The 120,647-nt window shown below is 32.6% G+C and overlaps 7 protein-coding genes and 2 pseudogenes across 7 annotated transcripts; 3 read left to right on the forward strand and 6 right to left on the reverse strand.

Moving 5' to 3' along the window:
• Window positions 1–14,288: 14,288 nt before the first annotated feature.
• LOC107953427 (probable receptor-like protein kinase At1g11050) lies at window positions 14,289–16,654 on the reverse strand. The gene has a single exon (XM_016888737.2). The coding sequence runs from the start codon at window positions 16,537–16,539 to the stop codon at window positions 14,587–14,589; it is 1,953 nt and encodes a 650-aa protein (XP_016744226.1). The 5' UTR covers window positions 16,540–16,654; the 3' UTR covers window positions 14,289–14,586.
• Window positions 16,655–19,417: 2,763 nt separating this feature from the next.
• On the reverse strand, window positions 19,418–22,567 carry LOC107953428 (pentatricopeptide repeat-containing protein At3g62890). Its single transcript, XM_016888738.2, has one exon. The coding sequence runs from the start codon at window positions 21,756–21,758 to the stop codon at window positions 19,737–19,739; it is 2,022 nt and encodes a 673-aa protein (XP_016744227.2). The 5' UTR covers window positions 21,759–22,567; the 3' UTR covers window positions 19,418–19,736.
• Window positions 22,568–30,609: 8,042 nt separating this feature from the next.
• LOC107955938 (ras-related protein Rab7) lies at window positions 30,610–33,364 on the reverse strand. The gene is made up of 7 exons (XM_041108248.1): window positions 33,139–33,364; window positions 32,970–32,996; window positions 32,756–32,855; window positions 31,728–31,874; window positions 31,548–31,628; window positions 31,301–31,446; window positions 30,610–30,871 (listed from the first exon to the last, which is right to left on the reverse strand). Exons 1-7 carry the CDS (start codon window positions 33,189–33,191, stop codon window positions 30,805–30,807), a joined length of 621 nt encoding a protein of 206 aa, XP_040964182.1. The 5' UTR covers window positions 33,192–33,364; the 3' UTR covers window positions 30,610–30,804.
• Window positions 33,365–42,776: 9,412 nt separating this feature from the next.
• Window positions 42,777–49,056, forward strand: LOC107953429 (coatomer subunit gamma). Its single transcript, XM_016888739.2, has 19 exons — window positions 42,777–42,983; window positions 43,469–43,566; window positions 43,659–43,709; window positions 43,880–43,993; window positions 44,097–44,297; window positions 44,372–44,473; window positions 44,890–44,997; window positions 45,079–45,312; window positions 45,604–45,854; window positions 45,951–46,122; window positions 46,236–46,391; window positions 46,472–46,522; window positions 46,723–46,851; window positions 46,933–47,130; window positions 47,221–47,352; window positions 47,441–47,614; window positions 47,880–48,119; window positions 48,253–48,447; window positions 48,645–49,056. Exons 1-18 carry the CDS (start codon window positions 42,938–42,940, stop codon window positions 48,445–48,447), a joined length of 2,652 nt encoding a protein of 883 aa, XP_016744228.2. The 5' UTR covers window positions 42,777–42,937; the 3' UTR covers window positions 48,645–49,056.
• Window positions 49,057–51,185: 2,129 nt separating this feature from the next.
• LOC107953430 (probable receptor-like serine/threonine-protein kinase At4g34500) lies at window positions 51,186–54,491 on the reverse strand. The gene is made up of 7 exons (XM_016888740.2): window positions 53,740–54,491; window positions 53,156–53,260; window positions 52,943–53,065; window positions 52,377–52,547; window positions 52,150–52,279; window positions 51,868–52,077; window positions 51,186–51,535 (listed from the first exon to the last, which is right to left on the reverse strand). The coding sequence occupies exons 1-7, from the start codon at window positions 54,273–54,275 to the stop codon at window positions 51,428–51,430; spliced, it is 1,383 nt and encodes a 460-aa protein (XP_016744229.2). The 5' UTR covers window positions 54,276–54,491; the 3' UTR covers window positions 51,186–51,427.
• A 27,538-nt stretch (window positions 54,492–82,029) lies between these two features.
• LOC107953432 (BTB/POZ domain-containing protein At1g63850-like) lies at window positions 82,030–84,881 on the forward strand (annotated as a pseudogene).
• Window positions 84,882–85,068: 187 nt separating this feature from the next.
• On the reverse strand, window positions 85,069–86,334 carry LOC107953434 (protein NONRESPONDING TO OXYLIPINS 2, mitochondrial). The gene is made up of 3 exons (XM_016888742.2): window positions 86,093–86,334; window positions 85,906–86,024; window positions 85,069–85,432 (listed from the first exon to the last, which is right to left on the reverse strand). The coding sequence occupies exons 1-3, from the start codon at window positions 86,215–86,217 to the stop codon at window positions 85,413–85,415; spliced, it is 264 nt and encodes an 87-aa protein (XP_016744231.1). The 5' UTR covers window positions 86,218–86,334; the 3' UTR covers window positions 85,069–85,412.
• Window positions 86,335–86,542: 208 nt separating this feature from the next.
• On the forward strand, window positions 86,543–89,099 carry LOC107955939 (NADH dehydrogenase [ubiquinone] iron-sulfur protein 8-A, mitochondrial-like; annotated as a pseudogene).
• Window positions 89,100–89,844: 745 nt separating this feature from the next.
• LOC107953431 (probable LRR receptor-like serine/threonine-protein kinase At2g16250) lies at window positions 89,845–94,930 on the reverse strand. Its single transcript, XM_016888741.2, has 5 exons — window positions 94,558–94,930; window positions 92,261–94,416; window positions 91,772–91,900; window positions 91,125–91,147; window positions 89,845–90,896 (listed from the first exon to the last, which is right to left on the reverse strand). Exons 2-5 carry the CDS (start codon window positions 94,210–94,212, stop codon window positions 90,256–90,258), a joined length of 2,745 nt encoding a protein of 914 aa, XP_016744230.2. The 5' UTR covers window positions 94,213–94,416; window positions 94,558–94,930; the 3' UTR covers window positions 89,845–90,255.
• Window positions 94,931–120,647: the final 25,717 nt, after the last annotated feature.

Raw genomic sequence — 120,647 nt, forward strand, 5'->3', positions numbered from 1 at the left:
AGATGACCCTGCCTGCCGCAGGAAATAGAACAGTGAAAAAGAAGATGAGCTGAAAAAAATCTCTGAATGTATAGTGGAGAGGATATCGGGAATCCCTGCAATTCCAAGGGCGAAAATAGGAGGCATTTACCGAAGTTACAGAAGAGGGAGAGGTGAAGCACACCATTTTCGAGTGGAGAGGGATATGACCTGTAGCTTGGTGGCTGTTCACCAATATGAAGATGAAGATGAAGCTGAATTTTCAACTCCTTCCTTTTTCTAAATGCTTACAAAGCAAGGGAGATTCTCTAACTTGATTTTTAGATTTTTTTAATAATATGCTGAATATTATTGAAAATATTTAAAAATAATTATCAATACACTGTAATTAATATAAAGAATTATTTAAATAGAAATAACTAACTACATAAATAATAAAAAACAAAGGCAATAACATTATGATGAATATAATTATTTTATCAATAAAATTATAATTAAACATAGATTTAATAATGTCCTCAATATTAAATAATTTGAAACTTAAGTCATAAACGATTTTTAGTCTAATATATTTTATGGTTATTTTCTATTCTCATAACTGCATTTGAATCCAAAGATATATTTTATCACTAATTTTATCTCATTGGTACATTATTCTATCCCCTTGTTTCAATAGTTAATTTCACTACCACCGTCATGTTTAGCCTGACTAGAGGCAATCTCATTGCTCATCCAAAAACAACTTTAGGCTTTGTTTGGTAAAGTGAAAAGAAAATTAGAAATATGAAAAATTGAAGAAGTAAAAAAAATAAAAAGATAATATATATATATATAATTTTTTTTCCATAGCTATGCTTGGTAGGAATGATGAAAAATTAAAAAGAAAAGTAACTTTATTTCCCTTCATTGCTTGGAAGAATTGAAAATTGAAATAAAAGAAAATAAAAAATTTTAAAAATGTAGAATTTTGAACTAACCTAGACTTACGTGTCATTTGCTTTCTTCTCATCATTCCAATTTGGAAAATTAATTTTTATGCATGAGAAAGGAAAATAATTGCCTCTCTATTTTCTTTCCTATCATTTTTCTTCCCTACCAAGCACTGTAACGCCCCTTACCCGTGTTAGACGCCAAGACAGGGTACGAGGCATTACCGGACTTTAACATAATCAATCATACAAAATCGAGACTTGAAATTTCGTCCAAATTAAATTTTTCTTTTTTTTTATATCAGATTTATCAACTCAACATGACATTATCAAACACGTACAACCCATACAATATTCGCCAACATCGACAGCTTTATACAAAATGGACTATCAAATAATATGGACTAAATCAATTATGACACATAACAAAATGACCAAGTCCTTTATACATGCCATAATTTCAAAATAATGTTTTCAAAATACCAAAAGAAAGTTGATAGTGTAGATGGATCTCTGACGATCGCCAAATCCCGAGCTAGCTTGCTGATTCTATAAAACAAGGGAAAAGAGAGGAGAGTAAGCATATAGCCTAGTAAGTAAGTATGTAATTAATAAACAAGTTTCTAGCATGTTTCCATAAATAATATAATCATAGTCACACATAAATTCACTATTTATTCAAGTTCCAGCAAGCTGTTTATTCGCATCATAGTCACTAAATTATTTTTATCTGTAGCTACGGAACTCCAAATTAAGATCCGCAATTTTTTCCTGAAACTAGACTCATATATATTCTTACCATAAAATTTTCATAATTTTTGGTTTATCTAATTAGTACATTATATTCTTTAAAGTTTCCCCTATTTCACTGCTCAACAGCTCTGACCCCTCTTCACTAAAAATTAATTATCTCTTTGTACAGAATTCAAATGATGTTCCCCTTTGTTTCTCTTGAAAATAGACTCATTAATAAATTTAAACATGTAAATTACAAACCATAATTATTTTTTTTATAATTTTTAGTGATTTTCCAAAGTCGGAACAGGGGATTCCGAAATCATTCTGACTTTGTTTCCTTTATGTGAAAATAGACTCATTCAGATTTAATTTCATATCTCATAAAACCTCTAATTCAATTTCCATAATTTTTGGTGATTTTTCAAAATCACACAACTGTTTCTGTCCTAAATTGTTTTGTCGTTAAATTTACTCTTTCTTAATTTCATTACTTCATTTCATTGTACCAAAGGGTCGATTAAAGATCACACATTGTTCATCACATATATTTTCACTTAATTAGTTTCCGATGAACACTTCGAAATAATCTCAGTTACACGGTGGATCAGCACATAGCACCACCCTTATAGTCAATAGTACTCGGTGAAATCAGCACATAGCAACCACCTTTATACTCAATGGTACCAGGTGAAATCAGCACATAGCCACCACCTTTATTTTCATTAATATCGGGTGGAATCAGCACATAGGATCCACCTATATTTCCAACGATATCCGGCCCATTCCGAAGGTTCAACCATGAATTCTCACTTTTTTTAACAATTTTCCAACTCTTCCATATTCAACCACAACTTATAATTCACCTCAAGTAATTATCCCATATTCAATTATATCTTATAAAAATATTAAAACATAAGAAAAAAACAAGGTATTAATCACATACAAACTTACCTCGGTGCAAAATATAGTAATTTTGCAATTCGGTCCACAATCTTTTCTTATTTCCGATCAAGGTCGATTCCACGTCTTTCTTGATCTATAATAGCACATTTAGCTTATTTAATACTCACATTCATCAAAACAGTCCTTGACTTGAACTTTGGAAAAATTATGATTTTGCCCCTAAACTTTTGCATATTTACACTTTTGCCTCAAAGCTCGGAAATTAAACTTCATCTCTTATTCTTATGTTTTATGATATGCTGAACATTTTTTTCTTCTATGGCAACATCAAATTCTCACTCTAACACTTACTTATGAACATTAGGTATTTTTACCGATTATGTTGTTTTACTCGTTTTTACTTAAAATCGCTTAGCAAAAGTTGTTTAACATAATTTATAGTTTCATATTTTACCATGAAACATCAAAATAAACACATTTCACCTATGGGTATTTTTCCAAATATAAACCTTAGGTTAAATTATTGCTAGAATAAGCTAAATCAAGTTACCGAGACTCCAAAAACGTAAAGAACATTAAAAACGGGGCTTGGAATCACTTACTATGGAGCTTAAAAGCTTGAAAGCCCTAACTATGGTTTCCCCCCTTGTGAAATTCGGTCAAATCTTTTAATTTTGTTTTTAATTCATTTTAACAACTAAATAACCAAAATGCCCTTAATGAAAAACTTTGGAAACATGCCTAACCATGTCCATTTTTGTCCACCAACTTAACCAATGGTCTAATTACCATATAAGGGCCTCCAATTTAAAATTTCATAAAAATTGGACACCTCTAACATGTAGAACTCAACTTTTTCACTTTTTACAATTTAGTCCCTTTTCCTAAATTGAGTGTCGAAACTTCAAAATTTTTGAACGAAATTTTCACAAAATCATTCCCTGAAATCGTAGACCACAAAATTATAATAAAAATAAATTTTATCACGTCAAATTTGTGGTCCCAAAACCACTATTTCAACTAGGCCCAAAATCGGGATGTTACAAGCACACTTAAAATTTATTTTCTTTCTACTTTTTCTCTCCCTCATTCTATCCATATTTTCCCACCTAATTAAGCACACCCTTAATCACTCAAACGTTAAGTCTCTAATGGCGATAGAAACTATAATTATGCATTTTAGTCACCTAACTTTTAGGTCACTTTCATTTTAGTCACCCAAAAAATATCAATTTTTAAAGTACTAATCTAAGTAAAAAAAATTAAGGATTAAAGTAAAAAAGCGGTAGAAACTAAAAGTATACATTAAAAAATTGTAATGTGTACTTGTTTAACCCATTGCTGAAAGTTCTAAATTTCTTTTTAAATATTGAAAATTTAACTTTCAAAATTTAAAATCAATTAAATAAATTGTTAAAAAATGTTATCCCTTTGTAATTTCAACCGATTACTATAATATTGAAATTAATTAATTTAATCTCCTTATAAAATTTAAAATTTCATTATATGTTTTCAAGTTATTCTTAACCAAATAAAGTAATTCGTTTTTAATAATTGTTTATGGGACTCAAATTTCTTTTGATTATATGATCTTGAATCTCTCTTGCTAAGCTAGAAGCAAATAAAAAAAATCCTTGAAATTAATTAATTTTACCTTTCATGCCAAACAAACCCATAATTTTTTACACCACTTCTTTATCCAAACGAAAATTAATCAATTAATTTAATTAATTGCAAGAACTTTTTGTAAGTACAAATCACGGTCTAAACAAAATTTAAGCAGCGAAAAAATCAAACAAAATACCTTCGGCCATTGTCCGAACCAAATGTCAAAATCCAGACGTTGTAACACTACTTGTCAAACGCGTCAAAGACTTGAAGAGGACGTTGTATTTAGCTATGCAAAAACACGAAAATTGAAAAATATAAAAAAGCCAAAGTCTTCTATACACTCGAAAACCTCACTAATGGAATTTTTTTCAGAAAAATTTTCGATGCTAAGGGCCTTAAGCTTGGGGTATTTATAGTGGTGGTTCTCCATAAAAAACCACTATCCCATTATCCACATACATCCACTAACACCCAAAAAAGTAGTGGGCAACAAAATGTGGGGGTTGAAGGCAGCAAAAGTGAGAATAACCCACGAACCAAAACGGTTCCAATATTTTCCCATTTGGTTTGTATTGCCCATTAATACTTAAAGTTGAAACATAATGCATGAATTATGGAGATATTTTCTCTTAGAATTTGAGTAGTATCTTCTATGTATCACAATATATCACGCCTCAACACTTTAGCCCAAATTTCTTAATGAATAAATCGAATGTTTATTTTAGGTCCAAACTTTAGTGACAATTCTCGAAACAATCAAATTAATGTGCGCACAAAATATAGGAAACTTCAAACTTAACAGAGGTTCTTTATAATCGTTCTTATAACGAAAATTTACAAGGTGGGAACAAGTCCCATAGTGACAACATGATCCTTAAATTTGTGTGGTGGCATGCCATTAGTCAAAGCATCAGCTAACATCTGCTCAATGTTAATGTGCTCAATGATTACGTTTTTTTTCATTAACACGTTTTCTTATAGCTAAATACTTAATGTCGATATGTTTGCTTTGACTTCCATTTTTGTTGTTTTTAGCCATAAAGACAATAGTTGAATTGTCACAATATATCATCAACGGCTTAGAAATTGAACCCACAAGTCTAAGCCTAGAAGTAAAACTCTTCAACCATACTCCATGTGAGGTAGCCTCAAAACATGAAACGAACTCAGCCTCTATAGTGGAAGTAGCAATTAAAGTCTGTTTCACGCTCTTCCAAGATATAGCTCTGCCAGCAAACATAAATATGTAACCTGATATTGATTTACGTGAATCGGAGTAACCAATCATCTCCAAATTGTCTGATCGTTTGTACATAAACATGTAGTCCTTTATCCCTTTAAGATATCTCAAAAATCTCTTTGCAGCTCTCTAGTGACCAATACATGTATTACTCTGATATCTTCCCAACATTCGAACTGCAAATGCAATGTTAGGTCTTGTGTAGACTTAAGCATACATCAAACTTCCAACAATAGAAGCATATGAAATGTTTTTCATTTGCTCCCTCTCAAATTTGTTCTTTGGGCACTGGTTTAAATTAAACTTATCACCCTTCACGATAGGAGCAACACTAGGTGAATAATTTTTCATCCAAAATCTTTCTAAAATTTTGTTAATATAGGTTTCTTGAGATAGACCTAAGATACTGCGATGTTTATCACGATGAATCTTAATGCCAATGACATAAGACACATCACCCATATCTTTCATATAAAAATTTTTAGAAAGAAATTGTTTCACTTCATGTAGCATGCCTTTGTCATTTATTGTAAGTAAAATGTCGTCCATATATAGAATAAGGAAACAAATTTTACTCCCACTGACCTTTTGGTATATGTATTGATCCATGACATTCTTGACAAAACCAAACGAAGAGACGACTTCATGGAACTTTAAATACCACTGTTGGGAGGCTTATTTCAATCCATATATGGACTTATTTAGCTTGCATACCAAGTGTTCACCATCACTAAAGGAGAATCCTTTAGGTTGTTTCATGTATACCACTTTCTCTAGGTCACCATTGAGAAAGGCAATTTTCACATCCATTTGTTGTAACTCAAGGTTAAAATGAGCTACTAATGCTAACACAATGCGTAAGGATTTTTCTTAGATATAGGACTGAAAGTCTCAGTATAATCGATCCCTTCTCACTGAATGAATCCTTTCGCAACTAGTCTAACTTTATATCTTTCTATGTTGCCCATTGAGTCTCTTTTTATTTTGTAGACCCATTTACATCCAATGGCTTTTACGCCTTCAGGAAACGACACAAGATCCCAAACGTTGTTACTTTTCATGGAATTCATCTATTCTTTCATAGCATTGTACCACAATTCTGACTCTTTGCAACTCATGGCTTCTGAAAATGACTCAGGATCATTCTCAGCTCTAATATTATAGTCAGACTCTTGCAGATACACAATATAGTCACTAGATATTGTTGATTTCCTTTCTCTAGTAGATCTCCTCAATGTTGAACAAAGAATTTTTTTTTTGGATTATATTGTTCAATTGGTTGTTCAATAATTTTCAGATTTTCTTTAACAACTTAATCTACTGGAGTGTTTTCAGCGACTTATGGAGTTTCATCGATTGGTTGTTCAACACCCGGTTGAGCTTGAGGGGTTTTTTGTATAATAACTAATCTCTCACCTAAGGTGGAAGATTCACCTACTGGAATTGTACCCCGACACAGATCACTCCCACTGATTGAGTCATTCTTAAGAAACTTTGCATTTCTCAATTCCACAATTCTAGTGCTATGAGTGGACAACAGAATCTGTATACTTTGAACCATTTGGCATATCCAGTGAAATACCCACTAATGGTCCTTGGGTTCAATTTCTTTTCTTGTGGGTTATAAACTCTTACTTCAAACGGGCATCCCTATACGCGTATATGCCGCAAACTAGGTTTCCAACCTTTAAACAACTCAAAAGGTGTCTTCTTAAAGCTACTAAGCATACTTCGTACCATCTCCATTAAAGTTCGGTTTCTTCTTTCCGCAACACCACTCTAATCAGGTGAGCCTGGCATGGTGTATTGTCCAACTATATCGTTATCTTAAAGAAACTTTGCAAATGGACCAGGTGTTTGTCCATCCTCAGTGTATCTATCATAATACTCACCACTTCCTTCGGTTCTCACAATCTTAATTTGCTTATCGCATTGTTTCTCTACTTCAACCTTGAAAACTTTACAGGCTTCTAATGCTTCGTTACTGTGATGAAACATATAGAGATACATGTCTCGTGAGTAATCGTCTATGAAAGTGATGAAATATTTCTGAGTCCCACATGTATCTGGGCAACATATATCAGAATGGATAATTTCCAACATCGTCGAACTCCTTTTGGCACCTTTCTTTGAGTTGTTAGTCTGCTTGCACTTAATGCAGTCTGTAACAACCCTATACCTGATCTAACCATACAGACCCGGTATAAGACTATTACATTTGGTACCAAAACGATTATGGCTAGATATTGTTTGAACAAAATATTTATACATAGCATTATAACTTACCAACCATATTTGCAAACATACATATAGTTTTACTAATTCATTTCATATATATATATACCAAAATACGTAAAATACCTAAAAATAGATAGAAATCCAAGAGTTTACATTTTAATTCCTAATACATGGAAGCATAACTGACTGTCTATGTACATGCCATTTTAATTCAAAATATGGTACCTACTTCTGAAGCTCTTGAAGATGTGATGAGATGAGAGATCTTCTATCCTGACTTTACCTCTTCGAGTCAAACTGTACCTACGCGTTAAAATTAAACGCGTTAAGCCGGTGAAGGCTTAGTAAGCACTACAAGAATAAACAAATAAATAAATCTAAACAAAATATGTCAAACTCATTCTGTTATTACGTATTTACGTACGTATAAGCTTCATAAAACTTACCTTAGCATTTTAATGATTCGCTTTTCCACAAATCATAATCTTAGCCCAAAGTAGATTTTATAGAACACATCGGATATACGGAACAAATACAGAGGTGCATTGGTATGCACTAATGAACAGAGAGCACTAAAGTGCTATACAGAGAGCACAGGTGTGCTAAACAGAGAGCACTGACGTGCTAAAATCAGAGAGCACCAACGTGCTAGTAGTCAGAGAGCACCAACGTGCTAATAATCAGAGAGCACCAACGTGCTAATAATCAGAGAGCGCGCTAAAGTTCCTTAATGGCATGCCACTAATATCCTGATAGTTCTAAATTCCATCTACTTGGGCATTAAAACTGAATCTCATTCAATTAAATGCTTTATAGAATTATTTCGAAAAATATTTCTCATTTCTCCATCATTACAATTTAGTGCACATTTCACAATTCACAATTATCACACCATTTTCACATATATACACTTTTGTCACAATATTTACTTAATGTTCAATCAATATACCAGTACATACTTTCCATCTATAATATAGGCATTTAAATAAAATAATTTAAAATAAAAATAACCTTGTAGTACTTACAACAAAAAGGTTGAGATGATATCTTCCTTCACTCCTTAGCCTTCTCTTTTCCTTTTTCTTCAATTTCATATAAAACACATAACATTTATATATTAGAAAAACAATCAAATAACTTTCCTATATGATTTAATAAGAATAAACATATATGATATAATAATTTCATAATTTCTTACCTTAGCTAATATTTCAATTTAATTCATAACTAAAATTATTTCTATTTCTATCACAATCTATACATTATTTTTACTTAAATTCTACTTACAACTTGACTTAACTCTCAAATTTTCACTAATAAACCTTAATTTCGAATTTCTTATAATTTTACATTAAACTTATAACTTATTTCTCAATTTAATATTTTTCCCAATCCTAGTTTGAATTTCCATCAACTCAACCTCTAATTCATCCACTAATTCAATATAAACTACATAAAAAATTCTACAAACTTTCAAAATTTCAACATATACTTGCTAGTATTTTGATCTAGAATCATAAAAACTCAAAGATTTCAAGAAAATGACTTAATTTGACTTACCAATTTGAAATTGAACCTTAAAATCCCTAATTTTCTTCTTTACTTTTTCTTTCTTTCTTTCTCCTCTGTTTCTCCCCTGTTCCGTTTCGAATTGTATTCTGTTTCTTTCTTTTCATTTCTTTTTCTTTTGTTTTATCTATATAATAATATAATATTATAATAATATAATATAATAACTTACTTATTAATTAAATAACATAATATAATATATATAACTTAAATTAAAAAAATATCTTAGATATTTCATTTGTTATGCTGCCTCAATTTTAGAAAAAGGCATAATTGCCTATTTGGTCCTTTTAACTTTCTTTAATTTATAATTAAACTTTCATACTTATTTCAATCTAATCCCTTTTTCCTAATTACTTCTAATTACATCAAATTCTCCTAGTCAAAACATAATTAGACACACAACTAACTTAGTAAATATTTATAATAAATATTTACAAATCTGATTTACCGGAACAAAGTCTCGGAAATGTATATTTTTTATTTAATCTATTTAAATAAATTTTACCATATAATCAATAAAGTTTTATTATCAAAATTTTCATGCAACCTTCCTATCATAATATAGACCATATCACAATATTAAAATAAATTTTCTTTCTAACTCGGATTTGTGGTTACGAAACCACTATTCCGATTTACTGAAAATGGGTCATTACACAGTCTATACAGGTATTGAAATCAGTAAAATCTAAACTAGTACCCTATCATTTACTAATCTCTTAGTCCTTTCAATGGAGATGTATCCGAATCTCCGGTGCCATAAAATAGAGGAACCTTCATTTATAACATAACATTTAGTACCATTTTGAACATGCATAACATTCTGGGTGACATTATTTTGCAAATTAAGAGAGTAAAGACCATCAGATAAAACACCATTTCAAACAAGTTCTGATTTATAAAATAAACTGAAACCAATGTTTGAAAAACTAAAACAATACCCAAATGGTGCAAGTCTTGAAATAGAAACCAAATTTCTAGAAAAACTAGGAATATAAAAAGTCTTTTCTAAAATTAAAACAAAGCCACTCCTAAGCACTAATTCTTATGTTCCAATTGCTTCCACATGTGACTCTATCTTATTTCCTGAATAGATGTGCCCCTCAGCTCCCACCGGTTCCCTCAGGTTTTTTAATCCCTGTAACAGATTTGAGATATGGATTGTAGAACCAAAATCAATCCACCATTTGTTATAACTAACATCAACCATATTGGACTCAAAACAAACAAGTGAGATTGGTTTACCTTTCTTTTCAAGCCAGCTTTTAAGCTTGACATGTTCATTCTTTAAATATCCCTTCTTTTTACAAAAGAAACATTTGGACTCTTTCTTTATGTCAGCTTGGGGTTACATTTTAGCCTTCCCATTTTGCTTGGCTTGGATCGTCTTCTTTCCTTGAGTAACCGTCAGTGCACTCTTTCTCATCTCCAATATGAGTCTAACCTCCTCTTGATCACGCATGGTTAAAAGCTCATCAATAGACCACTTATCTCTGTGTGTTATAGGAGATCTTAAATGACCCATACTGAGATGGAAGAGTGTTCAATATAAAGTGCACCAAGAAAGCTTCAGACATTTCAACCTCAAGTGCTCTTAATCAAACTGCTAAATCTCTCGTCTTGTTAATGTGATCACATACACCTTTCACGATAGTGAGATTCATTTATGTGAACTTTATGATTAGGGTGTTGGCTAATGACTTTTGAGAAGTTTTGAATTGTTTCTCAATAGCCATTAATAATTCTTGGACATTCTCATAATGCTCAATTGAGCCACAAGCATCAGCAGGAACCTTACTTTTTATGAACATGATACTTAAGTGATTAGATCGCTCTCATTTTTCATACAAAGCAAGATCAACCTGAGTGCTGGTTTCAATAATATGTGGCTCAGATTTCTTTATGGCATAGTCAATATCCAAGCACACCAATTGAAGAAGAATACTCTCCTTCCAGAACTTAAAGTTCTACTAGTTAATTCAAGGATATCTACTTTATTATCAGACATAATCACAAGTTGTAAAATTGCAAAATAAATGAACATACATCATTAACAGAAATTTGAGGCAAACATAAATCATAGTCTACCAATGCAAATTATGTAAATAATGAAAATAGTGACATGAAAATTGCCTGTGGGCTAAAATTTTAATTTAATTAGATTCATTTTATGATAGAATTATTTACTATCTTTTTGATAAAAATTATTAAATTCATTTTCATAATTATTGTGGGTAACTATGAAAAATCATTTAATAATTTTATCTTAATAAACTACGTAATGAGATTTAATACCTATGTTTTCCGTATGTGATTTTTAACTTTAATAATTTTACTTAACTAAAGATGTTGTGATTAGTCTTTAACTAAATAAAATTATGAAAATCACTTAGCTAGATATTAATCCTAAAATTTTATTTAAGATTATTGCTAAGTCATTATGCAACATATAATGTCTATAAACCTTATGAGATCCTTACTATAATAAATAATTTCATTTAATTAAAGTTGTTGTGGTTGTGGCTGATTCTCTAATTAAATAAATTTATTTGGATCCCTAAACATATATTTTGTAGCTTTATTGCTAAATACCTTATGCAATAAGCCTAAAAATTTTATGCACCTAAAAATGTATGTAACTAATTAATAATCAGATAATTCACATACAATTATTTACTTCAGGCACATAAAAAATATTCAAACAATAAATCTCTAAAATTTTTCACTAAATTATTTATAACAAAATTAATTTTAGAAATTTCACTTTAATAAAATCCAACGATTTTGCACAAAAGTTTGTAATAAAAATTCTCAAAAAATGTTTGAAAATAATTCAAGAACCATGGAATCGTTATTTTGAGAAATTAACAAACTTTTAAAACTGAGATTAACTTGGCTCAGATACCAAATGTAAGCACAAATCACGGTTTAAATAAAATTTAAGCAGCGGAAAAATCAAACAGAAATACCTTCAACGAAATACCTTCAGCCATTGTCTGAACTAAATGTCAAAATCTAGATGTTGTAACACCACCTGTTGAGCATGTCAAAGACCCGATGAGGACGTTGTATTTAACTATACGAAAACAAGAAAGTTGGAAAACACAAAAACGCCAAAATCTCCTAAGCACTTGAAAACCTCATTAATGGAATTGTTTTCAGAAAATATATTTTCGATGCTTAGGGACCTTAAGCTTGGGGTATTTATAATGGTGGTTCCCCATCAAAAACCACCATCCTACTATCCACATACACCCACTACCACACAACAAAGTAGTGAGCAGCAAAATGTGGGGGTTAAAGGTAGCAAAAGTGGGAATAACCCACGAACCAAAACGGTTCCAATATTTTTTTCTTTATTTTTAACTTTGCATGAAAGATTCAAGACCATATAACCAAAAGAAATTTAAGCTTCGTAGATCATTATTAAATATAAATTATTCGAGTTGATTTTATTAAAGGCAATCTGAAAACATAAAATAAAATTTTAAATTTTAGGAGATTAAATTAATTAATTTTAATATTATAGTAACAAATTAGCTGACACTATCAAAGGATAAAAAAATTTCAACAAGTTACTTAAATGGTTTTGATGTTTTGAAATTTAATATTGAAAAAAAAATTAGAATTTTTGACAATGGGATAAAGAAGTACAATTTGACAATTTTTTAATGTATTATTTAGTTTCTACCACTTTTTCACTTTAATCCTTAACAAAAAATTTTTGAAGGGTTGACAAAGACCTAATTAAGGTTAACATTTTAAAAAGGTTGGGATAGGAGGAAATAGGCAACCCAAAAAAGGTTAGAATAAAATATCCATATGCCGAGTTTTAAAGAGTTGGCTCATGCCTCCATCAAAGGTGACTTAAAAGTAATCGGGTTAAGTCGCATTTGACCCAACTTTTAAAGAGTTGGCTCATGAGCCAACCAAAGTCAACCTAAAAGAGGTTGGTTAATGTACGTTTATGCCAACACAAAAATGGTCGATTCAGGGTCAATTAAAACTAGAGGTGATTGTGGGCCGAGCGGCCCGGCCCGATAGTCCGCCCGAAATATGGGAGGGTTTGGGTAAAAATATAGGCCCGAAATATGGGTTTGGGCAAAAAAAGAGACTCGTTTAGAAAACGGGCCGGGCATCGGGCACCACTTTTTTGGCCCCGGGACTGGCCCGACCCGGCCCAGTCCGAATATATAATATATTTTTTTTTAATTTTAAAATACTTTTAAAATATTTTTTTATTTTTAAAATAAATTTTTAGTGTTTATTAAAAAAATAGACTGGGCCGGGCCGGGCGGGGCTCTGGCTTAGGAATTTTTCTCGGGCCGGGCCTGGACAAAATTTCATACCCATATTTCTGCCCGGGCCCTAGGACGCTGGCCAAATTTTTTATGGGCCGAACCCGAACCCTGCCCGGCCCATGATCACCTCTAATTAAAACTTCAGGGTACATCGTGCCTACACCAACTTTATAAAGGATGTACTAGAAGCATCCGTTTTTGTTTATATTCTTTAACCAGTTTGATGAGCATATTCGATGAGCATATTCACTTCTATTTTTATTTTTATTTTTATTTTTCCACTACAAAGATTTCAGCAAAGTGAAGATGGAAGTATCCATTTCTAATACCAGAAGAGTCTGAGCTATCATATGTTGAAGTTCAGTAATCACCCATATTATACACCCTTAAAATGTTTGCTAACCACACTTATAAGCAAAAACCAAAGGCATACAGGCGAAATAATAATTCACAAATCAACCATACGTTTTCTCTTTGCCAATCGAGATTCATTAGTATGAGTACTAAAATAGAAGGAGATGTCAAGTTTGGGGTCAAATAATTGATCTTAAATTAATACAGAATAATTTAAACTTTGCTCGGATTAAAATATTAATGTGTTTTTACCATTCAATGTGGTTCAAAATTCTAACCATAAATATTTATATATGCAAAACTTAAATGTGTAAGACGTTAGCTCTTAGACATAATAGTATAATTTAATTGAGACAAACATGAAAGAAATGTTGAGACCTTCATAAATTGATATTTACCCAAATTCACCACGGCACAAACTAGTACAACAAGGTGGAGCTAGTGTATAATAATCATACAAAACCTACATACATGAGGTATCGCATCACCCAAAAAAATGAATGTTTGAGCTCAAAATGAGCTCCACATATTTACATTCCAATGCATCAACATGAAGCAAGAATGTAACTGCCACTCTATTTTCCATGACCATGAATAAAAGTCATTGTTTTACTAAAGACATCATAAGAATGGAAAAATAGAGCTTGAGCTTGTAAGAACAACTTCAGTTAGCCTATAGAACCTAACTACAACAGTGTGACAAACCACAAACAATTACAGATTACCTAAGCATGTCTTCTGTGTGCATTTGTGTCTGACTTAATGCTGGTGAGATGCTGAAAGCATTGCCATCGTAAAATGAAGTGTGTCCGATTGGCATTGGTCGATCTGGGATCCGAGGAACTTCGGTATCACCTTCTAACATTTTCAGTGCATCCAAAATAGTAGGCCTTAAAGCTACCATTACATGAGCACACAAAATCCCAACCTGCACAAATCTCTCCATTATAGCCTTTGGGTTTGAATTCACGGAATCCCCGTTGTCGATCAACGAACGATCCAAAGCCTCATCCAGTTGTCCTGCCTTTATCAGTGACCAAGCCCAATCTGTTATCAAAAACGCACGCGGTGAACCCGATGATGACAAATCGAGAGCTTTTCTCCCACACATTATCTCTAGAACAACCACACCGAAACTATAAACATCGCTCTTTTCGGTCAGTTGGCCGTAAAGAGCATATTCAGGGGCCAAGTATCCATGAGTTCCTGCCACTCTAGTAGTAAGGTGAGACTGGCCTTCTCGGCTCTGCTTTGCCAACCCGAAATCAGCCACTCTCGCTCGCATTTCAGTGTCGAGCAGTATATTCGTAGCCTTAATGTCCCTATGATATATCGCAGGCTTCACTCCATAGTGCAAATAAGCTAACCCTTTTGCCACATCCACAATTATGTTCTTCCTCTGAGGCCAACTCAATGGTTTACTTGCCAGTTTCGAATGGAACAAATGATCATCGAGATTTCCATTCGGCATGTAATCATAGACAAGATACCTTCGACACCCTTTGTCATCGTAGCTCTCATCACCCTCCATCATACAGCAACCTCGAAGAGGCACCAGATTCCTATGCTTCAAGTTGCTAATAATCTCAACTTCATTGCAAAACTCTTCATCTCCTTGGAACTCGGATTCTATAATCCTCTTTACAGCCACCACTTTCCCATCTGGTAAAACCCCTTTGTAAACAAAACCAAACCCCCCTCTCCCAATAAAATTCTTGTTTGCAAAATTATCAGTCGCCTTCTCAAGATCCTCTAGTTTGAACCAAATTGAACCTGTATTAGGCCTCAAATTTGGCCTACACCTTTGTTCTTCAAAATTAGAACCGGAGATACCAACACGTTTCTTTGTAATTCTTTTTTCATACCAAAAGTATAACCCCAATAAACAAAAGGCAACAAGAAGTGCAACCCCAGCACCAGTCAAGCCAAAAACAAGGACTGAATGTCTTTTACTGGATGAACTAGATTGTTCATTCAAAGCCAACGAGAAAGCACATTTCAAAGCCCCATTACTTTCAGGTCCAAGCTCATTAGCGATCCCAGCAGCATATAGAACAGTAAAATAAAAACAATCTGTACTGTGAGTTGTATTACCATCAATGGAGACCAATTCAGTCTGAACTTGGTTACCTGCACGAAGACAAGTATCACAAGCAGTGAGATCACTGAGATCAGATCTGCAACCCTGGTCAAGTTCAGTGGATTCCCCAAGCTTTGCGACCCAATCTTGTGTTGTTTGTATGCCGGCACAAAGCTCAGGCGTAACCACAAACTGCTCAGGCTCAACACAAAGGGAAACAAGATTATTAGGAAGAGAAAGTGAGTTGAGTTTTGACTGGTAATCTTCAAGACACGACAGAGAAGCCGCCAAATTGGGTAGCCCGAAGAGAGAGGTTTGTTTAAGATGTTGGGCAAGTCCAATACCAAAGACCGATAAGACAGATATGCAGCAGTTTTCTTGTGCAGTTTCAGCTTTGGAGTTTGAGTTAGGGTGGAAGTTAAGACAAAGAGATGAGTTCCATGGGATTCTTGTCACATAGTTGAGGTCCATTGGACACTTTACAGATGAGTTGGTGGTGGAAGCAGGAGGCGAATCAGCTAAGATGAAGGGAAGGGCAGACATGAAAACAAAACAAGCAACCTCGAAACCAATCTTCATGTTCTGTCTGTGCATCTTTGTTTTTCGTTGAAGATTGGTAGATTTTCAGGCAAAAAAGGGAAGATAAGGGTGATGGCAAAGACAAACAGGACGGAAGTTGCAGAGAATGAGGGAATCAGCACTGGGTCAAACGAACTCATCGTGCATTTCAAATCTTATTTGGCTGCTTTGTTTCTTGTTTTTTTTTCCTTACCAAAGCGCGCGTCAAGTTGCAGCAGTAGTAGAAAAGGACTTATGATTGGAGCGTTGAATATATGCATGCATGCTGATTGCCAAGGGATTGTTTGTTGCTAAATGGGGGTCGTTGGGTTTCGTTATTTCGGGAAAATCTTATTATAAACAAAAGTCCCACTCCTAAATCATTGTCGGCATTTGCAATTAAAATATTATTTTATGGCTAAAATATTAATTACGGTTCAAGTCCTTATATTTTTCTCATATTTGAAATTTAGTCCTTTTACTTTTATTTCAAGAATCTAACCCCTTTACTTTTTGTATATAAAAATACAAGTTCAATTTTTAACATTGCTAAAGTTCTATTAAATTCAAGTTTTTTATAATGTCATATTTTGTTACATGACTATCAAATGAGTATTTTTTTTATAATTTCAAAAGGTCGCACAAGCAAGTTTAACAGAAGAAATTTATTGGTGTTAACAATTGAGTTTGTTTGAATTTTAAAATCTAATAAGTAACATGACCAAATTCTTGAAAATAACAATACAGAGATTAAATTTCAAATATATAAAAGGTACAATGATTTGAAACATATTTTAACCCGTTTTTATATTCACCATATACATTCTATAATAAAATTTTAACTAACCAACAAGCGTTGGGTACAATGGTAAGGTAAATTGCACTCTCAAGAACAGATTACAAGTTTAAATTTTAGGGACAACATTATTCAAATAGACAACCACAAAACTTCGAATATGGACTATCAAAAGGGATTTGGATGATTAAAAAAATGGTGTTAACAATTACACCGAAATTTGAAATTTGACAAGTAAAATGAATAAAATTTTGAGAATAATGATAGAGAGATTAAATGTCAAATGTATAAAAAAGTATAAGGACTTGAAACATATTTTAATCTATTTGTATTAATATTAAATAATAATGGATATGTACCAATTTTTGTCTAAGATTCAACTCTTTGACTGATGTGCATAATAGCAATTAAAAAATAAAAATATTTTGTATTTAATAAATTGTTTTATTTAAACGCTTAAATACACCAATTGGCTATTTACTTAAATATTTTTTTTAACACTTACTTCAATAAAAAAAATGCATTCATCATATATTACTCGGTGAGGTTAAGCAAATAAACTATTTTAATTTGAGAGGCCGGCATGTGGTAGTTTGGTTTTTTGTTTTTACTTTAAATACTTTTATATAGATTTAAGGAAAAATAAAGAGAATATTGACTCTTTAAAGTTTACTATTCATCGATAATATGAAAATGGATTTAGAATTTTTTTTTTTGGTAGTTTTATGTTTTCCAACACTCGCTCAGACCTAAAAATTTGTCTGAAATTTAAGAGAATTTGAGTAAAAATATTAGGCACGAAAGATGAATTTAGACAAAAAAAATAGGTCCGTTTAAAATATGGACGGCTCGAACTTGAACATTCAATAGCTAAGCCCAGCTCAGCCCAACCTGACCGGTTTTTTAAACTTATAATACTCTATATTACATTATTTTCATTTATTATGTAAATTGTAACACATTAAAAAAATAAACTTATAATACTCTAATTTAAACATTAAAATAATATTAAGATGACTATATAAAAAATTACAATATTTAAAATATAATATAAATGAGTCTAAAATGGACTTGGGTTAATTTTTTACAAATATAAACGGATTCGAACAAAATTTTATATTCATATTTAAAATTGGGTCGAGCTTAGACAAATATAAAATATATTAATATTATATTTAGGTTCGACCCAAACTCAACCCCACCTCGTATATAAATACCTTTAAATCATAAGCGTGACTTTTCAACAAGGTATATATTTCTAATAATTTATATAAGAACAACTATTTACTAACTTTGAATACTGTTTTCCAAAAGAAAAAATGGTAAGAGTAGATTAATGCTTCCTTAATAATTATATATATAGGAAGACTAAATTATCATTCCAATAAAACCGGCTCAATGTACATCAGCTTCAAGAATATACTATATAGTAATAACTAGATTATATCATATTATTACCCGGTGGGGGAAAATGGAAAAAAGAATAATATGAACAATGGAAACTAGGTCAAGTATTTAAGATTTGATACTAAATGGTAATTTTATATTTAGACTTCTATGTGGGTTATTGTAATTTAACACTATAATTTATATGAAACATAATAAAATATATGTGATTAGGCTTTTTGGCTTTTGTAAGCAAATAGATTGCATCGACTGTGTTAACTTTATTATGAATTTATGTTTATAATGATTATCCATAACTGTGATTAAATTATAGATGTTTGATGTTTGAGATGAAATAGTAATTGAGAAAAAAATTGAAGGAGCCCCCTGCCTATGCTCATGCTGGTCTCAACTGCATGGATGTTGCCGAAGACATGGGCAATGGTTCCAAGGTGAAAAGTTGCACTCAACTAACAGAATTTCACACATTGTAATCTTTATGTAATTTTTATAACAAAACTAAATGCTTTCTTCCGCAATGATGGGCTTTACCAGGGCAATGACTTCATTCATTGTTTAGTCTATTTAATTTTCAAAATCTAGGATTGGACATATGATATGTCTTGCTCGCTCGCTCGCTCGTAGGTTCTGCCTACAGCATCACCAAGCAGTAGGAATCTCTTAACTTCAGTAGGCGGTGTTGCATAAGATAACAATTTCTGAAGTGGAAAATGAAAATCTATTTTATTCTGTTATTATATACAACTTCGTTTTCTTGTAGCTTGACATCTTTAGTTGTGATAGCCATGCTGACAGCAAGTAAAGCTATTTTTCCAGAACAAAGCTTTCAGCTCAGCACATAAAAAAGTAAAAAGAACAATAGCATACATACTTGAAAACTTCCTATAGGAACTTGTCCAGAACTAAAGCATTTTACATAAAACCATCCATGCCAATGCAATCATGCCTTTGAACTTTTACGACCTCTAACGTCTACAAACTGATTACTTCCCAAGTGCGGGCCACACTGCCACTTGAATTTGTTACAAAATTACCAATAGTCCCCACAAGAACAAGCTCCGTCTCTAAAGTGATGGAATCGATTCACATCTCTCACAACTATTTCTCGTTCATAGATTTTCGATATGAACTTGATAACCGTGTGACAATCCCCACAGATCCGGAGGTTTTTAGTTATGCGTATAACTACTTCAGGGTTTGTGTTAAGTAGTCCGAATGCAATGGCCAACTTTTCACTGTGAATAATGAGGTTTTGTTCTTTCTCTTCTTCACTTATGTCATGCAACACAAAACTGGTGTTAGGTATATAACCAGCTGCCTTGATTTTCTCAGGCAATGCTTCCAACAGGTTATATATTTCCTTCGACTGAGGATGAGATAAATCTCCACTGAGGAACAAGTGCGCTTTACCTTTGATCTCAATCCAACTACATCCAGGGTTCTTTTTGATGCCTTCACATTTTAAACGAGCTCTCAATTTATCAACCTCCTTCCACATGCCTGCTTCAGCATACATATTCGAAAGCAGAATATAGTTACAACTGTTCTCCGGCTCTAAAACAAACAGCTCTTTCGCTGCTATCTCGGCAATCTCTAAATTTCTACTTTTCCTGCAAGCAGCTAACAATGCACCCCAAATGCTAGGTCCGGGTTGCATTGGAATTTTCTTAATGAACTCCTTAGCTTCTACCAATCGTCCAGCACGTGCCAAAAGATCTACAACACAAGCATAATGCTCGTGTCTTGGTTCGACGCAGTACTTAGTCTGCATAGAATTGAAGTATCTTAATCCAAACTCGACAATACCAGAATGACTGCAACCGGACAACAACCCTGTGAATGTGATTGCATCAGGGTATACCCCGGCTCTAACCATGTTCTCAAAAGTCGAGACAGATTCCAAACCCTGACCATGAGAAGCATAAGCGGTGATCATTGTATTCCAAGCACACAAATTCTTTTCATTTTCCAGTATTCTATCGAAACAACAACGAGCATTGACAAGGCTACCACATTTAGCATACATAGCAATAAGCGCAGTCTGCACCGAAGGATTTGATTCCAAACCAATCCTATTCACATATTCGTTAATCCGTCTCCCACGTTCAAAAGAAGCTGAATGTGCACAAGCAGGTAAAACACTCATAATTGTTACCCAATTAGGCTTAACCTCAGAATCTTCTTTCAACATCTCATCAAACAAACTCAATGCCTCCTCAGCTAACCCGTTTTGCGTGTAGCCAGAAATCATAGATGTCCAAGAAACTATATTCCTACACGGCATCCCCCGAAATAAGTCCTCAGCTACCCGTATCTCCCCTTCTTTCATATATCCTGCAATCAAAGCATTCCAAGAGGACACAGCTCTAACAGTCATTAGATCGAACACCTTATTTGCATCCCTTAATTCACCTACCTTCACATAAAAATCAATCAAAGACGTGCCGACGTAAGCATCCAACTCCAACCCAAATCTCAAGCTTTGTCCATGAACACATTCTCCCATCCAAACATCCAATACATTAGCACATGATTTAAGCACAAAAGGAAACGTAAAATTATCACCCTTAAGCCGTAAAGAATGCATTTCACGATAAATATCTATAGTTTTTAAAGGGTACCCGTTATTTGTATAAGCTCTAATAATTGAATTATACAATAAAGAAGTTGGGTCTTTTATTTTACGGAAAACTGTTACAGCTGATTCAAGGTCACCTGAACTTGCATACATGGCAACCATTTTGGCGCCAAGAAAAGCATTGGGTTGAAGCCCGTGAAGGGTCATGTGGGCATGGATTTGTTGCCCTAATTTTAAGAAGTTTTGGCCAGTTAAGAACTGGAAAAGGGGTGCATAGGATAAATGAGGAGGCGGATTTTGATCTGAAATAGGTTGCAAGAGAGTTGGCAAGGTTGAAGTGTAGGGAAAGGGCTTTGGTGTTGTGCATTTTGTTTGGGAAGGATCAATGTGGGGATGAATTGTAGAGAGAAAAGCTTGGGGTTGCGGCGGCTCGGGAAGTATAGTTGTTGATGAAGAGCGTAGAGCACGAAGCATTGGAAGGGAAGGGCGCAATTATCCGGTAAAGGTTTGTAGGATAAAGTGTTTATATATAAATCGAAAATTTGACAAGGTTAACAGTCCATATCATAAAAGAAACCAAAACATAAACCTGCAAAAGAAAGACAAGATAACAAAGAGACTACAACAAGAACCCCGGTCCAACAGTCCCATTAGTGTGCAGAGATTAAGCCTTCTATGATGAGGGTGTGTCCGCGTGACAAAGTACATAGTTTGAATCCTGCCTAAATTATTCTCATGGGTCTTTGGTGTTTCCTGCTTTAAAATGCTTCGAACCTGCTTGCTTCCTCCCCACAGCTTGCAACTTGACAGGCTCCTGGCATTCACTTCAACAAGGATTTCCCTGTTAACATGGAGCTCAACAAGAACTTTATCATTGGCATATATCTTAGAATTCCTTGACAGGAAATCATGTCCATATCAAGGCTTTATTTGCCATGCTATGCCACTCCAATTGTCATAGAAAGCCCAGTTAAATATTAGTTGGTACGCATTATGGGAAGAAGTTTGTTCCTGTTGATTTCCTTGCTGTCAATTCCCATGAACCACTACCTGCTGCCTCCCCCAACGAGCCCTTTTACAGTCTTGGTATAGTTCAATGGCTTGCAAAATGGCCAACACCATGTCTAGAATGCACACGAAGCATTGCAAGCAAGTGAATGGAATGAATCGAGAGAAAGCGGAGAAAAAAATTGGAACAGATAGTGTAACACTGAGAGTAACAATAGTTGATGGTTTGTAAGGTACAGAGAAACTGTAGGTGACCGAGAATAGAGTCGAGCAAAAGATTTATTTGAAAGCATTTTAGAGATAGCTTTGACACTTAGAATGTCAATATACCAAAAGTCCTAACATAAGTTGGTAATGGACATAGTGAATAGGAGTCTATTATGTTTTCGAAATAAAAGAGAAGTACTTAATATTATAAGAAAAGGTTTAAAAAAATTCTCTTTAACTATTTCTATATTTGATCCATTAAGTCAAGTTCTCTCAAACATCCTAATAGTGAATATAGTCTAAGAATTTTGTTATATTCTAAGATTAATTTCACTTTTTCTACTTTTTCTACTTTGGTGTAGCAGTTTCTTATGAAACATTTTTTGCGGAACATCTCTTAAAATACAAGTCACTCTTAAAGAAGGTTTTTTTTTTTAATAAGAGTTGTACTTGAATAAAAGTTATTTTGACGTGTTCAAATATCAACTATTCTCAACATAGTTATTTTTAGTAGAGATTGTTCCAAACAAGAGTTGTTCTATGATTATGCTTTTTCTTGAAAAAACTTGTTTTGAATAATGTCTTTTTTTTTAAACAACACAATTATTCTAAATAAAAGTTTTAAACCATATTTGTTTTGAACATAACTATTCTTGAAATGTTATCATTCTAAACAAAAGATGTTCCGAACATTAACTGTTCTTAAATGATAACTACGCTAAACAGAAATCTATCAAATTGACACCAAAAACTCTAATTACTCAACAATACTAACATTCACAATCTTTAACAATACCGAAAAATATGACATGAGTAAGTTAACTTAAACTGAACCAAGAATTCTCTTTCTTTATCATCACTCGAATCACTGTTCGCGACCCAGAATTCTATTTTCTCATCAATCCAATCACCGCTCACGTTTTTTCTTTTTCTTATCAATGAATAGATCTCTTTACTTGTATGACTTAGATGTCTCATATTTCTCGAAAAAATGATTCGATTGATGGGATTTGGTATGAACCTACAAAAAATATCTTGAAAACATAAAAATTACACTAAATTAACTATCTAATTAAAGCTTGAAAAGCTTGAAACCCTTCATCGTTCGTGAGTTTCTTCTTCTCCTAGCTTCGAAATTTTGATGATTTTTAAGAGAAAAATATTTTCTCTTTCCTCCCACCCATTTCTTAATTTACTAATGTTTTAATATATTATTAGTTTTTAAGTTATAAATTTTATAACCGGCCATACATATCTAAGGGAGTATATTTGCTATACAAGACCCTCACATTAAATTCTAATTGTAGATTCCTTAATAATTGAACTTTTGATATTTTTACGATTTAGTTTATATACTCTAATTAAGCACTAATTCAACGAAATTATCTAACTAAACTTCAATTCACTTTAATATAACTCTGTAAATATTTAATAAAAATATTTACGGGTCCGATTTATGGAAACGTGATTCTGAAACCACACTTTTCGATACCATTAACTTTCGGGTCATTACAAATTAAGTGAAACCAATTCGCAAGTTCGATTTTGTTTTAATGCATCAAACTCTGCTTGCATTGTCGCTTTCCAAAGAGGATTCTTTAAACCATGTTTATAAGTCGTAAGAGGGAAGGAGGAGGTAACATTCACAATGTAGTGAACAAGCTTTTCGGTTTTGAATATGTTGCTTTGGGATCTAGCGACTAAGCGAGATGGAAGGGGTATGTTTGATGGGTTTGGGTTTGCTTGGGTGTTTGGGACAAAGGAGGAGTGTAGGGAGTAGTAGATTGAGGCACAATGGGTGATTCAGTTGGAGGAGATGAATGAAGGTTGATTTGAGAGGACGTTACCATTAGGCTTTGGGTAGGTGGTGGTCAGTTTTTACGAGTATAAGTAGTTTTTTTATAAAAATAACCTAAAAAATAATTAATTACTTAAATGACTTATTTTTTTGATAAAATACGAAAATAGTCTAAAATTTAAAGTAAAAGTTAGTAGAGCTAAAGTGTTTGGTGCCACCAACATGCCACGCCAGTAATCTGTATTAAAAAATTACTTTTTTGGTGGAGTCATATAGAATGACGCTACCTGTATAAATATTAAGAATACTGTAATTTTTAAAAGTATGAGAGGGTTTAAACAATTTTACCTTTTTCTAGTGGAGCCAAATAAATTGGCATCACCAAATTCCAAGACAGTAACCTATTTGTCTATTGAAACAGGTAAAATTTTTATTTTTTGTCGTTCACATTAATTTTTCTCATTCTATCTTTTTTCATTTTTTTTGTTTTGATTTTTAAGTTCTCTTTATTTACTTTTTAAGTTTTTTTATTTGTCCTTTATTTATTCTATTTATTTGTTTATTATTGGTTTTATAAAATTTGAAATGTATATTTGAAATGTTTTATTTTTTAATTATAAATATATTTTTTTAAAATTATTTTTTTTAATTTTAAATATTATTTTTAAAATTTTAAATATGCTTTTTAATAATATAAAATATTTAAAATATATTATTTTTAAAGATATGACCTTTCAAATTTATTATTTGTTTTATAATATTTTAAATGTATATTTTAAATATTTTAAATATTTTTTATTTAATTTTAAATTATTTATTGGAAAAACAAAAAATGATTTATTTGTTGAAAACAGGATTTATTTATTAAAAAAAATTGTAACTTTTTTTAAAATATATATTAAAAAAGGTAAAAATTTATATTAGAAAATTAAAATATATATTATAATTAGTCATATAGTGTCAATGACATCAACGATGTGACCAGTCATTAGCTTAATTGTTAATTTAATAATAAAAAAAAGATAGACGTCTTATTTAAGAATGTGAGGTTTGGTCCCTTTCAAATATTTGTAGAATAAAGAAAAAAAAAAGAGAAGAAAAAGTAAGTTATTTATAGTTTTATTTTTTATTTTTATATTTTATATTTATTGTAATATAATAATTAATTATATTTAATTTATGTATTTTTTTTAAATTATGTAGATATCAAAATGTTTTTTGGAGCAAATACAGATCACACTTCATCGAGGATCAACAAAACGGAAAAATTAATTATAAATTAAATAAAAAAATCATTTTAATTTCTCGTTTTTTCTTGCTAAGCACTACTTTGCTCAACGTGCTTTGATGGCATGAAATTGATATCTCTTTTGTTGTTACTATCCCTTTTAAACTCTTTTTTCATGAAATTGATCTCTACGTGTTAGTTATAATTTTTTTTAATTTATAACACATTCATAAATTTATATATTAATTTTTTTAATATGACGACTTTTCTGCTTAATTTTACATTGTTATTGTGCTTGGTTCCATTTGTGGGGTACAAAAAGTTATATTTGTCTTTAACGAGTGAATATTTTTTTTTTATAAAAGTTCTCGTATGTAGGATAAATTTTAGAGTTTGACTATGCCTAGTTTATATTATATGTAAAACTTTATGTATTGTTATAGATATCGATTCAATAAAAATAAGTCTTTTAATTTTTATATTTACCCATACCATCTATGTTTTTTTAGGACATTATTGTTTTGTTTTTATGTACATTTTATGGTTATATGGTTGCCTTTGGTTTTAATGCTTAACGACATAATAGTCACATTTGATTTCCATGTGTTATTATTAATATTTTATGACAAATCTTCATTCTATTATTAAATTTTATTACTTACTTAATTTAACTTAAATAAAAAATACTTAGAATGGCTTTGTTGGTATAGTATAAGTGTAATGTTTTTGTTTTCTCAACCTTTCAATTTTACTCTTCGATATATAATTTTATGTTCAAAATATATAGATAATTGATTTATCATATATTTATAAAAAATTTACCATACAGGATGGGTATCGGGTTTTGAGGTCGCGGTTTCATTTTCCCAAGTATGATTCGGACGAGCGGGTCATGCCATACTTAACTCAGGCAGTTGCACTTCCCATGTCGATACACCCCTTAATACGGGGAACTCGTTACCCCAAATACGCAACGTACGTTCAAGTGTGTACACATCGTCGATATATTGTTCGACATTCAAACTGTAGGTAGCACACGTTGCAACCACACGCGCACACAGGTACCATAGTGTTTGGAACATCCCGCACACACACCGCCTTTTTTGGAAATCAACTCCGTAGGACTGTGGCGGGATCCCCGACCAATGACCGATGTACTCTGTCACTCGAAAAGTTTCCAAGTTTCAGGAATATAGTTTTGCATTCATCAACCTAGCCCTTTGAGCGTTCTCTTTCATGGCATCCCTGATTTTTTCGACGTGCACGTGTCCTACCTAGCCTCATTTACAAATTAGGAAATGGACTCGAAACATTTACAAATATGAATTTAAATACAATATTCTTACCCATGTTCACGATTCGTTTGCTCCAGTCTTTGTTCTTGTACTTATTGTGGAAGTTGACAACGATGTGATGAATACAGTAGATGGACCTTCACGGAACTTTAGATTGCCGAATCGGAGCAACAAGGCCCTCCGATCTGTCGGAGATAATGCAAATGTTGTCTTGCCTAACAACATGCCTCTGCAAGTTCCGAATGAAATGCCCACGATTCGGAGTTCTTCGAATCCACAATGGAGAAAGCGACCGGTAGTACATTTCTGTTATCGTCTTGTGCAACCGCAATCAAAAGTATTTGCGTGTATTTTTCATAAAGCCATGTTCCATCAACTTGCACTAGCGGTTTGCAGTGGGAGAAGACCCTAACACATGGATCGAAAGTCCAAAACAGTCGATGAAAAACTCTTCTCCCCAATTCCAATTGTCCATTTGGGCCTCTATAAGGCAACGTTTGCAAGTTCACGACAATTCTTGGGACGTACTCCACCATCGCTGAAATCCAACCCTGAAGTTCATTGTATGACTCATCCTAGTCACTGTACAATTATTGCATGACCATTTGTTTCACCCACCACACTTTTCTGTACGACACTCTGTACTGGAATCAAGCTTGCATGTCCGCAATCAATGTCGACACAGGAATGATTAAGCTATCTTTCACTAGTGGCATGATGCAGTTTCAAATACTTTTTGCATCCAATTTTCGATGGTCTTGAGACATACGTGCAGCAATGCATGTATGACGACCTTCTAATTTTCGTATTTGTCATTGTTGAGTCTTCTGTATAAATGCAGCCCGAACTCGCCAACCACACCCATCGCCGGCTCTCCAACATCCCCCAACATATAATGTCAGTGTAAACTTGGCAACCTTGTAATCAATTGACAACTTCATGCTATACTGTTTGATGACAAACACATAGTCTGCCTTGTTTTCAAACCGTTGCCCAACGAACAACTCCTCCAACTACGAATTTGACGCCAATCTATGAGCAGGTACTATATCAGTGTACTCAAGGAACTCATATGCATGCGCTGCATCTGGATCTATGTTCAACATGTCGCCCCCAGGGTTCATTTCGTAAAATAATGCCATGACTCGGGTTACTAAATGAAGGGCCATGAACATCTTTAACCTCCTCTGGGCCTTCATCATCGATATCGTCCTGAACCTCATCAACATCAGGGTCACTAAAATCTTCAATGTCCTAATCAGAATATTCACCATTATTGGTCATTTCTCCGACATCTGCCTTTGTGCTTATTATCACCTCCGGATGTATTTGTAGACGAGGACTAGGGGTAGGGTTGTTATACAAACTCCCACTATAATTTGGATTTTCGGGTATTTGCGATGTCCCTCCGCATTCTAACTGGTCTATCCATCCGACATTAAGATCAAAGTCAAATTCGCGATGTTGACTTATTGGACTAACATTCTCAATAGACTCTAAGTCTATTAACTCAACAAATAACTCAACTGGTTGAGGGTTCTCACTCCTAGTCGACCACCATAGTTCCATCATAGTGCCCAAGTCATCATCATCTAATAGTTGTATCTCACAAAATTTGAATGGATCTGTAGAGATTGGAGACTTGTAAAATAATTTGGACATCGCCCTTCCACAACGGATAACTATTTTCGCATTGATCTTCCTTTTTATTTCTGCTAGCTTTACATTTTTTTTGAGTCACAACCCTACTCTTTGCTGACCTTGAAATACACAACCAACATCACCTTCTACAATTTTACCATAAAAAAGAGCGTACACCAAAAATACCTCATTATTATCTTGAATAGAATTTTTAAACTCTCCTACTAAACACAACAATTTCACCATTTTATATATGCTAGAGAACCAAGAGGTGGAGTTATTATTAATTTTTAAAATTTTAAATATTATTTTAAAAAACGTTTGAATATCTTTAAAAATAATTTAAAAAAGTAATAATTTAAAAAATTATATTTAAAATTAAAAACTATTTAAAATATACATTTAAAATATTATAAAACAAATAATAAATTTGAAAGGTCATATCTTTAAAAATAATATATTTTAAATATTTTATAATATTAAAATAATTATATTTAAAATTTAAAAAATAATATTTAAATTAAAAATATATATTTAAAATTTAAAATATAATATTATAAACCATTTAAAATATAAATTTCAAATTTTATAAAACCAATAATAAATAAAATAAAATAAGACATAAAAAACTTAAAAAAAAGAAGAAAAATTACAAAGAACCAAAAAAAGTAACGTGAATGAAAAAAATTATCTATTTCAATATGTAAATAGGCAGACATGCTACTGTCTTAAAATCTGGTGGTGTCAATCTATTTGGCTCTACCAGAAAAATGTAAAATTGTTTAAACCTTTCATACTTTTAAAAATTACAGTATTTTTTTAATATTTATACAAGTGACACTACTCTACATGATTCCACTAAAAAAATTAATTTTTTAATACAAATTACTGATGTGGCATGTTGGTGGCACCAAATACTTTGGCTCCACCAATTTTTACTATAGATTTCAAATTATTTTCATATTCTATAAAAAAATAAATTATTTAAATAAATAATTATTTTTTTGGGTATTTTTATAATAATAAAAAAACCGTATAAGTAAGAAGGGAAGGGGGACGATTCTGATTGCGGGAGTTCCAATGGAGATGTGGCAAATGTAGGCGTGGTATGAGGAGTTGACAAATTATTCAATTGATTTTGGTAGTCTAGCAGTAGCGGCATTTTGTCAAGTTTGAGCTATGGAAGATTGGGAAAAATATAATTTGGACCGTTTACTCAATTAGAGAAAAAAGCTTTGATACCATATAATAATTTTGAATATGATGAATGAATGACTATGATTTTATTGATTGATTAGCTTCAGTATTTATACACAATAAAGCTAATGAATCTCAACTAATGAAGTCTAAAAAATCTCAACAAAAAATCTTGAAATTCAAAAATAAAGCCTAAAGACTAATTCAAAAAAAAAATTGATCCGTTAACTGAAAAACTGAATCAATAATAAATCACTTTAATATGAGCTGCCATGGCTTTTTCCACCAACCACCACGACATCCTTTTTTTTTTTTTGAATGAACTAGTGTTGTAGTTATTGGTACTCTTTACTATTTTTTTAAAAAATTCTAAATCTCTTATTCCAAAATTAGCTTTTTGGAATTGCTACAAAATTCGTAAAATTATATATATATGCTCCAAATTATTAAAATTAAAAGAAATAAAAGTAATTATTAAAAATATAAAAATTATTCAAATCCTTCGCAAGAAACATGACATGTTTAAAGGTTAAATTATTTATTTACTAATATGATTTCTTTCTACTCATAGTTCAGTTAAATATTTATTTTTTTAACTAAACTAAAGGGTAAAATTTTAAAGACTGCAATATACTCTGTATTCTTGTGCTATTCATATATTTGAAATTTAATCTTTACACTTTTATTTTTAAGAATTTAATCTCTCTACTTTTTGAGTTTAAAAATATAAATTTATTTATTAACACGGACCAGAATTTTATTACATATTTAATATCCATATAACAAAATTCCATATACTGTACATTTTTAAATTTATTTTATATAATAAAATATTTCCAAATTCCATATTTTGGGTAAGCTCTTGAGCCGGATCGAGTGACCCAGCCCATGGAAGCAAAGTTGCTCCCTGAATTGATATTTTGAAATAACCATACATTGGGTACTGCTGGCTAAAAAACAAGAATACTAAACAAATTAAGAAGTTACAAATACACGGGCACCAAAGGAGAATTAACAGACTATTTTGTTCCTCACACATACACTAATGTACAGTATATCCCCCACATGAATCCATAACAACGGTTGGGTTGGCCAAATCATTCATAATGCTTACCGACAGGGAAAAAAATTATCACACGATATGCTTCAACATTCACATCCAGTTGACCTTGGTTGGCTGCTGCTGGCCACGTCAATGGTGTCAGGCAAATATCTTTACGGATGGAATATTCACAAGAGGAACATGAAAGAAAATAAATAAGAAAGAGATTAAGGTATTAATTAAATAAATAGAGTGAAATGAAATAAAGATATTGAAAAATAATTCCAGAATCTAAGTTGTTAACAACTTTCCGTCAGCAGAAATGGGTCCTCAAAATGGATATGATTTGCGATGAAATATACATAGAAAGACAATTGAACATGGAATAAGTTAAAATTAAGTGCAGTACTTTTAGCTGCTGCTACTCAAATTTGTCCATCAAAATGGTGTTGCATGTCTATATGTAGCAACTTATAGCTGACGGTACGAAATTGTTTTTTTCAGAAGAGGACGGTACTAAATTAAAGCTTAACAGTTTTCACATAATTCAAAATTAAACAAAAATGAATATGAGCGCATGGATAAAGCTGATTAACTTACATTTCTTCCTCTTCACCGCTCTTCAGCGCGTTCTTTGCTATGCATTGGAAAGCTTCTTCCACATTAACTCCCTCCTTAGCAGAGGTCTCAAAATATGGGATGTTTCCTTTTGAGGCACACCATGCTCGAGCCTTTTTCTCGGACACCTAGAGAGTCCACGAGAAGCAGATAATTGTATCTATGGGGGGAGAGAGTACATATAATTATAATGCCACTAGAAGAAGAAAAAATTAACAAAAATATATACCACTCTACTGTTTCCACCATCCACGTCAACTTTGTTTCCCAAAACAACAAAAGGGAAATTCTCTGGATCTGAAGGGCTTGCCTGCAAGAGGTTTTCAAATCATAATTTCTCTACTCAATAAATTTCGGAGAGTTGGTTTAATTATTTACAGTAGCATTCACATGAGTTTAGAATGTATACCTGAACAAGGAACTCTTCTCTCCAGTTGTTAAGGTTGTCAAATGATTTCATTGAGTTGACATCATATACAAGAACACAGCAATCGGCACCACGGTAGAAAGCAACACCTAAGCTCTGGAATCTTTCCTGGCCAGCAGTATCCCAGATCTGGGAAAAGATAATAACACGATGAACTTTTAACATGGTGCCAGCTCAAAATGACATATAAAAGCTAATATAAACCTATCTTAGAATGTAATGCTGCAATTTACTAGATAGTACTCAATGGTGGTCCTGCTCCATAAGGTTGTCAAATGCTAAATCATAGGATCCTGATGAGACAAAATTCATCAAGTGATCCACCTAGGTCTTTGTACGTGTGGGACACCATCATAACCTAGTTAATTATCACATTCTAAATCATTGCAAACTAGCTGCCCCTCAACACTAACACTATAACCAGGAAAAAAGAAACTTTGACAAGATTGCCAATAAACGAAAATGGGGGGTGCACTGGCAGTTTTGAATTAATGAGAAAAGTGCAAAGTAAGATGCATTTGCTTGAGATCTTAAAATTGTGTTTGGAAACTTCGATTTCAAAGTAATATAAATTGTGGAATAACACATGTAAATGCAACAATAATGATTATTTTTCAAATTCATGGATTTATTGAATGACCATTTCGTGGTGAAATTGAAATTCATGTTTTTATACCTTTCAAATAAATAACCATGTTGAACCTTCACTAACATATAAATAAGATAAGCATTTGATTCTTGTAATTTATAAAGTAAATGAAACCCAAATCCAAAATTTTAAATCATGGTTCTGAACATGGAAATGTAATTAAGAACCCCTCGTTAAGCTCTATTTTATGGAAGTTCAAACCTAAGCTTGATTCACGAGCTAGATATCAAAACCAAACCTTTCTCTGTAAAAAAGACACCATAATCGGCATGAAAATAAGATCCCAAAAAACAAATGCACACATCTGAAGCAAGCTCATAAGATAACTGATAAATGCTAGTTTCCAAGCACAAAAACTAACCTGTAAGGTGAAAAGCCTATCCTCAAACTGCACTTCCTTTGTCAAAAAATCAGCCCCAATTGTTGCCTTATACTGATTGCTAAACTTCTTATTAACATATCTAAAAGCAAAATGTAAAGGTAAACAATACCCTAACTCAGATCATAATTACTATTATTAATTAATAATTAAATACTAGTTAATTTTAAATTAAGCAACGGCTGCTGCAGGATACTGATTCATCAAAGACGTCTTCCCTACCCTGCAAATCACAGATCAATCACAGTCATAAACATTAATTTGAAAACCAAAAAGAAAAACTAAAGAAAATTGCAGGCGAAACAAACAACAAGTTATGATTTGAATCGAAAGATCCGTTCTGGAAACCATAGAAACATACTAACCCGCTATCGCCGAGGATGATGACCTTCAAAAGGGTTCTACGACGAGATGGCATCGTAGGAATGGTAAGGAACCGACGGATCTATAGATGTCAAGGAAAAAGAAAGCTAAATTTTTCTATATCTAGAAAGAGAGAGAGTGAATAAGGAGCTCGTGGACTTGTTTGTCTGAAAGGGAAATTTCCCAAGGAAAATTGGCTGCACTTTCTAGCTTTCTGAAGTTCTGTAGGAAAATAAAAATTAAATGGTTAAATTATTAAAATAGTCACTTTTATTTCTCTTAGGTTACATTTTAATCATTTATGTTTGAAATGTTACATTTTAGTCATTTATGTTAATGTGTTGTAAAATTTAAGTCATTGAGCCATTAACTGTTGTTAACAGTGTATAACGATAAACTGATAGGGCATGTTAAATCATCATTTCAAACAAAAATTTTAGGTTAAATTATACAACTGGTCATCATATTTTTTCATTTTAAGCAATTTATTTTTTTCTTTTATGTTCTTTTAACTTTCCTTTTTTTCTCTTTATTTTCCATTATTTTATGCTTCTCTTTTTATTTTCCTCCCTTCTTCACCTCTTTTAACGTGAAGGAAAAAAATTAAATTGCTCAAAATGAAAAACTATAGGGACAAATTGTATAATTTAACCTAAATTTTTGTTTGAAATGATGATTTAACGTGCCACGTCAGCTTAACGTTACTAAAATGTTACAAAACGATAACCTAAGTGACTAAAACATAACATTTCAAACATAAGTAACTAAAATGTAACCTGAGAGAAACAAAAGTGACTATGTTGGTAGTTTACCAAAATTAAATTCTTAAATGTAATTTTGAATCAATTTATATTTGGCAAAATTCTATAGAAGCTCCTTCTATTATGTGTTTTTTGTAAATTTAGGGTCAGTTCTTCATTGCTTAAAAAAACATTTCTAGCTTCAAAGCACTTTTGGAAGAAAAGATATGCAGAATAAACTGCTTTTGGCTGAAATTTTTAGCTTTTCAGCTTTTCAAAAACACTTCTGAAAATGAAAAGCTAAAAATTTTAGCTTTTCCTCTCTCAAAAGCAATTTTGGTATTTAATTACTTTTTCACCTCTCCAATAACATAATACTTTCATTTTCTTTTCTTGGTGCTTAATAACAAATCTGTTAAAATCATTAATTAAAAATGAAAAAATATTTTTTAAAATACTAATTACAAATATTTAATGGTTATATTTAAATATTTAAAACATAGTTTATATATTCTAATTAAATTTTATAAATAATTAATATTTATTACTTAAAATATTTAAAATTTATATTTCATATATTAAAATATTAACAACAAGTTATAATAATTTTTTTATATTCTTACTAAAATATAATAATATTAACTAATTTAAATATTATTTAAATGCATATTTGTTACTTGATAATAACATGTCTAAAATAGACATTTTATTTCTCAAAAGTATTTTTTGACAACAATGCTAAACACTCAAATTTTAAACCAAACTTTTCAAAAGCACTTTTTTACAGCACTTTTCAAATGTATTGCCAAACTAGCCCTTAGTCCTTTTATGAGAATATGTGATAATAAGATATATATATACAATTTTTTATAATTGGATAAATTTTTGCACCTTTAAAAAATAATAATTAAGTATAATATTTATTTAATTGTAAAAAATTAAAAATAAATGCCACATCATACCATATTTTTCCTTAAAAAAGTTAAATTATTTAACAAAATTAAGGGGGAAAAGGATCTCATGACTGGGAATGTATAGCTCGTGGAAAAACTAAAAATGATAAACTTATAATAAAGAGACTAAAATAACCAAAAACATATAGTATTGGGACTTTTAATAAAATTTGACCTTTATATGTTGATAATTCAAAATACTTAAAATCAAATGTAAGTAGAATTTTAAGAGATAAAACAATATTTAATCTCTGAATTTAGTAAGTTTTTTTAATTTGGTATTTTAATTTTTTTAGGTCCACATTAATCTCAAAAAAACTTTTCATAATTTGGTAATTGAACAAACTTTATAAATAACTAGTTTCAAGACAAACCCTAAAAATTACCAAGCAAAATTTCAAGACACATCCTCAAAATTCTCTCTCCCAAATCAATTTTCAAAGCCAAAAGAGTCAGAACTTTTCAAAAACATCCTTCAAGAAGATTTTCAATCTCCTCTCCAAACAAAAGGTTTTTAAAGTCTTCAAAATAGGTGTGGGATCTAAACCTAGATCTTTGTGTATAATTGAATCAAATAGAAAGCAGAGAACTAGTATAGGCAAACTCTAGGAGAAACCCATTTTTCATGTGCGAACCCCTTGTAGGCGAAACCCTCTTTGCATGCAAACCCCATGTATATGAACCCCTATTAAGTGAACCCATATGTAAAACCATATAAAATTGAATACACGAGCCCTAAAACATACATGCAAACCCCTGTTTATGCGAGCCAACTTGTATAATTGTTACATGCGAACCTCCACTTACAAGCTATCACTTGTGAGCACCTCACTGATAATATACGCAAACTTATTCGATTCTATATGCGAACTATGATATGTAAACCTTAGAATTTTGCAAGCTTATATGTGAACCCTAAGATTAGGCAAGCTTATATGTATACAACCCCTAGAATCATGCGAGCCTATGTGTGAACCCTAGGAACATACGAGCCTACATGTGAACCCTAGGTACATGCAAGCCTATGTGCGAACCCTAGGTACATGCGAACTTATATGCGAATCCTAGGAACATGTGAACTTATGTGTGAACCCTAGGAACATGCGAATCTATGTGCGAACTCTAGGAACATGCGAGCCTAATGCGATCCCTAGTTGCATGTAAGCATATATGCCATGCGAACCCTAGGTACATGCAAGCCTATATGATCATGTGAACCTGTAAACATGTTAAATAACTAGACTGATAATTCATATAAACTCATGTACATATGACATTGTGTTTTATTTGTTTACTCGCACCAATTATATGTAATTGTGTGATAATGAGATAAATGTATGCTTAAATACATGCCTTATAATGCCTGTATGAAATATTGGAGGTAGAATAAAATGATGATAAAAAGCATAGAACATGCTAAGTTTATGTGCATAATTACATGAAATCGGGTATGGAGGATGAAGGAGTTTCATAGGAGACAGTGGCAAATTAAGTCCACACCAAAAGTCAGTACTACACGAAGTAGGCGACAATGTCATCTAAACTGGACAGGACGAGATGGTAGATTAAAAACACCATCAAAACTGAACCAAATTGGGATGATAGTTTAAAAGGCCATCAAAACCAAGCAACTAGGATGATAAATTATTATAGTAAAAGTCATCGTTACAGGTGACAAGTGAACGACCATCGTCCCCGAAAATAAAACCAGGATGGAAAGCTATTGTAGTGGGTTTTTAGAGTGTCGAGCAACGGTCGATGACGGATAGGATGGACGGGTAGAAACTTTAAAACATTTATTGCATCATATAAATTTGTTATTCACTGATTTATTATGTATTTCATGATGAATGCTTTAATTTCTATTGATTTTTTTATATATGTTATTGTTGTTAATTATATGTAATAATTTAGAATTTAGTCTCACACTGTTGTAAGCTAATTCCCCTTTCTTTCCCTCTTAGGTAGCAAAGAAAACTAGGACTCGGAAAGGCATCAGAGGAACCTCGGATTAGCAGCTCATTTGTCGTTATTATTATTTTAAAGTTTTTATTAAAAGTTTCCTTTAATCATTCTCGGGATGGTAGTTATTAATTATTTTTCGCTTTTATATTTAGGGTGAAGTTGTTTAGCTTATTCATTCTAAGGCATGACACTTAGATAATACTTTGATATTTGCATGTTTTGCTTTTCCATTTAGAAATCCATTACTTTAAGTGTTTTCTGTTGCTTTATAAAATTTTTAAAAGTTTGATAAGTCATTCTTTAAAAATCTTACCTCGTTTTCCAAAATCTTGATATTAATAATATTGTAATTGAATTCTTAAGTAAAACTGGTTTAAATCAAATAAATATTTTCCTAAAAACAACAGAGCGATTTTTCATACAAAATCAACGCAAGTAAAAAAGAGGCTTTACAAGATCACCTCGGTGACCGAATGTAATGCCTTCGACTTAGCCGAAACTTCTAGGTCAAGTCGGGGGTGTTACAATAGAGATTACCCGATTAGTGTTAAAAGTCCATCTCAAATGGTGGGACTAACTCTTCCTTGCAATTTTGGGTCAAATTTGTAGTGCTTTATAACTTGTGGAGTTCCTACACAGAAATAGAAAAAACACAAAAATTTATAATAATAAAATTTTTTTATAATTAAATAAAATAATTAAAACATACAAACTGAAAAATAATTAAATCATATGTACTTCCCCCACACTTTATAACAAACATTGTCCTGATATAAAATAATTAAAGTGTAAATAAGAAAACTTCAAGGTTGAATCCTTGTTGTCTTGGAACTATCGGGATTTGTGTTCTCTAAGTGAATAGAAAATACTTGCGAATAAAATATAAACTTAAATAAATAATTAAAAACTATAGTTTCTGAGTTTGTAAAGAACAAAAAATGGCGAGAATCGCATGGGTCTGGACCGCTAAGGCACTGAAACGTTGCATAGTAGTTGGCTTGTCGCAACAGAATCTCCTCCTCATCGCGATGTTGTGATAAATTTTATGCTTCCCCAAGTCGTTTCGTCACGGTATGTCGCGACACCTTATAGTAGTATCACAATTTCGATCACTTTGTTGTGGCTTGGAATCTCGGCTCGTCACTACTAGCGATGATGGCTCATCATTACTTCGGATTATGACTTAGCCCTTTCACACTTGGAGGTGCTGCAGCTCGTCATGACATGCACATAATGGTTGTTGGGATGTGGCACTTCCTCGGTTATGGCTAGAAGGTGTGTCGACTTATTGACACATTCACTCAAAATCGATTTAAGCTTCAAGTTAATGGTTAATGTTACATCTACTTCTAAATCTATTGTTACATCTATGTTAATTGGATCGGAGACATCTTCGGTTATATTCAATTTGTTCCCATCTCCGGATCCAAACTCTTGTTGACTTTCAAGATTTAATTCCGAATTGTTGTCGATGATACATTGGTCATTTGGATCAAAATTGGAGACATCATGTACGGCCTCTTCTAATGGAGTCTTTACTTTGTAAGTTTGTTGGCGTTCCTCGATCATGAACGACATCATATCCTCTAATTGTTCGGCTTTCTTGTCCAATCGTTCGAAACGTATGGAAAAAGGTTGCTCCATTTCTTCGCACGACAATATTTCATGCGAATTATTGGAGAAATTAGGAACATCATGCACAACCTCTTCCAATGGATTACTCGCTTGGGATTTTTGCCAGAAAAATTCCTTTAATTGATCTAACTATTGTTGAATTTGCTTTGATTTAGCTTGGAATTCTCACTCACGGTTTTCCTTCTCGGACGTATAGTCATACAAATCACAAGGATTTTCGGCTAAATACTTGGATGTCCCTAAAGGTCGCTCATATATCTCTTCCATCATTCGTTTCTTCGTTGAAGCAATTTTAGCATGAGTGATATTTGGTTCTCCATGATCTCTCATTGTTTATATACTCCCTCCTCGTATACTTCGTCGTCATCCCATTCGTTCGTCGAATCTCCATACCTCTCGGATGTATATTTGCTCGGCTTAGGTGGAAGTTCGTTCGAACACTTGAGTTGCTTGTCTTTGTAATCACAACTCCATTGGTTTGTAAAATCTCCATACAACAAACTCAATTTGGATTGTTCGTACACTGATCTATAAAAATCAATATTCATAATTAAATCTGATAATCAACAAGGTAAATGAAAAATATTAAAATAAAATATTTACTTAACTACAAAAATTCAAAATATTTTTTTATACTAAAATAAAATTAATTAAATAAAAGTTATAACACTATCTAGCTCGTTTGTCTTTCGATTAATATTATCTTACAGTAATCAATCTAACAAAAATTTCACCGTTGCAATTCCCGATAATGGTGCCAACAACTTGACCGCCTATAAATGTGTTATCGTTTATAGTTAAAAATCACACAAAAAATATATAAATTTAATTGGTGGTTTCCACAAGCGTATGGGTCAAATTGTAATATAATAAAGTTTACAATGAAACACTGAAAAATATTTCGATAATCGTATCCAAGGGATTGTAGATTGGAGAAATTGTTATTAAATTAATTAAAAATAATAATTACTAATCTAATCGAGTCACAAATTTGTAGTGTGAATCAAAATTAATATTTTAATTAAACTAATTAATTTAACTAACCTAAATTAACCTAATGGACTTTCCTATTCCTAATGTTGACAATGCGAGTTTTTAGCCTATGATCAATTAAATCCCTAATTATCTAATTAAATAATTAATTATCCTAAATTGAGTTATTTATGACACTTAGCTAAGACTATCCTCCCGGTTCATCTTCATTAAAGATTACCACCTAAGTCACTCTTCCGGTCTCTTTCTAGGCATATGGATACCTTTTCGGTCTCACCGCTTGACACAAGTTATACACGATATGATACCCTTCCAATCTCACCTATCTCGATATTCTATCAGGGTGCCACTCCCTAATATACTAACTACCTTTGAATAAATAATCACTTAACAAATAATTTAGTTTATTAATCGGATCATGCAAAATATAAATAAAACACAATAATCTATTCATTTATTCATACAATGATTAATTGGCCAAATTAACGAAAGATAAATAAAAGAATATAAAAGAAGAGATAGAAGAATGCTTATGAATAAATATATTGAAGCGCAATCTCAGAGTAATCTTCACTCACAATTGTCTTTACATCGGAATAGAAAAATTCTGACTAAATGAACATGAAAAGAAAATATAAAGAAAAATTGAATAGAAAAATTGTTTGTCGAAGTCTGCACACAATTCCAGTGACCCTAAGGTTGCTTATACAAGAAACAGTTTACTTGGTGACCACTCAAACCTAGATACAGTTAGATACCAATAAATAAAATATTCTGCTAAAAGTTAGGGTCCAAATATGAAAATATCCCAAATCGTCGCATCGTTGGGATGTGGGAATGCTCCTCGTCACAATGTCGCCACCATGAAGTTCCTCTCATGATCATCATGTCGTCGCGACGAGAGAAAGCTCTTCGCCACGACGTCAAGTGTGTTACAGGCCCTGGCAGCTTTGTTGGCTTGTCGGGCTCCTTATATTGTGGCCCAATCATCATTCCTCATATTCTTGGACCTAAACTAATATTCTACACACTTAAATAGCCCATTAGTCACTCACGAGGCTCGAGTCGGCCTTACAGGTCATCGAAATATCAGAAAATGCATAAAAATATTTATTTTATTAATATTTTATTTCTAACCTACTAATAGAGAAAATACAATAATTAATTATAAACATGCTAAAAAATAAGCTTATCAAGTGTAGAAATTACCTAAAATAACTACTACATTTGACATCATGTCATTAGGGCATCATGCTTCAGCAGGCACACTAGACGAGGGATGCAAGGGGAATCATGCCCCAGCTGATCAACGCTAGTTAGAAAGGGTCAAGGCATTGTGCCCCCGCCTAGCGACAACACGCAAGAGGCACGGGGATGATGCTACAATAGAAGCGATAACACCATGACACACGGAGGATTGCACCTTAACGTGGACGATGCATACGAGAGGGTGTTGGGAGCACACCGTGTTGGCAACTTGTTCCGAGCTTCACGTGCAACAACCTCAATTCTCCAGGTTTTGGAGCACTTTTGAGAATTTACTTTTTCAAGGATTCAAAAATTAGAAAAGTAGAAGGCTCAAAGAATGCTTTAGAAAAAAACCTGTAATTTTTAATTTAATTATTTATTTCCTTTTTCTAGGATGAAACCATGGAAATTTATAGTTAGTCAAAGTCAGTTTTATTTTTCAATTATGGATTAGATAATTAGTATATTACGTTTGATTGAATGTTGATAAAATCGATAAACATGTCATGCATATATGATGAAGCATGTCATATAAATTAGGAAATAATGTCACTTGATCTTATCTGCATATATAATCATTAATCCATGAAATTGGAATTTAAAACCTTGTATGTTTTTAAATGATTGAATGAGAGAAGGTCCATAAACAATACCTCTGACATCCATTAATGGACTCTACGTGATAACATGATAATACTTTGACTCGGTTTTACCTTGACTACACCTTACGGTAAGCAGTATTGTATGGTGGAAATATTGCCTGCATTATTTGACACGTTTTTAAGGACGAGAAGGATATAAATGACATTCAGGTGACAATGACATGGCTATAGAGAATATTCATGGTTATGTTTGATAAATTGATTGTACAACTTATTGCTCAACATGCTAGTGTTAGATTTGATTTTCAAAATATATAAAATATTTGTGCAATAGAATTCTAAAAATTTTAATAAATAGGAATTTCTCGTTATATCTATTACAATAAATCAAGTTAATCAAAACATTTATGTACAAATATGTCCAATGTTACCAGAGATAAGTTATGTCGTATGGATCCTCCTGGGATGTCTCTAAGCTTTTCGATCAATCTGATTTTAATCTCTACCTAATCCAAGCTTTCTACCAAATATTTTTTTGTTATTTTCAAACTCACAAATGCTTGGAGAGTGGTCTCTAAACCGAAAACACAAACACATGATACACTAACATTTTGAAATAATATATTTTAAAGTACTAATATTTTAAGGTCAATTTGGATATCGCAAAGTAATTGGATGTGTTTGGCTGATAAAGTGTAATTATATAGTAATTCCCTGTGTCATGTTTAGTAGTACAAACCATAATTACCCAGTTACATAATAAATATTAATTACTATAAAAATTATCAATGTGATACAAAATTTCTAAACGACTAACAAAAATTAAAATCAAATAATCATATGTAATATATTAGTCCAAAAAAATAGTCGATAATACGATTACTAATAAAAATAACAAGAAAAATAAACATCATATGCATTTTTATCTAATTGTTTTAACATTTCTTGAGTTATTACCTTTTTAACATTGAACATATTATCCTTATCATTATCATCTGAATATTTATCACTAATATTATTAATATCTCTTTTTTTTATATACTTTTTAAAGAATGGATCATCTAAATTCCACCAACAAATGAAATTATGAAATAAGCAACATAATAATACAATCCAACCATTTTTTATATTATACTAATGTTATATTGTTTATATGAGAAAATTTATTTTTTAGAACAACAAATGTCCTTTCAACCACAATATAAAACTTTAAATGTCTCAAATTAAAGAGTTTACGATTTGTGTCTAGTGCTTGTGTCTGATTCTATTCTCCCAAATAATACAAAAAGACTTTTTGTATTTATATAATTACAAGCAATTACGCTTTAATTTATGTTAAAAAAATTAATTTTCTTTTTCAATCGCACCCAAGTAATATTGTTTTTATTGTAAAAAAAGTTACTTCGTAATTAAATTACTTTCATTGACGTGGCATAGTTCTATTAGTAAAAGAAATCAACAGTAATTGTGTAAATATTACCAGATCCACCAGATCTCCACCCCTTTCCTAACCTTTCTTAAGTACTCTTGAAAAGTACCAATGCGTTAAAAAAACCACAGCACAGAAGTGAGCGAGAGGAGGGAAATATTCACCCCTTCAGATATATAAGAGGAGAAACTATATCACTCGCTGTAGATCTCAAAGATTCAAATTTTCAATTAACTATGGCGCAGCCTTTTCTGAAGAAAGACGACGACCACGACGATGAAGGTAAGTTCAAATTTCTTCTTCTTCGATTCCTATTCACTCCTTTATTTTTTTTCCCATTCATTCATTTATTTTCTCTCTCTGCTAATTTGGAAATGATTGTCCGCTTCGTGTTTAATTAATGCAAATACTAGATTTGGCAGTTTTTAGCTTCTAGATCTGTACGGTTTTGATTCTTTTCGATTGATTTAAAGATGCATTGCGTAATTTATCTAATTTCCAGGAGTTACGCTATAGTTTTAGCTGAATTTGGTTAACTTCTAGTTGATCTGATCTATACTCTTGCTCCACTAGATTTGAATTCCAGAAAGGGCATTGTAGCTTGTTAATTTCAATTGATGCGTTTACGTTTTGTTGATTTGATGTGGATCTCATGGTTTTTATCTATTATCTAGAGTTCTGTTTGTATAGTTCTTGAGTTCTCATGGCATTTTAGGTGATCTGATAAGTATTTTATTGTTAATTTTGTAATTTTGTTTTATGAACAGTGGACTACTCTCCGTTTTTGGGGATTGAGAAGGGTGCGGTTCTTCAAGAAGCTAGGGTTTTCAATGATCCTCAGCTTGATCCTCGAAGATGCTCTCAGGTTACTGCATTTTAATCCATCTTCTTATTCTATTTGGTGTGCTTGTTTTTGCATTTTATAGTGACTGAATCTTTCTAGATGTTTCTATGTAGGTTATCACAAAGCTTCTCTATTTGTTGAATCAAGGAGAAACATTTACTAAGGTCTGTCTTTTTAATTGTGCCAGAAAGATTAAAATTTTAGTTTACAAACATTTGACCCTGTTGTATGGATTTCTACTGTAGTAAGTTTGTATGTTGAAGGAACTGCTTCATTGTCATGAAATTTTCCATTGTGAATGAGTAATGACTATTTTCTCCTGTTATTTGAACAGGTAGAAGCTACAGAAGTTTTCTTTGCTGTGACAAAGCTCTTCCAATCGAGAGATTTAGGTTTGAGGAGAATGGTCTACGTGATAATAAAGGAGCTATCTCCATCAGCAGATGAGGTATATATCTTTTGAATTTCCATATTTCTTGAATAAAGTTTTGATTGTGCACGTATTCATGCAAATTTACATACTAATTAATTATTGTTCCCGTTGAGTATAGGTTATTATTGTCACAAGCTCTCTTATGAAGGACATGACTAGCAAGACTGATATGTATCGAGCAAATGCTATTCGTGTGCTTTGCCAGATAACAGATGGGACTCTTCTAACCCAGATTGAGCGATACTTGAAACAAGCAATTGTTGACAAAAATCCTGTTGTTGCAAGTGCAGCCTTAGTCAGTGGTATACGCTTGCTTCAGGTGCTACTCTTTTCTTAGGATTTTGTATTGTTTTCATATAGTTTTTTGTTAACATACCATAAATATTTTTCCAGACAAATCCTGAGATTGTGAAACGATGGAGTAATGAGGTTCAAGAAGCTGTTCAATCAAGGGCAGCCCTTGTGCAGTTTCATGCTCTGGCATTGCTCCACCAGGTATGTTACATGTCTTGGTTGGAAATTATTTGCTTGTGGAAACCAGTTTGGTAGATTCAGGCCCAACTGGTTGTCTGATAAGAGTCTTCCTTGAAAATAGTTTGTGGTCACAGTTTCTCATATCTTCTGATTGATTTTAGCAGTCTTGTTGATTTTGTTTTTACGGGATTTTAAGACATTGCATGCTTGGATCATTATCCAAGTTAGAACAGTATTTATAGGGTTCTGCTGCAAGTGGTACAAAAACTGTATGTAATAAAAGTATTCTGATGCAGTAGAACCAAGGTACTTTTGCATCCTTTCTTGTATGTTTATATGCATGGTTGGATTTGGGGGATGGTGATAATTAAATTGAACTTTCACTCTGTGAAATCGATTCACATCTGTGATGAATGTATGTGATTTCATACTTGCAGATACGACAAAACGATCGACTAGCTGTTAATAAGCTGGTTAGCAGTTTGACTAGGGGAAGTGTCCGCTCACCTTTAGCTCAATGCCTGTTGATACGTTATACTAGTCAGGTACTCACCTTCTTTAATATATCTGTCATTGTTCCAAGCTTTTTGTTCATAAACATTATGAAGTAATTGGTGAAACTGCAGGTTACTCGTGAGTCAGCTAGTAACACTCAAACAGGGGATCGTCCTTTCTATGACTTCCTTGAGGGTTGCCTGCGCCATAAGGCTGAGATGGTAATTTTTGAGGCTGCTAGAGCAATCACAGAGCTCAATGGTGTGACAAGCCGAGAACTGACACCAGCAATTACAGTTCTTCAGCTCTTTTTGAGCTCTACTAAGCCAGTGCTGAGATTTGCTGCAGTTCGTACTTTGAACAAGGTTGATTTATTTTCCTTTTCTCAGTATTATGTTATGCTATTATACAGACATCTATGTTGTTGGTTCTACGAAAATGCAAACTGAACACTCTAGTGAAGGGGCTGAGATGGTTTCTTCTGCAAATTTCAGAAGTTCAAACACACTTATGGAGCCTGTTGGAAATTTGTTGCTATGTTGTCTATAAAGCATATACACACGTTTCGATCATAAATGATTGTTGTTTCTTTCTAGGTCTAGTGCATGCATTTTGTGTGCATTTTGATTTCTGACTATGTGACTAAATTTCTTCAGGTTGCAATGACTCATCCCATTGCTGTCACTAACTGCAATATTGACATGGAGAGTTTAATTTCTGACCAAAATAGAAGCATTGCCACACTTGCAATCACTACCCTTCTCAAAACTGGAAATGAGTCTAGTGTGGATCGCCTAATGAAGCAGATAACTACCTTTATGTCGGATATTGCTGATGAGTTCAAAATTGTTGTCATTGAAGCCATAAGATCATTATGCTTAAAGTTCCCATTGAAGCACAGATCTTTGTAAGGGATACTTGGCTCTGTATTATTGGTCAGTAGGCTTTACTAGATATTTCTTTTCTAGTGCCTTGAGTTCTCTTTATCCTCATTTGTCTTCAGGATGAACTTCTTAAGCAATATTCTTAGGGAAGAAGGTGGGTTTGAGTATAAAAAGGCCATTGTAGATTCGATTGTGATTCTCATCAGAGATATACCTGAAGCAAAGGAGAGTGGATTGCTCCATTTGTGTGAGTTCATCGAAGATTGTGAATTCACATATCTTTCCACACAGGTATCATTTTCATCTATTACTTTTCATCATCTCTGTCATGCTCTTTATGCTTTTTGTTCCCATTTTCTCCCATCTATGACTTATATTAAAATTTTCTCAACACTGTATTATAGATACTTCATTTTCTGGGGATTGAAGGCCCAAAAACCTCAGATCCAAGTAAATATATACGATACATTTATAACCGCGTACATCTTGAGAATGCTACTGTCCGGGCTGGTGCAGTCAGCACCCTTGCAAAATTTGGTGCTATGGTTGATTCATTGAAGGTGTGAAATCTTAATTTTTCTCTTTTGCATTTCTGTAGTAAACTTAACCTGTGACTTATTGGCCATGCATTCTTTTGCAGCCTCGCATATTTGTTCTCTTAAGACGATGTCTCTTTGACACTGATGATGAGGTGAGTCTAATAATCCCCTTTTTTACTGTTTTCACTTGTAGTTTTTGTTTGTATTTGGACAGATTTAGTATATGCGGATGCATGCATTATTTTCCTTTCCTTTGTTATTGATGCATGCTTAATTCCGGCTTTAGGAAGTCAAATTTGATGCCTTCTCCTTCATATTCAAACAATCTGAGCATTTTAAACTTTTTCTATAGGTTCGTGACAGGGCTACACTTTATCTTAATACACTTGGCGCCGATGGTGCAGTTGAAGATATGAAGGAGTTTCTCTTTGGCTCCCTAGATATCCCTCTAGTGAACCTCGAGAGAAGTCTAAAAAATTATGTAAGTTTCTAAATTTCTGTTACACTTATGTCTTCTTTTCTGATCATCTCACGTGTTTTTAATTTGGTTGTTTGGGTGTAGGAGCCATCTGAAGAGTCTTTTGACATTAATTCTGTACCAAAGGAGGTCAAGATTCAGCCACTTGCTGAGAAGAAAGCTCCTGGTAAAAAGCCAACTGGTCTTGGCGGTCCTCCTCCCGCCCCCCCCTCAACTATTGATGCTTATGAGAAGCTTCTTTCATCAATTCCCGAGTTCGCAAACTTTGGCAAACTTTTCAAGGTACTTCATTTGACTTTGACTTGTGTTCCATGTGTATAGTGTTTTAGGCATTATTTTAAACTTACATTATTTCTAATTCTTATTGGCCAGTCCTCTGCACCTGTGGAGCTGACAGAAGCAGAAACAGAATATGCAGTTAATGTTGTCAAACATATTTTTGATGGCCATGTTGTGTTTCAGTACAACTGCACCAATACTATTCCAGAGCAATTATTGGAGAATGTAAATGATCAAATTACACAAAGCATCTATAAATTACTCAAAACCTATGATAGACTCTATGTTGAGATCTTAATCTGCTCGTTTCCAGGTCACTGTTATTGTGGATGCTTCAGAGGCTGAGGAATTTGCTGAAGTAGCTTCAAAGCCTTTAAGATCACTTCCATATGATTCACCTGGACAGACTTTTGTGGCATTTGAGAAGCCAGAGGGGGTCCCAGCTGTTGGAAAATTCTCAAATATGCTGAGGTTCATTGTAAAAGAGGTATGACTTCTTCCCTTTCTGGCTTTGGCAGAATTTATGGCCTTCAATAATGTTCCTTTATTTGGATTGTTTCATGGCCATGCATCAGCTTTGAATTTGTTCTGAATGACAACCCATTTTGTGAAGCCTACACATTTAAAGTGGTTCTGAATGATCACACATCTGTGAAGAAACCTTCTGTGCATATATCTATCTATATAGCCTTTTGGCATGAATTGAAGGAGTTTGTTTTCCATGTGTCATGCTCGCACTGATATTCTTCTAGGTTGATCCAAGTACTGGTGAGGCTGAGGATGATGGAGTAGAGGATGAGTACCAACTAGAGGAGCTTGAAGTTGTTGCCGCTGATTACATGTTGAAAGTGGGTGTCTCAAATTTCAGGAATGCATGGGAAAGCATGGGTCCAGACTGTGAGCGTGTAGATGAATACGACCTTGGCCCAAGGGAAAACCTGGCTGAAGCTGTTAATGCCGTCATAAATCTTCTTGGCATGCAACCCTGTGAGGTAACTGCACTGTGTTTTTCTGCTATATGCTGTTGTGAAGGATATGCAGTGTGTTTTACCTTGATTACCTTACATTGCACTGTCAAGTTTCCGCTCTAATTTTATGATTTTCTTGTTGGTGTGGGGAGTCTAGGGGACGGAGGTTGTACCAAGCAATTCAAGGTCACACACATGTCTACTATCAGGAGTATACATAGGGAATGTGAAGGTGCTAGTGCGATTGCAATTTGGAATTGATGGTCCAAAGGATGTAGCTATGAAACTTGCTGTTAGATCTGAGGACGAAGCTGTTAGTGATGCCATTCATGAGATTGTAGCTAGCGGCTAGGTAGGTTGTCGATTTTTTGTTTGTTTGTACTTTTTTTAATTAATTTTTTTTTGCATATAGTCCGGCTTTTATACTATTTGTGGCTTTATATGAGACACGGGAGGCTTATGGCTACACAACACGTTAAAAATGAAAAATATAAGCTAGTAGGAAGGATTGATTGCTTCTTAATCTTGGTTTTCACTTGCATTTACCAGGTCGCTATATGTCAATCTTGCATTAACACTTCTATGATGCGAGTGACGCTCATGGGAAGGATTTTACTGTTCTATTTTTTAGGTATAGATTTTCTTATATGGGATTAAGAATAGGATACATCATAATTCTATGTCATGAATTTTGAAGTGCGGCTTTTTTTCTTTTTGGTCTTGTTTTAAGGAACGTTCGGTAAATTTGAAATCACCCGGGAGTATTCATTGGAAAATGTGATTTCAAAAAAAGTCGGCGTTATTTTGTTTTTTTTTTTATTTTTTTAAAGAATAGTTTATAAAAGAACCGACTTTTTTTATAATGCTAGTTGTGACCTGTTAAAATTCTGGTTCTAATCGATTCCTTGGGATGATAAGTGAATACAGGAAATTATATGGGGGTGAAATTGATTATTGAAAACGATTTTGCAAGAGTTGTGGTTTCTAGGCGATAGCTGTTATACGTGTTAGATATTATCACAATCTAAAAGGGGTTGTTTATAAATTATTTATAACTTTCAGTTAATTCATAATAAATTACTTTAAAATTTATTAACTAACATAGTTTTTTTATTTTTATATATTGTGCTATTCAAATTTTTACTTTTATTTGTATTCTAAAATATATCTATGTATCAAGAGTTTGACTAGGTGTCACTTTTGAATTGGGTTTCACCTTATTAAATTATTTGATTATTATTTTAACAAAATAATAAATATTTTTAGGGTATTTGTATCTTATATAAAATTCAGAAAATAAATGCATATAATGAAATTCAAACTTAATAATTAAATTATTAAGTTGACTCTAATTTTATCATTTAAAGCACAACCATATTTGGCTTTTATGTTTCACTTTTTCTAAATTTACTACATAATCATTTTCACCAACTTTAAAATAAATTGTACGAAAAGAAATCCAAAAATCATTGTGAATAATTGGATTGGATGAAAGTTCAAAACCTTTTTATTTTGGGTTCGTTTTGCCCTTTTTTTTTTAAAAAAAATTCATTATTTTTCTTTTTTAGTTTGAAATCCATTCACTTTTACTAATTTTTAATCTTATAAAAATCTAACAAATAAGCAAGTTCCACAATGGCTTTCGTTAACTAAGGAGCTGAATTGATGAAGTTTTACAATGTCAAATATTTAAGGTCCAAGGCTCACAGGCAATAGCTTGTCGCCAAGCCAGCCCTATTCGACCAAGGCAAAGTCGGCTAAGGGGTTTCTTAGCCCCTCAGTAGCTGCTTAGTGTACTACTTGTACAAGGATTCTTGTGTTTTCATTATTTTTAAATCTCGAATTAATCTTAAACTCTTCAATATGTTTTCTTCATAAATATAGAGGTTGGCTGGCCATTCCAGACGCATAAACACCTTAAGAGAAACTCTTTTATATAAAGATTTATTTTGTGCAATTTTTTTGTACTTAAAATAATTTAAAATTTTCTAAGTTTTAAATTCTATATTTAAGTAGTGATTGTACTTGTTGCTAATCAAAGCAATTATAAATATGAGATCTATAATTTTGAGGTGGTGGCCAACTAGAAGAGAAGCAAAATTGAAAAACCTAGAGATCTATCGGTTACCTTGTGTTCATAGTTTTAGTTTGGGGTCCACTTCCCAAATATCTGACTTCGAGAATAGTGAAGAAATGTATTTGGTAAAAAGTTTGGATTAATCAAAATTCAAATTGAATTAGTCAGAAAGTCGGAAGACTATTCTAAAGGTCAAAATATAATTTTATCATATATTAATTTATGATTTCATTATTTTCAAAAAGGGCTAAATAATTTTTTTTTTCATTTTAGGGGTCAAAGAGCAATTTTATTACATATAAATTTATAATTTGATATTTAAAGGGACTGAAATGTAATTTGGGGGTAGTCCTCTGCATGCCCCTTTACATTCACCCTTGTCATTTACCTATAAGCGGCAAGCTTGGTTCATCAATTTAATTCAAGAAATTGGAGGATTCAAAAATAAATAGAACGATCTTTTTAACATTGAATGAACGATGAGGTTAATTATATGAGCCAATTTCGTAAGTCCAGAATTTCAAATTTATTATTGTATTTTAAATTTTAAAGGGGTGATGAGATCATACCTAAAGTGCATTTTATAAATTAAAATTTCAAAATCCTTATTTTGAAGTTATATATAATTTTAATAAATAAATCAGACGGCTGGCAGGCCTTCGGCAATAAGCATTCGCTTGTGTCTTTGATTCAACATGTTTTCGGTTCCTTCACATCATACTCAACAATGACTGTTTATCCAAAAATGATGTAACACGACCCAACCATCTCAACCTCATTTTCACATGGCTATATTTTAAATTTCTTCAAACCTGACTCATATCAGACTAACTATCTTAAATCTAACTCTTTTTTTTTTAATAAAATCAACATAAAATTCAATTTTATATAATATAATGTTCTAACTTCTGATACCAATTTTGAACACCCCCTTAACCTAAGATATCAGGCTTTTTTTTTTATGACAGACACAATATCATGCTTTTCATCCATGTAGGAATGGAGAGGATCGATGCACTTAAAACAGACTGGTATAATCTATAATATCAAATATTAAAAATGGCAACTACATATTTACAAGGCTCCTTGAATTCTAAAACGCTGCAGTGTGTCAACAACAATGTAAGAAAGATTATATATATGTATATGCGTATGCACATCCCAGGTGTGTAAGATCTTTTCATATAAAACTTATTCTACAACATAAGCTGACCTCAGGAACCATCAATCGTAATGCCTTTTAACAAACAATAACTTATCTCCATCTTGATTTCTCTATGTCAACATTGCCGAAACGCTTCGGATGACCAGCTTTCGGCACAGAGGGTGGAACAGTATCTCTCTCCCGTGCCTGTCGGTGCTCCTGCAGACAAAATAAAAGGAACAGGTAACTAACTAAAAACAGCTGAAAGCAGGGGAAAACAAACCGGGATCTCATGTCCAAAGGTAATAGACAATTAGATTACTACATCAGCCTGTTTAAAGGTTTTTACAAACATGTCAGCCATCAGCAACTGTTGGCCTCTGGCACACCTGATGTCCCTAAATGCTCGGTGTGCATAAAATTCAGCATGAAATCATTCACTCAGTGTAATAAAAAGGTATCATATATTAAGGACTCAGTATGTTTTCAGAATTTCAGTACTCAGGGATGAATTATACAAGGTTGTGAAGAAAGCATGCGACAGGACTTACAGTGCGGAAGGGAAAATCATCTGCCTCAAGCATATGAACAATCTGCCCCATTTTTGGGCGCTTATTGGCATCCATATCTATACAGCGGAGACAAACAAGCAATGCTCGTTTCAAAGCTCTAGGTGAGGGTTGAACTTCAATCAATGGGTCCACAATCTCTTCTCCATGACGACTCGCTACCATACCTTTGAACCAATCAACTAAGTTCATCTGAAATAGATCAGACAAAGATGGTGTTATTGTGGTGTTTTAGTGGTATTATTGCAGGAGAAACACTCTTACCTCTCCAGGTGGCCTAGAATAATCAATTGGGCTTCTCCCTGTAATTATCTCCATGAGTAGAACTCCAAAACTATAGACATCACTTCCCTCGTTAAGCATACCTGTGCTTGCATATTCCGGAGATACATAACTGCAAAGAAAACCCAATATACAACACAATAAGAACTAATGGAGTAGGGTATGAATATGTTCCCATCTGCAAAAATATAGACAAAAAGAGAACAAACCCGAATGTTCCCATAACACGAGTCGTCACATAGCTAGCTTCAGATCCTAAGAGCTTGGCTAGTCCAAAATCTGATACTTTTGGGTTCCACTTTTTGTCAAGAAGAATATTACTCGATTTTACATCCCGATGCACAACTTTAGGTTCCAGCCCTTCATGTAAATAGGCTAACCTGCAAAGTAAGTAATAACATAATAATTAGTGGAGGGTAAACCTGAAAAAGGATGCAAGTACGACAAAAGCTAGATGCCACTTTGAGATTAGAGACTAATGAAAGTTTATAATATGAAGATACAAAATCAGGGCATAGGAGGTTTTGATGAAACCTCTCCTGCTCTTAAGCCGATACATGTATTATTAACTTTTCAACTTCTAGCTTCTTTTTCTTCTCAATCAATTTGATACTAAGCATAAAAAGATTTCTAAGCAGACACAAAGGACGCGAGTAATGTGACATAAGATGATATCCAACTGCACATGTAAAAGTTTTTATTTTTCCAGGCAGATGCAATATAAATAATGTTTCATGAGCCTGGGCAAGGTAAAAAAAAGGAGGGAACTCCGAACCCTTTTGCCGTTCCTATCGCAATCTTCATTCTTATATCCCAGGTAAGCGGACTAACAGGACCTACATCGCCATGTAACCACTGCTCCAAGTTCCCATTGTCGACGTATTCATACACAAGCATCCTGAAGAAATAGTAATTTAGTATTTTTCAGTTCATTTTCACTTAAAGATACAAAGGTTTGTCTATGTCAATTTGTATATAAAAAATTTACCTTCGAGCACCTTCAGCGCAGTACCCAACTAATCCTACCAAGTTCTTATGCCTCACTTTGCCAATGGCTTCAACTTCTACGGTGAACTCCTTTTCTGCTTGGCCCCTGTTAACAATGCAACAGCGATTTCGCTTAAACAATAACTAAAATAAAATTAATAAACAAATCTTATATTACTTACCGTTTCCTAGTCAACATTAAAGAAATGAGAGGCAAAGTAAAAGCAAAGAAAGCGAAAAAACAGTTTGATTATTTTATTTTAAAGCAATAAAGAACAAAGTAGCCATTTCTTTTTTTACTTTCCCTAATACTGCGCCACGCAACAAAGAGATGTAGTTAATTTTACTTAACAATTTTAAAAAGTAGATTGAAAGAGGTAGATTAAAGTCAAAACAGCAATTTAAAAAATCAGAAGCATGATCTTTAAACAGTCTGTCTTGGATCTAGAAGGTATAAAAAAATTTAAAAAAACTAAATAAAAAAAAAGAATAAACAAGATAATGAGTTTTCCAGGAAACTGCTTTTGTCTTTTCCCCAGAAACAAACAGAGGGAAGAATAGCTTAAGGAAGCTCTTTTTACGTACTTGTTATTAAGCAGATTTTTTACAGCAACGACCGAACCATCTTGCAAAATGCCTTTGAAAACGATACCGTAACCACCTTCACCGATCACATTCTCTTCGGCGAATCCACGAGTCGCCATCTCCAGCTCCCTCATGCTATACCATCGACCCCACCCGATATTCTGAGCATCCCCTGACACGTCACTAGCTCCGGAGGCATCGTCGACGACACCTTCGTTACTCTTCTTGGGAACCAGGATTCCGATCTTGCCCTCGTCTCTAAAGCAATCGGCATGTTGATCCAACGCCTTGATCTCCACAATCTCTTTGGAGACCAACGGAATCAGACCTGAGCTATGCTTCACTTTCCGTTTCCGGGCATTTCTGTTTAAACGGCAACAGAGGAAGATCGTAAAAGAGAATAGAAGAAGAAAAAAGGCCAGGAAGATTGAGATTACTAAGTAGAGCTTAAGGTTGAACAGGGGCGTTTTGTATGAAAGAATGTGAGATATAGAGTTGTTATTGTTGCCATCATCGGTTTCGCCGGTGACTGGCATTGGTTCCGGCGAGGGATAGAATTTTCTCGGGAAAGTTGAAGGAAATGTTTGCAGAAATAGAGAGCAGATAGAAGGGAAAAGTTAGGGAACTAAGGGGTTTTTGTGCCTTGAAGAGAAATGAAAGGAAAAAAACAGAGAGAGAGAGAGAGAGAGAGAGAGAGAGAGAGGAGTTTTCAAGCTTCAACGGATAAAAAGAAAAACATAAGAAAAAGGGAAAGAGTGAAGTAGACATGAGAGATGTTGAGGTGTAACCAAATTGGGTTTGCGTATGCGGGTTTATTACGGTAATGCCACTGTAGACTTTCTATCTATTTACTTCTAATTGACTGGAAGTGGCATCGAACGCCTAAAGTTCCAGAATTTGGAATCAACATATTCTCAATTTATTTATCTCCATATTTATATTAATCTCTTCAATTCCTTTAAAAATTATTATTATATTTTTATTTTTATAAAGCAGTAAATATTAATACAAGTGTATTTTTATTTTTTCATATTTTCTTAGTAAAATAATGGGTCAAATTTTACTAATCTCTGTATTTTACAAAAAATTGCGGATTTAATCCGTGTTCTTTTAATTTAGTTATTATTTAAAGTATCATTACCTTTCAACAATGTATTTAGAATGTCTTTTGAAAAAATAAAAATAAAAATCTCTTAAAAAAATCAAACTTAATTAGAATGGCCAATTAGGGTTTTACGTAAATCACAAATAAGCCGACCAAAATTCTTTGGAGATTTGAACAATAACCATTTGTTTAAACACTTGACCAGATAGAAAGTGAATGTCTTAACGTAAACTTGCTACCTAATAGATTACCTATGCAGCATCATTTAGATATGTCTACTTATTACATATTTATTTAGCATAAAAATAGTTAGATATACTTATAATAAATGAAATTATAATTATAATAAACACTCCATATAACTACTACTAAAATTAATCATTATGTTATGTTTATTTAATATGAAAGTAGTTGGATAAATGTATAATATATTTGCATAGCTGTAATTTAATCTGAATCAACTAGATTCAATCATTACAATACACAGATAAACAAACAGATAATAAATATATATCCGAATTAGGAGTAAATTCAGAAATTTATTTTAGGGAGCAGAAATTAAATTGTAATTTTTATGATGGTAAATATACAATTTTACCATTTTAATACCCTATATTTTTATAATTTTTAAAGGATTAAATCAATTTTTTTTTCATTTTTAGGAGGGGTCACAATGTAATTTTGCATTTATTAATTTAAAATTTTAAAAATTTTAAGAAGACTTGAATAAAAAGTTTTCCATTTTAAAGGGACAGAAGCCCCTGCCAGCTCCCTAGTTACGCTTCTGTTTCGAACTTACATCATAATAAATTTAGGTAAAACCCACACACAATGAGAATTGAACCTAAATCTAAATTAAGAACTCGGAACTTGGATAATATAACATCCAAACTTAAAATCTTAAAATTTTCAAAACCTCATACCTACCATCAAACAAAGATCTCATTGATGGATATTTTCAAACATGCATAAAATTAAATCAGCAAAGCTAATTTCAAATCTAATATTAAATTGGACTAAAATAATTTTTGTTATATCCCTACCTCAATTTGGATCTAGTTGGATTTTTCATTGAATCACTTAAGACCCATTGAGTGACATAATTGAGTAAAAACCCACATTTACCTATAAATACCCCAATGTATCAACAGTGTAAAGGATTCTTCTCCACCCTCAAAAGTTCTAATACACTAAACTCTCTGTTTGAGCCTTTCTACTTTTTCAGCTTTTGGCCCTAAAATAAGTAAAACAACCTTCCTCGACACCGCCCCTTTCCTTCTCTATCTTTATTTATAACGTGTGTTAACAATGATACGATGAACATAGACTGAACGCCGATGACGGAACTCTGATCTATTTACCGGTGATGGTGTTCACTTTATTCTTTTATTTACAATTTAAAATATTTGATTAGTGAAATTTTCCAGCTTTATTAGGAAATTATACTGATCAGTTTCGTTTTATGATTAGAGAAAATGGGCATTGAAGATGAACTGCTTTTCCACTGGGAATAACACAAATTGTTCTAAAAGCATAAGAAATGTTATCAGAATAGGGAATGATCTAAGAACTGCACTTGCCGCCATTGAGAAAAAAAAAGTACAAAATGTTGGCCTCCTTTGAACGTGGATGGTTAAAAAAGAGTAAGAATGGAACAAAGTGCTATTTAATGAAGGTTAGGCTCTCTGTTTTCATAAAGTGAATCCATTATATTTAGGCACAGATTGCATTTCGGTTTATTTTCTGAAAAAATGAGTAAATAATTTTTTTTACATTTTAAAATATGTAAATTAGTTTCTCGCTTAAATTTCTTTCTATTAAATGATGACATGGACATGCTGAAATTATTTTTTATGGGTAAACTATTATAATGGTCACCTAAATATGCATTTCTTCTATTTTGGTCATCTAACTATTAATTTTTTCAATTTAGTCACTTAACTTTTCAAAATTAAATATTTTAGTTACTCTAAGCTTGTGTAGGCTTTTTTTATTGGTCTAGTAATAAAATTAGCCTTCTAATATTTATACATTCTATCAATTTGATCCTAAATATAAAAAATTCAATCAATTTAGAGTTTAATGTTTACGAAAATTTCCATTTTAGCTCTAATTCTAAAAAATTCAATAAATTCAACCCTCAATATTTACAAAATATGTCAATTTAGTCCTAACTCTAAAAATTAAAAAATTCAATAAATTCAACCCTCAATATTTACAAAATATGTCAATTTAGTCCTAACTCTAAAAATTAAAAAATATATGTATTTTAAAAAAATCATTGTTAGCCCTTTATAACCCATCGAATAATCCATGCGAGATATTAAAATAAGAAAAAGAATACCCTCTTTTAAGTCACTTGCAACAATTTCTTTTACTATAATTTAGACTTCACACTGGACCGAACCAATTGATTTGGAACTTATTTGGAATAATTGGTTGCATTACTACCCAAACAAATAACGTTTTTAATGCCTTTATTTTCTTTTGGATCTTAATTTTTTTTTTGTGTTTTATCCCAAATTTTAGAGTTATTTTGCAAGTGGCTTGAAAGAGTGTACTCTTTTTCTTATAATATCTCACATGGATTAGTCGATGATTATAAAGAGCTAAAAATGATTTTTTAAAAATATCTTTTAGATTTTTAGAGTTAGGACTAAATTGATAGATTTTGTAAATTGAGGGTCAAATTTAATAAATTTTTTAGAATTAGAACTAAAATGACAAATTTTGTAAACACTAAGGGCTAAATTTGTTGAATTTTTTATATTTAAGATCATATTGATAGAGTATATAAACATTAAAGGGCTAATTTTGGTGCTACACCAATAAAAAAAGGCCACATAAGCTAAAGGAGCTTGAAATATTTAATTTCGAAAATTTTAGTGACTAAATCGAAAAAACTTAATAGTTGAGTGACCAAAATAGAACAAAAGGCATAGTTGGGTGACCATTTTTATAGTTTACCCATAAAAAAATTTCAGCATATCCACATCATCATTTAACAGAAAAAAAATTACGAAGGAGCTAATTTTCACGTTTCAAAATATATAAGGGCTAATTTGTCCATTTCTTCGGTAGAGGGACCTAAATGCAATCTACCCCTAATTACAGGGTTTCCCTGCTCTCCTGTTCCATTGATTTTCGTGTACGCGTGGGGGCATTTAACACTTCTCTTCGGCATTGCTTGTAAAATGTTTGTGAAAATGTCTATAAAAAAAATTCGAGAAAAGAGTTTTTATGAAATTGCCTTACTATTACTACATTTACAAGCAAGACTTTTGGTTCATGATCTCAATGTTTAATGGGGGTAATAGAAACACATGTAGTAATTATTTTGATGAAATTGCTAATTCTTTTCTTAATCGTTGACCAAATTGATGATCAGCATAAGATCTGCCCATAAAATTGGCTTAATTTTCTTTTGAATCTATTCAACAAAAAAAATCATTGGAATCGATTTTAGAATATTAAAAATATTATTTTGAAATATTAAAATGTGCATTTCATTTATTATTTTTGAAGGGGTAGCAATGTGACTCATTGTGTTTGCCTGTGCTTGTTACATTAATACGAATTGGACGTGAGGTGTTATGAATTAAGAGGTTTGAGATGGTTGCTAATGTCTTTAAAATAGATCCTCACATCCTTTTTAACTATATAAAGGGGGGAGTATTTGCACATTTGACCCAAAGAATGATGGGTCGTGCTTCGCAGCTGCACCTCGCCGACTAACCTTTGTTGTAATCATCCAAAATTATTGTTGTACCTTTCTATTTCATAAAGCTCACATGAGTGCGTACACACCATGGGCAGCTACCACCAAAGGTCTCCATTCCCATCCTCAGATGGTTACACCCCACGGACGGTAAATATTCGGTATGCTTATCTATACTTGCCTGTACGTGCATGTCTATATGAGTTTGGGCAAGAGAACCCACGAGGGGTTCCTATGGGTGGTTATACCCCTTTACATATATGTATGTTCCTATAGTGTATATTGTTAGAGAGGGAATCTCACCCACTGTTAATATTTATGTCATATCTATAATTCTACGTGTTGTACTTATAATTCTACATTCATCACATAAATCTAGGCCGGCTGGGCCGACAATAGTGATTCAACATGGTTTTCGTCACATAAGTCCAAGCCGAGTAGACTTGGTTGACGGCTATGATTCGACATGATTTTCATCACCTAAATTCGGGTTGGTTTGGCCAACGGTAGTGATTCAACATGATTTTTATCATGTAAATCCAATCGAGTATACTTGATTGATGGTTGTGGTTCGATGCGGTAGGGCCTTACTCTCTACGTAATTTGAAGCTGCAAGAGCCACTGTAGTGCAACTGACCTGTGGTTCATTCCGTAAGCCTCCCTCTATGTGTCAAGAGTAGGGCATTGAGGCCCCTCCGTGAACCCTTTGGGCTCTTGGCAAAGATGAGGCATCCGTGAACCTTTTGCGCTCTCGATCGAGGTGAGGTATATCTTCAACACTCAAGTCCTTCTGTGAACCATTCAGGCTCTCAACGGAGGTAATGCACATCATATTCATAAAGATTAGAGTTAAATTAACTAATAAATTTTATAACTACAAGCACACACACTTTATTTCTCCAGATCAACAATTATTTTCATGTCAACATTATAATACCACCTTCCGTCAGCACTTATCCAATATTTCTCGTCAAAAACTCAAGCCAAAAGCTACATTCGCTACCATTATTTATGATAACGAATAATCCTCCCGCTCGTGGTTTAATGAGCATTGTGCATTTCTTATGCAACGGTGCACATTTTTTACGCTTTATATTGCCAACGGATGGTGTGCATTTCTTACGTTTCATATTACCAATGAATGGGTTGCATCTCTCACATTTTATATTGCCAATGAATGGCTTGAACTTCATATATTTTATATTTTCAATAATCGTGTCCGCAATATACATACAACACATCTCCACTGCATAACTCTGGTTCCTCCAATTGACAATTACATCACTCGAGTATACATTATACATTTTCGAATTGTCAAGCCAATGGGCATACCACCCGCTAAATCACAAAACAAAATTTCTACAAGTCAACTATCAATAGAATTATCATCCGAAAGCTCATTATTAAAAAGGGTGCGCATGAATTTCAAATAGCCTCACAAGGCATCGTATATTCCCATGTCATCGATTATATAATTGTACCCTTCGTCTCATTACTTTATTTGCTACAACTACCATCAACAGGGTGCAGCCTATAGATGATCTCGAGGTACAGTTACTTTATAACCTACCTCTCGACTAGGGGGAGCTATTGTTATATCCCTACCTCAATTTGGATCCAGTTGAACCCTTCATTGGACCACCTAGGGCCCATTGAGTGGCATAGTTGGGTAGGAATCGCCACTTACCTATAAATATCCAAAGGTATCAACATTGTAGGAGGATTTTTCTCCACTCTCAAAAACCCTAATACACTAAACCCTCTACTAGCTTTACTTTGGTCCAGAGGCGGATCTAAAGGGGGTAGCAGGGGCCCAGATCCCCCTAGAATGAAATATTTTTTATTTAGGCTATTTATAATTTATAAAATTTTAAATTAGTAATAGTAAAATTACATTTTGGCCCCCCCAAAATGATAATAATTTGATTTAATCCTCTAAAAATTATAAATATATAGGCTATTAAAATGACGAAATTACATTTTTACTGTCATAAAAATATATAATTTAATTTTGCCCCTCCCAAAAACAATTTTAACTTCGCCCCTGCCCCCTAAATCGTATTCCTGGATTCGCCACTGCTTGAGCCCCTCTACTTTTCTAACTCTTAACCTTAGAATGGATGAACCGGCCTTCCTCGACACCATCACCCCTTTTCCCCTTCTCTGTCTCCATTGATAGCATGTATCAACAAATTTAATTGTATACAATTACCCCAAATCAATATTTTTAAATTATAAAATTAATATTAAATTTAAATTTTAAGAATGAATCTCAAATACGCGTCGAATAAATTTTGAAAAATTTTAGATGCATGAAATAATGAGAACATAAAAATAATAATTATAATTCATGATTATCACGTGTCGCATGCCGGTGATAAAATTATGCTTTTCTTTTTCATTTAAGACAATAAAATCGCTTAACCTTTTGTTGTAATATTATTGTTACGAGTGGTCCATTTTCAATTATTTCAAAATTATAGCTATTAATTCGAAATATTATTTATCAAATGATAAACCATATTTTTTTCATTCTTTAATCATATCAAACAACTATCCCTTAATTTTTGTTTTTTCGATTGAGATTTTTAATACATAAAAGGGAGATTAAATTCTCTTGTAAATAGTAGTTTACCAGAGTTGAGTTCAGCTCACTGGAGTTTTCTTTTAATTTTTTTTTAAATTTTTTAACTTCAGTTTGATTTTCAATTTTTTCATATTAATTTTTAAATTTTATTTTAATAAAATAAACTTTATTTTATGATTTTTTTAGTAAAATTTAAATCTTTTATAAATATTTCTAAATAAATTTATTCTTCAAGTATATAATCAATAATGAATAATATATTTTGAGAAATAATTTTTACATAGTATTTTCTCACTATTCTAAATATGAAATATGTAATTTTACATCATAACAAATTAAAATTAATTATAAATTAAATAAGATTCTATTCAATTAATCGTGGATTTTTTTTTACTTGTGAATAAAAATTGTCCAATTAATCGTGAATTCAATTAATAGATTTTTTTTTATTTTTCAGTTTTTTTTACTTAGTCTACTTGTTCCAATAATTTGAACTAAACTCGAATTTTAAGAAGTGTAGGGTCGAGTTGAAATTTAAAGTTTGAGGTTTAGGTCAAATTAATAGAAGGTGAGTTTCGATAGATGGTGAGGCGAGGTGATCAGGTGGGATGCATTTAATTTATTTTTTATTTTAGGCTTTAGTATCGCTGTAATATTTAATTTTACCGTTACTGTTATCTTTACACTTATCACAAGAAAACACACCGTCCATCCAAACACACCCGAAATTGAATTTAAAATGCTAAAATGATTTGAGTTGGGTAAATTAAAATCATCATTGATTCAATTATTTAGTAAAAAAATGAGATTATATTCGATGCTCGCTTTTAAATTCAAGTATTCATGCTCCAAAGGAATATTAATTGAAAATATGAATCTTTGATTAGGCTCGTAAACTACTTAAGCTAAAAATTAAAATACTCAAATTTAATTGGCTCCAGATTAACTCAACAATCCCTAAATTAACTTCAATTTTTTTAATTGAATATCAAACAAACGTGATTAAGCAATGAACAAGTAAAATAATAAAGCAATTGAAAAAATCTAATATAAATATTTTATGTAGAAAAACTCCTCCGAAAAGGATAAAAAACCACGGATAAAGATAATTTCACTATAACGGCAAAAACTAAGAATACAAAGATAGAGATAAAACTAAATCCCGAAACCTGAAAATAAGAATTAAACACAAAATTCTCTAAAAGCTTAAAAAGCTAATACCTAAATGTGTTATGGGTTATCTTTTTAGGGTGGGAAAATGGCCTATTTATAGGCTAAATTTGTAGGTCAAATAATATCAAAATAACCTACACTAATCAGAATTTAAGTGGGTAACTAATATTAAAATAACCTACACTAATTTGAGTTTAAGTGAGAAACTAAAAATAGAATTTAATTGAGAGAAGAAAAACTGAAAAATAGAAAGCCTAACTCCACAACTATAATGTAATATATTTGTGAAAGAAAAATCTTACATTAAAAATCTAGCTATAAAAGATTTATTTAATAATTGAATAATAGTTAGAGTGATAAATTTATTTTTTAAAAATTCTCATCGATCTTGAGCAGGTATTGAGTTAACTTATGACACCAACTCAATCAACGACATTATCAATCTAGTAAATCTATAACGCGTGAAGTCACGTGTTTAGAACACATTTGTGCGTTTAATAATATCATTCAATAACTAATTAAACATATGGTTTGAAATTGATAATAGCATATATATATAATATGTACGAAATTAAAATAAAACAAATTAGTTTAAACTCTGAGTAAAAATAAATTTAAATACGTAAATACAAGTGATTAAAAATATTAAATGCAGTCTAATCCTACCCTGTTGTATTTGCCTCTAATGTTAGGTCATTTAACATGTTATCAAAATGTCAAAATTTTATCATGTTCATAAAAAAAACAACATTAAAAATATAGTTATAAAATATTTATTTAACAACTGAATTCTTGGTAGAGTCAAGAGCGGTAACTTAATTTTTAAAAAAACTCGTTAATCTTGAATTGATATTAAGTTGACTTGTGACACTAACTCAATTAACAATATCAATACTAGATTTATGGCACACCCATTATGTGGATAAAAAAATTATGTAATAAGTATATTTATTAAAATTTTATATAAAATCCAAATGATGCTTTGGTTGAAATGACAAAGTTAAAACTTTGATACGCATATGTCCTAAGCTCAAATTCTATCATGTAACATGCGTGCTTAAATTACAATTTTTTTTTATATTTTGGATGCTTAAAATGAAAATTTTTGATAGTTAGATGACTATCTGTATAGTTACTCTTTATTTTATTAAAAAAAATGAAAACACAAAAATATATTTGTATTAATATTTGTTACTTTATATGTGCAAGGGTAATTTTGTAATATCTCAATTAAGTTGGAGCCTGGGTGACTTGTAACACCAATTTAGTCAAGGATTTAATATAAGTATATATATACAAAGGACGATGTTGATGAAAAAGTTCGTAAAATAAAATTAAAATGTATACAAAAAATTAAAATAAAGTTTTGGGAAAATATTTGATATATTGCTAGTGGAGTTTTTAGACTCACAGATATGATCAGGGGTTAACGTATACTAAAATACTTGAAAAAAAAAAAGAAACATGATAAAATTTTAAAATTGCTCGTGGAATAAAAAAAATAAACTGTCAGTGTATCAAATACTAACTCAAGTTTTTATCGAAGTGATAAAGTAGGTATTGTAAATGTTGGAGACATGGGTTCAAATTTCATCATATGCAGATTTTTTTTATTGAAAATATAAAAATACTGTCGTAATAATAGACTTATTTTATACACAAAAGGATATTTTTGTAAACCTTCTAATTCAATAAAAAATTAAATATTAAATGAATTGTTTAAAGAAAACCATTTTAATGGACGAGGTTTGTTGTACCAAAATAAAATGAGTTAGAGAGCAGGATTGTCTTTATTCGAATTAAACTAAAGCTTGAAACCTTCTTGTTGAATAAAATTGCAACAACGGGGAAAGCAACTTTACGTTGGTTGTATCACCACATTCATATACGACAATCATAACGGTTAGTTTATTGAAAATCACAAGGCTGCAACCTTCTAAAACCATATCATACCATAACAAACATGTATACTCATAGTTATTACTCATGAGTCCCCGTAAATCATTTCATTACGTATTGTAATACTTTTATTCCTGTCGGTAAATCAAAAAGATATTCAAATGGTATGTCAATTGTCAGCAAATTGAAAGGTCACCATAAGGTTTTCTTTCGAAGAGATCATCCGGACAAGCATAAGTCATTCGTCATTCAGATTATTAAACACCATATGGACTCAACTGTCTTACATCATCAAGTTAGAGTGAATGATAGGGTTAGTTCTATCATAGACATCCTCGTCTCATCGAAGTTATCTGCTCCACGCGTTCAGTAATAATGACTAGAGGGCAAGTTTAACACGTTAACATCATCCTACACAGGACCCTTGCCTATAAATACCTCCAAGAATGATGAAGAAAGGATCGACTCTCCAAGAATACCAAGCTTATACTCTATCAATTTATCTTCAGCTTTTAACCTTGATACTTTCCTCACCTTCATTATTTGTAACCTTCAGCTCTCGCCCCAACTGGGTGAACCGACCTTCGCAACAACCACCACATCTCCTTGTTGTATCACTTTATCAACAATTGGTGCGGTGAGTGTGGACAACATGGCTTTACAATCCTAGAATGGCATCCTCGTCAACCCGTCCAACTAAACCAATGATCCAACCAACCAGATCAACTTCTCCACTCCATTTAACACACCCATCCCGCTTGGCTTAGGAGCTTCTTTTGGCCTGAACCCTACCCCAGGATACTTCTTCCATCCCTATCGGAACTTTTTTGCAATACACAAGTATCCTCTTACCCATCTTAGAGCAGTTGATGAAAGCTCTAAGGGATCCTTAGGTTCCCAATCCTATCCCTCCTGCTGTGCCAATAGGAACCACTTCCCTAGTTGCCCCAACCCCCCAACTACAGTAGAACATCAACTATGGGTGAGCATTCAGTCGAGTTGAGTCGAATCGAGTCAAAAAAGTTCGAGTTAGTTGAATTGACAAATCCTATTTTAGCAACCAAAATCAATTTGAAACTTTTTTTGAATCAAATTGAGTCAAAAAATTTCGAGTCAACTCGAGTTGAGTTAACGAATCCTATTATTTATCCTCAATGTTGCGTTTACATGGACTGCTTATTTAACTAGTAGACAATATACAAGATTATTTAACTACATAAACAACATAATGGTTTTGCCTTTTAACTTAATGGGTAAACATTTATCAAAACAACGTAGTTTTGCTTTTTAACTTAATGGTTTTGATTTTTAATTTTAGAAAAGGTAAACATTTATCAAAATGACGTAGTTTTGTCTTTTCTTATTTGGATTTTCGGATAACATGAATTGTGTAATTCATATTCAAGTTAAACTGAAAATTTTGATTTTCTATTCGAGTTGATTCGAATAACTCGATTAACTCAAATAACTCAAACTATTTAATTCAAAATTTGAATTTTTATCGAGTTTTTCGGATCGAATCGGATTTTGCTCACCCCTAACATCAACCACAACCTGGTGTATCCCCTTTTGGACCCTTAGAACGAATAACCTGTTGCTTGCAAGAAGCCATAACTTGTCTCACAACCACGCCTGCTCTACCAACCATGACCCCCACCCCTCTAGACTAGGATTTTCACCAACAAGCATCATGTCCTTAGAAATTCAAGAAAAATTGCGACGTTTGGAAGAGCAATTTCTCAGTAAAAGTGTTGCTTCAAGGAGCAGTAGAAAAAACAACGTATCTTTAACCAAAGGAATGCCCCTAGAATGAGTAGTTTATCGTTGAGTTAAGGGTTACACAAGAGGGTTCCCGGACGAAAAACTTGACTCGCCAAGAGGATAAAGCTTAGTCCGCCCTTCACGGAGAGTGTGCACAATGATTTGGAAAACCTTCGCAAAAATAATTCCAACCTCCTAGCAATATCCCGACATTTACAAGGTAACAACAATGTCTCTGTAAAGGAATAACTTGAAGCCATCAAAGCAAAGTTAATGCAAGAAGTAAAAGGGTAAAAACAAACGAATCTGTCTCAAATTACTCGCAGCCGCCGACACCCCGAGCTCGTTCGATTTCTTTCAATTTGGTCTGAGCCAATGACGGCCCGGCCAGTTTGGTCCAACCACTAATTGGACCATCGGCCCAGTTTCACATACCAGGCCCGGTTCGACCAGTTTTTGGATCTTGGTCTCGGTTTTGGGCTCCCGTGCTCAATTTATGATCTGAAGACCAATTTTCAAAGTTTAATTACCCATTGGATCAATTATCTGACTTAAAAATTAATTTCCAAAGATAGCATATTAAATTTAATTAATTTGATTAATTTTATTTTATTTGATCAAAATTAATTTCCCAAAAATCACATAAATTTTCCAAATTAAATTTTCAAGAAAATTCTTTAATCAAATTCTCTAATTGAACAATTCTTACGACCATCCAATTTAATTCCAAATCGAATAAATCAACTCAATTAAATTATTTTCAAAATCGTAGAATTTTCTTCTGATTCAACAACAGTCTGATCGAGCTTTTATTAAGCTAGTGGAGGGACCAATCAGACATATACAATTAGGCTTTAGTAATTGCAATTATGTCTAGAAGCATTATTCTGATAATTCACAATTACTTAATCATGGAGTTAGTCCATAAAAAGTACCATGATTGAAAACTCCTTATTGTATACTCTTTACGAAAGCAATTCATCCAACGGTTTTGTCCAATGAGTTTGTCATGTGTGTGTTACCCTCATATGATATCCTTGATCCCTTTAAGTTAAATTTGTTCACTCAATACAATCCTATTTTATCTCATTGTCACCATTTTGTTTTTTTAATGATTAAAATGATCATTGTCAAGAAATGACTGTAATAAATTTCTCGTTTGAGAATAAGCAACCCATGGTCACGTTCCATATTTATCAATCCACACAATGCCAATGGGAGGATATCATTAACTCTTCAATTGAGCTATGAATTCCACTGTTGCTAGTAAAGTCATGTTATACACAAGTCATGTACCCAACATACCGGCTATCGACTCGATTCATAAACCTCCACTTATATCAAAGCACATGAGTTACATACGCATGGTCAATGACTAACTCAGGATTTAGGTAAATCACATCATAAATGTCACAAGTGAGTTAATTCACAAACGTATTCAGAATTAATTCATCTTGGGTCCAGTCCAATGTATCATTCTGCCAATGAATACATCTATGTGTCTACATGTGGAGTCAATTGCTCCAATAGCCGAGACTAGTCATCTCCTTAATTGGAATTGTAGAGACATAATAATCCTTCTCAGTATTTGAATCAAATACTCAATTTGATTCTTTTACGAGATTACGGACTCGTTTAGATTATCTACCGAAATAAGTTAGATTTCTTGCAATGGAAACTTTTTTGCAATGCCACTTATCATTAGTTTGAACTTAGAGAACCAATGAGCTAATATTTGCTTGTCACAATTTCGCTATGCATGCAAAATATGGAAGACAAAAATACAAAAGACATAATAGTGAAATGTGAAATTTATTTATTCATCGTTTAAATACAAAGAAAACAATTATATGTTTACTACAATATGGACACATTTCCCAACAGTTATATGTTTACCCCAGTGTTTCTGATGAAACAGTTATAGCAGTATTGGTTAAAGAGGTTGAAATACAACAACACCATACATTAATAGGGTTCTACAAGATGGAGAATTGAATTACTCACGAGTTGAGAAAATTGTTTTTACTCTAATTGTGGCTACAAGAAAACTCTGCCTTTACTTCCAAGCTCACCCCATTATGTTATTATTAGAACAACCGCTTAAAGAAATCTTGGGAAAGTTAGACATTCCCGAAAGAATGACCAAATGGAATGTCGAGCTGAGTGAATTTAGGTTGGAATATTTGCCATGAAAAGTAGTTAAAGCTTAGGCCTTAGCAAACTTTGCAGTAGAATGCTCATTTTCCCAACCATTCGAAGCCCTTGAGAATAACAATCCCACCAATGGTCCAATTAAAATGTCAGAAAAAGGTCCTTCCACAACCCACCACCTGCCACGAGAAAAGCCTTGGGTGCTCCATGTTGATGGTTCTGCAGGAAAATGAGGTTTCGAGGTCGAGTCTTATCGATTGGTCTTGAAGGAGAAGAATGGTAGTATAGTTTATCTTTTGTCTAGTTCACCATTAACAACATTGTTGAGTATAAGGCTCTAGTAGTGGAATTAGAGATGGCCTAGAAACTGAGCATCCAAATTCTTTAGGTTCATATAGACTCCTAGCTAGTTGTGAAGCAAATCTAAGGAGAGTATGAAGTCAAAGAGCCAACACTGGCCAAATACTACTCTCTAACCATTAATTTGTTGAAAAAGCTCCCTGAGGTCCAAGTGAATAAAATCCCTAAGATAGAAAATGTCAGAGCCAATGCCCTATCCAAACTAGTAGTTACTATCAACATTACGGAGAAGGGAAAGATCTTGTTGGAACATAAAAAACATCTAAGTTATGAGGCAACAAGACAAGTTCTTGCCCTCGACTCAGAAGATACTTGGATCACATCCATTCAGAATTTCTTAACGGGAGAAAAGACACTTGAGGACCAAAAAGAATATCTGAAGATGGCATGGATAGCTTCCCCCTATACCTTGACTAAAGAGGTTCTATACAAGAAAGGTTTCCTACAACTAGACCTGTTTATGGGTCGGGCTATTCGTCCAGACCCGAAGGCTTGCCCAAAATTTGGGAGGGTTTAGGCAAAAATATTAGGCCAGTTTAAAATATGGGTTAAGCTCGGATTTGAACCTTCAAGGGCCAAGCCTAGCTTGACCTGATCTATTTTTTATTTTATAATACTTTTTATTATGTTATTTTTATATATATTATGTAATTTATAACACATTAAAAAAATAAACCTATACTAAATATATAATACTACTCCAATATAAACATTAAAATAATGTTCAGATAACTATATAAAAGATTTCAATAAATAAAAAATGTATAGAATTATTAAATATTAAAACAAAATAAAATAAATATTTTTTAAAAAAATTTTAAAAAATATGGGCAGACCTAAAATGGGCTTGGGTTAATCTTTTGCACATATGGTCGGGTTTAGATAAGCATAAAGTATGTTAATATCATACTTAGACCTGACTCAAACTCAGTCCATGAACACCTCTACCTACAACCACTTCTCCAGCCTCCATAGCAACCGCCACCCTCTCTTCTTTGCCCTCTTGTTGTATCAACACGTACTAATTTGATATGCAAAGTTTAGGGTATTTTTAAAAAAAAATTATAAAGTAACTGTAAGAAATTTTAATGGAACTCGAAAACTAATCTGATTCTGGGTTCAGAAAACAAATAATAATAGCTTAATTAAATTTTATATACAGTCTAGGTGATGTTTTATGTTTCATAGGATTGACTTGGAATATGAACTAAGGGAGGACAGTAATTATTCCGTGGGTGTTGGGCTATGGGGAAACACAACGGTGCCCCACGCTTGTGCGAGTGCAGTGTGCTTTGTTAAGTGTTCATTCGGTAATCCTCAAATGGGTGTGTGGTGTGGTCCTACTCCCGCGCTTCGCTTCTACACTTTGCCTGTCTGTTTACTTACGTTTCAATCCAATAAATCAATTTTAAACATAGGTCCACCCTCAACAATTTCCCATCATTCCCCCCTTTGATTCCAATCTGCAAAACTTTTGCAAACCTTATCGTTTTCAGAAACCACTAGAGCAATTATTTTATACAATCAAATAATTTTAACCTTTTAAAAATCAAATTTAAAGGATAACTTAATAATTATATATGAATTTTTATTTTAATAGACTTCGAGAATTTTTATTTGATATCAATGTATATAAAATATTAATTTTGATTTAGTGTTTGCTAATCATTAATATCGGCACCATTTTATATTTACTTATTGTCTACACGAATAACTATATTTACTCAACATAAAAATAATTAGAATTATTTTTTTATACAATTGAATTAGAATCATTGTTTTCATAATTGGACCAAAGTTGGGCTAAGAACCGATCGAGCTATTTTTCAAAATAAAAGGTTAAATTATTGACCCGCAAATCGATTATTTATTTTTGAATATATATTTTTTAATTTTTTATTCTTTATTTAATTGAATTAAACAAATCGACTAAATCAAGTATCAATAGTCTAACTTATTCGAACACAAACCTTCATTAGATTTTGTCATCTGTAGAACAAATTTTTGTTGAATGTAAAATGCTACATTAGAAGGTATCATAGAACCATAAGACTAATTTAAATTGAATTATTATGACTTTATGATGCATCTTTATTTTTATTTTTGAAACTAAGATTAAGTACTTCATTAATTCTAATGATTATTTAATTTGTAATTGAATCATTAATTCTACACATTTGTTAAATAATAATAATAATAATAATAATAATGGAATTTGATTTGAATTGTGCCAAAATTGAATTGGACGGGGAGAGGCGGATGTGTATGCATGAAATTCTGTGAATTCCTATTGTAAGGCCTAGACCCAGAGATGCATTATTATGGGGTCATTCACCCAGTGGCGCCTATATCACTATATCGGGTTATTGTTGAATAGCTTTTACACCGATATCCAATGATTCTAGGTGTCGATCTCGTAATACTTGTTTTAGCTGGCACTAATGATGGTTTGTTGAGTTTTGATGCAGGCAATTGCATAGATGGTTCAGGTTTACTGTGTAGCAAGAGGCAAATCTAAGGGGAGCCCCTCCCCAAATGAATTTTTTTTATATATTTTAACACCTTAAGTTAATATATAGTAAAATTGTACTTTTAACTTTCAAAAAAAAATTATGTTCAATCCTATAAAAATAATAAAATCATAAAGTAATATATGATAAACTCTTAAAAATTTATAATGAACTTAAATTTTTTTTTTGGATTCACCCCAATATGTGGCTAGTACTTGACAAGGAAAATTTCACAACCTTGATTGTCTTCTTATGGCATTTATGGAGACATCACTTTGGAATATTCGCAAGGCTTTCAACATGAAATTTTGATGCACAACTTGTTGAAAAGGCCTTTATTGCCAAGAAGTCGAGGAGAAATACACTGGCAGCCCCCGGTGGGTTCAACAATGAAGGTTAATATAGATGCGGCCTATGACACATCGAGCAAATGAGTGAGCTTGGAGGCTATAATGTGCAACCTTGATGGCCGGGTGGATCATGTGACGCGTGGTCGTAGCCTACAGTGCCATTTATACTATGTGGCAATCTAGATTTTATTGCCAAGCTCCACACCAAGAGGGACAGTGCAATGCGTTGGTTTGGAAACTGGATCCCTAGTGTCTACCCTTGCTCTATGACTGTATTGCTTAATTTCTCTTTAAACACTTCTATTACAAAAAGAAATGTATTTATAATTGACCACATATTTACCATAAGAAAAAATCTATAACTCTTAATATTAATGGATGATCATAATTGTATGCTAATATGCTAATTTAATGATATGTATAAATTTTGCGTAATTACTATTGGAAGTGGAATAATAAAGATAAAGTAAGAGATGGACAAGAATTTCCCTTTCAAAGAAAGGAGATAATTTACGTTCTCAATGTACGAAAAAAAGTTTGTCATGTATTTATCGTGTATCTGAATATTTTATTATTCAATTAATTCCTTAAGAAAAAGGAAATATATATCTCGTAGATAATATAACAACAAATATTATCCTTAAGGATAAAAGATAAATTTCTTGTTTAGTAATGAAACAAACAAATCTTTAGTGGTAGCTCTAGAAGAGCTAATATATTGTTACCTTATGTTCAATGTGGCAATGGAATATGTTAATATTTTGTAATACAATGGTTCAACAGAGCTAATACATTGCTATCAGAGAAACAAAGTCATGGTTAATGCATTATGTTCTAGCCAGTCTCAAAGAAAATATTATTATTTTTTAAATATTTGTTGTAACGGATATCATATTGAGATTGTGGACTATGAGACAATTAATTTTTATATATTATGTTAGAGTTGTGTGACCCAAATTCTAAGAGATTGCTTTGCTTGCAAGTCAAGTTAAACAAAATATATTTTCTTTCTAGAAGATTTAATATTTATGAGTAGAATATATTTAGCATTTATTAGCATAATATATTTGACTTTGATTAGAATTAGGTTTTTTCAACCTATAAATAGATGTAGTCAAAACTCCTTTTGTAATCATTCAAATTTGACATAGTGAATTTTCTTCTCCCATGCCCGTGGTTTTTTTCCCGAAAGGGTTTCCACGTAAAAATCTGTGTGTTCTTTATTTTTATTTCTCTTTTCTTTGCGATATATTATCATTACCGACGTTCTATTTTCACAAATTGGTATCTGAGCTTCTAGGTTGTTCATCTCAATCACGGTAATGGCGTCTTTGAAGTATGAAATTTCGCTGTTGGATCGCAACACCAGATTTGCGTTGTGGCAGATTAAGATGCAAGTATTTCTTGTGCAGATGGATCTAGAGGATGCCCTGCTAATGATAGATAAGATGTCTTCGACATTAACAGATGAAGAGAAGAAGCGTAAGGATCGAAAGGCGTTAACACAATTACATCTGTATTTGTCTAACGAAATTTTGTAGGATATGATGAAGGAGAAGACCGCCGCTGCATTATGGAAGAGGCTAGAACAAATATGTATGTCGAAAACTCTAACCAGCAAGTTGCATATGAAGCAGCGTCTTTATGCTCATCATTTGGAGGAAGGTGCGTCTGTGCACAAACATTTAACAGTTTTTAAAGAAATTCTCTCAAACTTGGAGGCCATAGAGGTTTAGTATGATAAGGAAGATCTAGGGTTGATTCTACTTTTTCTATTGCCCTTGTCTTATTCAACCTTTAGAGACACGATTCTATATAGCCGCGAGTCTCTCACAATTAATGAGGTTTATGATTCTTTGACCTCGTATGATAAGATGAAGCAACTTATGGTTAAACTGACTCTAAGAGAGAGAGAGTCTCATTGTTTGTGGGAGACAAGAACAGAATGTTGATGATGATTGTGGAAGGATACAGGAATGGAATCCTCGCGGTAAATCTAAGGGGAGATCGAAGTCTTCAAACAGAGGTAAAACTTGTAACTTTTACCAGAAGATATGGCACATTAAATCTGAATGTTATAAGCTACATAACAAGATAAAAAGGGAGGCTGTGAATCAAAAGGGAAAACAACAAGAAAATTTTGGTGAAGCTGATGTTGTAGAAGACTAAAATGATGGTGAACTTCTAGTCACTTCTGTCAATAATTCTAAAGTGAGCGAGGAGTGGATCCTTGATTCGGGCTGCACCTTTCACATGATTCCTAATCGGGATTGGTTTAAAACTTACGAAATAGTGTCTGAAGGTGTTGTTTTGATAGGAAATAATGCTTCGTGTAAAATTGTAAGTGTTGGAACGATTAAAGTTAAGATGTTTGACGGAGTTGTCAGAACACCTAGTGACGTACGACATGTTCCAGAATTGAAGAGAAATTTACTTTCGTTGAGTACTCTTGATTCAAAAGGGTATAGATACACAGTTGAAAGTGGTGTTTTGAAGATTTTCAAAGGTTCCCTAGTTGTGATGAAAGGGTAGAGAAAGATTGCCAAATTATATGTTTTGCAAGGTTCTACTGTTACTAGAGGTGTTCATGGGCCGGGCCGGGCCGGGGCCGAGCCCGAACCCGGCCCAGAAAAAAATTTCGGCCCGGCCCGAAATATGGGCCTAGAATTTTACCCATGCCCGGCCTGGGAAAAAATTCATAAGCCCGGGCCCGGCCCGTTTTTTAAATAAATACCAAAAATTTATTTTAAAAATTAAAACAAAAATAAAAAAATTATTTTAAAAATATTTTAAAATTAAAAAAAAAAATTTAAAGTATTTTAAAAATATTTTTAAAATTTAAAAAATTTTAAAAAAGTATTTTAAAAGTATTTTAAAATTTAAAAAATAAAAAAATTATTGTATTCGGGTCGGGCCGGGCCCGGGCCAAAAAGGTGGTGCCCGAGGCCCGGCCCGTTTTTTAATCGGGCCTCATTTTTTTGCCCAAGCCCATATTTCGGGCCTATATTTTTACCCAAACCCTCCCATATTTCGGGCGGGCCATCGGGCCGGGCCGCCCGGCCCATGAGCACCTCTAACTGTTACTGGTGATGCAGCTGTTGCTTTCTCTTCCTTGTTAAATGATGATATTACTAAACTTTGGCATATGCGCCTAGGACATATGAGTGAGAATGACATGGTAGAATTGAGCAAAAGAGAACTTTTTGATGGGCAAGGAATTTGTAAACTAAAGTTCTGTGAGCACTGCGTTTTTAGGAAGTAAAAGAGAGTTCGATTCACTAGAGGAATCCATAACACGAAGGGAACGTTAGAGTATATTCATTCTGATCTGTGGGGGCCATCTAGAATGCCTTTGAGAGGTGGAGATAATTATATGCTAACTTTTATTGATGATTTTTCCAGAAAAGTTTGGACGTTCTTCTTGAAGCAGAAAAGTGATATGTTTTTTGCATTTAAGTCTTAGAAAACTATGATTGAAAAATAGACGGGAAAATAAATAAAATACCTTCTCATAGACAATGGCTTAGAGTTCTGTTCTAATGAGTTTAAAAAACTGTACAAGTTAGAAGGGATCGTGAGACACATGATAGTTCGTCATACTCCATAGCAAAACGGCGTTGCAGAACAAATGAACAGAATGATCATGGAGAAGGTTCGATGTATGTTGTCAAATGCCAACTTACCAAAGTCGTTTTGGGCCGAAGCGCCTGTACTGCATTTTTTTGATCAACCGATCTCCATCTATTGCGATTGAGAAAAAGACTCCACAAAAGGTATAGTCTGGTAATCTTGCTAATTATTCTGATTTAAAGATCTTTGGGTATCTTGCGTATGCTCATGTTGATAATGGAAAATTGGAACCGAGATCCATCAAATGTGTTTTTCTTGGTTATAAAGCTGGTGTAAAAGGGTATAAGTTATGGTGTCCTAAAAATAGAAAAGTTGTAATTATTAGAGATGTTTTTTATGAAACTGCTATGCTACCTAACTTATCTCTTAAAGACTCTTCCAATAAAGAAAATCAAAAGTAGCTGGAGCATCAGATTAATCCAGAATCTACAACAGAGTCGACTCCTCAAGCCAGTACAAAAATTCAGAATAAAGTTTTTTCTTTACCACCATACTCTATCGCCAAAACAGAATTAGAAGAGAAATTAAACCTTCAAAGAAGTATGCCAAGGTTGATCTAGTTGTTTATGCTTTAAATGTGGTTGAAGATATACATGCAAACCAAGAGCCATCTAATTATTCTAAGGCGGTTAGCTGTGAAGACTCAGAAAAGTGGATGTTTGCTATGCAAGAGGACATCGAATCACTCCACAAAAACAAAACATGGGATATTGTGAAACTTCCTAAAGGTAAAAAGGTTGTTCGTTGTAAATGGGTGTTTAAAAAGAAAGAAGTGACTCCAAGAGTTGAAAACCCCAGATATAAAGCAAGGCTTGTTGTAAAGGGTTACAGTCAAATTCCAGAGTGGACTACACAGATGTGTTCTCCCCAGTTGTGAAGCATAGTTCGATTCAAGCTTTGCTTGGTATTGTGGTCATGCATGATTTAGAGATTGAGCAGTTAGATGTAAAAACTTTATTTTTACATGGAGAACTTGAGAAGGATATTTACATGCAACAACCAGAGGGTTTTACAGTTTCAGAAAAAGAGGACTATGTTTGCTTGCTGAAAAAGTCCCTTTACGGTTTGAAACAGTCATCAAGACAGTGGTACAAGAGGTTTGATTCCTTGATGACTTCTCATGATTTTAAAAGAATTAGTTCTGACAGTTGTGTTTACTTTAAGAAAAACAATGATGGTTCTTTTGTGTATCTACTCATTTATGTTGATGACATGTTGATAGCAGCAAAAGATAAATGAGAGATAAGAAAGGTCAAAGCCTAACTAAGTGAAAATTTTGAGATGAAAGATTTGAGACCAGCAAAGAAGATACTTGGTATGGAGATTTTTAGAGATAGAAAAGCAAGTAAATTGTACCTAAGTCAGAAGGGGTACATTGAGAAAGTTCTTTGCAGGTTCAATATGCAGAGTGCTAAGCCTGTTAGTACTACTTTAGCAGCCCATTTCAGACTTTTATCGGCTTTGTGTCTACAATCAGATGATGAGATTGAGTACATGTCACATGTTCTATACTCTAGTGCAGTGGGATCTCTCATGTATGCTATGGTTTGTTCACGTCCAGATTTATCATATTTAGTTAGTGCAGTTAGCAGATACATGGTGAATCCTGGTAAAGAACATTGGAAAGTAGTTCAGTGGATTTTAAGATACTTACAAGGTACTACTGATGTTTTCTTACAATTTGGAACAACTAGAAATTGAATCATTGGGTATGTTGATGCTAATTTTGCAGGAGACCTTGATATAAGAAGATCTCTCACAGGTTATGTCTTTACAATCTGAGGTTGTGCAATCAGTAAGAAAGTCACTTTACAAACTACAGTTGCTTTGTCTATTATTGAAGCTGAGTACATGGCAATTACTGAGGCTTGTAAAAAAATTATTTGGTTGAAGGAACTCTTTAGTGAACTCAATGAAGACCTTCAAATCAGTACAGTATTTTGTGACAGTCAGAGTACCATCTTCCTTACAAAAGATCAAATGTTTCATGAGAGAACAAAACACATTGATGTTCGGTATCATTTTGTTCGTGATGTGATTGCTAGCAGTGATATTGTTGTGAGCAAAATTAGTACTCAAGAAAATCCTATAGATATGATGACTAAGTCATTTCCTATAACCAAGTTTGAGCATTGCTTAGACTTGGTTGGTGTTCATTGTTGAAGTTAAACCCTTAAGGGGTTTTATGAAAGAGGTGAAAAACTTGTTCGTTGAGAACTCGTGTCAAGGTGAAGATTGTTAGAGTTGTGTGACCCAAATTCTAAAAGATTGCTTGCAAGTCAAGTTAAACAAAATATATCTTCTTTCTAGACGATTTAATATTTATGAGTATAATATATTTAGCATTTATTAGCATAATATATTTGACTTTGATTAGAATTAGGTTTTTTCAACCTATAAATAGATGTAGTCGAAACTCCTCTTGCAATCATTCGAATTTTACATAGTGAATTTTCTTCTCCTCTGCCAGTGGTTTTTTTCCCGAAAGGGTTTCCATGTAAAAAATCTGTGTGTTCTTTATTTTTGTTTCTCTTTTCTTTGCAATATATTGTCATTGCCGACGTTCTATTTTCACATATTAAATCTATTCTATTAGGTAAGAATTTTGTATTGAAAAGCTATTATATTTTCCTCTAGTTTTTACTATGCATATATTTGTATGGTTAAATCATACGCAATAGCAAACCAAAAGTTTACATTAATAGTGTTGAATCACATGCATAGTAAGTTTTATTAGTCCAGATATATTAATATAGTAAGTTTATTAAAGAACCCAAAGATTTTTCATTTTAAATAATTCTCAAGTGCTGCTTGTTCTTAAATAAGATGATTTATAAAACCTCACTAACAAAAGTTGTATTGAATCTCTTTCATTTTTAATGAATTGATTTTTAATGAAGTATGGTCTCATTTATCCAACAATAAGATGTTTTAATATAATTTTAGAAGATGGATCTACAAGATAACCTCATTTGAGTTATCGAATCGCAACCTGTTGTTTGTAAGATTACTTATTTAATGATTAGTTTTATAACAAAACTTTCAGATCATGCAAACGAAATAATTCTTGCATGTTTGTGAGTTTATTTCTTGGTCTTTCAATGATTATTGTATGTTAGATTTTCGTTGCGAGTAACTATCGCAAAAGCATGTTGTTTATGTGTATAAATTAGTTTAGCAGAATTAATGATTAAATGATTCTAGACTCTAGTTAGTAGCTAAAACATTACTTGTAAGAACAAAACTTTTTATATATGTATAATGATATGAGATTTTACATGTATCAACATTTGTACACGTCATGGTAATAAATTATAATACTCCCCATTATAATTGGTTTTTGTTAGGAGTTAAATACAATCTATTTTAGAATTTTTGAATGTTAAGCTGTGTCATATTTATGTCCATTTCATCCCTTTCATCTTTGCCCTTTAACATATGAGATTTTCCCACTTTTTTGCTTGGAATGATTGCCTTGTTTGTGATAATTCTCCACACTTCATAAACATTTGCTTAGATGAACAATTTCAACAATTTCATTGTTCTTCTCCAATAGGAATAATTTATTCCATTGAAGAGTGATGGCCTCACGATGGAATGACTTTAACTCATGCTATTGACCCCAACTTTAATGTCATTTTTCCTTATTCAAGAATGTAAGTTTTAATAATTTTTTCTCCCAATGGTGAAACCTTCAATGAAGATATTTCTCTAATACCAATTGTTAAGCTCAAGTAATTGAATAAACACCATGATGGGCTAGATGAGTGGATAATGTTTTTTCCCTTTATTTTACAAACATAAGAAGGTCCTAAGAATATCAACATAAAAAATTTATAGAGGTTTTGACCTCACTTGCCTATGTCCTCTCTCTTAGCCTTACTTGTCAAGGGGTTCTCAATTCACTATCTTGAACTACCTTTCAAAGAAAATATATATCCTTTACAACTTTATATTTTTACTTAGCTACTATTGAAGCCACTTTCACCTATCTTTTTAGGGCTAAGATATAACCGTTTTAACTTTCAAGGCCAAAATAGAAACCTCTCTTTTTATTGATGTGTTTTAATGTGTAAACAAGGAGGCACACTCTAAGGTAGGTGCTTACAAAGTTAGAGATTTCAAGAATACTAATAGAAACTTGTATAAAGATATTTAACTCAATACACTAAATATGTACAAAGAAAAAGATGAAAGAAATGAAACTTTTCTTGGATATTCTTGTAAAAGCTTTGTATTTTTGTTGGGATCCCTCTCTTTTACTTATTGAAGTGTATTTATATTAAAGAATTAATTTGTAGTTGTTTGGAGCTTTTGGGGATGAAATATGACTATAAAATAAAGTGAAAAACTAAGCAGAAAAAATATACTTGTTACTCGTAAAGGATCAATCCTCTACCCCTTAAAAAGTGCATTTGGCTACAAGTTTGGGGATCACTTGAAACAGATTTTGACTAACTCAAAAACATTAGAAACATATTCCACTATTTTAAACAAATGTTTTTGAGATTTTGAATCCCTGAAAATGTTTTAAGAGATTTTCAATAAGCTTTTAGAAAATAACTTAAGAATAATCTGTAATTCCATTCTTAAATATTATTATATCAGAACTAATAAAATTTTCCTTTTTAATATAACATTTTTAAAAAAAATTGCATTTTAAAATCTCCCCTAAATCATTTTCAAAATATGAATCTCTCTTTTAATAGTGGGAATCATTGTTTTCAAAACAGAACTAGACCAATCGGTTAGATCAAAAACTTAAAAAAAAGTTGGACCGAACTCGTGAACCGATTGAACTAGTTTTCTCTATTTTAACTTTTATTTTTTATTTTTTATGATCTTTTAATAATTTATTCAATTAAAATGAACAAATCGATCGGATTGGGAGTCAATGATTTGATCTATTCAATCACTGAACCGATTTTAAAAACTTTGGAAAAAAGTACATGTAAACATAAATTCATTTGAGAATAAACTTCAAGTTGTGATAGATTAACTTTATGTTGATGAATAGTTGGAATCATAATTGTAAAAAAAAATTCATGAGGATCTGCAATTGGTGGCAATAGAAATGGAGAATTTGACCACACTATAGGAGGAACTGTGCAGGCTATCTCCGAATTCCAAGGGCGCCTCCTGCCTACTAATAATTTTTAGAATTACGAAATAAGTTGGGGGAGTCAAACGACTTAAACCATCATACAAAGCAGGAAAACAAGCCAACCAACAAATTAGGATGTAATCGCCAAGTTGGCCTTAGATTTTTGTAAAACAATACTTGGTTTTTTTTTAAATGGACCCCAAAAAAATGATTATTTGCAAAAATATCTAGGTGCAAAATCTATCACGAAAATAATCTAGGTACAAAATTTGACCCCAAAAAATTATCTATTTACAAAAAATGATTTTTTAAAACAATACTTCTATTTTCTACGATGTATTTTAGTGTCGGCCATCTCACCGTCAGCACCACCTTCCATCATCCCCTAATCATTGCCTCATGATTGCCTGGTAAATAAAAAATATTTTTTTGTGCCGGCACCGTGTTCGCCGGCACCTATATGTATTTTTTTCAAATACACCTTAAAAATACTCGGATTTTAAAAAATAAAAAATATTATAATACGTGTTTGCGTTCGGGTTGCCAACATCGGTTCATATTTTTTTATATAAAAAGGTATGTCCGTGTTTTTTTGGTGCTAGCGTTCTCTTTGCCAGCACCGGTGTGGTTTTTGAATTTTTTTTTGCCGGCGTGCTCTGATTGTCGAGACCGGTAACTATTTCGTTCTTCTTCTTCAAGCCTTGGACAATATGACTCTTAAACCTTCAATTGCATTTTATTGGAATTGTTAATCTAATAATAAATGTAGTGTAACTCTCCATTTTCTTCTTGTCTATTTCTAGTCCAATTCTCATCTATTCCATCATTGATTTTCCTCTTCCTCTTCTTCTCTTCTTCCTTGATTGTTGGATTTTTTTTCACCTTCTTCTTATCTTATTCCCTTTGCCTACTATAATCAGTAAACTAAACTCAAAAGCATTTCTTTTTCTTCTCAAATATTTAGTGTTTTTTCTCTACTGATTTTGTATTATTTTTTTCAAATATGTCTTCTCATGCAACTGAAGGCTTTATTTTAAAAAATTTTGAACCAGTGTTGACAACCCGAACGTCATCAACTATTAAAACATTATTTTGTTTTTAAATATTTTTTAAAATATGAGTATTTTTAAAGTGCATTTGAAAAAAATACATACAAGTGCCGACAAACACAATGTCGGCACAAAAAATTATTTTTTATTCACCGGCAATCATGGGGCAATGATCAGGGGATGATGGAGGGTGATGCCAACGGTGAGATGATCGGCACCAAAATGCACTGTAGAAAACAAATCATTTTCGTGATAGATTTTGTACCTGGGTCATTTTCGTAAATAATCATTTTTTTAAAGTGAATTTTGAATAGAGGTGCTCATGGGTCAAGCCAGGTTGGGTTCGGGCCAAAATTTTAGACTCATTTACTAGGCGCGAGCTTGACCCGAAAAATAGACCTAAAATTTTACTCAAGTCTGGCCCGGATAAAAATGTTAAAACTTGAGCCCAACCCGACCCGTATTAATTTTTTAATATTATTTTATATATTTTTTTTAAAAATATAATACATCAAAAATACTAAAAACATTAAAATAAATGTTTCTCAACCAATTAAAAATAAATTTAAAAAACATATGTATACTTAAATAACATTAAGATAACTACAACTTAACAATCAAATACCTCTAAAATAGTAACAAAATTAACAATAAAATAAGATTTATACAATAATAATAAAATAATAGCATATAATAGTGAAATGATAGCAAAATAGTAGGAAAAAAAAAGAAAATAGCAAATAAAACAGTAAAAAAATTACAGTTCTTTACATATTTGGGCCGGGCTGAAAAAAAGTCGTGCTGATTAGCAGGTATAGCCACAATACTTAATTGTTTGTCGGTTAGTATATATTACCAAGGCAGAAACTAGAAAAACAAACCCACCTTCATCCAACTGGTTTCTGTTTAACCTGTCCTCCTAACGTAAATAAAACTCCCAATTCTCCCTCTTCTTCTATTCAAATCCTAGACATTGTATAAATATATTCATTCAAAAACCCTAAATCAAAATTAGTAATTCCTCTAGAAACTCCCAGATGATACCAAACAGCTCCCGAAAGCGCCAGCGCCCGCCTCACCACCACGCCTACGCTATCGTCGAAGCCTTCCCCCACAAGACCATCTCCGAATTCTCCCAAAAGCTCCCCCGAACCTCCTTCTCCTTCAACGATCCTTCAACCGCTGACGTCATCCTCCGCTTCTTCATCGACCGTTCCCCCTTTGATTCCTCCAACCCCTCCGATTCCGCTCGCCATTCCGACCTCCAGATCTATCTCCACTCCCGCGTCATCTTCCGCGCCAAATATTTCTCCGCTCTTTTATCTGATCGCTGGCAACACCAAGCAAACAACCACAATGCCGGCCATGATTCTAGAACCATTGCTAATTGTAATAATATGTTCCATTTGAATCTCGGCGTTCACGACGATCCGACCGTCCATTTAACTGTGCTTCAACTGCTTTACACCTACGATTTCCCAACCGTCATTGCCTCAGCTTCAACCGCACTCGAAATCCTCCCCGTCGCTCTGGAGTTACTCTTCGAAGATTGCGTCAAAGCATGCGTCAAATTCTTAGAAGCCGTGCCGTGGAGCGAGGAAGAGGAGAAGAGAGTTTTGAGCTCGATCCCTCTCTTGCGTGAAGAAGAATCCAAGGAACTCCTCGCCAGAGTTTCGCCGGGGGAAGATGATTTTTATGAGGAGATGTTGCATGGATTGATTGAAAAAGCGATGTATAGCCAGCCTAACATGGCGTTTGTTAAAGTCTTCGTGGCTAAGCTTCTGAGAGATTTTTCGTCGCGGGAATCAGCGAGGAGGGTTTTGGAGAGGGCGTTCGACGCGAATTTGAGGGTCGTGAAGGAGAGTTTGGAGCAGTATTCGAGCCCTGATTTTAGAGGGGATCATAACGAGACAGAGGCGATACAGAGGTTGCATTTGCATACGGCGATGACTAATGGGAGGCATTTGTTGTGGCTGGTTGACTTGAGAGGATGATTGAGTTGAAGGTTGCAGATTTGGCAGTGAAGCAATGGAGTGAGCAGGCAGCGTTTACGGTGGATTTGCAGAAAGCGTTTAGGGATGATGCTTGGAGGAATATTGTTCCAGGACTCCCTGCTGTCATGCTCCGCTGTACTTGTAAGCTTGCCAGTGCAGTTGCTGCTGGAACAATATTATCTTCCAGACAGGTATTGTTGTTGTTGCAATTTATTTGATTATACAAACCTGCTGGTGTTTATTTAACATTGCCTAATCAATAGATAAACGTGATGTTTTGTCGCTGTGTTCTGTAAGAGTTTGCTGGATAGAGTTCAGGTTAGGTCTGCTTGTTAGGTATGTAAATTGTTTGTTCTGGGAACTAATAGCCCAAAGGAATAAGTTGATTTCAATTTAAGGTTATGATGGGTAATTTGCAATGTTGAAGTAAGCTTATTAGTTTTATCGTCTAGGTGATCATGGAGTATGGATTGGCTATAATATGATATGTAAATGTGTTGTTAGTCAAATCTTATTTAAGCTTTGGTGTAAAAGTGATTCTGAAATATTATAAACCCCAAGAAATTTGGCTTCATCAGTCCGTTGCTGAAAGTTAATGTCTTCAGTTAACGCCCGAGTCTTTGATAGGGTAATTGTTTAATTGCAGGCCTTAATCACCCTTTTTGGGCACCTTTTAATACATTTATGGTTGAAATGTACTCCCTCATCCTAGTATTTTGTACATAATGGTCATATCAACTAGGACCTCTAAGATTTCATCTATCAGAATCATTCAATTTAATACTCTTAAGATCTAACAAGTGTAAAGGGAATACAAATATTTTTGGTTGTTAGAGTTCAAAATTATCTAAAACTAAGTTTGTCTTCTAGGCAAAAGTATGGTCTGAACATGTGTTGTCGCCATAATTGAATGATAAATTGCGGGGTACTTAAGGGTAGAGTTATATATATATTCTTACAAGAATAGAGGGTTAAGCCAATTCTTACCATCAGCTTTTTGCCCATTATGGATGGTGAAAATGAGCTGAGTCTTTGTAAACTTTCAGGTGAGAATGAAGCTTGTGAAAGATTGGCTTCCTGTTCTGATCTCATGCAAAGACAGTGTCTCACCTATGCTGCCCAGTCATAAAACACTGTACCTAGTATTGGAGGAGACATTCCTGAGAATTATCTCAACATTGCCAATGTCAGATGCACAAGTTCTGTTGCAACAATGTCTAAGCTTCTCAACCAGGAATGTTGAAGATTGCCCCCACTTGGTCACAGCTTTCAATACTTGGTTCCGCAGGGCAAGTCAACCTCCTCAAATGGAAAATCTTGGTTAAAAAGAATGGTATTTATCAATGGCGATGGCATTGGTTGTAGATACTGCTGCTTATAAAGGGTTTAGTTTTCTCTCAGACTTCTGTGCATATAGTAAACTGGTGAATAATGACGCGAACTGACTACTCTGTGCATAAAACTAGATATTCCCCAATGTGTTAACATATACAAAAAAAAAGAAAAAAGAAGAAGATAATTTAGCTTGAGGCTGCTATGCACCTCTTTTTCCTGGTCTTAAACGTGAAAGTTATTGTTGGCTGGAAAGGAGATAAGATTGTTAAAAATTTTCGGTTACTCGATGACTTATAACCATTCTATGTGTTCAAAGTGAGGTTATAGCTAACAATATTTGAATATTCCACCATGCAAATAGTGGTATGTATAAATTGACTTATCAATCAAAAGTTAAATGCAGGGCTTTATTGATATTTCTCACTGCTGTTCTTTTATTAGTCAAATTACTATCTTGAGTGGTTTGAACAAAAAAAATTACAATGTAAGTCAAAGTGATCTGAAATGAAAATTGATTCAGTAAATAAGAAAAGAAAGCTATGCTATTAGTACACGTGTGTGTGTGTGTGTGTTCATTGTTTTCATGGTTTTTCATGAATTAGGTGCACCTTAAAACATCATATTTTTCTTTTCATGTCCAAATATATATCAAATACATGAATACTTAAAAAAAAAGTTAAGAGCAAGAAAGCTTAGAAGTTCACTTTGTAAATAAAGTAATATGGATTTTGCTTTGGGCAGTGATTCCTCCAAAGCATATAAAAGGTCTAAATCAGATGCATCACAAATCAACAACAAAACCCCCAATATGCTGCAAAGGTAGCTAATCATTTGCTAAGACATTGGAGCTGAAGAAGTTTCAGTTGTCCAGAAATCCCTTGACAGAGCTTTCAAAAACAAAGACCCTATGCTCTTAATGTCCCAGCCCCACAAAGTATCCAGCTTTGTCACAAGGGTGTTGCAAGTCCTATTTCATGAATTAGAAAACCAAGTTAGAAGTAGAACAGCTATGTTTGTACATCAAACAACATGCTTTCATGGATAGTCAAGTTTTATTCCATGACCATTAGAACCCAACATTCTAACAATGCAGATCACACGGTTGTCTTCAAATACTTCAAGCTCACAATCCGAAGCCCATATTATTACTAGAAATTAGTACATATTTTTACATATATAATTCCTCAAAACAATTACAGCTAAGAGCATCGGAAGTCAATTTCTATATAAAGTTCTACTTTGGATTCTTGAATAACGTCAAAGGGAACGTAGGGAAGTGAAGGACAATTCATTCCTAAACTTGCAACAAAAACTATACGGCATTTGAAACTTATACCCAATTGTAGCATAAAAAAACTTGAACCAACAGAACAACTATAACGTTGATGAGACATTGATATATTAAACAATTGTTTCTTTTTAAAGGTAAAGAAGAAAAACCTTGAGAGAGGCAGCTCCAACAGGAGGAATCGACGGCTATGCTTGATTGCAGGCGAGCAGATGCAATGGCACTATGAAGTGGCATCATCGACTCTAATCCTCCCAACGCCGAAACAATCCTTTAAAAAAAAAAAAGAAGTCAAGAATTTGATAAAAAATTTAGATGGAAAAAACAAAAAGCAAGTACCTTGAGGCGCGAGGGAGGGATCTTGTTGAAGGATTTGGGATTAGGCTCTTTACAGTTAGGGTTTTAGACCGAGAAGCTAGGGTCCTCGAGCCAGCCCGCATTGCTGATCCGAAAAACGACGCCATTTCTCGCTGGTTTGGAAATTGGGTGGAGAGTTGAAACAGACACCGGGAGGCTGGCAGTGGTGTCTTCCTTAAACCCTAAAAATATGGGTTCAGAGATTTGAGATCCTGAGCTCCTTCGAAACGACGCCGTTAGGTTGAAATGTTCTTCGTGGGCCAGTGGGCCCTACTTTCTTTGAGCTGGACATTCATAAGTCCATACTAATGTAGCGCAGGATAAAACGACGCCGTAAAAAACTGAAAAGAGAAAATACCCGATTAATGAGGTGGGGAGGAGAAGCTTAGTTACAGTTCCGATCGAGATCAACGCCATCAACAATCAAAATCAATGGCTGCGATATTCGCTCGTAATTCTCTCAATGCTTTCCGAGCTCGACACCTCGTAAGAACTCACTTTCCTCTTCTCCTTTTGATCCATGCCTTAGATTTATATGATCATGGAATTGATTATTCATTAGAATTTGTTCATAGCCAGCGGGAATTAAAATGTTATTTTTCTGGCACCTGATAATGTACAGAAATGAAGTTGTGGAAAAAGGCGAGGCTCATATGTAGATTTAGGTTAGAGACTTTTCCTCTGTTGTATATAATTTTAAAATTTATTCTCTTTTGTTTTACTTCAATTTCCATAAATTAAGCTCTCGTTTTTTCCTGTTTTAATTGCTTTCTCCATCGGCTCAAAAGCTATTAAGTATTAACAGAACCTCACTGATTATTTGTCATCAACGTTGTTATGATTTTTCTGGGACTTGTATTTTTTCTTTTTGGATATTTTACTGATTCTTTTGGATTATGTATTTATAGGCTGTGTCGGGGCAAGCGTTGCAAGGTTTACAAAACTATGGTCTGCAACACAGTTCGCACTCCTATAGCACCAAGAAGGTCTTGCCTTACTCCCTCTTTGATCTTCCTTTTTTTTATAGCTATAGCTATTTTGAAATTGGAAAAGTATTAAGAATTCTATGGAATATGGATGGAAAGTGAAGATTATGAATTATTTTATGTTATTAATGGGGAGATATGTTTTGAGTTTTGGAAGAGCATGCAATGGGAATAAATGCCTTTCAGTTTTCCACCACGGTTCTCCATGGAAATCATAAGAAATGCTTTAACAATTTTCTTCCATGCATGACCATCAATCCTAGTGTTTGATGGGACTTCTATTTTTAAGGCTGTTCTTTTGCTTGATATAAGATGTCTTGGTTCATGTGTGTTTTCATGTGTATTAACTGCAGATGATTTAGAAAGAGAGCAGCTTGCAAAGGAGATTTCTAAGTCTGGAGTTCTGGTAATATAGTGTGCACTGAAATGTTTCTGTCTCTATTACTTGTTAGTAGTTCAATTTTATCTTTTTCAATTAATGTCTTTTTATATTCTTCTCAATGACAGTTTTTAAGCGAAGCATAAACACATTGCTTCTAACTGAAATGGTTAGGGGCCTCATGCTGACTCTCAAGTACTTCTTTGACAGAAAAGTTACAGTAAGTGTCCTCATGATTCTTTTCTTTGAGCTTGCATTGAACATATTATGATACAAACCTGTCTTTCTTGTACAGATTAACTATCCATTTGGGAAGGGTCCATTGAGCCCATGTTTTTGAGGGGAACATGCTCTCCGCCAATATCCAACTGGAGAGGAACGTTGCATTGCCTTTGTGAAGCTGTAAGTTCAACATTATCAGTTACCTATATTACTTTTATTTGGTGGGAATGGTACCACCATGCAGTGATACAATATGGAATGACTATTATCAACCTGGGAGAAAGTATCCCCTGCCCTCTGGTATGGACACCTGACTGGAGTGGGAGTCTGGGGGCTTTACGCCTTTTCGTTTTAGTCTGTATGTGGTCTTAGGCATACTCGCAATTAAATGGGTGTTATGGTCACTGAATTGGTTCACCTGGTAATATGCATAAAAAAAAGTTTACTATATTTGTTATGTGTATTATCTCTATTATACCCTCTAGTTATATAGAAAGGAAGATTAGTGTCTGTTATTGCTTCTCTTGAAGAGTAAGCAATCTGTGAGAAGTTGGACCCGTCAAACTGTTCTTGGGTTTGCTGATTAATTTTCACTAATCCTATCCATTATCAACTCCTGATTAAGCTTCTCTCACTGAATGTGGATTTACTGTTATGATGTTCTCATGTAGTGATAGTGGTTTATCAGATATGCCCAGCGCAAGCAATCACAATAGAGGCTGAGGAAAGGGAGGATGGAAGTCGTCGAACTACAAGGTTCAATCTCTCTTCTCTTTTTTTTCTTTTTCCCTTTTTTCCCCCTCTTTTCTTTTATGGTTGTCTTCTTTGTCTTACATTAGTTCAACTTTGCAGGTATGTATCTACTGTGGACTTTGCCAAGAGGCATGTCCTGTTGATGCAATTGTTGAAGGACCCAACTTTGAATTTGCCACCGAGACTCGTGAGGTTTGTTTTCCTCCAATAAATCAATCACAAATGTCCATTTTCACTTGTTGGTTTTGAGGTAAATTAGGTAATCTCAATGTTGCAGGAGCTGCTGTACGACAAAGAGAAGCTGCTTGAGAATGGTGACCGATGGGAAACTGAGATTGCAGAGAATATCAGATCTGAAAGCCTTAATCGCTGATGTTGTTCCTCTATTTTCCTTCTCACTGTCGCGGCAGCAGCTGCTTGCTTTTATAGTTGCTGAAAAAAAGAAAATGATATATGCTTGGTTTTGTTGCATATACAATTTGTATTTTGTCCATTGTGAGTTCGTGGATGAATTACTTTGTTTTTGCTACATATAAAGGCAATGATGGATAAAAGGATCCTATATTCAGGCAAAACGAGATATAGCAAGATTTTTGTTTTGTTCCTTTTAAGGAATGGATGGAATTTTAAATCAATATTTTATTATGCATATTGGACAGAATGGGCATGCAGTGAAACTTTTGTAGAATTTAAAGTTTGGTGCTATGATGATATATGATGATAATCTTCAATTTAATGGTACTGAATATTTTGGGTTTATTGATGTAGCAACAGGGAATGGTAAAGATGGGGAGTTCGAAGTAAAAGGTTTATATCTCTGATCAGATTTTCAATTTGTCAATGATGATAGTGTACTTTATTGCATAGATGGGTAAAGGATGAGTGGGGAGGGCAGTGTGAGGGCCATGTGCGGTGGTAGGGAGGAGGAGACGGCAAGAAAAAGGAATTTGTCTTGATAAGTTTCTAAGTGTTTTTTTATTTCTGGGAAACATGTGTCAACCAAGGTTCTATGGTCTAGTGGTAAGGATATTGGACTCTGAATACAGTAACCGAAGTTCAGATTTCTGTGACACCGAATTTTCTTTTTCTTTTTTTTTCTTTTTTCTTTTTTCCCTTAAAGAACTTAAACCATCTAGTTTTTCCAAGTAAACATTAATCACTATAAATTCATATTACAGATATTTTAATTTTGCAGATTTTGAATATTAATATGACCTAATAATGCAGTGAAAGGAAACAAATACAATACTCTATGAATGGGACCATCACACCTAGAAACAAATGCATATATTCTACTAGAAAAAATAATTGAACCTTCTTCCTTGGCCAACCAACAAAAGATTAGCTGGTTTTACCCATTAGCAAATGCAAAAATCCAATAGTAACCCCAAGAATAAAACAACAAATCAATCTGTATAATTTCATTTCTATCTGGATTTTCATGTCTTTCTGGTGTGAATGAAGGAATCTTCGACAATTACAATTTACTTTGCATTGCACAAAAGGCTCAAAAACAAAGATTAATTACAGATTAAAAAAAAATTGTAGCTTGTTCTAAAATAACAAGCTCTCAAAACAAATATGCATGATGGATGGGATTGTCAATAGATTAGCACCCTTTTCTGGTTGTCAAGAATATATGTGCATCTCGAATCCTTCCCGGCTCGATGCCAAATATCATCCCAATAAACTAATAAGAGCTTCATCAGGTGGCAACTGGCAGGCACTCAAATGGGAAACCTGATATCTTATTGGGAAATAATGAAGAACAAATTAGTTTCTATGCTAGTTCTCATCCAGTCTTTCTATAATGGTTCCGGGAATATCTCCTTAGAATGTCGTCTCCAGGAGGATGAATTGTCACCTCCATCTTTTTGAGCACTGCCCCGTGAACCCGTTGTTCCTGAATGTTTGAAACTACTTCCACCTTCAGCTCTAATAGCGGAGCCTTCTGGAATGACAGGTTGTTTGAAACTACTTCCCCCTTCAGCTTTAGTTGTTGAGGCTGCCGGAATAATGGTGACATCAGACGAGCTTTGACGCCAGCTCCCAAAAAGAGCAGCATTCCAAGATCCTCTTGAAGATGTTGCTCTAAGCCTTGCTGAGCTTGAATTATCTTCCCTTACCACCCTCAAAGGATTTTCCAATGCTTTTAGAATATATCTCATTGGGGGCCGCCTAGAAGCTTTAGGATTGAGACAGGACCTGGCTACAATAGCCATGGCCCAAACTTCCTCCAAAAGATCCTCATCCACAAGAAGAGACGGATCCAAAATTTTTGTCACAAGTTCCTTATCATATATACTGATACATGGCAGTGTCTGTTCTAACCATTCCTTCATCTGGGTATCACTTGAAGCACTCATGTCCAGCTTACCGGTTACTAACCCGAGTAAAACCTTCCCAAAGCAGTAAACATCATAGGAACATAACGCTGTAGATGAACCTATCCGTTTTACAAATAAATTTTTTTTTCAGAAAATGGTTTAGGGTTCAATGCCATCAGAATGTGAAACTCGAACGCAAAGGGTAGCTAATAATTCAAACAATACTTTCAACCACACAAGAGGTGCAACAAATATGTCGGACCTAAAGTGCAAGCTAACAAATCAAACAAATGAACAGCTAGGAGATAAAGATCGAGATCTATTTCATAAATTAAAGGTGCACATACCAGAAGAACCTTGTTCTGATGACCTGCATGTAACAAAGAAAAGAACTGCGTGACAACCTTTTATAGAGAAAACAAGCATGAAAATAAATACAATGCAGCTAGGTACATTTTGCTTGAAACAACAATAAAATCCACAAAGAGAATAAAGAGGTGGAAATATAATATGCTTTTTGATGCTAATTACTAGTTTAGCTCTGAGTTCTCATGCATACAGGGCTCTAGGTTTCGAAACATGTAAAGACTATGCATGTATTGTAGATAGCATAGCAAAATAACATTTATTTAATGTGTAACGACTACATCAGCACTGAGTGCTGATGCATACGGATTTTATCACAAATCCTAAGCAAAAACATTTAGACATCTAGAACTAATGACAGATAAAGGCCTGTGTTATCTGCAACTAACAGAAGGAAACTCATGAAAACGATAAATAGAAAAATTGCATTAGAAAGACAGCCAGCAACAGTTTTCTGCAACTTAATTTGCTGCAAAAGTTAAGCATTAGAAACACTAATAGTCAATTGTAACTTACTAAGTGATATACTGATATAACAAATACCATATTCAAGAACATGTCCAATAAACATCTAATGCAAAGTAAAATGTCAATCTGAAAACATGAGCAGATTGAACAGAACACTCACTGTGGCAACCGCAGTAACCTTGAAATTCTATTTTGATGACCATCACTTTCTTGAGCGCAGACCTCACTCAGGCTCCCTAGTCGCACTTCAAATTTATCATCAAGAAGTATACTGCTAGCTTGAATATCTCTTCAAGATCAAAACAGAACATGTCATTGCTTGTTATAGTTTTTTCAGTGCCAATAGGTTATATCTATTGCACAGCCAAAAGAAATTAAGATACACTCGAGCCAGCAAAGCATTTGCTTTGAATAATCAACTCATAGTCGATGTAAGCCAATCCATCAACACCAAAAAACAAAACAAATTATGTTACAAAATCATCATCATATGATAATTTGCCTAGAGGAAATACAACTAGACTTCTGGCAGATAGTGCAAGCTTTTTAAGTGAAAATTTCTCTACATTCCAGTTCACCAGAAGTTATTATGTGCATGAGAAAAGGAACCATTGAAACAGAAGCAAGTTTAAGCATAACAAAAGAATACCTGTGGACAAGGGGCGGTGTACATTCATGATGCAGATAAGATAGACCTTCAGCAACTCCTATCGCTATTTTCAATCTAGTTATCCAATCTAATGACTGTAAACTATCATCTTCCAAATTGTTTTTCCTGTACAAGGAACTTGACAAGTCTCCATTCGGCATATATTTATAAACCAACAACTTTTCATCTTCTTTCTCTAAGCAGTGCCCCAATAAAGTAACTACTCTTGTGTACGAAACCTTACTAAAGAAATCCAATTCCAAAAGGTATGCTTCCTTTTTAATCGAATGCAAATCAATCCTTTTGATGACAACAGGAAGCCCGTCTTCTAAAACACCCCTGAAGAGATCACCAGAATGACCATGCTTGATGAGGTTTGCATCACTAAAATCACCAGTGGCTTGAAGAAGTTGTTGATATGTAAACAGATCACCTAGACTCGAGAAGTTAATGGCTAATCCTGGTGAAGGAGGTGTTCCTCCAGTTGGAACTGGTTCCACACCAATCCCTCTATGATTCGCTGTGTTCCGTCTACGAACACATAATAGAACCAGTAAAAGAAACAACAATAATAGCACAATAAGTCCAGCTCCGCCCAATACAGCAGCCAATATAATTACCCTTCTGTTGTTGCGCCCACTTTCAGCTGCAGCAGGTACTGTGGCATTTGGGCGCCCAAAATTATCAAAGCTCAGGCCCTTCTCAGCATAAAATGATACACACTCAATTAAAGTCCTCTGGTTTGACACATTTTGGAGACAGTTACTAGTAAGAGAGGCATTGTCAAGCATGTAATCTGGAACCCTGCCTTCAAAATAGTTTCCAGACAAATTAGTAGAACTGAACCTTCTGAGAATAGTTGTTAGACCTCCATAAAACTTGTTCCGAGACATGTCAAGAACCGCAGCAATGGCATTATTGTCCAAAGCAGTTGGCAGCTCCCCAGTGAAATTATTGTCAGAGATATCAAGCAGGTTCAACCCAGGAATTGACCATAATACTTGAGGAAGGTTACCAATGAACCTATTGTTTCTCAGAACAACAACATGCAACTGGCTTGGTGCAGGGAACAAATTGACCGGAAGGGACCCACTAAGACCATTGTTCCCCAAAACTATTCTCTGCAAATTCCTTAGCCTTCTAAGATCTTGTGGAACCGACCCTGACAAACCATTGCTGCTGAGATCAAGGTCCACCAAGCTATCAAGGTCGCCAAGCTGTGAAGGTATCGAAGACGTTAGACCATTGACTGAGAGATTCAGAGTTTGAAGCTTGGAAAGGGCCCCAAGGCCAGGGGGAATTGACCCCCTTAAACTGTTGGAAGAAATGTCAAGACTTGTTAAATTCCTTAGTGAACCAAATGATGATGGAATAGATCCAGTAAGCGAATTCTTGGAAAGATCAAGAACTAAAAGGCTTAACAATTGACCCAGAGTGAATGGAATTTGGCCAGTGAGCCTATTATCCGACAAATATAAACTAGTTAAGTTTGTCAAATTGCCCATACTCGAAGGTAAAACACCAGTGACATTACAAGACCTGAGATCCAACACTTGCAGTGAGGACAGCCTTTGACCAAACCAATCAGGGATAGAACCAGGGAGCATGAACCTTGAGGCATTAAAAGACACCAAATGTGTGAAATTTACAAGAGAATTGACAGCAAACTGTGGGTTTTGTTTACCCACCCTTGTTCTTCTAAACCCAGAAATGTTAATCCCAATAACACTACCATTTTCGCATCTTATACCGTTCCAACTCGAACAAGGATCAACTTTTCTAGGCCAATCTCTGCTTCTGAGCCCCAAAGAGGATCTGAGTTCAAACAAAGCTGTAAACTCGACGCCTGAACTCAGCCGCTGCTGCTGCACTTGTTGCTCAAATGTAGACTCAAATAACAGCAACAACAAGAGATATAACAAAGCCACTCTTATGCTACGCTGATCCACCATGGCTCATTGACACTACCCCCAATCACCCCAACATTCTCAACGCCCCCCCCCCACTAAGAAAACAACCCAGAAATTTCTTCACTTCTAATTTCTTCAAAATTGTTGGTAACCAATCTGTATCAACTTCTGTTCTTCTTTGCCTTTACTTTTTCTCTTTCTACCTACTACTTCCTTTTCTCTCTCTAAATCCTTCAGTTTCTTAAGCTGACCAAGAAAAAAAGCAAGAGATTTTTAAAATGAAATTTGAAATCGAAAAACTCTTAAATTAATCATACTTAATTCTAGAGAGTGAGAGGGAGAAGGCTGGTCAAAAACTTAAAAAGTGTTGACCTTTTTTTATCTTACCCTTTTTTCTTATTCTAAACAGACCAAAAAGCAAAGAGTGGATCTTTGAAGAGCAAAAAGAACAGAGGGTAAAAACCCATAAAAGGTAAATATAATGAAAAAGGAAGGCTTAATAATAATGGGTTTTGAACCAATGGAAAGAAGAGTGAAGGGGTGGTTCAGTAATTAAGGGGTTGAACAACAGAGCTGGCTCTCCCTCTCCGGCGCTGATTCAATTTCTGGTTTGACCACCGGCAATCCCGCCCATTACAGCTAAGCAAAGCTTCGAATTCCAAAAATACTATAAATTTTACTAAACAAACTGGACTCTCTCTAGTACTTTCCCACCATTGGTGGTGTTGTAGTCATATAGCCTGCTGGTTTTCTCATGTTTCCCGTTTTTCGTATCGGTTTATGTCGTTTTATTTGTTTTTGTTTGTGGCCGTACAGTTTAACAATAAGTTACGGTTCAATGCTTTTGTTCTTCTACTCTACTTATAACCCTTGTTTTTATCTAATTAATTTTTTATTTTTATAATTTAATTAAATAAATTATTGAAAATTTATAAAAATATTTTTTTATAAAAACCATTCAATTTAGTCCAGTTCAAATAACCCATTAAATTATTCTGCTATATTTAATTTTTTTTCTTACAATATAAACATTAATCTGAAAAAAAAAAGAATTGCAAAAAATAAGGATCCAATTATGAAACTAACACTAATTAATTTTTTTAATTAATATCGGTTCTTTTTAAGATAACACTAGAACTACCCATAGCCTCTCTCCAATCCATAAATAGGAAGATAATGCACTTCAACGCATTCGAACCCACGTTCTCCTCCATTGGCAAAAATATCAATGTCAATCGAGTTAAGACTCAACCGGCAACACTAATCAATTTTAACCCGCGCCAACTTTACCATTAAAGATGGGATAATTTTCAATTTTAAATGTTATGGTTAATCGAATTGAATACTATTTATCATTCTATTTGAAGACTATTTAATTTGCCATCTTAAAATAAAATAAAATAAAATAAAATATTTAATTGTTTTATTGTATTAATGTTTATTTTATTAAAGTAAAATATAACATCGATGCACCAGTTATTACATTTAATTTTATCCAAAATCAAATTAAATTCCAACTTTTATCTCATTTTTTATTTTATTTCAAATTTTAAAAAATAGTTGTAAGTATTAATTTAATCACGAGTATTTTTGTAATGTTTGGCCTCAACTGGAAATTTTTAGCCGAGAATTAGGGATTGAAGAGCAATTTTTTTTCCCTTTCGGGATCTCTAAGACTATTATATTTAAAGAAAGATGATAATGAAAGATTGCTGACCGTTAAGATTCTTATTGGGATCACTCAATTTGTCATTTTTAACTAACTTTGAATAATTATGCATATAATTATACATATAATAATATATACAAGAATTTATAATTTTAACACATGTTAAAATCTTGTCATACGCAGATGTTATGTGTGAGTTATCCCTTAAATAATTTTAGGTTTAAATTTTATTATATGTAGGTCTTAGTTAAGATATTTACTGAGTTTCTATCCATTGTACTTTGTATTGAGTTGATCGAACATATATTATTGGTGATTTATAAATTCCCTAAGATAGCGTTTGGGAATTTTAGGATTTGGATTTGAATTAAGTTTTTAAGTTGAGTAGTAAACTATTTAAAAATATAACATTCATAATCATTTATCAAATCCATCAATTTGCTAAAAGCTTATTTAATAATGAATTCGGAATCTTTAAAATATTTTAAATTTTGATAAATCTATATTTTTTTATATTTTTCTAATATATAGTAGATAGATTGAATCTGAACTATGCGTTTTATTCTTACTATTTACATAATAATTGAAATCCAAATAAAAACATTTTTTTTCCTTTTTCCTCCAAGTAGTTTGCTTATTCTCTTTTATTTTGTCAATTTAAAAAAGGTAATTGCTTCATCAGGTTTCTGGATGTTTTATATAATCACACTTCAATTCAGTGTCGCCACTGTGTCAAGCGACACCACTAAAAGATTGTTTTTTAAACATTGATGATTTGATCATGATTAAAGGGGGAAAGCGGGTGGCGACACCAATAAATACTGTAACAAACGAGTCATTTTCGTATATAATTTTTCCTCCAGTTTTATTTTCGTAATTAGTTAATATATTTAGGTTATTTATATAATAAATGAGAGGTTGCATCTCTATAACACGAAAAAAGAAATTAGCAGCAAAAATCAATTAGGCTATCAAATAGAAGTGTCCGTAGGCCGGGCTGGACCCAACCAAAATTTTAGTCTCATTTGCTAGGATCGGGCTCGGCCTGGATAAAAATGTTTAAACTCGGGCCCAGCTCACCCTGCCTGTATTAATTTTTTTATATTATTTTTTATATAAGTTTTTTAAAAAATATAATGCATCAAAATTATTTAAAACATTAAAATAAATGTTTCCCAACAAATTGAAAATAAATTTAAAAACAATATGTATACTTAAATAACACTAAGATAAATACAACTTAACAAGTAAATACCTCTAAAATAGTAATTTTAACAATAAAACAACAAAATAGTAGCAACATAGTAGTGAAATGGTAGCAAAATAGTGAAGAAAAAACAAGAAAATAGCAAAAAAAAAACAGCAAGAACAGTAAAAAAAAGTAGCAGTTTTTTTTTGTATATTCGGGCTGGGTCAGACTAGGTTGGGTCGGGCTCAGGGCCAAAAAAGTCTTATCCAAGGTTTGGCCCATTTTCTAAATGAGTCTCATTGTTTTGCCTAAACTCATTTTTCAAGCCCATATTTTTACCTAAACTCTCATACTTTGAACAGATCTACTATCAAATATTGAAAATGCAACAAATCTAGTATTAAACTGATGTCAAAGACTTGAGCTATTAGTTTCTTTTTAAGTCATGAAAATATGAGTTGTAGTGGAGTTTGCAATTTAATTTTAATTTTATCTTTCATATATTTATGCAATTTTTTTTAATTTTTATATATCTAAATAGAAATTTAACTTATTTTAAGATTTCAAATTATCTAATATTATCTTTTAAAATTTAAATAGATTTATTTTTTATGAGCCAATTCCAACAGATAGAATAAATTTCATTGAGTACTTGATAAACTAAAAATTTAAATTAAGTATAAATTTTTATTGTTAAATTTTATAAAGGTTTAATTTATATTATAAACTTGTTTGGTAAATTAGTAAATATAAGTGCTAAAATTAATTATTTTTATAAAAGTAAATACTAATTTTTAAAATATTAATTATTTTAAATTTTAGTCTTGTTAATATAATATTTTATATTGTTTTGGATCGTTTTGGATGAAAGATAAATATAATAATTTGAACATCTCATTTTTTTTAATGATAATTTTTTTAATTTTTTAATAAAATAAAATAAACTTAATATTTTGTACATTAAGTAATTATCTTATTTAACAGTTTTTGTTGAAATTTTTATATTAAGTAAAAAAATTAAAATGATTATCATACAAATCTAAAATATTAAATGTTGACAATAAAACGAAAATTTTTGTGCGAAAAACGAGATAACACTTTTAATAATTTATAATTATTAACATAAATTACTGAGTAAATGCTTATGTGGTTAGCTATTTTTTCCTACATAAAAAACAAGTATAAAAATATTCATTTGTCCATTCAAATGATGGCGTCGACGACAACCTAACTTAATCTAAACGACAATTATAACAACAAAAGAAATTTCTACTTTTAAACTTTAAATTAAATTAAATTATCTACAATATACAATAAATGAATAAAAACACACATTTAAATTTTAAATATAAAATATAAAATCATTATAAATACTAAAAATTTAAATTTAATTATTAATTAAATAAAATATACATTATTAAAAAAATTAGCATTAACACAAAGAAATATTTTAAAATGAATTATTAAACCTCAAATTTTGAAGCATATATATTATTAGTATTAAAAATAATATTATCTATTTAGAATTGTTAATTTATATGGTAAACTATATTGGTAGCCATCCAACTATTAGTAAATTTCCTTTTTGGCCACCCAACAATTCAAATTTTTTTGTCACCAACAATTGAATTACTAACAAAAAGATATTTGTTAACTTTTAAAATTGGCATAATAGTAATTTTAACCTTTAACATTTATACATTGTATCAATTTAGTCTTGATTTTAAAAAAATCAACCCTAAACATTTGCATATTATGTAATTTGATATTTTTTATAGTTTTTTTCTTTGTAACTGTAGGAAATCAATCTAGGCATGTAATTAGTTGTATCATGTGGTATAGTTGATTCTTAGGAGATTAGTTACCTAAATTATTGATATTATATATTAGTTAAAACTTTCTATTATAGATCCTAATTTATAGGAGCTTATTAAGGCCATATGTACATGATATTATGTGTGTGTGTATATAGCCATTTAGCTTTACGTAAATAATAACAAGCATTTTTCACAATTCTCACAAAACTACATAGTATCAGAGCTGCAAGTTCTGAAACCCTACCCTTCCATTCTCAAACTATCACTCTTAGCTTTCCTCTCCTTTTTTTTCTTTCAAAAATCATCTTTTATGGTAGAATTTGAACAAACATCTAGGGGGATTCATATATATCTAATCCCTCTCTCAATACTCCTATAACCTTTCGGTGAACTCCAACCACCACAATAAATAACCTCATCCTTATTACCACTCATAAATTAAATGGCCACAACTACCTTCAACGGTTATCCCAAAACCAGATTCAAACAATGCTGAATACAAAACCTGAAAAGCATAAACTAATCTAGTTGTGTCTTGGTTAATCAATTCCATGACAATCGAGATAGGAAAATTTTTTTCATGTACACCATGGCAAAAGTGTAACACCCCTAACTCATCTTCGTCGTCGAATTAGGGTTACGAAACATTACCATACAATCGGAGAACACTTAGCATCATAACATATAAATAAATTAAACATATAATAAACCATCTGTTCACATGCATTTTGTCATTAAATCGAGCCTTCGAGGCCTTAAAACTAGCTTAGAAGCAATTCGAGACTAAATTGAAACAAATCAGAGGTTTTAAGAAAAAGATGGAAAAATTGAAAAATAGGGGTCACACGGCTGTGTAGCTAGGTTGTGTGACATAGCCCAAGCCGTGTAACAATCAAACAAAGGGACACACAGTCGTGTCCCAGCCCGTGTCCTCACTCGTGTAACTTACTGAGTAGGGTCACACGGTCGTGTCATACGTCGTGTAACTCACTAACTTGAAATACTAAGAAATCTCAAATGACATATAGCCGTGTGACAACCCATGTCTCAAGTTGTGTGACAGCCCATGTCTTAGGCCATGTGAATCCAAAATTTAACCAAAAACAAGCCACTTCAAGTTCAATTCATGCCTAACCATTCAAACCATTTGGGCACACATTCAAAGGGTTCAAACATCATTCAAACAGACATAAAATGCCATTTCAAACATCCTAAAACACCACAATTGCATCAAAACATCATTTACCAAAATAAGTTAACATTGCCTCATTTCATGCGTAAAGACCTAGTTCAAATATGTACTAAAACATATCACAAATTGACCATTTTCAAGTCATCATCAACATACCAAAAGAACCTTATTTACAAGTACTCAAAAGTGACCAATTTGACATAACTTAGTAAGGCATTAAAATGCACCAGACCATCATCACCTCAAAGCATATACATACTAAAACCATTAACACATTCACCATAATACCATTACAAAATAACCTATACATGTCATTATTAACATTGGCCAAAATACACAAAACTACCGAAATGGTTGTTGGATAATGTGATAGGTCTCTGACAAGCTTTCAACCAATCGAGCTTCCAATTATCTATAAAACAAAGGAAAGTAACTACGTAAGCAACGGGTGCTTAGTAAGCTCGTATAAACTTAAACTTAACTTACCGTTTCATCTATACAATTCATAGATTAACCATAATTCATTATCAATACCATAAGCTTAGCTTAAGCCTATACAACATCATCAAATTCATAAGTTAGTACACTTGTTCGTTAGGCAAATGAATTCAACCATAAGACAAGTAAATTTCCATATGTAGATACAACATTTAGTTCATAAATCTTTTCATAATATCATGATTCAATCCATTTGCATACTTACCATTTTGTTTCCTTTTCTTACCCGTTAAACCATCTAGAATTACATCAGATACTAGGGAAAGCTCACATATAGTGTGCCTTTACAGATAACCATAACATTTCCTTTACATTAATGCTCACACAAGCTGTGAAATGGGCCTGCTCACACGAGTTGTGGGTCAGAATGTATGCTACACGATGCTGCTCACACGAGCTGTGGAGAATCCGCAACAAATGTAGGACCTCATCCATCGATAGGATATTTAAGACCAGCATCCAAAACATGAAATCTCTAATGACATGTCATTTGTTTCCTAAGAATTCCTAATGTTTAACCGGGACTTGTTATCTACCAATTCATCATAGTATGAATACATTTATTTTCAAATTGATTTATATTACAGCAACATAGCAAACATTCAAATTTAACTAACAGTAAAACTATTGCAATTCATACGAACTTACCTTGATAATTAGGGGCGTAGAAGTAAAGTCGAACTAATCTTAAGCTTTAGCTTTTCCTCAATTTAAGTCCAATTGGGGTTTATCTTGATCTAAATGAATAATTTCATTCAATTAAGTAATTCTAGAATTCAATTTAATCCATAATTCATATTTATGCAAAATTACAAATGTAACACCCCTTACCCGTATTCGACGCTAGAATAAGGTACGAGGCATTACTGAAACATACACTTGTAAACGTATTAAATCGAGTAATAAAATTTCATTAATTATTAAAAACTTTCAAATTATTAACATGCTTTTATAATTCTTCACAATATAAATAATGCAACATTTCCTACCAACACAATCGAACTTCCGATAATCATTTCAATACATCTAATAATTGTCATATTACCAATAATAATTCAATTACGATAATAAATCACATATCTATATAATATTCATTACAAAATAGCATTCACTCCAATTAAAATTATACAAAATATAGTTCATACGAACTTAACAGGCTAAATTGCAAAAATACCAAAATTCAGGAACATTTTAAAAAATTTCTATTTTTCTCGAATTTCCACCCAATCTTGATCTAAATTAATATTTCATTCAATTTACTAATTTAAATAATAAAACAATTCGCTTCATGCAATTTGATCACTTTTTGACATTTTTTACAAATTTACCCATAAAGTTTCACATTTGTTCAATTTAGTCCCTAAACCTAAAACATGTAAATTGGTCATTTTTAATGAAAACTCATGCTAGTTGAATAATCATATATTTCCCTCCTCCTCCTCTCCATTCCACATCCTTAATGTATATAACATGCTTATAGGTAACATTATCTATAATTTCACCATTTACTTATATATTCATTCAAAGCTGTCCACTTGAGTTATAGTCATTAAATTATTTATATCTTGTGAGACAGAGCTCCAAATTAAAATCCGTAAATTTTCTATGAAACTAGACTCACATATCTTCTTACCATAAAATTTTCAGAATTTTTGGTTTAGCGAATAAATACATTTTATTCTTTAAATTCATCCCTGTTCTGCTTTCTGACAGTTCCGACCCTTCTTCACTAAAAATTAATTATCTCCTTTTAAAGAATTTGAATGATGTTACCGTTTGTTTCTATTGAAAATAGACTCATTAAGGATTTAAAAATATAAATTTAAGACTCTAATTATTTTTCTCCAATTTTTTTATGATTTTCCAAAGTCAGTATAGGGGAACCCGAAATCATTCTGACCTTATCTCACAAAACCTATTATATCTCATAATTTACAATTTCATTGCTTACACTGTTTCTTTTATGAGAAACTAGACTCAATAAGCTTTAATTTCATATTTTTTTCATCCTCTAATTCCATTTATAAGATTTTTGATAGATTTTCAAAGTCAGACTACTGCTGCTGTCTCAAAACTGTTTTAGTGTAAAATGTTGAAAACTAGATTTATAACACTTTCCTTTCCTTTCTCTTCAATATTTTCCATCACTTTCTCTTATTTCCCTTTACTAACATAACAAGAATATAGAACCTTATATAATGAAACTCTACCTTAACATTAATTTCCTACTTTTTCAATAATATCAAACTCAAAAGTATATAAAAATCTTGATGTTCTTACCTTATGCCATTAATTTCAATCTTTAACTTGATTTTCTCCCTCCTTCAGCTTCTATTTCTTGAATCTAACTTGATATTCTAGCTCCCCATAGTCTCCTTATCAATTTTCTCTCTTGGTGGTTATGGAAATTTCTTTGAATTCTAAGTGAAAATGGTGGATTTTTGGTAAAAAGGACCAAATTGTAAAGAGAAGAAAACATTCTTTCTTTCTTCTTCTCCTCATGTTGGTGCGTGGAAGATGATGGGTTGGTTTTTTTTTTCATCTTTCTTTCCACATATATATATACTAAATAAATTAATAATAGAATAATAAAATATCATTTTTAAAAAATCAAATTAAAATATTAATAAACTATTTATCTATCTTCTAGATTTCTTTCTCTCCTAATTGACCATTTCGCCCTTTATGATCTTTTAAAATTTCATCCTTGAGTCATCACTTAATTTGGTAAAATTATAATTTAGTCCCTCATAATTCTTCATCTATTCAATTTGGTCCCAATTCATCCATCTTCCTTAGTTTCTAGATTATTCCACCCTTAAAATATTTACACTATTGGTCCTTCAAATTTTTCATATTTACACTTTAACCCCTCAAATTTTGAGTATTTACTCTTGAGTAATAAAACTTTTCTCACTTTTGCAATTTAATCCTTTCTTGAATTAATATGTCATAATATACTTTCCAATGTTGACATAACTCAATTACTCTTTTTATCACTTTATTTCCTTAATTTACCATATCAGGGATATTATCTTACTTTCTTACTATAGAAATTTTCGAGATATTACAATTTCATAGCTAGTTAACCCTTCTAGCTTCTAGAATTCAAATTCTACATTTTATACAAATAGGTCATTTCCTTAATTAATCACTAATTCGATAAAATTTTCATATTAGTATTTTCATGCAACCTTCTTTCATAATGCAACCCATGTCATAATTTTAAAATAAATTTTCCTCGTCGGATTTGTGGTCCCGAACCACTGTTCCATTTAGACCCAAAATCGGGCTGTTACAACAAATTACACCTGATACTTTGACTTTTCACAATTTAGTCATTAAGCTCATAACTTACAATCTAACCATTTTTACCTAAATTCAACTTAACCCATGTTGCAAGGGACCTTAAAGCAACTCATATTTACCAACATTTCACAATAAAACCCATATTTTTATACATTTAACAATTTAATCCCTATTTCTAAAATTCAACAAAAATCACTTAATAAAACATGTTTATTTTACAACAAAGATAAATAATCCATCAACTAACATCAAAACCTATTCACACTCATCCATGGAAGTCCCTTAACCTTTAAAAATTTTAAAAAATAACCCTCGGGCTAGCTAGATTAAGCTAAAACAATTACAAAAGCATAAAAATATTAAAAACGTGATCGAAATCACATACCATGTAAGCATTTATGTTAGCCGAAACTTAAAGCCCTAAAATGGCTACTTCTTTCTTCACATTTCAGTGGAGAGGGAGATTAAAGAAGATGAAACAATTTGTTTTACTTAATTTAGGTTTTAATTATCGAATTACACATTTAACCTTTAAAAGTTATCAAAATTTCAATAAAAACTTATCCATGCACATCCACTACCACTTTAAATGGTATATTTACCATTCAAGTCCTTTATTTTAAGATTTCATATCCATTGAGTCTCATTAACTAATAGAACTCAACTTTTACACATTTTACAATTTAGTCCTTTTTACTTAATTAACCATTTAAACATCAAAATTTCTTAATGAAATTTTAATACGACCTTAATATAATCATATAGACATTAAAAAAACATGAACATAATAATTTACTCATCAAAATTGTGGTCCTGAAACTACTATTTCTGACACCACAAAAAGATATATGGGAAGTAGAACATGAAACATTCTTTAGTAATGGGAACGCAATCGAACTTTTTAATGTGAAAAGTACTCTCCATAATCTTCGTCAAGCCGAAAATCCTGTAACAATCTATTTCATGCCTTTTACTCGCTATTTATAGTAGCTAGATTTATTTGAGATACATGAATGAAAGTGTAGATTGTGTGTATTTTAAAAAGTTCGTGGAGACTAAACAGGTATCCAAATTCTTGATGGGGCTTGACAAATCTCTCGATGAACTAAGGGACAAAATTCTTGGAACTAAACCTTTACCTAGTTTACGAGAGGTTGTTTCTGATGTGTGTAGACAGGAAAGTCAAAAACGGGTTATGTTAGGACAATCTTATATTGCCTCCAACCCTAAAGTTTTAGCCTTTGCAATAGTCAAAAATAATCTACCAGATTTTGGTGCTTTTGCAACTCAGAGATATTCACAAAATACCAATGACAATTAAAGCAGAACAGGTTGCCCTAGGTGTGATCATTGTCGGAGACCTGGGCATTTGAAGGAAACCTGTTGGAAATTGTATGGAAAGCCCACTGATTGAAAGCCAAATTGAGATCGTGAGGAAAAATAGAATATTATTTTTTCTGAAACATCTCAACCTGGTAATTCTGCTCCATTTAGTAAGGAACAATTATAACTTTTCCAGTAATTCATAAAAAAGGCAAATAACCCTACACAAAACTCCAACAGTTCTACACTACATGAAGCCAAATCATCCTCCTCATATTGGATTGTAGACTCAGGTGCATCCGATCACATGACAGGTGACAGACTACTTTTCACAACTTATTTCTCTTGTAACAACCTTCAAACAATGTGTATTGCCAATGGTACATGCACCAAAGTGGTTGGAATAGGATCCATTTGTCTCTCAAATACCCTCACTCTCAAGTCAGTGTTATTTGTGCCTAAACTTGACTATAATCTCATATATGTTAGTAAATTGAATCGTGACCTAAACTATGAAACTAAATTCCTTTATAAATCTTGTATTTACCAAGACTTGAGCTTCGAGAGGACGATTGGTAATGTTAGTTTTCATGTGAGCATTTATGCTCTAGATTGTCAACACTCTTTCAATCCATTTTGTCAGTCATCAGTATCCATTGAGTCATAATTTTAAGTCTGCTGGTCATTTTGATAAGGAAAGTGAAATCATGATGTAGCACTTTCGTGACATCCAAGCTTTATGTATTTAAAACTTTTGCATCCATCCTTATTCATCCATAAAAACCCAAATTTATTTCATTGTGAAGTCTGTCAATTGGCAAAGAATACTCGTAATACATATTCACCAAGAACATACAAACTAAGTCACCCTTTTTCTCTCATTCACGGTGACATTTAGGGGCCATTTTGTATTCCTAGTATAACTGAAGCTTGATGGTTTTTATTGTTAGTTGATAATACACGATTGTGTTAGATGAATCTTGTGAAAGAAAATTTTGAAACCAAACGCATATTTCAACACTTTCATATCACGGTTCAAACTTCATTCAAAGTTAATATTCAAATCCTAAAAATTGATAATGACAAAGATTTATTCAATTCAAACCTTTGCCCTTATCTAAAATCTCATGGTGTCTTTCAAAAAAGTTCTTATGTTGACATACCACATTAAAGTGGTGTGGCTAAATGTAAAAATTGTCATGTTCATGAGGTTGCTTGATATTTGCTTTTCAAGCCAATGTTCCTGAAAAATTATGGGGTGAAGTCATTCTCATTGCAACATACTTGATCAATAGTATACCTAATCAAATTTCACTCACCTTTACAAACGTTCCAAGGTCAATATCCTACTTCACGTCTTGTGTCACAAATTCCTTTCAAACATTTCAGTTACACTGCTTTTATTCATGCCCATTCTCGATACTAGTAAACTTGATGGTCGTCCAATTAATTGTATCTTTCTTGTATATTCAACCAATAAAAAAAGAGGCTACAAATGTTTCTTTCCTACTACTCTAAAGTTTTATAATGTCATGGATGTTACTTTCTTTGAAGAAACTCCTTTCTACCCCAATTTTACAATTCAGGGGAGAATAACACAAATGAATCACAGAATTGGGATTCGTCATCACTCATTAATCGAATTCTTAGAATCCTCAACTTTAATCCACTTTATCTTTTCCCTCTAATACTCTAATTTTGGTTCTAGTTTCAGATTCAGGTTCAGACTTGATCCAACATATGTCTTCATTAAATTCCATGTCTGATCAATCTCTTATTGCCTATCCTAAACATTTTCTTCTTTTTGATGATGCTGTAAAATTTTATGAAAGAAAGAAAAATCATGATTTGCCCATACCAAATCAATAAGGTCAATAAACTCTTTTGAGCCAAGCCAAACTTGAAAGAATACAAGATAAGACGGATTTTGGTCCTCAGTCAGGTTTAGGTTGTGACCCGAAGTTAGATCTTCCTATTGCACAGAGAAAAGGTATTCGATCATGTACTCAACATCATCTTCACAACTATATCTCTTACATAAATATGTTTCCAAATTATCAGGTATTTGCAATATCCTTAGACAAAATCATGGTTCCCAACTAAGTTTATGATACTCTAAAGGTTCTAGAATGGCACAAAGTAACCTTAGAAGAGTATACTATACTTGAAAAGAATGACACTTGGTGTTGGAAAAAAATATGGTCTGAAAACAGTTTTCTTGCACAGCGAAAAATTAAAATTTTGAAAACTGGCCTGATTTGTAATATTTATAGCAATAAACCTTAACCGAATTCATACCTCTGTTTGTGGCTTACCGGACCTTCATTATTCTCAGGTTTCAACCAAACAATCTTCTCTGATATTTTCGTACCACGATCTGCATCAAGTGTTGGTTCGAACCAATTGAATCGAAACCAGAATTAGAAAAAGTTCTTACTTCTATTTGGGGTAAAAATGAAAATTCTCTCTTCTTTAATAAAAACCGGTAGAATTGTTATTTTGGAAAAATATATTTAATAGTTGAGAATAAATTCTCTTTATTTTTTGACAGGGTAACAATTTCTCTAAATACTTATGCCCTATCGGTGCCTTCTATTTATAAGAAAAGTAGGTAAAACCTTTGTTGAGTTGTAGTGATTTATTTCAAATAGGAAAACAACTTCATACTTCGAGTAGGAGTGAGGTGGATGACACAACCTAGTATTCCTACTAGGGTTGTTGCCCCCTTCATGTTATATGAGGAGTTTTGGATCTCTTTCACATCAGGTTCAATTACGAGTACTTCTTAGACCTTTTAACCTAGTACTCTAAAATGCGATCCAATCGGATTTGGTTTTTCTATTTCTTAAAATAAACTTTAATATGATATCCTTGGTCTCTTTGGGATTATATTTGTTCTGTCAATATGATCCTATTTTATCTCATGGTAATCATTACATCTTTCTTCATAAAAATTCAATTACTATCGAATAGTAATTAAGTTATTCAACACAAAGACGTAAGACCCGTGACTATGTTTACTTTTCATCAACCATGTAATGCCAATGAGAGGATATCATTTATCCATGTCTCGTGCTATGAATCCCACTGTTGTAAAAGACACTACATATTGTAAAAGCCGTACACCAAATGCACCAACTTTCAGTTTTTTATCTATTTGAACTCAGGCTTTTACTTGCATCAAAGTGTACAAGTCATGCATATATAGCCCGTCATCTACTCAAGATTTAGGTATGCCGCACTATGAATGTTACAAGTGAATAAATTCATAAATGAATTCAAGATTTATTCATCTTAGGTCATGTTCGATGTATTTTCAGCCTAGTCAGTCATATCTATGTATTTATCTTCTAGGAGTCATTTGTTCCGATGCCCAAGATAAAACATCTCCCCAATTGGACTTGATAAATGACATATCAATATTTCAATCGGTTTGCTCATTTCAAATTAGACCAATGACATGTTTAGGTTCGTCTAGTAATAAATTTGTTTTTTTGTATTACAATCCTACCACATAATATCGTTTAATATTACTTAAACATTAGACAACCAGTAAGCAACATTTGCTTCTATTTTGTTTTGCATGCAAAAACCATGTGAGGACAATATACAAAGTAATTATATAATTTATGAATAATTTTATTTTCCAATTTGTTCAAAAAATTATAAGTGTACTTAGACGAAATTACCACACTTAGGGCACCGTATCCAACACAAATTATCTTCTAAAAGAAAAGAGTGTGATAAAAATAGATATTCCCAGTAAAAAAGAAGGCAGGCGGATATGTAGATAGATACAAAGCACGACTAGTGACTAAAGTGTTCACTTAATCATATAGATTGATTATCAAGAGACTTTTACTCCTATAACAAAGCTTAACATAGTTCATGTCTTATTGTCTATTGTAGTTAACCTTGATTGGCAATTATTCCAATTTCATGTCAAGAACTCATTTTTAAATGGAGACCTAATTAACGAAGTCTATATGGATATACCTTCTGGCTTTGAGACTAAGGATACACAGGGGAAGGTTTGCAAGCTTAGAAAGGCATCATATGGGCTTAAATAGTCCACTAGAGCATGGTTTGACAGATTCACCAAGGTCCTTAAACAGGATCGATACTTCCAAACATAGACAACTCATACTTTATTTGTTAAACACTTTACAAATGAGAGAATAATTATTTTGATAGTGTACATTGATGACATAGTTCTCACAAGAAGTCATAAAGGAAAAATGAGGAGGGTTAAGATGCTATTGTCCAAGGAATTCAAGATTAAAAACTTGGGTTTTCTAAAATATTTCTTGAGAATGGAAGTCGAATAGAGTAGTCAAAGAATCTCAGTCTCTCAATGCAAGTATGTTTTAGATCTCTTATGTGAGACTAGCATGATTGGGTGTAAACCTGTTGAAGCTCCTATGGACCCTAATACCGAACTAATGCCTCGAACTAATAAAGTGGTAGCCAATAAGGGGCAATATTAACACTTAGTGTGTCAGCTAATATATCTAACTCATACATGTCCAAATATAAGTTTTGTTGTTAGCATTGTTACTCAATTTCTCAGCAACCCATTAATAGATCACTTGGAGGCAACAAACTGTATCCTAATATACTTGAAGAAAAATCTTGGAAAGGGACTTATGTTTAGAATAACAACCAATCAGGCAGTAGAAGTTTATATTGATGCTAATTGGGTTAGATCTCGTTATGACCGAAAATCTACATATAGATATAGCTCATTTATTTGGGGAATCTAGTGACATGGCGTAGTAAAAAAAAAGGTAGTGGTAGAACGTAGCAGTGCCGAGGATGAGTTCCATGCATTAGCCTTAGGCATCTATGAAGGAATTTTGTTACAACGACTATTAAACAAACTTAATATTGGAACTTAATATTCTATCAGGATCATGTGTGATAACCAGTCAATAATTCCAATTACCAAAAATCTAGTCCATCATGATCGAACTAAGCATGTGGAGATTGATAGACACTTCATCAATGAGAAAATTGAAAACAAGACAATCTCACTCAACTATGTTCCCTCTAGGCATCAATTTCACCGAACTAAGTATATACATGGTTTGGAGAACATAGATTGCCTAGTTTGAAGAGGAGTGTAGGGAATCAATCTAGGCATGTGATTAGTTGTATCACGTTGTGTAATTTATTATTAGGAGATTATTTACCTAAACTACTAATATATTATATTAGTTAAGATTTTGTATTATAGATCCTAATTTATAAGAGCCTATCAAGGCCATATGTACAAGATATTATGTGTATATATAGGCATTCAACTTCACGTAAATAAAAACAAGCATTCTTCACAATTTTCACAAAACTACAGTAACATTGGGGGTTAATTTTAAAAAAAAGTGAAAAAAATTAAGATCTTGGTTTTTCTAGGTGTTTCCATTTTTGGTATTTTCGATCAAATTCAACTACTATTTTTTTAGCTTTTTAGATGAAAGGGTCACAAATAAAAGCAAAACTGCAAAAAAAAAATTACACAAAGTGTAAATGTTGAGGGTTAAATTTTTTATAATTAAGACTAAATTGACACAATGTATAAATGTTGAGGTTAAACTTGCTATTAGGCCAATTTTAAAAACTGTTACCTCATTTTTCTTTTAGCCATTTAACAGTTAGTGGCCAAAAACGGTAAAATCGAATAGTTGGATGACTATTTTGTAACTTTTCATAATTGGATGACAAAAAAAGAAACTTACTAATAATTGAGTGATTACAAGTGTAGCTTACCCTAATTTATAACAAGTCTAAATTTTGAAAACTTAAACATTACCCATTTAATTATATTAAAAAATCATTTTCTCTAAGTAAAAACATTACCCATTTAATTAGATAAAAAATAAAAAATAATTAAGTTATTTTCTCTGCGTAAAATACAATTATTATTATTTTGAACAAACTCATTATAAGTTTTGATCATATCTATTTTTTTTTACAGAATGCCTAAAACTACCCATAACCCACCCAACCCAAAAATAAGAATATAATATAATTCAACACACTTGAACCCACATCCTCCTGCATTGACATTAATAATCATACTAATTGAGTTAATATTCAATTAACAATACAATTATTACTTAATTTTAATTAAGTTCAATTTTTTAATCAAACATTAAAAAAAATACTAAAGCCCGGGCAAATGACCAAAAAAAGCCCTTTTTTTTCAAAAATTATCGAAATGGGCCAATTAGCTAATTATTTACCGGAATGGTCTATTTTCCACGAAATCGCGTCCACGTCAACGCGATGTCAGGGTACGCGCCAAGAAATCGTGTCCACGTTAGCGTGATTTGCTGACGTGGACACAAATAGCGCCCTCTAGGACGCGATTTGCTGATGTGGACACAAATAGCGCCCTTTAGGACGCGATTTGCTGACGTGGCATGAACAGTTTATGTTTTTTAGCTTGGAAAACTTTGAAAGGCCATAACTTTTTGCTCGGTTGTCCGATTGAGACGATTTTTTTTATTTCAAATAACTTTTCAAGATCTACGCGTTGACAAACAGCCGAAGGTGGTTTGCCGCACTTTTCGTCAAAAAAGATCCTTTTTTCCCCTAAATTTCGATTTTTCGGTTCAAAATTGAAATTTGAAACATTTAAATCATTATTTTCCTTATTTATTTGGAGTAAACACCGGATTTTTTTTATAGAATTGTTGTATTATTTCTTCTGATTTGACAAGTGTATAGAATAGGTCCGATAAATCGTTAGAACGTAAGTAACATAATTAAGATAATAACAGTATTTTTATAATATATCAATTAATTAGTTTAGCTTAGTTGGTTAAGATGCTTGCTCTTTTCCCTTAGTACCTTAGTTTAGGTTTCACATTTAAGTTAGAATTACATTTTTAGTGTTTTGGTAAAAATGTAGTTTAATTAAATTATGTTGCTCTTTGTTCTCCATTTCTATTACTTTCATAAGTATCGCATTTTCCAAAATCTCAAAGTAAAATAGTATTTAATAGCATTTTAATCTACATTTCTTTTATTTTACTTTTGGTAAATTACATTTCTTTTACTTTAATTATAATTCTCTAAAACTTAAATATGAAATATAATTTATACTAAAATAATGAAAGAAGAACACAAGAATTTTACGTTAAGCAACTACAAATTGCTGGGTATATATATAAATTGTAATATTTCACATTAAGTGAAGATGATTTTCCAGAGATAAATATCAATTTTATTTTTTTATATCATTACTAATAGTAATAATACTATTTTTAGGATAATTTTATTTATAATCATGTCATTAGCTAAGTGATGAATTATATTTGTTTTATATACATTATTACAATGTTTAACATATAACATTTAATTTTTGATTGAATCTTAATTTGATTCGCATTGTATTGTTTTCATTGCAGTAAGATGTGGGTTCGAGTGCGCGAAAGTGCATTATCCTCCTATTGAAGGGTTGGGGAAGGGCTGTAGGTAGTTTTAAATTTTATATAAAAAAACAGATATTATAAAAACCTATAATGAGATAAATGTTAAAATAATTCAAAACCGTAGCTATTCATTTAGTTATTTCATATTATTTAGACGTTATTTTATTTTTAAACATTAAATCATAGTTTAAATATTTTATTATATTTATCTTGATTGTATAGAATAGTGATTAAAGCTCTCATCAGACATCTGTTTGGCATGGATCCAAACCGTGTTACCCCTCTCCCTTCTCCTAATATTATATCAAAAAATATTTTAGTATATTTAAATGTATATTATAATGTACTATTAAATTTTAATCATATCTATAATGTATAGTAATCTAATTATTCAATAAAATCAGCATTGGCATAATGCGACAATAATGTAAGTTGTGATGAAATTTCAACATTTGTAACTTATATAAAATATTGATATTAAATTAAATAATCTAAAAGATATAAATTTCAAATATATATCTGAAAGATACCAAAAATATAAGTGGTATGACATTAAATTATTGTTTTTGTTGTGGGACAAAACAAGAGAGCCTAAAAGAGTAGCACGAATCTTTTACTTTTAAAATCAAAACAAGCACCTATGGTCTACTATGCTGTTGCCTATTTCGTTCCACTATTTTTATTATTTCTCCTAAATTTAAAAGAACAAATGCCGCATTTGCCCAAATATTTTTAAGAACATTACTAAAAAACTCAATTATGATAAATTAATCCACATTACAACGTCTTCCCCACTTATTAATCTCAAAACTATACATTTTTTTTAATTATATATAAATTTTAATTCAATGTACAATTTTACATTATCGAGGGAAGTTAGATTTTGAATCCTTAACAGAAGAAATTGTTGCACTAAGAGATCTTGTCTCTGTAACACCCCAATTATCGACCCAATCACCGGGTCCGGGCAATGGGATATTACACTCGTTGCCGGAGCAACTGAAAACATTCATTCCAATATAAATAAAAAAATCATACATTTAAACCCATGACTAAGTCATGATTAATATATATCAGTATCTCAACTATTAACCTATTTATTCGTTGCATTTCATGCATCCTGTTTTCTAATTATATATATTAATTCACATCCAAAGCATTATAATCACATCTAAATACTCACATAGCATCATCAACACCAAACATATACATGGTACAAACCATTAACAACTATCATATGTACCTATTTATAAAACATCTTGAAGGATGAATTAATTCTCCAACTAAGTAGAATATAACATAAAATCTTATAGGTACATGCCAACCAAATTAACAAAAGTTTCACTCACATTCAGACACATTTAAACAACAGCAACCATCAATTAAACAAGAGGAATTTTAAACAGTTAAAAGTTATTTCCATCATAATCAGCAGCAAATTATCCACCATTTAATTAGCTTAGTTTCAGCATTAATTCGATAATGAGCAACAATATACAACAGCATTCAATCCACCATACAAAGATATTTCAAACATCAATTTACTCACTTCCGGACCTCATTAATAGCAACAATTTAACTGAATTCTTTCATGCAGTTCTTCCAACCCGAAACAGCAAGATTAAACCACTAAAGATTGAGCATTTTACGTGACAAAGACCAAGAAAAGCTCACCAAAAGACCTGTTCAAAGTGCCGAGACCCTCACACTAGCTTAGATTTCCCCTTGCCATTTGGTCCTTCCACCTCCTTGCTAGCAAGCATGAAACTTCCACTTGAGCAACCTAGATACTAAATTTCATCCAACATGCAGCCATATCTCACCCTATCTCCTCCATACGGACCGACCAAGGAGAAAAAAAATGAAATTTCCTTTCTTTCCTTCTCCCTTGGTTTGTCCGTCACCCCTTCCCACTCAGAAGTTTTTTTTCCCCCCAAATTAAATTAAAGTAAGTCCCACTCAATTGCAATAATTTGGCCAACTTATTCCAATAGTCGGCCACTACAGTAACCATTTACATAATGGTTTATTTATTAGATAAATCCCTTAGTTATAATTTAGCTTTTAATTTAATAACAATCACACTTTTACCACTTACGCGATTTAGTCCCTGTACTTAAATTGAGCACTAAATCAACGAAATTATCTAACCGAAATTCAATTCACTTAAGACGTAACTTTGTAAATATGTAATAAAAATATTTAAGATATAGGTTTACAGAAACAAAGTTTCAAAACTGGATTTGTTGGTACTACTAACTTTCGGTCGTTACAGTCTCCTTATTCTGAGGAAAGCCCAACCGGGTTCAAGGAGTTTAAGGAGTGTTCCCAGTTGATGTATATACGACCTACAAGCTCACGGGAGACGTGTTAGTATTGTTAGAAATATTAATTTTACAAAGTGCGCCTACGGGGGATCAAACCATCAACCAAGGCTTAAATGTCTTACCTTAGTATACCTGGTATTGGCTAAGCTTGGTCAAGTTGTAGTATTCTTACCCACTAAGACCCTTTAAGGGCATGAATCCGAATCCCACTAAGGCAAAAATGATAAAACATTTCCCTGGAGGACCTTAGGCGCTCCCGATAAACTCCATGAATCCGAATCCCACTAAGGCAAAAATGATAAAACATTTCCCTAGAGGACCTTAGGCGCTCCCAAGAAACTCCATGAACCCCTTTGGGCTTTCCTTAACGTCAAGAGATAAAACCTATGGCTATGACCGAGAATAGACATGACCACATCACAACATACAAACGTCGAGCAGAGAATTAGCACAAAATATTAGAAATTAAAGCGACTTAACTACAAGTGTGACAAGTTAAAAGCAACATTTTCAAGTATTACAATGTTATACTCAGAGCATTCCAAGGACCGAACCCAAGAAAGATCGGGTGATAAGGTGAATGACAATGATAACACATGCTAGTTAATCACTAAGTATTATATTATAACAAGTCATCATCAAAGGTTAATTACACTAAACTACACCTAGGAGGACTAAATTGAATCACAGAAAAAAGTGCACAAATATCAATTTAATGAGATAAAGTGGTCGATTGATATTCATGTTGCTAGTTAATTCTTGGATTAGGGATCTAAATTTCTCAAACTTTTAATTGGTCCAATTTTACCTAATTAAATGATTTAGTTCAATTTATCTATTGACCTTACTAAACTAAATTGAGACAATAAAATTGGTTCGCAATAGGTTCTCCTATCAGTCACCCCTATCTAACCATTCATCCAGAGGCATTAGTTCTAGGTTTTAAGTGTATTTGAATTAGTCCAATTTTTACGAGTTAGTCCCTGGCCCAAAAACTAACCATACAACATTTTAATCAACCAACCACTATAAGGTTTAATGCTTATTCATCATCAACATACAAATATCAGCCAATTTCATGCTTAGATGATTCATTTTAGAAAACATAAAAAAGGCAAAGTTGGGAGGTTCTCAATTCAACTAACAGACTACCATCATTTTCAATACTAAGTTGAACAAGCATTGTTCACAATTCAATCATTGCTTTCCTACTCAAAACATCAGCTACAACATTCGCTTTTTCAGATTACACAATCAGTCTTTCAACAACTCAATCCAACGACGCTACCTCAAGTTCAAATCTTTTTAGGATAGGAGGTATTTGAGACTTTTGTGATCGATATAGATATGACATTTTTCACCATATAAGTAGTATATCTAGATTTTTAGAGCGAACACCATAATAGCTAGCTCTAGGTCATGCTTTGGGTAATTGCGTTCATACGATTTTAATTATCGAGACGCATTCGCAATCACCTTAACATCCTGCTTCAACACACAACCTAATCCATTCAACTAGACATCACTATACACCACAAATATTTTCCCTGATTTAGGAAAAGTCAAGATCGGTGTTTCGGTCAACATCACTTTCACCTTTTCAAAACTTTCCTGGCATTGATCATCCCACAAGAATGACACATTTTTATGCAAGAGCTTCATTATCAGTAGGGCTATTTTGGAAAACCCGTTGAGAAATCTCTTATAGTAATCGGTTAAACCAAGAAAACTTCGAATCTAAAATACATTCTTTGGTGTTTTCTACTAAAGGATAGCTTCGATCTTTTTAGGATCAACTCGAATCTTTTTGGTTGAAATAACTTGCCCCAAAAAATATATCTTCAGATAACTAGAACTCGCACTTACTGAGCTTTCCATAGAGTTGCTTCTCATGTAACATTTGTAATACGATTCTCAAATGCTTATCATGTTCAGCTTCTGACCTTGAATAGATCAAGATATCATAAATGAATACCACTACGAACTAATCCAAATAGGGCTGAAATATGCAATTCATGAGATCCATGAATGTCGCAGGGGCCTTTATAGTCCAAATGGCATTACTAGAAACTCGTAGTGATCGTACCGCATGCAAAACATTACTTTTGGTACATCAGTATCTTTCACCTTCAACTGGTAATACACCGATCTCAAGTTAATCTTAGAAGAGACTGAGACACCCTTCAATTGGTCAAACAAATCATCAAAATAGTTATTGTGGTCCATCAATAAAAGCCTATCCTACAACCATGTCGTTATCTATCCAATACAAAGCCCTAAACATTATTTATAATGAAGGGAAATTTTTTGAAACAAAGGTCTATGCTTTTTTTTGGAGAACATCTGTGAGGCTTACCCAGGTGTTTGGAACTTTATTGAAGACCTTAGTGCAAGCGATGAGAGCATCCACTTCATTTGTTCCATAACGCAATAGTTTATAAGCACTTTGGTCTATTAGACACTCACAAACTAACTGAAGCAAGAAAGAGAAAAGTATTTGAAAATTTTGAAAGCATCAAATGTTCGCCTCATTTCCTTGTTTCTAGGAATCATCCTACCATGACTGTCACATTCATGTTATGGATGATGACAGGGATATGTAATTCCCCTACATGTTTCAAATTTTTAGTTTCTAAGTTGCATGGCTTTTTTGTAAAATATTTATAAACAGTGGGATGTAATCTTTGTTGTTTCAATGCGTTGATATTTGTTTGGCTCGAGTCATATATGTTTAGAATGCTTTTAATCAACATGGTTTTATTCTGAATAATGTTTTCATTTGATCTTGTTATGGTTGATTTTTTTCTTTATGTTAGTTTCCTAATTATGTAGAAAGTTATTTCCCTACACCCTAAAAACATAAAATGTTAGTTTCCAGGCTTTTCTTAACTCCTATGATAAGAGGAGTACAATTTTACCAAAAACGGTACACTCAAAGTTTTTCACCTGAAACACCATATAAAACTTTTCATCTTCTTTTTTCATTTAATGCTTCCTTACAAAATATTAGGGAAATGATGGTTTATATTGAAAGAAAGAAAAAAAAGGAAAATAACAAAGTAAAAATGAATATGATTTGTTCTGAAAAAGAAAAAACGAAAAGAAAACAGAGATGAGTTTATTCTAGATTAAAGGAAGAAAATAAGGAACTATTAAGAAGATAGAAGTTTTATTGTTTACTAGAGGAAAAAAATATTGAAGGTTGTTAAGAAAGAAAATACATTGGGTAATAATAGGGGTTAGTTTCATTGGGAAATGATTAGTATTAATTACAAGTTTAGGGAGAGAAAAAACCTTTAAACGAGAGAAATCTTAAATATATATTTACGCACACACTCATTTAAATTATCACATAAAACACATCTTGTGGATTGATTTCAAGACTTTAAGATGTTATAAACACCCTTAATCAATAAATCAGATATTAAGGTTAAAGAAAATAAAATTGAATTTAGAGAGAAAATCAAAATGTTTAAGTTTTTTAATCAAATCTTAAAAAGAAAAACCTCAACTTCAAATGCCCAAAATAATTGTCCCGAAAATAGATACAATTACTTTTTCGGCCCATTAATTGAAAAACTTTGACTTGTCATATAAAATATAAAATTGGCCAACAATACGTGGTCAATTGTTTGTAAGTAGAGGTGCTCATGGGCTGGGCCGGGCCCATAAAAAGTTTCGGCCCGGGCCTGACCCGGCTCGAAATATGGGCCTGAAATTTTGCCCAGGTTCGGCCCGAGAAAAAAATCATAAGCTCGGGCCCGGCCCGGCCTAGCCTATTTTTTTAATAAATACCAAAAATTTATTTTAAAAATTAAAAAAGTATTTTTAAAAAAATTTAAAATTAAAAAATAATAAAAAAGTATTTTTAAAAAAATTAAAATTAAAACAATTTTAAAAATAAATATATTTATTATATCGGGCCGGGCCCGAGCCAAAAAAGTGGTGCCCAAGGCCCAGCCCGTTTTCTAAACGGGCCTCGTTTTTTTGCCCAAACCCATATTTCGGGCCTATATTTTTACCCAAACCCTCTCATATTTCGAACGGGCCGTCGGGCCGAACCGGACTGCCAGCCCATGAGGACCTCTATTTGTAAGTTAATATATGATTTTTGGGGCATATTAAATTGGAAATTGACTCATTCCTTCCTCCTTTACTTATCTAAGATAATGACCTTACTCTCTAAGAGATTTAGCAAATTCAAATGGTAAGAAATTAATATTTAAAACTTATTTCTTTAATCTTCTTGATTTTGTATTAATTCAAACAACAGAAGTGTTTGTTGCTGAGGATAAAAGTTTATGAGAAAACGAATTTTGTGTGTTGGCTTGATGGTTAGGGTGTTCATTACCTCAAGTGTGGTTTAAGTTCGAGTCGCACTAATCGCGCTGTTGCCCTCCTCTTAATGGGATTGAAAATTGAAATAATGCTACTTCATCAAATCTTTTAATTTTAATTAAATTATTTAAAAATTAATAATCAAAATTTTGACATTTTAACTCAACCTAACTCAGCAAGCAACCTATATGTCAAAATAACTACAATGTAAAATCCAACAAATAAAGAAAACCGGACAAAAGTTGGACTATTTCGAAAATAATTAGTTAAAACCCAGATAAGAAATAGGAGAACAAGACTTAGAGATTGAAATTATAAATGGTAGAATTTGAAGTTTTAAAGTTAAGTACCTCAACCTTTGCCGAAGAATAATTGGATTGATTGAAGAAGGTAAATTGGAGGGGTTTTTTTTTAAAATGGGTTAAAAAAAATTTTATGTACTGAAATGGGGTGTCAGAAAATTTATAGACGAAAATAGAGTATTTTTTTCATTGGAGCTTATCTCAGAGGCGCCAATGAATAAAAAAATATTAATTTTTTTTCTTTTTAATGGCGCCTATTAGATAGGCGCCAATGAATATTTTATATTAAAAAAATTTATAAAATATAATTAAATATTTTCCCGGGTCAGTATATGACCCATATAATACATAGTATTGGCGCCTATCTCAGTGGCTCCAATGGTGGTGCCTATCTGAGAGGCGCCAATGGTATTATTTTATGTAAAAATTTGTCTCAAAAAATTAATAAATACTGTTAAATAAATACAAAATCAAATAAAATTACATAATATAAAAGTTACATTATATAAAAATTAAATGAGTTAACAACAACTATATGATTAAAAAAGTCAGTTATAATTAAACTTTTAATAAAATGATTTTTAATTTTTTTATAAACTTTTATGTTAAACTCACCAAATACTAAACTAAACACAACAATTTATAGCTTAATCCTAAATTGCTAATAAATTAAATTTTAAATAATTACAAACACAAAAATTTATAACATAATCCTAAATTACTAACAAATTAATTATAAAATAATTACAATATTCATACAAACAATATTACAATATCCATACAAAATTACAATATTCATACAAAATACTAATCCAAAACTATAAATACAAAATTAATTATAAAATAATTACAATATTCATACAACATTATAATATTCATACAAAATACTAATCAAAAACTATAAATACAAAATTAATTATAAAATAATTACAATATTCATACAAAATTACAAAATTACAATATTCATACAAAATTACAAAATTACAATATTCATACAAAATACTAATCAAAAACTATAAATACAAAATTAATTATAAAATAATTACAATATTCATAAAAAATTACAATATTTATACA

This window comes from Gossypium hirsutum, chromosome D12 (assembly GCF_007990345.1).
Source record: "Gossypium hirsutum isolate 1008001.06 chromosome D12, Gossypium_hirsutum_v2.1, whole genome shotgun sequence".
Classification (NCBI taxonomy): domain Eukaryota; kingdom Viridiplantae; phylum Streptophyta; class Magnoliopsida; order Malvales; family Malvaceae; genus Gossypium; species Gossypium hirsutum.

Bases quoted from the DNA above. Each gene is read 5' to 3' on its own strand.
- LOC107953427 (XM_016888737.2), bottom strand. From the start codon at position 16,539: ATGCACAGACAGAACATGAAGATTGGTTTCGAGGTTGCTTGTTTTGTT.
- LOC107953428 (XM_016888738.2), bottom strand. From the start codon at position 21,758: ATGCTTCGTGCTCTACGCTCTTCATCAACAACTATACTTCCCGAGCCG.
- LOC107955938 (XM_041108248.1), bottom strand. From the start codon at position 33,191: ATGCCATCTCGTCGTAGAACCCTTTTGAAGGTCATCATCCTCGGCGAT. The intron at 32,856-32,969 runs GTATCCTGCAGC...TTTTGCTTTTAG, and splicing joins AAGACGTCTTTGATGAATCA to ATATGTTAATAAGAAGTTTA. The intron at 31,629-31,727 runs GTATACATTCTA...AACCTCTTGCAG, and splicing joins GAGAAGAGTTCCTTGTTCAG to GCAAGCCCTTCAGATCCAGA.
- LOC107953429 (XM_016888739.2), top strand. From the start codon at position 42,938: ATGGCGCAGCCTTTTCTGAAGAAAGACGACGACCACGACGATGAAG. The intron at 44,998-45,078 runs GTACTCACCTTC...GTGAAACTGCAG, and splicing joins TGATACGTTATACTAGTCAG to GTTACTCGTGAGTCAGCTAG. The intron at 46,392-46,471 runs GTGTGAAATCTT...ATTCTTTTGCAG, and splicing joins CTATGGTTGATTCATTGAAG to CCTCGCATATTTGTTCTCTT.
- LOC107953430 (XM_016888740.2), bottom strand. From the start codon at position 54,275: ATGCCAGTCACCGGCGAAACCGATGATGGCAACAATAACAACTCTATA. The intron at 53,066-53,155 runs GTAAATTTTTTA...CTATTTCTTCAG, and splicing joins TGCGCTGAAGGTGCTCGAAG to GATGCTTGTGTATGAATACG. The intron at 52,280-52,376 runs GTTTGTTCTCTT...TTTTCTTTGCAG, and splicing joins CGTGTTATGGGAACATTCGG to TTATGTATCTCCGGAATATG.
- LOC107953434 (XM_016888742.2), bottom strand. From the start codon at position 86,217: ATGGCGTCGTTTTTCGGATCAGCAATGCGGGCTGGCTCGAGGACCCTA. The intron at 86,025-86,092 runs GTACTTGCTTTT...TTTTTTTTAAAG, and splicing joins TCCCTCCCTCGCGCCTCAAG to GATTGTTTCGGCGTTGGGAG. The intron at 85,433-85,905 runs GTTTTTCTTCTT...TTCATGAAATAG, and splicing joins TTGGAGCTGCCTCTCTCAAG to GACTTGCAACACCCTTGTGA.
- LOC107953431 (XM_016888741.2), bottom strand. From the start codon at position 94,212: ATGGTGGATCAGCGTAGCATAAGAGTGGCTTTGTTATATCTCTTGTTG. The intron at 91,148-91,771 runs GTGAGTGTTCTG...TGTTACATGCAG, and splicing joins AGGTTACTGCGGTTGCCACA to GTCATCAGAACAAGGTTCTT. The intron at 90,897-91,124 runs GTATGTGCACCT...TAAAACGGATAG, and splicing joins ATCAGAACAAGGTTCTTCTG to GTTCATCTACAGCGTTATGT.